At 42.4% G+C, this 144179-nt stretch overlaps 1 protein-coding gene and 1 pseudogene across 2 annotated transcripts; one reads left to right on the top strand and one right to left on the bottom strand.

Moving 5' to 3' along the window:
* Positions 1 to 32501: 32501 nt before the first annotated feature.
* On the bottom strand, positions 32502 to 33219 carry LOC111156721 (annotated as a pseudogene). The gene has a single exon (XR_002641251.1). The product of XR_002641251.1 is annotated as a stathmin-2 pseudogene (transcript).
* A 31238-nt stretch (positions 33220 to 64457) lies between these two features.
* On the top strand, positions 64458 to 125788 carry LOC111156764 (androgen dependent TFPI regulating protein). Its single transcript, XM_022517830.1, has 6 exons — positions 64458 to 64667; positions 74372 to 74506; positions 76094 to 76195; positions 104743 to 104858; positions 117598 to 117749; positions 125754 to 125788. The coding sequence occupies exons 1-6, from the start codon at positions 64515 to 64517 to the stop codon at positions 125786 to 125788; spliced, it is 693 nt and encodes a 230-aa protein (XP_022373538.1). The 5' UTR covers positions 64458 to 64514.
* Positions 125789 to 144179: the final 18391 nt, after the last annotated feature.

Here is a 144179-nt window from a genome sequence, read left to right as displayed (position 1 = left end):
ATAGATATTTATTGTAAAGGAGTATTTAACTATTATGATTGTATAAATGTTACTTATAAAGGGATTTGGGAAAGGGTAACTTGATCCTGTGCCACTAACATGTGATGTTCCAAAGAGAATGTCTGAGTGACATCTATTTGAATCTTTTAGATTTCTTTCCAGTCTTGTTCATCTTTTCTAGGTAAAACTTCATTATTATTCTTTCTTCTGTCTTGTGTTACTACATTTTGAAAATCCCTTTCTTTCTGGAGCAACCCTCAGATCATGTTTTCATATTGGCTGCTGAGTGGTGCACTTCTTGCATCATTGCAAGTCAAGCTATGTTTTTATTTTACCTTGTGCTTTACTGATTATTTGGCTGGGTATAAAATTCAAGAACCAAAATCAATTTCCATCAGAATGAAGATAGCTCACTAGAGTCTACTGTTGCTAATGTGAAGCTTGAAAATAATCTGCTTTTAATCTATTGGCATATGGTCAATTTTCCTCTTTCTTGGGAAGTTTTTAGAATTTTCTACTTATTCTTTGGAATTTTGGCATTTCATCTATTTGGGTACAGGAGTGGTCATTCTTTACTAGTTTTTTCTTTTCTTCCCCCCTCCCCCATCTATCTGCTTTACCCTCAGCAGATGTTTTCAATATGAAGACTTCTAACTTTTTTTCTTTGTTTTAACTCACAACAACACTGTAAAGTATGATTAGTATTTCCAGTTTACAAATAAAGTTTAGAATTGGGGTGCCTGGGTGGTTCAGTTGTTAAGTGTCTGCCTTTGGCTCAGGTCATGGTCCCAGGGTCCTGGAATCGAGCCTGGCATTGGGCTTCCTGCTTGACCGGGGAGTGTGCTTCTCCCTCTCCCTCTGCCCCTGCTTATATTCCCTTCTTTGTTGTCTCTCTCACTGTCAAATAAATAAATACAATCTCAAAAAACAAACAAACCAAGTTTAGAGAGAGAAAACAATCTGCCTCACATCTCTGCCTAGTTTCTCTAGTCTCTTACACCATAGTTACTTGAAATACATCTGATGATCTTAATTAAGATTACTCATGTTACAAAGTATAAAACCCTTTGATTTTAGACTTAGAAAGTTGAATCTTTGCTACCTTGAAATTTTGGAGTTTATGATGGTGATTAACAGATTAGTTCATATTTGCAAGTTCTGTCTACTGTAAAAAAAAAAAAAGAACGAAAGAAATATACATGAATAGTTACATCCCTATGGCCCCCTCCCTAACTATACCTCAAGCAAGTCACTTCTTTTGTGGTGCCCTAAAAGTGAGGAGGAAGTACAAGTAGTGGACATAAGATTTGCTGGAAGAAACAATTGTAGGATTTGGGGTTCAGCCTGTATGTAATCCAAACCCTTTTATTGCTGGAGAGAAAAGGTACGCAAAAATATATGCTATATCTATCAAGAAATCATAGTGATTTGAAAAAAAAAATGAATTAGAATAATAAACTGATAGAGGCAAGAACATGTGCTCTCAACATGTGAGAAATCCTCAAGAATTTATGAGTCACAATGTTTTAAAGCCAGGGAGTTCCCAAAGGTCATGTTGCAAATCAGTGGTAGAATAAATAATAAGTAATATTTTTAAGAAGATAACAAATTTCTTTCCCATCCTGTCAAATCAAGACATATTTTCTTGCCTCTTTTCTCCATAGGCAATCAGGAAAGTTGCCACGACCAACAAGGAAAGTACCAAATTCCCTTAACCATACTGAACTTTTTAAGCCATAAGTAATAGGAGCTAGAGTCTCCCATTCCAACTGGTATTAAGTGGTCTTAATGAGACCACTTTGCTTTTAGACACATAAAGAAGGAAGGTTGTGTAGAGTAGTCCCTCTTTTATCCATGGAGGTGCTGGAAACCGCAGATAGGACAACCCTATGCATGCTACCTTTTTTTCTGTACATATAGACCTGTGATGAAGTTTAATTTATCAATGAGGCACAGTAAGAGATGAGCAACAATAATAATAAAATAGAATAATTATAACAATATACTATAATGAAAGTTATGTGAATGTGGTCTCTTTCTAACAGAGTATTTTATTGTACCATACTCACTCTTCTTGTTGTGATGTGAGCAGATAAGATGTTTTCCTGATGGGAGGAAGTGAGGGGAATGACACGAGGATTGTGATGTAGCTCTTGGCTACTGCGGAATTTCTGCCAGTACTCAGCAGGATCATCAGCTTTTAGACCCAAGCTGACTGTGGGTAACAGAGAACACAGAAAGCAAAACTGTGGATAAGGGGGACCACTGTACTCAGGACAAAAGAATTGTAATTCCACAGGCCACTCGCAGCTGTCCTGGTATATTATGGACACATCTCTATTGGATGGAATAAAATGTAGTGTTGTGATACCCAGCCAAGCGACTCTATACGAGTCTCTCAGCCTTGGCGCTATTGACATTTGGGGCCAGATAAAATTTTGCTGTGAGAGGCTGTCCTGGGCATTGTAGGATGTTCTGTAAAAATCCTGGCTTTGACATACTAGAAGCCAGTAGTGAGAACCACAAGTGTTTTCAGTCATTGCCAAAAACCCCTTAGAGTTGGGAGGGAATTATCCTCCCCCCGATTGAAGACCACTGATCTACACTGATCCGATAGAAAAAGTTTTCAGTTAATAACTCTGGAAAATACATAACAGATACATTCTATTTTTCACACTGGAGTTTTTGGACATTATGTTTTAAAACATAAACATTTCAGGCTCTGGAAAAAAATGGCAAAGAATCTTTATATAAATACAGTGACCCCTTGGGATCATCAGATAGTAGTACTGGAATACACAAAATAAAATTTTGTGTGGGCACAAGAAATAGTTTTCTGAGCAGATTATTAACCTCAGCCTTGAGTTACTAACAGCACAAACGCAACAACTTATCTGTCTGTGCATGACTTTATGCTTCATAATGTCTAAGCATGCTTGAAAAAAATATATTCTTACTTTGGAAATAGAACAACTATTTGTAAAGATGATTCAGTCAGCGGGATGCTCTAGTTGGCACTCCCTAAATTCTATTTTTGCTGAGAGGAGCTGCTGCCTTAAAAAAGAGACACTGAAACTTAGAATATGTTAAACCATTTTGCTGCACATTTTGCTTGGATAAATTTGCTTAATGGTCATAACTTGTGCCCTGACAGATAATCTTGTGCCAAGTGCTTGGAAGGTGAATGAAGGAATTACTCAGTCTAACTAGGAGGCTGAAATAGAACAATTTCCAGAAAAGCATTTGCATTTTTTGACTGTTGCCTAACACTATTTCCTACTTCTGTTTACTGTATTGACAGTGGAATGTTGCTTCAGTTGCCTATAAAAGGACATTTCTGTTACTTTAACATTGACTGAACCTGTCTTTCCTGGGGATGGTGGTGATGGAGGGTAGGTGGGTTGGATGAGGATGGCAGGGATGGGCAGGGGATGGGAAGGGAGCAGTGATGAAGAGTGATAAAATATGAGAAGTTTCTAGAAAGAAAGGGAATCTTTAAATGAAAATGGCTTAGATATATATAAATAAGTAGGCATATGCGCATATAAACAGACCTACCATATATACACATGTAATATATGCTCATATTATATAATTACATATATATTAATATAATTACATATGTATTTGGTATATACACATATATACCAAATATATGTGTGCATATATACACACATATATTTGGTTTCTTTAACAGCATCTAGTCCTGAAAAACCACCATTACAGAGCCCCATGGAGGATGGATAATATTTAGTTTGTGGGGTGATGGGATTATTCTATTTGTGTTATGATAACACTTCCATAATGCCCTCTGCTACCTGTTGTCTCCAAGGGTCTGGAGTTCTGCAGTAGGATAAGGCTCCTGAGCTTCTTGAAGGACCATGTGTCCTAAAGTTTAGTTGGAAGAAAACACATCAACCGAAGAACCATGATTAAAAGTTCCTCCTTTGGCCAGCATATGTGACAACTTAGAGACTCTTACTTAGAGAAAGGATGAACAAGGGATATATATATATATATATATAAACCAGGAGAGCGAAGAAACCCCAAAAGCACCTTTTTAATAGCAGGACGAGAAGATGAGAAGCAAAGGAAGGAAGAAAGCCAACACAAAATGAAAGGAGGGTGTGCCCAACAGAAGAAGTTCAAGGCTTTGATAAAATCCAAAGAACCCATTTTCAGGCATCAGCCCTGCCTAATCTGTTAGAAAAGAGAAAGGGCATTCTTTTCTTTATCCTGGCTCAGAAAACACAAAATTCAAAAGGAAACTGGAAATGAAGAAGCAGCAAAGGTTATGTTGCTTCTTTCATAAGAGACATAGTAGCTACAAATGAGGCCCCGTGAAGGAAAAACGAGAAGTGTTCCTAAAAATAAATAAATAATGTTTCCTTGAGATGCTGTCTTGCACCCAGGAAAACAAATAAAGGAAACGGAGCATTATGTATTGTTCTTTCAAACTCCAGCATTTGGGAACCTTTTCTTTCCCAGCGGGGAGGTGTGGGGGTGGGGTGGGGTGGCTTTGCCTTCAGCTTTCAACCTTGCCTCCCCGCCACCCCCATTCCTCACTGTTTCAGGGAACTAGAACTTGGTTCTCTCCACAAACCCCAACTCAAATGCATCTGTTTTATGTACCTCTAATATGTGGAGTGTGAAATATTGACTATAAATACATGATAGGAAGGATGTAAAAATGTTTTTTAATCCAAAATGTGCTATGCAATGTGGCATTCTTAATATCAGGAATAGTAGTAATACCACCTGAAGATCTGGGAATCAAGTTTAAAGCTGCCTCTATTGCTAGTGGGAAATGTTTCTGCAGGAAAGCCAAAGGTGTAGCACATTATTTTGTGCTCATGTTTTTGGTGATTATTTTCATGCATGGAGTCATTTGCTGTGGTCTAAAACAAACATTCTTCGGTCTACAATTCTGAAACAAGGAATTTGGACTGGGCTTAGCAGAACAGTTCTGTTGGCATTGTCTGAGCTCACTCATTCACCTTTGGTCTAAGTGTTTACCCAAAGATACAAATGTAGTGATCCTAAGGGACACCTGCACCTCAATGTTTATAGCAGCAATGTCCACAATAGCCAAACTATGGAAAGAGCCCAGAGGTCCATCAACAGATGAATAGATAAAGAAGATGTGATATACACACACACACACACACACACACACACTGGAATATAACTCAGTCATCAAAAAATTTACATATTTGCAAATTTGCCATTTACAGCACTGTGGGTGGAGCTAGAAGGTATCATGCCAAGCAAAATAAGCCAATCAAAGAAAGACAATTATCATATGATTTCACTCACCTGTGAAATTTAAGAAACAAAACAGAGGAGCATACAGGAAGGGAGGGAAGAATAAAACAAAATGAAACCAGAGAGGGAGACAAACCGTAAGAGACTCTTAAGCATAGGAAACAAACTGAGGGTCGCTGGAGGGGAGGGGGGTGGGGGGATGGGTCACCGGGTGATGGGCATTAGGAGGGTATGTGATGTGATGAGCACTGGGTGTTATATACAACCAATGAATCACTGAACTCTACCCCTGAAACTAATAATATACTATATGTTAATTAATTGAATTTAAAAAAAATACAATACAATTAAAAAATATATATTCTACTTGCTCTCCTCCACCCCCACCCAACTTGAACATCTGATGTCACCCTGAACTAAATGCAATATTCTAGGTGTGATCTACCAGCATGCTGAAAGGGGCTATCTTTTCCTTCATTCTATACTCTTTACTTCCTTTAAGAAAGTCTTAGGTCATTCTATTAACTCAGTATGGGCAGCCAAAAGTTTCCCAAACCAATGTACAGATGATATTGTGGAAGAACATATAGATCTTTATATTCTTACTAAGTTTAATTTTACAATATCCATCCCATTTTTCCCTATTGCTGAGTCTTCTCAGGATCCTTATGTTTGCTTATAAACTAATCAGACGTTTCGAAGGTCATCCATGAATTCAGCCAGTGTGTTTTCTGGATCTTCATTGAAGTATTAGATAAGCTATTGAATAGGATGGGGCTGATGGGACTGAGGACAAAGTTCTCCAGCAGGTCACTAGGAGCCTACTTTCATTTCAACTAAATGGCATCAAGATAACTGGTCTAATAGGACTGCCATCTTGCTTTTACCATCAGGTACTCCATCCTGAAGTGTCTACCACACTTAGGGATGGAACAGTGGACACTTTGTCAAATTCATTACTAAAATCTAGTTATGTGGTACCATCTCTCATTCTCTCTCACCAGACAAGTTAACCTGCCCAACAAGAAGTGAGAATAGTGCAATTTCTGGTGAAAACCACTTCCTCTTAGTAAATCTTCACAAGATATCCCCAATTATAATTATATCTGAAATTGACAGAGCATGTGCCCTGTGTTTAGCTCAAATATCAAAACCCTCACAAATCCATTCCTCCATTCAACATGTGCTTATTAAACACCTACTATGTGGTGGGCACCAGAACCATTCGCTCATTTTGAATGAGCCTGCCTAGAAATAAAGTCAAAGATTAGTTTTTTATGTCATGCTTTGAATTTTGAAATTCTTCTGCACATAGTGGAGATCTGTTGACTAGTTTCAAGTAGGAAGGTGCTATAATTAAATATGTGGGTTAAAGAGATCTCTCTAGATGGTGATTAGAGTATGGTGTAAGGCCACAAGTGAGGAGACCCCCTAGAGTAACCTAAGAGGAATGTAGTGAGAAGCTGAATTAAGACACTGGCAGTGGGGATAAAAATGAGATACATTTAGCAATGGGAAGATCTTGGCAATTGATTGGAGAGAATGGGAGTGAGAAATGAGATTCTAAGGTAACTGTCCTTAGTTAACTCTCCTCAATTAACTGGACAGATGGACATTTACCGAGAATGGGGATGTTATAAATTTTATATTACTATTTTCAAGGTCACACATATTTTGTTAAATTGGAATTATTCTGGGAATAGCCTAGATAGTCAAAATAATTTCCTGTTTCTCTCTTTCTTTTCTTAATACTGGGTGACTGTTGTGATTGCGTGATCAGGTGGAAATATCCTAGAATATCCTGAAACTGTTGAACTGTTAACCCCCTTTAGTATCTCCTGTGATTGCTCTATCATTTTTTTCAAAGATTTTATTTATTTATTTGAAAAAGAGAGAATGAGAGAGACAGCATGAGAGGTCAGAGGGAGAGGCAGACTCCCTGCTGAGCAAGGAGTCCAGTGCGGTACTTGATCCCAGGACTCCAGGATCATGGCCTGAGTTGAAGGCAGTCGATTAACCAACTGAGCCACCTGGGCATCCTGGTTGCTATATCATAATATGTTTCTTAAACATTTTAAAATTTGTCTTTCACTTGACCATATTTCACCTTCCTCACCCTGTTTACTAAGAATTCACTTTCTTAAAGCTCCTAACATGTCCATTTTGCCAGTAAATTTCCCTAAATCTAAAAGACCTAAAAAAGGTCTGGATTCCTTCCTCCCTCACCTTCCAGGACATGAAATGATTGGCAGTCAGTCTAGAATTTCTCGGATGCTCTGCTTTTCTGCTGATTGAGTTTTAGAGCTAGTGTCTTGATGCTTTAAGTTCATTACCACTTGCTTATGCTTCTTGTTTTTTTTGTTAATTTTATGATTTATTTCAAAAGTACAGTATCCATTTCCTACATCTGGCCAAGAAGTCTGTACAATACAATCCTACTATTTATGCATCTGGGGGAGATATTGGATCAGACTTGTAGAATTTCAAGCCTCAGGGTGCCTGGGTGGCTCAGTGGGTTAAGCCTCTGCCTTTGGCTCAGGTCATGATCCCAGGGTCCTGGGATTGAGCCCCGCATCGGGCTCTCTGCTCAGCAGGGAGCCTGCTTCCCCGCACCCCCCGCCCCCGCCTGCCTCTGCCTACATGGGATCTCTCTCTGTCAAATAAATAAATAAAATCTTTAAAAAAAAGGGGGGGGGGACGCCTGGGTGGCTCAGTGGGTTAAGCCGCTGCCTTCGGCTCAGGTCATGATCCCAGGTTCCTGGGATCGAGTCCCGCATCGGGCTTCTTGCTCGGCAGGGAACCGGCTTCTCTCGCTGCCTTTGCCTGCTTGTGTGTACTTGCTTACTCTCTCTCTCTCTCTCTATCTCTCTGGCAAATAAATAAAATCTTTAAAAAAAAATAAAAAAAAAAAAGAATTTCAAGCCTCAAAGGAATTGGAGAGCCTACCTAATGCTCTATTTACAGATAAGAAAATCTGAGAGAGAGAGGTTATGTGATTTGTATAAGGTTGTACAACTGGTTAGTTAAGGGTAGAGCCAGGGCTAGAACATATGTCTTCTGATACTTAGCCAAAATTTGTATTATGCTTTTCCCTTGGCAGGAAGTCAGACACTAGTACCCATGTAAAGAATTTAGGGTATTCTACTTTCAGCACTGCAGGAGCCCAATGACACACTAAGAATATAAGTGTGATGCTGTGAATATATCCTTATATGGTAATAGGTAGACCCTTGGGTACTGATGTGGCTTTAGCTACATGCTTCAGTCTAAGAAGCCTGCAGCTCAGGCATCCTTGATCCAACGATTTCCTTACTTCTCAGGGGTTGCGCTGATCACTGCAGAGATCTCTGTGAAAACCCACAGCAGAAGCAAAAGCTGTGTCCACTCACTGCACCATTAATCATGTATATTTCCTTTTGCATTGTTTTATCTGGCTCAGTAGTAAACTGAAAAGAAGGTAGCACATAACCACACGTTGTTCTTGTTCATCCCTAAACCTGAACCAGGCCTTTGTGGTCAGGTGTATTTTAAGGAAATTCCAGAAAGTCCCCTTTTACTGCGGCTCCCTGGAAGCAAGGTACCCATGATATCTAGCAAAAATAGATAGATAGATGATAGATAGATATAGAATAGGAGAAGGGTGTGTTATTCAGAGGGGTCACATAAAGCCAGTGCCTGGCAAGGTTCTCTATAGAAGCCATTGAGCCCTGAGTAAAGGGGAGTGACTCATAAGATGAACCATGTGCCATTCTCTGGCAACCGTTCCTGGAAGAAAAAAAACAAAAACCCTTCTGGATGATACCAGCTCACCTGCTTGAAGGAGGTGTTGTCATTGACTTGGAAGTATGAGTCAGCCATGCTAATCAAGACCTTGGTCCCTGAAGGCCAAGAAATAATGTGAAGATCCAGCATTAGAATGTGGTATCAGGAATCATACAGATTGCCCTCTGTTGAGGGTCCTTCCTTCTGGGACATTGAAGTGTTCTTGTGGGACCAGGGAACAGTATAGATGTGATCTTCTATAGGGAGCACTTGCCCGCGATCCCTATAGAACAGACAAGAGCCATTGGATTTCCATTCTCTTACTTTGACTTCCGTAGAGCAACTGAAATGAAACATTTTGGCTGTCTGATATGAAAAATTATCTAGACTTGGGAAGGGGAAAATGTGAGGTAGCCATAATTTCTTTCCCCCTCACCCTAATTAGTAACCTAGGATGTTCTTGCTCTCAGAGATTGCTATTAAAGGCAGTCATCTGAAAGTGAGAGGAGAAGCTGGAAGCTAGAATTCTCTAATCTTATTTCCTGCTCTGCCGTTGGTTGATTGCCTCATCAGAGGTTCTTTGACAAGGACAGTCATAGATCTGGGAACAGATACCAGTCGCCAACCCCATTGATAAAGGGTTGCAATATAATATTATTTCTTCTTAAAGTGAACACATCATTTTTTTCATGCTGAAGAGGAGAGATGTCTATATTACTCATCCTTCTGTCTCATAAATATATTTGTTCTTTCAGAAGTCATAAAATGACAACGTCATACCCATTGCTAATTTATTTCTTCAAGCTTGCCTTCATCTCGAAGAGCTATGGGCCACCTCAGGTTTACCAGTAGGCTGCCCCAGGTTTATACCCACATAGCCTGAATCTGTAAAAGTATTGTATACTTTAGTTCTTTCTTAATAGAACTAGTCCTGCCAATCAAATTCCTTGAGGCTGTGAGGACAATTTACCCCTAGATCACAAAACAGTATAACATGAAAATTGATTTAAATCATCCATAGAAATGCGGGGTAGAATGATAATTTTCCATCACATTGTCAGTTTGGGTTTTAGTTCTTCTCAGTCCTGGGGTCTGTGGCATATTTTAGAGTCTACCAAGATAATAACTCGGGGTTCTTAGGAAATAAATTTGAGCTCAAGTGAACCAGACCTTTCTTTGTTCACCTTGAGGTTGAACTTTTCTCTCAAAATAATATAATTATATTATCTCAGTATCAAATACTGGCTAGTTGAGGCCAACCACCTACTTATAAAGTGGCAGATATCCCTCAAGCCTAGTGACATTGGCTAAGACACCTGTTCTCCTCCAATTCGAATCAGCTGTGTCCAGAGTAAACACAATAACTGATTTTACTTCCCAAGCCAAACTTCCTGTGCAAGTTGGAAGGACAAGATAGAGGATTTAGGGCCATTCCCCCCCCCCCCCCCCCGTTAGGAGGGCGTTGTGTCATTGCGGGCACCTGAAACTTCAAAAACTCCCCCCGTGTGCATCCATTATGCTAGCACCCCATGTGATCACCCCAACCACTCAAGTCCAGCCACTATTTAGAATCACCTAAGCCCAGACTCCAGAAGTCATTGTATTATGGCAGAGTCTGCCGTCTCCACACACTTTGAAAAGAAGGTCATCAAAGGACTTACCTGTTACGGCACCCCTCCGAAGTTCATCAGAGAAAGTTTCAGATGGCCTTGTGATTTCCCAGATGAAAAGGATGACAGAAATGCAAATTATTGGCATTAAATAAGAACAAAGAACATTGGAAGATCAAGTGTAGTTTGGGGGGAAATTAAAACTAAGAACAAAGGAAAGGAAATTAAATCCAGGACCTATTCCTTAAAAGGTTGGATTCTGATTTTTGATCTTGAAAAAGAAGTTTTCGAGGAAAAGCTATTTCCAACTCTGTCCATCTCCTAGGCTTTTCTGTCTTCCATCTATTGCATGATTTGGAGGGAAGAAGGGATTCGCTGGTGGTAAAGTGATCATTAGATTTAATATTTAAAAATAATGACTTGTTTATATAAAATCATGGCAGTCTACCAACCTGTCACAAATATCTAGGTCAATGCAAACAAAAAAGAAAAAGAAATGATTTGCAGAAGTATAACAAAACCACACAACAAATTTATCATGGTTATTCTGTTACTCTTTTACTATTCATCTCCCTGGTAAAGATATAATGTTTCATTTCAGGTAGAAAATATCAAGAAAGAAACATTCATAATTGAATTCTTTCAAGAATTAATATGTGGCTCTCCCTCTTTTCCTCTTCTTTTCAGCCTCTTTGGAGAATTCCAGAAGGGCCGTTGTCAGGCAGACTGACAGTTATCCGTTAAGATAGCAACAGTTTAGACTGCAAGATGTATCTGCGAGATTGTTAGAGTCAATGCCCTCATTAAGAAAAATGGAGACCATTTCCCACACACCTTTGCCTAGAATAGATAAATAATTTCAAAAATTCAACACCGATCTTAACCAATGGGAGAAAACTGTGGTGGTCAGAGCATGGAGTTGGCAGGCTAGACACTTTCCCTGCCTTGTTTTTCTGGACAGTAATAGAGACAAGGTCATCTGCCCTGGATTTCTCATAGTCACAGAGATATTAAAGAAGGCAAAGGTGTGATGATTCTCTGAAAAATTTTAATTAATATCCAGTGTGGAAAGATATACAGCCACGATGCTTTTGTATCTGTATGATTATAATCCACAAGGAAGAAACCCATTCTGGTTGGCAGAATGACAGACAACAAAGGGAACCAGCCTTAGGCAGTGTGGGAACTACTGAGTCATGGGTTAGGTACCACTTCCTGCAGGATTGCAAGATTGTAGTGAGAACCACTTTACTCCCCTCTACCCCTCCAAACACAAATATGGCAGAGCCCTTCTCCTGTCCTCCACCCTGACTTCCTTTGTCCCTGTATGCCCTTAAATCTTTCTTATCTCATGGCTCTTCAAAGCAGTTTGAGATGCTGTGCAAATGATTTCAAATGTCATTAACACCTGGGTCTTTCTGCATTTGAACATGGAACAAGTCTTAAACCACAGGAATGACTTCAGTGGAACAGATCTTGTGTTTCTCTTTATTCATTCATCACTGTGTTCTTCAAGCTTTTGATCACTGATCCAACAAATATTTATGGAGTGTTGACTAAGTGCCAGGCAATGCGAAACTAGAAATGCAGCAGAGAACACGAAGAACATGGTCTGGGCGCTCATTCAGCTGACTTGGGAATAGACATCCAAATAGAGATGAGGGCTTTGATGGGGCAGCCTGGGATGCTGTGGGAAGTTTCTAGATCTTAGGACAGGCTTCTTGGGAGACTCTGGGAGCAGTGCATGGTTTTTGATGCCTACTGCTTAGGAGAGTGATGTCATCATCTACAAATAGGGTCAGTTCTGTCCAGAAGAAACTAACTGGGAAAGGAGAAAAAAATATTGGGTTGGAAGTCAAATGCCCTAAGTTGAACCTCAGATCTGCTTAGCCAGTTACGTTTTTCTGGAGAATTCATTCAACTTTTCTGAGCTTCAACTTTCTCCTTTGCAAACAAAACAAGACAAAACAAAAACAAGGAAGAAAAGATGAGTTTTATGGTCCTTCTAAGTTTTATATTTTTATATTGAATTGTCTTTCAAATATCTAAATTAACCTTTTCAAGCCTAAGGTCCAACATGTAGTTCTTCTTGAATATTTCCAAGCCTAAATTTCATTGCTTACCCATTTTTTTCAGTGAAACTCTTTCTTGGCCTCTGATCACTGCTGCATGTATAACTTTCTTGGAAATCATAGAAGGGCCTTGCTCAAGTGAATGATAACCATGCATTCTCTGTTGTTATCCCACAGTCACTGAAGAATGGGCTGATAATCAACCTGGGATGTTCAGCAAAGCCCAGTCCTCCCCATCAGATGTCTTATCGTATCACGATTGGAATGCCTAGGTCCATTGCACATGCAAAATTAATGAACCTCATCAAGTACGGTAATGGGAAAGATTGAAGGAAATAAAAATTCTAAAATAGATAAGCACACTTTGTCATGCAAGCCTTCCTTGTTATCCAACTTTAAAAAACATGACCCTCATAGAGCCAAATCAAAATGACAACTTCTTTCAAGTATATCCTTACAAAAAAATGAAAGGAACTTTAGAAGTCATTTGATCCCATGCCTATACTTCAGAAATGAGGAAATTGAGGCTCAGATAGGATAAAATATTTCGACCAAGAACCCACAGCTGGCTGGAAGAGGCCCAAGACCAGAATTCAAGTTTTCTGATTCCCAAGTGCTGGGTTTCTGTCTTTTCTTCACCTTACTATATCATCCCCAGGCTTTAAGCTGTTCATACTTGAGTGACCCCAGGCTCTCTTACAGTCTGTTCTGGTTCCTTGTCTCCAGAGGAAAGAGGATTTCCTTATTCATCCTTAAATTTACTACCACATCTTTAGATCACTCATCACTCACTGTGTGGGTGCCTCCCTTACTGGAGGGCCTCTGCTCCTGGCCTCTGGAAATCCCATTTCCTTCAAGGTCTGCCTTTCTAATGGCCTAGAAGTGTCCCTGACTCAACCACATGCATCCAGAATCAACACAAAGCAAGAATGCTGAGGAACCAGTTAGGGGAGCCTGTTTTCTTACCACATATTGTTATTTTTGTGTTTTTATGAACCTCTTGAGATCTGAATGGCATCTCTGGGGAACAAATGCTAGGGCCTTCAGTGAAGTCACAGAGGCCAGAGACACTGCCCTAAGCCGAGTTGATAAAGCCTTTGGTTGAACTGGAGCCTGGGGCAAACGCTTTCCTTGTTGCCCTGCACTTAGGAGGGCATGCAGAAGGACCTGAGGGGAAGGTGACCGGTCCAATAACTCCGAGCTCCAGCACCAGCTTTTGGCTCCAATAGTGAACAGTGCAACCACAGGAGGGAACATGAATGCTATGCCACTCTCCCTTCTCACGTACAAGGCACATAGATTTTAATTACAATGATTTCTGGAAACTCCTCCTCATTTTCTCCAACAGAGAGGAAATGTGGGAACTTTTTGCCTTCTCTTAAGAAGACAAGCAGCAAATACGTGGCATTGCAGTTATAGGGAAAAAGTCAGTAAGCAATGAGAACCAGATGAATAGCTGATCATACTGATTTACGTAGACCAAGGATTGTTATAAAGCCATAATCTTTGCACACATACACATATATACACACTTACTATCAAGAGTTGCTAACCAATCAGTATACATTTATCATCTATCCATGTAAACAGCACTGCACAAGTAGTTTTCTTTGACATCTGAATTCCAAAATTAAAGTGAACCGATAAGTGGAAAAATGTGGCCCTATCTAAGCAAGAAGATTAAGCAAGTCCCAAAGTATCCTATTCATGCTTTGACACTGTTTGCAATGGCCAGGTCACGCACCTGTTGGTTATTTTAAGAAGGGGAATTCTTGCAGCAGCTGGGACTCTGCCATAAATAACTTGCACACCAGTGTTCTCACACTGAGCACTTCTTGTCACATCCTTCCAAGGGACCTTGATTGGGGAGGTGTCTCGGGGGACTATTCTCTCCAGAGTCATAGAGAAATGTCAGCCATCATAATTTGCTTCTCCCCAGCCCCTTCCATTTTCAAGCTGCCAATCAGATTCAAGAGCCTTTCCACTGTTGGAGGGTCAGAACAAGAGTAAATGCACAAGAATAATTACTGTCACCCTCTGAGGCCATTTCCATCAACTCCATTAAATACGCTCACTCACATTGCAAAATCATCCAATAGCTCTTCGTTACCATTAATTTTAACCTCAAAAATCCCAATCGTAGTATTGGAAGGCCTGCCAAAACTCCCGGCCTCCCCACGACTATGCGCCCTACCCTGCAGCTGCCCTGGCTTCTCCTGATTGCAACTGACTCTTTCCTTGATCCCCTGGTTGTTCTCCCAGAATGGTGGCTCTTCCGTTGCTGAGAAGAGCTCACCATTCCCTTTCCCCGTGCCTCCCTGTTGTGCAAAGCAGAAGCAGCTTAACCTCGGATATACATCATATAGCCATGTGAGGTGTGTCTATACACACACGTGCTTTCTACACCATAGCCATTCGTAAGTAGGCTCGCCTGCTCACCCACACCATGCTATAGAAAATTCAAGTCATTTTAAACCATGACATACATGAATCCACCCTCAAGCCTGGAATTAAAACAAGACCAAAGTGAGAGTTTGATTTACTGCCTTCATGGGTCTTTGTTAGCCAAAAAGATTCAGAAGGTAGCTCAAGTATCTTTTATTTTGTTGATTTTTTTGAGAGATAATTAATGGATACCATTATGTTAGTTTCAGTTACACAGGGCAATGATTTTATATGTGTATGTATTGCAAAATGATCACCACAGTGTCTGGTTAGCATCTATTACCATACAGAGTTACACATTTTTTTTTCTCGTGATGAGAATTTTTGAGATCTCTCTTAGCAGCTTCCAAATATACAATATAAGTGTTATGAACTATAGTCACCATGTTGTGTATGACGACATCCCCATGACTTAATTATTTTATAATTGGAAGTTTGTATCTTTTGACCACCTTCAATTATTTTGCTCACTTCCTACCCTCTGAAATCACCAATCACTTCTTTTTATTCTGAGTTCAGTTTGTTTGTTTGTTTTTTTGGCTTTTTGATTCTACTTACAAGTGAGATTGTATGATACTTGTCTTTCTCTGGCTGACTTCTTTCACTTAGCCTAATGCTCTCTATTATGTTTATCTTTTGATCAGAGTTGGAAAATTTTTTGTTGCAAGAGCCCCCCTTTTCTTAAAGTGTTACTGTCCAACATTTTTGGGGCTTTGACTTGCATTGTTTCTTCTAAGAGGGACATTTACAGATAAGAGGACCATACCATACACAGAAATGCCTCGACATATAAGCTCAAGCACTATTTATATCCCATTTCTGTGAATAAGATTTAACTACTATGTATCAAATCTCCACAAAGAATCATATCATCTTGAAAATATCCCTAGAAAGTACTCAGTAAATGCTTGTTGAAGCAGTCATGGGGGATTTCGCTCACAAGAAATCAACATAGCTGACTTTAATGGTAACCCTTAACTTATGATTTGATTTCCCAACCAAAACTATAAATTCAACCTCACTTTTGCTTCCTTCTACAGGTTTTAGGAGCTTAACCACTTTGGAGTTTCAGGATCATCCTTTTCTTAAATTGCTTTTCTTTCATGCTGAATACGCATTTATGGCTTTAAAAGATACTAAACATATTCGAACAATCATTATACTTGACATAGCAAGAAGAGAGTTATGTTCATGGAAGTATTTTTCCTACTAACAAGGTGCAAGGGAGGTTTTCTGGTAATTATCTGGTTAACTAAGGGTCAGGAAGATGGGTTAACAGGCCATCGATTTCACATCACAGAAACATGTGTACTTGTGAACTGGTGTCCTACTTCCTTTTTTCCTAGGAGTCAACAACTAATTTCCAAACTGGTTTTCAGTTGTATTATTTACCAATTGTGTTCCTTGTTTTTAGGCAGGTCTTTTATGATATTTTGTTTTCAATCAGTTTAAATTAAGTGGATCTACTCCTTGAGGGGAAGGTGATCATCTGTGAGTCAATAAGAATGACTGGCCTCAGTTTAGTTTGAGAATTTATAAGGCAATCAACCAAGAATCCCAAGAAAATATGTCCCATGTCCCTTGTTGTTGTTCTTGCAAATGTCTCTTTCAGATGTACATGTGTATGTTAATGGATACACACACACACATATATATATATATACATATGTGTATATATATATATATATATATATATATATGCCACCTGCAGAAGGGGATGGCTCCCAAGGAGTCTTTGGCTTTGAGCAATTAGGGGAGGTGGAATATAAAAACTTTTTTCAATTTGGCTGTCTCCATTTAACCATGCAGACCCACCAAGGACAGAGGAGGTGTTGGGGATAGTGACCACATACTTCTGTCACCTCCTGTCACATGCAAAATGCTGGGTAGGTGGGGACCCCTGAGACATTTCCCCCTTTGTGTCGGCCACACCTGATCTTGAGTAGAGGTCCTTCTTCTTGTGTCTGCTTGGATGACAGAGATCACCGGTGGGATCAGGGCATGGAAAACTCAATGCAATGCAATTAAAACATCAGTTTACTGACTTATCCAGACCACCAGCTCCCACTCCCACACCGCTGATTCTACTTAACTACATACAGACAGTGTCTTTCTTGTCCAGGACTATAACCTTAGCACCCAGGACAATGCCTACTGCAGAACAGACATTCAGGAACCGCATTTCAACTGGGTGAATTGCATGAGCTATTGGGGTAGGAGGAAAGAAACTCCAGTATCTTATTTCTACAACTGCTAAAGTTCACAGCTGTCATGCCCTTAAGCTCCAAGGTCAGCCATGGCAGGGCAGCTGGTGGAGGCTGCCGTGTTCACCCTGGCTTATGCTTAATCTTTGGTTATTCCCTCTAAACCCACTGCTGAAAGGAGCTCCTTCAGTATCTTCAGTAGATACCAATGCAGTAAGAACTTCCCAGAGATTTCTGCTAAAGCTAGTGTTCCTTCGCTAATGCTGGACTGTACCTTGGCTTGGATTGATGTCTGTGCCTACTGTGATAACATGGTTAAATGTGGGCTCACTTTTTTTTTTCATATTAACAATACTTGCGACTCTCTTGGGAGTGTACTATACTTGGGAGTATATTATACTCTTGGGAATATGACTTTGCTAAAGGTGCTTGATTTTCCTCTCTCTTTCCTCCTACATGTGTGGTGAATAGGAGATATTTGCTCATTCACATCACTCAAAGCAGCCTAAATAGTCACTTTTGATAATATGTGAAGTTACACTATTAGTACAAATGGTGAAGAAAAAAGTCAAAATGTATCCTTAATATTATATAAAAGTCTATATGTATAAGAAATACTATGGAGAATCTACCTCAGAAATAATTAAACATAGAAACCAGAGAACTATTCACTGTGTGTCTACATAATACAACAGCAGGTTATCTTTGGCCAGTTGACTAGCCCTTTGGTAACTTAGGTTTGTTGCATAGGTGACTAATCATTCAATCATCCTTCTGGTGAGCAGACACCCTCTGCCCACCTCAGAGCTTTCCTCTGAAGAGATGCCATTGTTCTGGGTCCCAAAAGGACTCTAGGAAGACAAGGACACGTCTGTGCTGTTGATTAGTGGGCCCGTGGTGCCTTGCACAAGCCTGGCCCAAACAGACGGAAGGAATATTTGTTGAAACAACTAATGAATGCTTGAGGTGTTCAATATGCCTGACAAACATTCCCATACCCTAGACAAGACTTACAGATTTCATTCTTCTCAAACAAACAAGCTTGTTGTGGATTCTGTGGGAAGAGAAAAAAAAAAATGTCATCCAAGCAGGGTCCCCCCACCCCGTATATAAGAAAATAAAAATTAAAGTAGTGTAAACAGGCAAATATAGGCACCAAACTCTACTAAACAAATCTCAATTGTTTTTAATGGAGTTCAATCAAATTATTTCTCCCTTGGAAAATTGAATTTTCCTTACTCACCTGGCAGTCACTTTCAACACTCAAGAAGAAATGACTGGATTGACAGAAAGAATCTTAGAGAAACGTATATGGAAATTAAATAATTGAACACCGTCATATTCAAAATGACTTAAAGCAACAGAATGTCTATTCCTTCCCGCACCGTGCTCATTTACTATTCTCATTGACTGAAGGGTGGCATTCAGCTAATATCAAATAGCTGCATGTCCTAGGCTTCCTTTTCCCCCACACTGACCTTGGATTAACCCCTCACCTTTCACTCTACAACTAATTAAACCCAGCGACGGGTCAGTGAGACATTCTTTGCTGAGATGTTTAGTGAGGGTCTTAAATTCCTTCATATTTGTCCCAACCGCTATGCCTACCTCCCCAAAGTACATCTGCTTCAGTGTCACAATATTTTGTCAGAAACTACAGGACTGCCATGGCAATGTCATAAACGCACCCCTCGCCCAGCTCTTCAAGGAGTTTATAAAAATCCAGCTGTAAAAATTGGCCATAGACCATATGAGCTGGTTGTTTTATGTGGGAAAGTTAACCTTTCTCCCCCTTTCTTTCTCCACCACTCCCACTACAAAACCACTCATTTAAAAATATTTGCAAAGTAATTTAACATTTTTTTAGCAGTCAAAGGGGAAATGGGATTTGAGCTCAGGTTGACTTTCCTGACTACTATACCACTTTCTAAGGTCAAAATTGTCCTTTTTTTTTTTTTCCTTCTTTTTTGCCATCTGGGTGAGCTCAGCTAAAATCAGGAGTTCATTTTTCGTCTCCCCTCGTTTCCTTTTGCTTGGAGGGCTTCACTTCCCTGAGGTCCTTCTGAATTGAGGGAGTGCCTTCTATATAGGAAAAATGCACAGGCATCCACAGGTAAGAGGCAAGCATGTTGGGGGACAGGTCTCTCTAAGGGCTATTCTCCATTTTTACTGGAACTCACTTAACTGCATTTGAAAGATATTCCTTATTTTTTCTCTCCAAAGATGAGTTACATAAGGCTTCTCTTTCTCCATCATTCCTAGTGGTTAGAAGGGTTTTCTTTCTCCCTTCTTTTCACTGGTTTTGGGCGCTTCTGCCAAAATCCCATTTATCCTAATCCTAAAGTTGTAGACAAGGTGAGGTTATATCACTCATAGTGGAGGGAGTTGATACGAGGGAGCTTGATGTCCCTAAGGAAAGGGAGAATTTGAAGTTTTTTTTTTAATTATCTTACTTATTTTTATTTTTTTATTTTTTAAGATTAATTTATTTTGAGAGAGAGAGAGAAAGCATGAGCAGGGGGAGGGGCAGAGGAAAACAATCTCTTGCAGACTTCCTGCGAAACCAGGAGCCTGATGCGGGCTTGATCTCAGGACCCTAAGATCATGAGCTAGCCAAAATCAAGAGTTCAAGGCTCTACTGACTGAGCCGCCCAGGCAACCCCCTACTTTTTCTTTTTAAATAAAATTAACCTTGTTAGGCAAAAGGAGAAAAACAAAAACACTCTAGAAACAGTCAACCAATATCCACTGGAACTATTTTGGGTTACAACCTTTGAGAGAATATAAATATTCAACTACACATATGTTAATTATATGACATTTTCTAAGTTGGATGTCCCGGAGCGAAATTCAGTTGGAGCTTTTGACATGATTATCACTGAGGTGAATTCACCTAAGGACAAACATGCACTGTCTGTGGTTCAATAGATGCTGGTGAATGGAGTTTAAATGGTCATAATTCCCTATCTCAGTCAAAAGTGGGGTTTGGCTGCCTCAGGACAAACATGCCTGGGGACTGTTCTTAGGTTGGCCAGCTAAAACCATGCGTGGCCAAGATGGTCAGAGTGATTCTGAGAGGAGCAAATAGGCTGACACTGGGGAGATAAGGACACTGGTAAGCTCAAGGAGCTTGTCTTTGGGACCTTCCCATCTTTCTTTATCCTTGGCCTGTCTCCCTCACTTATTTGCACAATACTTGATACCCAGTACTCAATGCATGTATCATTCTGAATGATTGGATTTTCTCTTTTCGTTTCTAATTATTAACAGTTAGTAATGTATTATCTCAGGGACATATAATCACATCTAAAATCGAGAGCACTGTAATATCTTGAAACTGTCCACCATAACCCAGCACATGAAATACCCCAGCTCAGACTAAAAAAATCCCCCTCTTCCACATTGGCAGTGTGTGGTAACAGCAGCAGAGACCTTAATCATAAAATGACAGAGTTGCAGAATGTTTGCAATGGAGATGGTTATCAGTCAACTTTTAAAAATGATTTTCATGCACCCTGCAGCTTGGAATTCCCCCCCACCCTGCCCTGTCACCTTGATGTCAAGAGGAGCTATACATGTGGGTCCTCTGTAAAGGGTCACACAAGTTCATCTGAGATTACCCTGGAAATTCCCTCCTATGGGTGTTATGGTACCGTGGAATGAGAGGTGATTTTACACATTAAATGTGTTTCTATAAAGTAACCATTCTGAACAGGAAAAAAGAAAAAAAGCACTGTGTTTTTCTCAATGCCTGTTATACTTCAGGCAGGGGCAAATGCATGGGGAGGCCAATGCAATGGTACTGGTCTGCAGATAAAACACTGAGTATTCTGTATATTATTCTGTGAAGAAGCCATGTGGACAGATGAGTTCAAAAGAAAGCAAGTACAGTGTGAGAAGGGAAGGAGTTGAGGTCAAAGTCTTAAAGAACAACATTTAGTCATTAGGGAGTGAAAGATAAGTTTGAAAATGGGACTCTGAGGAGTGGTCGGTCAGAAGAACAGGGGACAAACCAGGAGTAGATAGGAGATGCAGAAAATTGGAGAAGAGAGGGTTTTTAGAAGATAAGTATGGCCAATCTCTTGAATCCTCATCTTAGGTCAAGTAAAATAAGCAAAGGAAAAAAATTGTTTAACATGGGGCACGTGGGTGGCTCAGTGGGTTAAAGTCTCTGCCTTCAGCTCAGGTCATGATCCCAGGGTCCTGGGATCAAGCCCCACATCAGGCTCTTTGCTCAGCAGGGGAGCCTGCTTCCCCCTTCTCTCTGCCTGCCTCTCTGCTTACTTGTGATCTCTGTCTGTCAAATAAATAAATAAAATCTTTAAAAAAAAAAAAACTTTCCAATTTGTTCACCTCTGCAAGAGCCCCACCCCCACACCCCTGCAAGACCTCTCTGAGGTTGCCTCAGAAGTACTACTTGCTGGTTTCAGTGACTCTCCTAGAATCTGAGGAGGGTTCTGAAGGCTGTGCTGCTTGGGCTTTGACCTTGGTTTTCTGGAACTGAGTCTTCAAGCCCCCCAAGACCCCTGTTGCTCCCATAGTGGGCATAGCTCCTGAGTAACTTAAAGGACTGATGAATACAGTACTCTTCCCACTTTCTCCTAATCAGCGAGGGTTCTCGAGCTTCCTAAAGGTACCTTCTCTCCTCTTCCAACCATTAGGACATTTTCCAGGTTCTGTCCTTGGAATGAGCTGCCCAAACTGTCTGGGATTTGCGGAATGTAAGTCCAACACTATTAAGTTTCAGAACTGTCCTTAGAACTTGGGCAGAAACTTGATGGTAACCCTTTGGTGTAGTATGTCTTGAGATATAGACTTAAATAGCAGCTATAAATGTATAAAATGACTCCCACTTCTTCAAGTTTTGGGGGTTTTTTTAATGAAAATAAAATACTTGATTTTCTAGAAAATGGATTCATTGGGAAACTAATAGGTCTTTGTCTAAAAAAAATACTCATATTCATAACATACTATGAACTGAGTTATGTCCCCCCAAATTTGTATGTTGAAGCCCTAATGCCCTATGTTACTGTTTTGGGGTATAAGACCTTCAAAGAGGTAATTAAGATTCAGTGAGGTCTTTGGGATGGGCTCTAATCCAATACAGCTGGTGTCCTAAGGATAAGCAGAGACAATAGGGTTATACACACATACAGAGGAAAGACCATTGAGGACACAGGGAGAGGGAAGCCATCTATGAGCTGAGAGAGAGCGTTCTCATGGGAAACCAACCCTGCCAGCACCATGATCTTGGACTTCCAGCCTTCTGAACTGGAAGAAAATAAATTTCTGTTGTCACTTAGTCTGTGGTATTTTGTAATGGTCACCTCTGAACATTAGTATAAGCAACAAAGAGTCAAAGATAATCTATGATGACGTTATTTTGGGAAGTGACAGTGGTGGAAAACTGAATTAGAGTGTGTTGAGGAATGAGCAGGGAACATTGTTAATTCTTCCACAAAATTTGAATCTGAAAATAAAGAAAAAGAGAGATGTGCTGGGAGAAATGTGGGGTTTAAGGGTTACAAGGATTAAACTTGAAGATTAACAAATAATGAATGAGATCATCTATGCATGGCCACCTTAAAAAGACAAAATAACTCTCAGATTTAACAGCAGAATTAGAATTTGATCATAACATCAATAACAATACAAATGACAACAAATTGATCTTATCATTTATTGACCAACTAATATAACCCAAGTTGTAAGCATCTTGCTTTACATATTTTATTTTATCTTCATAGCACAGTGTCTGGGACTTACTAGGTAGTCAATACTTACTTACTGACTGAATACTGAATATTTACTGAATGAATGACCCTACAAAGTAGATATTATTATTCCCAACTTATTCCCCAGTTATATATGAGGAAATTAAGACTCACTAGTTCAAAAAATTTATCCAAGGTTTAAGTGCAGACACATTTAAAGAAATTATGTGTTAACTAAAGGAAAACATCCTAAGTGAAAATAAAACATGAAAGGATAGGAAGGCAAAACCAAATGCACTTTTGTACTGCTCTCCAGGGGAGGGGAAATATGAGGCACTATTAGCCTTGGAGACTCCAAGCAGTTCTTTGAAAAAGGTATAGGAGATTTTAGGTGTCTGGTGATTAAGGTCATTCCCACATTCACTCCCATCTGGGATGTGGGGACCATACTCTGGGCCTTGGAGGTATCAGTAAGAACTCCCATGAAGATGGGAAGTTATTGGAGAGTTTGAAGCAGAGGGATTTTATCGTCTCAGATATTGGTCTGCAAGGGCTGCCCTAACAAAACATCACTGGTTGGGTGACTTAAAAGTAATATATTTTCTCACAGTTCTGAAACTCAGAAGTGCAAGATCAAGATATTGGTAGGGCTGATTTCTCTCCTTGGCTTGTAGATGGCTGTTTTCTCCTTGTGACCTCACACGGTTTTCTTTCTGTACATGCCTGTGTCCTAACTTCCTCATCTTATAAGGACTCCAATTGTATTGGATTAGGGCTCACTTTTATTGACCTAATTTTAACTTATTTACCTCTTTAAACCTCCTATCTCTAAATATAGCTGCTATCTGAGGTACTGGGGTATAGGGCTTCAAACATAGGAATTTGGGGGTACAAATCAGTTTATAACACCTCACTTAGATTTTTTTAATAGATTTTATTTATTTATCTATTTATTTACATATTGTGCACATGAGTGGGGGCAGAGGCAGAGGGAGAAGGAGAGGCAGAATCTCAAGCAGACTACATTGAGTGTAGAGCCCAACTTGAGACTCAATCCCACAACCCTGAGATCAGGATCTGAGCCCAAAACGAGAGTCAGTCCCTCAACTGACTGAGACACCCATGTGTCTTGCCTTGCTTAGATTTTAAACATGATGACTGGGCTGCTATGATGAGAACTGATTTCGGGGCTCTAGGGGTGCATGAGTGTAAAAAGGGAGAAAAATTAGAAGGCTTTTGCAACAATTCAGGTGGCTTGATCCAAGGTGGTAAGATGGTGGAGGAGGTAATTAGAGTTTGCATTTGGGAAATATTTAAAAAGTTGAGCCCAAAGAAATTGCTTTTGAATTGAATGTAGGCTATAAAAGAGAAATGCAAGGATAACTCCAGGGTTTTTGCCCTGAATAGCTGAAAGAATGGAGTTTTCATTACTAGAGATGAAGAGATTATGGGGCAGGTATCCTGGGGAGGGAGGATTAGGAAATCTCTTTAGGACATGTTAGGTTCAAGATGTCTATCAGACATCTAAACCCAGATGTCTGGTGGATACTTGAACCTGAGTCTGAAATTTGGGGCACAGGTGTGGGCTGCAGGTATAAATTTCGAGTCATTATTAAATAGATGATGTTAAAAAGCAAGAGAATGCATGAAATTGCTGAGGGGTGGGTAGGTGGGTACGGAGAGGGGAAAAAAAGTACAAGGGTTGAGCTCAGCATCATTCCAATGCTAAGAGGGTCAAATGCATAAGGAAGAACCAGCAAAGGGGAATAAGAATGAGTAGCCATGGAGGTAAAAAGAAACTCAGGTAAGTGTGATGCTTGGAAACCAGGTGAATCATGGTTCTGGAGCAAAAGAGGGTTTGTAAAATGCTAGTTTTATAAGATGGGGACCATTAGATTCAGCAACATGGAGGTCACTGGTGACCTTAGATAGAAATTTACTTCATATGAATCAGTTCTTAAGAACCTAATTAACTCTCAGGCACTGAAAAGTTGAGTTTGTGGCTCAAACAGTAGAGGGAACAATGCCAAGAAAAACACGTCCTTCACGGTCTGCCTATGTGTCCAGCTGCTCTCTCTAGGTAATCTGCTGCCTCTTTGCCCCTCAAATCACAATGACTTCTTTGTGTCTCAATGATAAGGCTGAAAATAAAGTCAACATGGTCTTTGAGTCTCTGTAGGCTTCAAGGTTTTTTTTTTCTGTTGCCATTAAATGGTACCACAAGGCTTGGGACATCATAGATAACCAATAATTATCAAATGAATGGATTAAAAATGAATGTTGTTGGGTAATTAGATATCAGCCAAGAAATGGTTTTCTTCCTCTATTCTGTGTTAGTCTAAATCCTCCAAGAAGGAGATCCCAAGATGAGATTAGCCATGAAAGAGATTTATTAGCGGAAACGCCTTTGTGAGAAAGATTGAGAAGGGGGCCATTAGACCTTAAGGAAGACATGTAAGGAAGGCAGGATGGTTGAGTGGAAGTATCTTCCACTGCAGCCCAGTGAAGACAGTATTGACAAAGCTGATGGGGAATCCTTAAGACATGGAAGCCTGTCAGGAGAATCCTTGTCTTCCAGGAAAGAAGATAGTCATCAGCAGGAGATAATGGCCTTGACACCAATGTGGCGGTATTTTTCAGAGTGCAATTGTTAGGGCTTTTCGTCAATAATACCACCTATAGCCAAGATCTGAGAGGAAATTTTAACAGTCACCTGACCTCCCATGTAGCTGTTTACTTAATATTTTCTGTAAATGATTGTGTGTAAATAAGAGTACCAAAGGAAATCGGAAAAACTTCTTCCTCAGTCTCTGCCTGAGTCTCTGCTCTCAGTCCACTGCCTGGATATCCATAATATTACTTAGTTAAATAAGCCAACAAATGGCAATAAAGCGTAATTCAGGCAACATAAACTGGTAGAAGATGAATCTTTTGTCATAACTTATCATTATCTGATAAAGTGACTTTGTAGCTTTTAATAGACAAGAAAAGATAAATGAAAAGGACAAAGAACATTGTCTTTTTTCTTTTTTCCATTTATCCCTTTAGTTACTAGCCTTGTATCAGCCAAGACATCAGCTTGCCTCCTCTTCTTCTGTTCTCTCTCTCCCTCTCTTCCTGTCAAAGTTACTCCTTAGATTGCAGCTCAATGTCTGTCCCAGAAAGCCTAACAAAACCATGTGCTCTCAATCTATTTTTCAAATTAAACATTCCATCCCTGAATGCACACTTGTGTTTTTGCAAAAATGGGATGCAACAATCATGTACTAAGAACATGCCTTTTGCAAGATGGGTATTGAAGGGTCAAGAATGAATGATTTTTTTTTAATAAAGGAAAAGAGTGAAGGAGAACACCTGGATGGCTTTTTTCCACACTGTGAGCTAAGACTTTTGTATTGTAACATGTTCATTTTCAAAAGTAGTCAACAGAGCCCCGAGATGATGAGTGATTTTATCTTTACATTACCTTGTGAATGATCTGAAAGTCAGAATCTGATGTTCTGATCATGCACCACACTCGGCCATTACCTTGAGTTGGCACTGCTTCTGCAAGCTGAGCACATCAGTATCTGAGAATCATGCATTATATGTGCATGAGAGGAGAAATAACTGGACTTTTGAAACTGAATATTGATTCTTCAGTGGCCTGTCTCTAATAGACATACCATTTCATTTGAACAAAGCAATTTTTATTCAGTATTGTAGAAGAAAATTAAATAATAGCTACAGAATAGATTTTCCTGCCTCTTAGTATATCTGTTATTCAAAAGAGAAGCTCTGTTTTTAATTTCCGAGTAACCATGCTAATCCCTGCTTTTGTCATTCTCCCCAATAATATTTATGTATTTGGGATTTAAAGTTGGGGGTAGGTAGGTGGGAGAGAATCACAGATCAGGGGGAAAGGAGTTTCTCTTTTTTTCTAGGGTGAAGGAAGGCAGGAATTCATAACTAATACAATAACTTTTATTATTGTCGTTTTTCTTCTGGGATTGAAGGCAGCTCGACTGGCCCTATGCACTGATACCAGCATCTTCTACTATTTCTGAAGACCAAACAAAAAAAAATTTATAAAACCTCACTCACCTCAATTAAAGCATTCATTTACTGGGAAGCTTAATTACTCCATGTGAAAAAGTTGAGCAATTCAGAGGCATTAAAAGACTATTCTTAGGTCTCCAAAAGACCATTCCTATTTTGGAGTCACAAGGTCATGGACTCACAATCCTAGGATGGTCCCAAATATGTGTCATCTACTATTTTGTTCAAAACATAAATTGGAAAAACACAGCTTGGGGAAAGCAGTTGGACCTTCTCTGTAGCCTCTGCAGCTCGGGGAAAACTTGCTCTGAATTGTGGTAAGGAGATATAATACAATGTTCTTTAAAAGACTTAGTATGAAACTATCACACAGAGATATATCAATTTTATTTCATATAATAAATTACTATTTTTTAAATGTGGCCTTTGGTCAGAAAAACTAGTGAATTCTGGTTCCCATCCTTATTTAGTTTGGCCACACTGACTGGATGCCTATGGATGGAATTAAACTTGGACTTTTTCCCATGTAGATGAAAGTCTGTATAATCTTTGGTCTAGTTTACAAAGACCTTGGAAAGACAGGCAGATTATGCAAGCTTTGTTCCAGAAAGTTCTTTCCCTATTTTTTTTCTTCTTTTCAGTGATTCTTACTCCCTTAAAAGTTTTTGTTTGTTCATCTGTTGTTTTTTTTTTAAATATACCTGTATATCTCGATTAAGAAGCCTTTCTACCAACTTTCCGGCTACAATGATCATTTTTGTCTTATACTTTACCCAAAGATCTTTTATCCCAGACTTAAATAACCTGAGAGGTTTTTTTTTTTAATTTATTCATGTAATAAATTATTTGGGTGTATGCCTTGGGCAAAGTCCACACTAAATGTTCTGGAGAATGTCTGCAGTTGACATAGATCCTGAGTCTCCCCAGGCAAAGGCACACGGCCCCAAATCATGCAGAACTGTCCCACCCTGTGCCTATTTCAGTTTAGTGTACTTTTGTATTTGTTTCATCATTACATTGCTACCAAAGGACAGAAGAAAGAATGGGATGAGGCCTGCCTCTGTCTCTCTCTCTTTTTTTTGATCCTTCTTTTATTTATTTCTCTTTTTTTTAGAAGCAGGAAAATTTTCCCTAGAAATCCTCCAGAGCTTTCCCCTAGTAATCCACTAGCCAAGATTTGGTTCTAAGACCATTGCTAAAACTATTGCTAATAAAAGGATGGGTTATTATCTTTGGCTTAGATGAACCATTTCAGATGGTGTAGATAGCTACTGGAGAGTCAACCAGAAAAGCTACATCGGGCATGTATACAAATCGTAAAGTGCAAGATGAAGAGTGTTGAACCAAAAAAGAAACATAACCAAAGTATCTTGGGTGTTAAACCTGGAGAGACTTATTTCCAGCTGTGGATTAAGAAAGAACCAACTTCTGAATTGTAGGCTGGAATCAGGCACAGGAAGACCAAAAAAAACCACTTTAGTTTGCCAGTTGAGAAATGGCAATGGGAAGGAAGGGGGCATGGACAGAGTTACAAGTTACATTTGGCCTAGATAAAGGTCTCTGGAGGTGTATTGGTTAGCTTTTGCCGTGATAACAAATACCTCCCCAGTCTCAGAGGTTTATTGCCCCAATTATTTGTGGACTGCTCCTAGATCTGCTGACAGTCTGCAGCTCTGTTGGGTCCTATAACAAGAGTCATTTTATTCTAGGGAACCAGGCTTAAGGAGCACTCTTTATCTGGGGTAGACTCCTCTCATGGCAAAGAGCAGAAACCCACACCTACGGTGAAGTTCCTAGGGGCCCAGCGGTCTGGCTTACATTTTTTTTTTTTAGATTTTTTTTATTTACCTATTTGACAGAGAGAGACATAAGTAGGCAGAGAGGCAGGCAGAGAGAGAGAGAGAGAGAGAAAAGGAAGCAGGCTCCCTGCTGAGCAGAGAGCCTGATGAGGGACTCGATCCTAGGACCCTGAGATCATGACCTGAGCCAAATGCAGAGTCTTAACCCACTGAGCCACCCAGGCGCCCTGGCCTACCTTTTGTTTTGAGGTGAAAGTGAACTTGCACCATCTCGCACCCCCTACCACTAAGGAAGTGGCACAAAGGCTGGTGGAAATCTTTAGATTATAGTGGCAGCATGTGTCAGTTAACCATGCTATTCCATTGATCTACCAAGTTATTTTTCAGCCAGACTGCTTTGTGAGGGGTCGAGAAAAAGAGAAGGATGGGCCATGGGTCCAGGCTACATGAGCTGCTCTACAATTTGTGCACTTTCACCTAGCAGATGGGAGGACAATCCCTGGCTTCTCTGCCATGCAGAGGCCTTGGGAGCCATGGTAGTGACACCCAGCTGGCAACGGGAAATGAGACTGGGAGGACAAATTGGGACTCATGGAGAGCCTTAAGTGTTGTACCAAGAAAAAAAGCCAAAAGGGAGTCATTTGAGGTTTTAAGTAGAGCAGTGTCATGGGCAGGGATTTACCGTGAACCTCATTCAGGTTCTCTGTAGGTAGGAAGCTCACACAGGTGGACCCAAAAGAGTCAGAACACTTACCCCTTCACTGTGTTCCTTTGTTCCTGGCACTGAAACATATCCTTTCATTTAATCTTTCCCCTCCAATCTTTTTAATCCGTTATATATAATCCTTTATATATTACCCTTGTAGGGAGCTTTTATCCTCCCTGTTTTTAAGATAAGGAAACTGAGCCTTGAAGAGGTTAAGGAATTTGCTCAACTTCCCCCACTTGCAAAGGTAGGGTAGAAACTAAGTAAGTTTCCCCGATTCCAGCATCCAAATAAATACCCACTGTGTTAGACTGTCTCTCTTTATGAATGAAGATAAAAAGACAGGAACCCCAAAGCCAGAAGAGGCATGTAAATCTGAGGGGACAAAATCTCCTCTTTGCATTTATTCATTCCTCCATTCAACAAATAACTAGTGTCTGGAAGTCAGGCAATACAGATGAGGATTAAAAGACACAATTTTTGACATACCTTAAACTATGGATTTTTATATTTTATTTATTTTATTTTGTTTTATTTCATTTCATTTCATTTTTAAGCAGGCTCCACATCCAGTGTGGAGCCCAACATGGGGCTTGAACTCATGACCCTGAGATGAAGACCTGAGCTGAGATCAAGAGAACATCCCTTAACTGACTTAAGCCACCCAGAGGCCAGAAACTGTGGATCTTTAAAGGTATTTAACTTGGGTCACAATGAATTAAACCCAATTCAAACTGCTGATTTAATTGTCATCTTTTCCATTACAGTTTAAACTCCAAGAGGGGAGACCTATGTGTGTTTTGTGGCCTCAGTGTCTAGCACATAGTAATTGCTCAATAAAGACTTGATGAATAAATGTTGAAGTGACTAAGTGATGGCTGAATGAACAAGAACCACAAAGAATTTACTTGTAGCAGTATCAAGTTGCCAAAGGGAAATGAGATTGGAAAGACAGGCCAGGACTCATGGAAAGCCTGAAAGAATCAGCTGGCAGGCTTTCTCTTGCTGATGGGACTGGTCATTTAAGCCCAGAGCCCTCTCACTCTCTCACACACCCTCCAGGTCAAGAGCTAATAGCCTAAGAGCTCTCTTCTGGCCTCAGTTCTACTTACTCCCCATCCCTTGCTACAAGGTAAAGTGTCTAAAACAGATACCCCATTCATCATGTTATTCTCCCAATGACAAACCTCCAAAGATCCTCCATTTGACTCCGAAGTTTAGCATTGCATCAAATTTCCTGTTAAGAGTCTGTCTTCAGCCCATCTTTCCATTTTGCTTTTCATCTCTCACCATAAGTTCCTTGACCCAACCCCCAGACCTATTCTCCATCCAAGCAAGACTATTTGCAATTCCGCAAATACTCCAGTTTCTCCTCCATCTCTCCACCAGGACTCCAACAAACCCTTCAAGATATGGTGGCTCAAAAGTTGTCTTGACCGTTATACCTCCATCAGAGGTAGTCCCACCTTCTGCCGAGATCAGTGGCACTGCGTTTGTAACAGAATCGTAGCTCTTTCCATGCTGTATTCTGATAATGTGTTTCCATGTCTAGCTCTCCACAGACTGAGAAAGAACTCAGCACTGAGGCTTTATTTATCTTTGCATGGGTGGCTCTTAAAGAGATGGTCAGCAAATCATAGGTGTTCAAAGAGTTGTGACTGGATGAATGAGTCTACAGTGAGCGACTAGAAGGTTTCCACTGGGCCATGAGGCTTTGATCCAGGTTTCTTTGCCTGGGTGCACATTCTGGTTGCAGACTGTTCCTTGCCTGGAAGCTGTCACAACAAGCAAAGGAGGAACTTTCCACCAATGTCAGCATTGAACAGGTCATGTCTTTTCAGTCACAAAACCGTCCTCTGCTGGTAGCAGTATCCTGGGGTGTTGTGTCTGTGACCCAAGAAGCTCCCAGGAGATCTTCTGGAAGAGACTGAGAGGTTTAAAGCTGAGATGCTAGCTTTTGAATCAGCCAGACCCACTTTCAACCTGGTTTTGTTGCTCTGACTAATTTGCTTTGTGGTGCAGGCTAATTTATGAAAAGAGAAACACACAGTTGATGATTTTGTGAAACCATTGCCTTGTGTGCCTTTTCATCAAGGCCTGTTCTTAAAAGGGGGCAGATGTAATGTTGCCTTTTTATTTATTTATTTATTTATTTATTTAAAGCCAGGGATGTCGAGGATATGACCAGACCCGTTCCCTTTCAGCTGAGAAACATTCCCCTTGCTTTTGTGGCCAGTATGAGGATGACAGCAAACTTTCATCTTCCCTGACAAGATAACTCAGACACTTTCCTCAGGGAAAGGCGATTGATCATTTGGTTCTGCTCAAGGATAACATGGAGTGTATAAAAGCACTCACACAGCTCCATTCTTTATAGTCACCTCCTTTGAAAACAGATGAGGACACACAGGATGTTCTTCATTAGACAAGGACCCCACTTGTGATTTTTATTTCTAAAGGCTCTTAAGTACTGGGAGGCATGACAAGAGGCCATTTCTGCTCTATAATGCAGACCAAAAGAGCTCTCCTCAGGCCCCCGAACATGCCTCTTGCCTATCTACCCTGACATTCATTTCTCTACTCTCTGAACTCTTAAAAGCTCTTTCGACCCACAGCTTATTGCAAAATGTTTACTATACTGGGTCCTGTGTTCTCCTCTTATGTTTCATATTGTTTCAGGAAGATTTAAAACTTCTGAAGAGCAGGGGACCCACCAAACACTCCTTTAGTAACCCTTGGAGTGCCTTACACAATGCTGAGTACATGAATCATGCTTAACAATTAAAGTGACTGATATGTTCCCAAGCACATAGTGTAACAAGGACATGTGAGAGAAAATTAATTGTTATGTCATTTTTTTTGAATTTTTTTAAAATTTTTGATTCTGTTTTCTGTTTTTTATAATGAGTTCTTTTTAAACCATGTCATACATTTCCCATACTGATATCACATGATCCATTATAATATAGGCAGGGGGATTTACTAACGGTGGGGCGTGCCATCCCTCCATCGCTTCAGCCAGAAAGTTCAACCTGCAGCTCCTCGTTCCTGCGCACCTTGACAGCATGCCTCTCCTTTTCCTGCAGACGTTCAATAATAGCAGCTAGATTAGCCTCACGGTTTTCTTTAATTTGTTCCATTTTCAGGATCAGCTTTTCCTCCGCCATTTTGCTGAAGTTGTTGTTCTCCTCCAAAGCCTTCTGGAGGACTTCTCACTCATGTTCTCTCTTCTCTGCCAATTGCTTCAGCACCTGGGCCTCCCGAGACTTTCTTCTTTCCTCTGCAGCCTCCAGTTTTTTCTGGATCTCCTCCAGAGACAGGTCTTTCTTCTTTGGAGAAGCTAAAGTCCGTGGGGCTTCTGAGATGGGAGATGGTGGCTTCAGGATCAGCTCAAAAGCCTGGCCAGAGGCACATTTGTTGATTTGCTTCACTTCCATATCGTCATAAGTATAGATGTTGATGTTGCGAGGTTCGGGGTAAAAGCGAGAGCAGATCAGTGACAGCATGGACAGCTCCTTCATTTTTTCCTTGTAGGCCATTGCTGTTTTAGCCATTGTAGGGATGTGCAGATGCTGAGCGGTTGCGAAGGCGAAGGGTCCATCTACAGCTGTTATGTCATTTTTTAAAGGCAACTTGACAAGTAGCCATCACCAATTTATAACTGAACATTATGGTCTTTCTGTGACCTAGATAACAATGCTCCATGACCAATGACGCATACTGTTGTCTGTCAACGTGAAGTTGATTTTTCAGCAATAGAATTGGAACAGCATCACGGTGTTGAGCCTAATCAGGATACACCTACCTGAGGAATTCTGTGTACCATTCTGTGGTCATACCTTAAAAATGATATCTGAGAACCACAGAGACACATGGGAAGGCATTCCAAGAGTAAAGTGATTGTATGCATTATTTTAGGAAAAATAATTGACATACTGGAATTCTTTATTCTTTTTTTCAGACTACAGAGAGAATGATAAGAAACACAATTAAAACTTACAATATCATGAAGATAAAAAGAGACTGGCTGCAGAATTACCTACTAAATCCTGTAATTCTACTACCCAGAGACACCTGGCAAAAACAAGCTTGGAGAATCCCTTATTTAGTGATCATATGACTAAAGATGTAAAGAAACCATAGAAGGATTGAAGAGGTGGAGAGAGTTGTAATATATTATTAAAGAAATCAGGAACACTTGGGGTTCTATAGATTAACCATCACTTCCTGCAAATATCTTACTTGATGTTCTTTTCAGACACATATTACTGAGGGGATGAGCATTTTGGGCTTTTCTCTTGTCATATATGTCAAATTGTTATTTCCAATCTGAAATTAGTTTTTATTTTTCTGGATTCCTACAGCATTTAATCTGTACCAACAATAACAACATTGGTACATCTGTACCAACAAGTATGTAATCTACATACTTTCTGCCTTTTATTACAATTATGTGCATACCATTTATCCTATTAGATTTAGAGATTCTTAACAGAAATAATGATAAGGATGATGATGATGATGATGACAATAATAAGAACTAAAATTTATTATGATCTTACTGTGTGCCATTCTTTAGTAGGCAACATTGATTCACATGTAGTCACATTGCATGTTTATCTTTGTATGTCCATTAGGCCTACTATCACTTGGAATAAAATTATCTATGAAATCAACAAGTGGTAAGCAAGTTCAGTGGATTATTTTCCCTTTGAGTAAACTGGAAACATAGGCACATTTGATTGAGATCTAAACACATGACTGGTTTTTCTCTCTTTTTATGATTTTTCAGAAGCCTCTCCTATCAGGCAGGGAGGATCCATGCCTTCTGAGTGTATGCTTCCCTGCCAGTCCCTAGTGCGTGGTAACTACCTAATAGGTTCTCAGAAAATACTCTTTGACAGCATCAATGATGATAAAGCAATGATGGTATGCATAAGCAATGATGATAGCTTGGGGACATCACTGTAGGTTACATAGAGTTAACATGCTACCTTTTCAAATTTGCAATGGAATTAATATGCAGTGTTCCATAAAGATCATGAGGTCTAGGATATATATATATATTTATATATATATATATATATATATATATATAGAGAGAGAGAGAGAGAGAGAGAGAGAGAATGCTTATATCATTCACATGTTCCAGATAAGCTCTTTAAAGAGTTTGAGATGTCCCTGTGTGTTTCTACCTAATTTGTCTACATCTCTGAAAGTGGGTGGGTTCTAAAATGCCTGGGTTTGAAACCTTTGAATACCATGAAAATAGTAAAAGAGAAACTGCAAGTGTTATTCTCAAGCTCTACAAGGTTTAAAAATAAATTACAAACATCCTCAAGAAACTCCCATTCTTGGGGAAATTATTAACTTGTGAGTAATGTGAAGACATTCTCAATAGATTCCCAGTTACATATCCCATGGTCTTCACTGTTTACTCTTTAATTACAGTGAGACAGTCTCATACTTCTTGTGGACTCTCAAATGCATGGAATGACCCAATGAAGATAATTCCTCTTCCTACTCCATTTCCTGGCATTTTCCAGGGGGTGCAGTCTCCTGAGGGACTTTACTCTGGTTCAGCAGAGGTTGGGAGGAGAAGGCCAGGGGATATGAAAGTAGACAGCCGTGGCAACTTTGAATTCTCTCACTATCCTGAAGAGTTCTTCAGTGGTCTGTCTTTGCAAGAGTCTGTGGAATTTGCCCCAAAGAGAAAGTTCGATCCTATAGAGCTTTCTCTTTTTTCTAATTAGGAGAATCTTAGATCCTGGCACTCAAAGTTGCCTGTTTCTTTTTGGTGGTGGGCAGTAAGTCAAAATGGCTGAATTCCCAAGCTTTCTGAATCTATGTGAAAGTTCTCAGCCTCTACCCAAGCCTTTTTCACTGCCAAGTGGTGTGATAAAACTTGTGAGAACAGGTTTTCCTTGTGAGGTAGCTGATGCATCTGCATCTACTTCTGGCACAAAACCAAAGGGAAAAAGGGCTTGGAGAAACCTTACAGAACATAATAAGGGGCTGCTTAATATGAATTTGCTTTGGGAGTTTAATGATTGTTTCAGTGGATGTGATTTTTGTCCAACCTTTATTCAAGCAGTTTCTCCCTGTCATAGCACTCACACTTAGCTGTAACCCAGCTTAACTAGACAGGACCTAGGTAAGCCACTTTTATTTGGATGAATTATAAGACTTTTCCTGTTCAACATGATCAACATGTGGCTCAAGAGGTCTTTTTCAACAATGAAACTTCACTATAATAGGGTCTTAGGCCTGTAGTAAGTATCAGAGATTTCAAAGGGCTTTGACATGACAACACTTGATCCTAAGAGAGAATTGCTCCATCTGTCTGATAAATTCATTGATTCTAATATCTCAGTAAAGGAAATGTTTTCTATTTTCCATCCTTTCCCTTTAATAAGAAATAGAGTCAAAAGCTAAAGATGTATCCTTGGTTTTTCTTCAGAAACAAAGAGAGCAATACTGTTGTATTCTCCAGGGACTGAGATTTCAGCTAGTCTCTGATGATGTCACCATGATCACTTTTAACTTTTGTTTAGCCCTCCAGTTAGACACAAAGAAGCAGCCATGAGGACTGGGTTCTCAGTTCTACCATGAAAAACCCACCGCTGTGTAGTACATGTTGGCAGAGAGTCTATGCAAACCTCAAGATCACCAACCAATGTAAACTTATAAAATGCTTTACTGGTTATCTCATTGAACTCTTAAAACAATACTTTGGGGGAAGATGCTATTACTTCTTATTTTATAGATGAAAAATCAGAAAATTAGTGAGATTAAGTCACTTGCACAAAGTCAGGTAGAAGGTGGATTGAACCCATGTCTTTTGACTCATTGACAATGGAGTAAATTTACTACAACCTTGCTATTCAAAGCATGTTCCTTGGACCAGCAGCATCAGCATCCCCTGGGAGTTTGTTAGAAATGGAGGATCTCAGGCACTCCTCAGACCTACTGAATCTGCATTTTACCCAGATCTCAAGTAATTTGTATGTGCATAAAATATGAGAAGTATTGCTCTACAACATAACTATTCCCAGCCACAGGGAAGTTCAGTTGAAGCCCCAAATGCAGAGTGACCTAGGGAGATTAATGTGTTCCTGGGAAGAATATTACAGCAAGCTCACTCTAACTTTGTATTATTTATTTGTAGTTAATGATCAAATTTGAATCCCTCCAGCTTTTCCAAGTCTAGTAAAACAGAATCTCAACCTCTGTGAGGCAGATGGATCTTTGTTCAACACTCTCTTGGAGGGGGAAAGGCATTGTCTTCATGTGAATCTTTTTGAAGAACCTTAAATGAAAACACATTCAATTCCCCTGTTAATGTTGGGAGTCCTAGCTAAAAGCCCATGTGGCTTGAATGCTATTGGAGGTATTCATAGATAAGTAATATTGATTTTTGCTTGAATGAAAGATAACTTAGTAGTAGGGGATGGGTAGTGGTAGGGAATGGGAAGGATTGGGAAGAAGAGAGTTGTAAAGACGCATGGGGTAGCAGGGAATCCAGCTGCCTCTGACTTCATTCCTCTGCCCAATAAGCATCCTTTACCAAAGAAGGCTGAATAGGCTACTCAAGGCCTGTCTTTAAGATGTCCCTATCTAAATAAAAATATTTCTGGATTCTTTTCACCTTCCCTTCTTCCCAGTTTCTCGTAACAGTGGTCAGGAAACCAAAAGGTATGATTTCAGATATTGGGAACATCCAGCTATCCCATATCCCAACCACCACTGACCTCCTATGCCAGGAATTTCATTAACCAATGTTTTTGCTCAAGGCATACTCATTCATATTCTAGAAATCTCTGGGTGGTTAAGAGCCGTGGGTCCTACTGCACATACATGAAATTTGGGGAAAAGATTTCAATCCCCAAGGTTAACTTGTTTGTTTGGGACATTGGGACTCACAAATAGACTCTTCATGACAAAATGACTCCTCTTTCTACCTCCCATTTTGAGTGTCCTGGGTGCAAGAGACACCCACCTTATTGGACAGATGTGATTCCTCTCTTTCTGAACAGGCTGCCCATATCTCTGATGCAAGGCACGATCCAGGCTGCTTAGGTAACTTTGTATTATTAGAGGACAAATGTGTGACAGTTTTTAGCATTATCTTTCTCACACTGTGGATGTTCCATTTGATCAATTGTACATGAGTTTGACCCCCATGTATATTGTTTCATCTTTTTCTGTTCTAGAACAAATATAAGAGCTCCAAGCACAGTCTGTCTAGACACTAGTCCAACTTGGCCTCTAAGAATCCAAATCCAGTGTGCCCTACCTCATTGTTCAAGACTCACACCAACCTTCGAATTCTCCATTATAAATCTCTAGGAATTCTAAATATTCCATGTTAACCTAGTATTGAGCTCTCGCTTGTGCCTTTTGATTTCTAGTTCTGTTTCTGACCTTAGTCTCTACACAGTGATGATTATTTTGTTCTAGCAAATCTCTGCCCCAGACAGCATCTTTGTATTGAAAAATTGACCTCCAATTCAACATAAAAGCGTTTGTTGAAGTAAGTAGTTTATTATGTAATCAATGAAGAACATTTAGTTGTTTTATAGCAAGAAACTGATATGATTCAGTCTGTATTTTAGAGACCTCGCTCTTGAAGCTGTGTGAAGAGTAGAGCAGAAATAATTAAACAGGTTTCAACCTCAAAATGAATGACACTTTTCTCCCTACCTAAACTGTGAGATTTACCAGAAATTGCCATGTAAGTAGTACATATAAAGCATTAGATAAATGCGATGTATAAGAACAGTTGTTTTCTTTTTTTAACATCATTTCACACACACACACACACACACACACACACACACAATCTGGACAAAAAAAATGAGCTCTTAAAAGATCTATTTTGGCTATCCATTGTTGAGTGACAAATTACCACAATACTTAGTTGGTTACAAAGATTAGTGTTTTTGTTTTTTTGTTTGTTTGTTTTTGTTTTTATTTCCCACAATTTGGGCAGTTCTCCTTTCCATGATGTTGCAGTGGTGTTGGGACAGCCGGAAGGTTCAAAATGACTTCCACCACATGGCTGGTAGTTGGTCCTTGTGGCTATCTGGGAGTTCAACTAGGAGCTTCAGTTCTTCTTCATATGAGCCAATCCACATATCTACTCGGGCTTCCTACTAGTATGGTGGTAGGAATACAAGAAAGAGCCTTCCAAAAAGTAAAGGAAAATTTAAGACTTTTCCTTTAGGAAGGTACACAGTGTGATTCTGCAGTATTATATTAGTCAAAAGACGTCACAGGCCATCTTAGATGCCGGGAGGGGATGGAGAAGGAAATAAGTTCTGCCTGTTTAGGACAGAATGGCAAGATCATAGTTCAAAAGAGCTATAGAATGAAAGACATTGTTGTAGGCACCTTTGAAAATGGAATGCACTTGTGTGATGAGCACCAGGGGAAGTCCAGAAGTGCTGAACCACTATTATACACCTGAAACGAGTATCACACTGTACATTAACTAAATGGAACTTAAATAAAAAAAATTTTAAAGAAAAGAAAAAGAGAAAATATAGTCTATGGTGAGGTATTTTAAAAGTCTTATTGTGTGGCACTTGAAATATTCAAAATGGTGAGGAAAATATTCTATCCCTCTAAGAAAATAAATAATAAGATGCCTGAGATTTTGATAGCCCTCCTGTTATAGAGGTATATTGCTATCCAATGGGTTCAATATATTCCTAATCAGTACACAGGGTGGAAAAGGGTCATAGTTCATTTTCACTACTTGAATGAAAGTACTAGTTGACACAAACGAATGGAGCAACCCAAATATATTAACCTGTAGCAGTACATTTCGGGTGCTCCCCACTGCTAGCACTAGACTGGGCATGGTGGGCTGCACAGGGAGAAAGAGGCAGTCTTGCCCTCTAGCGCTAGCCCACAAGTCTTGCAAACTTAGATGTATGCTTGCAATGAGAATCCCACTAGCATGGAGCACCCAAAAATCTACCTAGCCATATACTTCTGAAAGCCCTGGAAATTTGGCTAAACCTATCAAGAACTTAATGGAAACAAATTAAGGAATCATTGTTTGAGTTGCTACAATGCTTTAAAAAAGAAATGGTTGGTATAATGTGGTATAGGGTAAGATACAGACCACTCTTCTGGGGGCACTAGTCATAGCAGCATGGTCAAATTAAAACTGGAGGCTTACTGGGGAGTCCAGGAGGTTTGGAAGGAGAAGGCAACAATCTTGAGCATATTATCCAGGCATGAAGCTCCCAATGGCCTGGGCCCTTGTTGTCACAGCTTAGTGTAGGATCAGAAGCTTTGTTACATGACCTTGAACTCAACGGAGAGAACTGTTTCAACTACCATGTTTCGGTGAACTCTGGCAAGACAAGAACTGGGCACTCTAAAATAATCTGGTGGTTTTATCAGAGTAAGAGACAATAATGTGATTTGTCTGTTGGCATGAGCCAAAACTTTCTTGTTTTATATCATGAATAAAAAGTTGGGTCTCAACCTGCCTGGAAGGAGCAAACACATAGTAGGTACTCAGCCATTCTTGAGTGGATAATTGCACGATTGGAATAGACAAATTAACCAGATTTCCAAGTCTCCCCATCTGCCCTCAGTTCCCACCTTGCATACACATGCCTACTGTTTGAATTGCCTTCAAGGACCCAAGAAACTATAAGCTGCTTCAGATTCAGGGACATTTAGGCGAAAGTTTAGTACACATTTCCTAAATCGAAACTGCACAGGCATTCATTCATCTACTACTTGCGAACAGTTGCTTTCCATAGCTAGACACTCAGCAGTTTTAAGTAAGAAACAGGTCTCAAGTGGAAAATATTTGTACAGGGAACAAAAGCAAATGGTGTTGTGTTTGCCAACGACATCTTGGAGAACCAGTGGATAGTAAAAGAGGGAAAACAAAGAAGCCCGATATTATAATATGCCTTTCTTTCAAGCACACACATACACAAGACCAAAATAATGCAAGCCCCTTTAAGGGGGAACATATCTGGCAGAAATAATTACTCTATACTTATTGCTGTTGGAGTTGTGGCCCAACAGGGGAATAAAAAGTACAAGGCAATGAAGTAGAGCTGCAAGGGGGACCAACGGGCGTTGAGCAATTTACAAAGTCTCAGTTTGTTCTACCTGGAGAAAGGAGTGTATATTTTAAAATATCACATTTAGTTAACACTTGGAGAGAGGAACCTAAAGGCTCACACAGTGATTCTAGGCAGCTTTTGTATGAAACAGATGAAGAGGAAAAAACCTGATTAGGCACTGGCCTTAAGCACAGTTTCCTTGGATTTCCTTTTTCCTCTTTACCATATAATAACATGGCTGAAAATTAGTTCTGACAGCTAATCAGGGTGAGTGGCTCTTTCTTTTCCTGGAGTGGTTAACAAGTACTGTGCATTTTGCCAACACACCATACTATTGAATGGGTGTGGAAAGGAGAGAACTGATTAGTTATTTCATTGCGGCCAACTCTGTGCCTCCCTTCAGTTGAATCAGAGGGATCCTGTGGTTCCTTGGGTCTGGTATGTGTCTGAGGGCAGTCTGGGAATGTCAGAATTCAGTTCTGCTAATATGGTGGCTCTTCTCCCTCCCTACTGGTCCTCGTGTACCCCCCCATCTGTTTCCAATGTCTCCCACTCATAATTACTGCTGTTTCTGACGGCATATTGGAAATCTGTACATAAAGATGGAGTGTTGGCCTATATTTAAGCTATGGAATGATAAAGCAGGAATTAACTAAAGACAGAAGAACAAAATCCAATCCTGGCTGACTCATGATAGGACAAGAATTCGTGTGTAAAGGTCAGATGTGAAGTCAGGTCCTCCCCCAGGTGAGCAGGCAGGTGCTTCCATCACTAAGGGGTGTCTTTTACTTGGTTGAAGGGAGTTTGCCTCACCAAGAGTTTTGTTTTTTCAGCTTGGAATGCAAAAGGACAACCATTGCTAAAAGGACTACAAAGGACTGGAATGGAGATAAAGAGCTTTAAGACACTCAGATGAAAGCTGTGCAAAGGAGTACAGTGATTGCTACACAAATTAAAAATAATAGCAACAACAAAAGTGGTCAAAGGGTGATATCTGGGCCAAACACAGCCCACGGATTCCATGACACCTGCCCTGGAGCTGATCTCCTTTGAAATCCGGAGGAATATCTCCAAAACTACAGTTTCTGACATGTCCCCTTCCTAGGGAAGGAGCCAAAGGAACAGGTTCTGGGTTTAATGGGCAACATGACAAGCCAAGACCTGAACTGTGGCATCTCTGACTAAGCTGAGGGTAGCCATGTCCACATCAGTGAGCTGGGATGCTTGGTCATGCTCACTATGCTCTTGGCTGGGCTTCTGGAAGTTCTCCCTTTTAGGTCATCCTTTGAGGGAGGAGTGGACACTCATATTTTCCAGGCCAGTTTTCGTTGGCCTTCTGGAAGGAAGTACCCCTGAAACAAGAGCGAGCCTTTCTCAGCACAAATGTCCTGGCATTTTGGGGCTCTGTTTTGCTGTGTCCCTGCAAGAAGGTCAAAGAAAAAAGTAAAAACAAGTCTTCAAAATTGCTTAAAAATTGCACCGGCTGTATTTTGGTTGGATGGACACATGCCCTCTCTTTTTTTTTTTTTTAATGTGCTAAAATACACATGACAGAAAACTTATATTTTATTTATTTTAAAAATGTACAATTCAGTGGCATCAAGTATGGTCAAAATGTTGTACAATCACTAGCACTCTCTAGTTCCAGAACTTTTTCATCACCCTAAAAGGAACTGGTACCCTTTAGCAGTCAACCCCCAACCCCCCATTCTTACCTTCTCTATTCTAGGCAGCCCCTAATCTGCTTTTGGTCTCTATGGACTTGCCTCTTTGGGATATAGCATGGAAAGGGAATCATACAATACGTGGCCTTTTGTGTCTGGCTTCTCTCATTTAGTATAATGTTCTCAGGGTTCATCCATGTCAGGATTTCATTCCTTTTATGGGTGAATGGTATTCCATTGTATGGAGAGACCCCATTTGGTTTAGCAGTCTGTCAGTTGGTAGACATTTAGGTTATGCCCATCTTTCACGTATTGTGAATAGTGTTGCTATAAACAGTTTTTGTTTGAACCTGTGTTTTCTGTTCCTTTGGGTACATGTCTAAACAATGGAATTGCTAGGTCATATGACAGTTGTATGTTTTCCTTAATAAAGGACTGCTAACCTGCTTTCCATAGAGGCTGCACCATTTTTTACTCCTATCAGCAATGTATGAAGGTTCCAGGTTCTCCACATTTTCACCAGCACTTATTACTTTTCTGTATTTTTATTGCCATCCTGGTGGCTAGAAGTGATATCTTTTTGTGGTATTGATTTGCCTTTTCCTAATGACTAAGGATCTTTCCATGTGCACATTGACCATTTGTCTATCTGCTTTGGGGAAATCATTATTCAAGGCCTTTGCTTATTTTTAAATTGGCTTGCTTTTGGTTTTATGTTGAGTTGTAAGAGTTCTTGAAATATTCTGAATAATCGACTCTTACCAATACGTGATTTGCAAGTATTTTGTCCCATTCTGTGGGTTGTTTCTTTGCTCTCCTGACTATGCTGTTTTTAAAGAGAAGATACCACACAAAGCATGTGGATTCTTTGGAGGAAAAAGTACCAAAAAGGACAGCAACAGCCTTAATAGTTCTGACCTAAGGGAAGTCTGCTTGCCATTATTTTTTCTTTCTCTCTCGGCCTCTAGTAGGTAGCCTTAGTCCCAAAGTCTCCCTGAAATAATTCAGCCCCAGTAAGTCATGTAAAGATTCCATGTACCAGATGTGGTGCTGGGCACCTTCACAGCATCTACCTCCATCATGGTAACCAGTCCACAACAGGAGAGCTGTTAATCCCATTTTCCAGATGAGAAAATCAAGATACAGATAGGTTCATGAATGACTGATGGTCTTCATGCTCACAAGCAGCAGAGACAGGATCCAAACCCAGGTCTGCCAGATCTCTTCCTACTTACCCACATGTTTGTTCAATTTTGTTCTGGAACACTCTGGGGCCTCCATGTGGGTGCCCATCTGGGGCCCACCTGGCTAGAGGAAGGAGAATCAGTAGCAGATTGGGGTCCCTGAGGTCAGCATCCACTCCTAACCGAACAACTCTCCCCTGATCTTTTTTATAATTTGGGACTCAGGTGGAGGACTTAAAACAACAACAAAAAAGAGGCTTCCAGTGCTTTAAAAAAGCATTTGAAAACGAGTGTTAAATCATGCTGCTTCACGGAAGAAAATCCCAATGTTTTTATAACTTCTTGTAATATAGGAGTTTGAAGAAAAGTCAGTTCTAAATGGGGAGCTGTCGTGCAGTGGGTATAAGGTTTCAGTTTGCTAAGTGAGTAAATTCCAGAGATCTGCTCTATCACGCAGTGCCTGCGATTAACAATACTGCATAGCACACTTAAAATTTGTTAAGAAGGTAGATCCTGTGATAAGCATTTTTACCACAAAAAACCACAACCAACCACCAAAAAAGCCTAAGGCACACAGGAAAACTTGGGGGGCGGGGGGGTGCCGGATAAGTCTATTACTTTGATTGCAGTAATGGTGTCACAAATGCTTGTGTGTGTTCAATCTCATCCCATTGTACCCATTAAATATATGCAGTCTGTTGTATATTGATTTTATGTTAATTAAGCTATTTTATTTATTTATTTGAGAGACAGAGAGCAAGCAGGAGCAGGGGGAAAGGGGGAGGGGAATAGAGGGAGGGGCAACTTCCTGCTGAGCTGAGAGCCCAACATGGGGCTCCATCCCAGGACCCTGAGATCATCCCCTGAGCTGAAGGCAGACGCTTAACTAACTGAGCCACCCAGGCGTCCGTCAATTAAGCTACTGGTTTAAAGGAAACCAGTTCTTAGCTTCACTGACAAAAACCTATTGTGTTGTATTTGCACGCCTCACACAACACACTCACAGTCTCTCCCTCAGTCACGTTATTCCTGCACATTTCACTCCAGGTGGGCAATGCCAGTTTGGGAGGGAGTTGCCTCTGAACTCCTACTCACCAAAAAAAAAAAAAAAAAGGAAAAAAAGAAGAAGAAGAAGTAAAAAGAAAAAAGTAGCTTTTGCCAGGGACCACACCCACACTACTTCCTGGCAACCAAGACTGTCACCATTCATCAGTCAGGTATGCGGCCGGCTCACCTTTGATAGCATTTTCGCAGCTGAACAGCCTCAGAGACTCTCCAAACCAGAGACAACTATCTTGTTCTTTTAGTTTTCAGTCGCAAAATGAGTTAAGGGAGTTAAGGGAGTCCTTAGCATTTCATCAAGCCTAGTCTCGATGGTGGTATTCAGGAAGAGAGCCCTGGTGCCCAAAACACACGCATCTGAGGCCAAATCTGAAGACAAATAGCGTGCAGGAGACTGCCCTCCCAGTCTGACAACTGGCCTGGAGGGAGAGGTAGCTGTGTGACCAGGTGAGGGTGTCCTGAGCGGCCCGTTCCCACTTAACACGTCTGATCCTCTAGAGGGCGCTGCTCCGGGCCTGGAAATCTCCCTGAAGAGAAGGTAGGTTTGGCTTCCAGCTTGGCATTTCCCGTCTCAGGAGTCTCCAGCAGCCCTGGGTGTGTTTCCCCACATTAGAGCTGGCATCAGAGGGTCATGGCTCCGTGAACACGCAGACCTGCAGAGAGGGTGAGGGGACCTTGTCCTAGCAATGTGGGGACGTGGATTTGTGGAGCTTCTGGGAACTCTATGCACCCTGGGTTTCTGAACATTCTCTCTGCGTGCCAATAAATTGTTGCCACGTATCTGCTCAATCATGGTTCTGGTGGGAAATCACATGAAGAGGTTTAAAGTTATTTACTTCTTTGGTCAGAGGTGAGGAAAGGGTAAAGGGAAAATTTCCTGCACACCAGAGAAATTGAGATCCAAAGGTGGAATGCCATTTTATCCTTCACTTAGGGATTCTTCCCCAACTTACACATTATTCAGACATCTTGTTTCCTTTGGTTCTCAAAAGTTACTCATGTGAGTATTTATTAGCTAACTCCTATAGGGTGAACGGTGTTTCCTGGCCCCCTTAGGCATCGGCCATGAGCATTTGGGTCCAAAGGACCTGCCAACAGAAACTGTGGAACAGGCAGGTGTCAGCAGGATGTACCTTCCAAAATGGCAAAAGGCCTTCCTCATCTCCATACCCTCCCCTGATGACTTGCCCAGGTACCACTCCTCTTCTCTGATCTAGCCAACACTTTTGTAAACTTTAAACCACTGAAATCACTCACAGGTTACACCCATCAATATGGCGCCTTTGCTGCCAGAAGGCCCCTGGTGAACGACACATAGGGTCACAGACTCAGCAGCAGGGTGACCCCTTTTTGGGCTCTGCAGACCACAAGATCTAAGGAGATACAGATTAGAGCAAGCCCAGGTTTGTCCTGCCACCTGCTGCTTTGGTGTGCCCAACCAAGCTGGGCTGTGCCTGACTCACCTGTCCAGGTAAGCATCAAGGTCTCCAGGCTCCAGCCACAGGAGTAAAGAGTGAGACATCCCTGAAACACCGTGAAGTCGAGAAAGTGCCCCCTTTCCTCCATCTTGTCTCCTTTCAAAGCCTAGGAGTTCACCTCTCATTTACTGTCTTCTTTACAATCAGGAAAAGTTCTTCCTATGTCCCGAGAAAGAATATAATAAAGAACAGTCTGTTATAGCCTACTCTGCCTTCCTAGTGTCTAAGAGATTTATACAGTGTGGTGTCTAGTTTTTTTGTGGAAAAAATTTCCAGGTGGGAGTGATAGAAGGAAGAGATGTGCCATTTGGTCAAGCATAACAGTTATCTTTAGTGTCTCTATTTACCAGAGGTGAGATTAGTTGCTATGCCTTTGGGAGACAGAAAGCTGTTCTGAAGGCATACAGGAGAGGGGAGCTGAGATTTGGTGGGGAGGCATGGCATCCCTGGAAAGAAGGCATTGCCACGAGGTGCTGACATAAGTCCTCTAGATCACAGTGTGACCTGGCTGTTTAGATCTTCCTATTGACTCAAAAAAGCAAATCTCAGGGATCCTGGGTTAGAAAACCCATGGATTTGATGCAGAATGATCTCTAGAATATCCTCTTGGGGCTGACAAGATTTCATTGAGTGAGAAATATGCTTGAGAATATGTCTCCTATGAAATGAAAACAAAAAAACAAAAAACAAAACAAAACAAAAAACCTGAGACTCCTGGGAGGCTCAGTTGGTTAAGTGTCTGCCTTTGGCTCAGGTCATGATCTCAGGGTCATGGGATCAAGTCCCGCAATGGAGGTCTCTGCTCAGTGGGGAGCCCACTTCTCCCTGTCCCTCTGCCCCTCCCCCCACATGTGCTTGCTCACGTTCTCTCTCTGTCAAATAAATAAATAAGATCTTAAAAAGAAAAAAGAAATAAAAAAAAAGAAACCCTCCTTGATCTGAAACAATGTGGATTGTAGGCAGCATTTCAAAGTAATCACAGGACACAATTGAACAAATTAGGTTACATATACAAAATACAGTCAGTACAAACATGCTTTTAAAAAACTGTAGCTTGCCAAATTAATTTCTATAAGCAATGAAGAAAGTAATTAGATTTTCTGACTAATTATGTTTATTGATTGTTCAAGGTCATGCTTCAAAACAAAGAAAATGGTGAAGCTTTTAAAATTGCAATAGGACTTTATGAAGAACCTGTATTTGAAATAATGTTTTACTTCTATTTTGACAAAACCTGTCATTCTTCTAATCAATGAATAGATCTAGGCTCCTACTTTCAGCTTTCAAAACAGAGCCCGGTGGTCATGCTGGGATACAGATAGTTCTGGATGTGTTTCAGATTTGAGGAACAGGCTCACCAATTTAGGGTCTATTTGCTGGAGCTTAAGAAGTTTCTAGGAAGTAGTGACTCAGTTCATTAAGCATCAGACTCTCAGGATTGTGAAATCAATCCTGTTGAGCCCTGCATTGGCTCTGCACTGAGTAGGGAGCCTGCTTAAGGTTCTCTATCTCCCTCTCCTTCTATACATCCTCCCTGGTTACACTCACACACTCTCTCTCTTTCAAAAAAAAAAAAAAAAAAAGAATAAAATAAATAAAGAGATTTCTAGGAATTAAATTATCCATCTTCTTTCACCCTCCCAATTATATAACTCACCGGTGGCAAATAGCAAATTGTTTAATTGGAGGTCGTATGATGCGTGTGTGTGTGTGTGTGTGTGTGTGTGTGTGTGTGTGTGTGTTTTAATGCCTCAGTAACAGTTTTACCTTGGGACCAAGATTCACACCTGAACTAAGTCTCATTGTTAACCAGGAACCAAGACATCCAATTAGGGAAAATGACACAGCTGTTAATGAGGCAGGAATTCAAAAATAACTCTTTGGAGCTATAAGACTGAAAAGCTGTAATTTCCAAAGGATTGCTTAGTTTATTGAAAAAAGACATATTCAAGACAAGACAGAGAAAAGGAAAACCCATTCTAAGAGTTTCGTCTCATTATATAAAAATCTGGGGTTACGTTTATACACGTCTACACCCCCGCCCACAACCCCACACCCTCCTCTGACAGAGGTCATTCTTCTGAATAGCTGTGACCCTGTAATAAACCTGAGATGGTTTTACCCAATACTGCAGTTGTCCTGGTGGCACCCTATTCCTACTCCACCTCATTAGACAACATAGACATATAAATCCCTGTCACTGTAGAAGGTTCTATGGAATAGTGCTGAGCTAGAGGATATTTCCTGCAATTACCTAGAACTAACATCTTTTAAAACAGCACCCGACCCATCACCAGTCGGTCGAGCAAACATGTGATGGGCCCGCCATCTCAGTGAACGCACACAAGTATGCTGGTTCAGCAAAGTCACAGCGAACACTTTTGTTTCCAGAGTTCACATTTCCTGATGCATCAGACTTCTGGAGCCGTGCCCTCACTCTTCCTAGGTCCCACAAATTTATAAACAGTGTTGGCATTCAGTGGAAAATGGGGACATGGCATAAGAAACATTGAACGTGACAGCTAGAAAAAATGATTTGATCCCTTTTAAATTGTGTCCAATCATGTCCAAAGGGCATGAGGTCACCTTAATTTTGTTCCCATGTGTAGATTTTTCCTTGATGCACAGCGCAGCAGAGAGGACAGCCGGATTTAACTGAGTTAGAGCTGAGGGAGGACATGCTGCAGGAAAATTACCTTCGGAATGTGTGGCTTTATGTCAGTCACATCCCTACCCCAAGCAACAGATGGATGGAATAATGGGGCCTCGCCTCTTGTAAAGGTGGCCAGGAGTCGTGGAGAAGACAGCCCTTTGGCAGCAACCCTCTTCCTCTAGGGCAAAGGCAAGTTAGAAACAGAAACAGAAGCAAACTACCTGTCTGTTTGGTGATTTATTACTGAAAGATCTAATTGTGAACACAGGGATTTATTTGTTTTATGAAATGTTAGTGAACACTTACTGTGGTCTCTACTCTTTTTTTTTTTTAAGATTTTATTTATTTATTTGACAGAGAGAGAGAGAGATCACAAGTAGGCAGAGAGGCAGGCACAGAGAGAGGGGGAGCAGGCTCCCTGCTGAGCAGAGAGCCCAGATGTGGGGTTCAATCCCAGGACCCTGAGGTCATGACCTGAGCTGAAGGCAGAAGCTCAACCCACTGAGCCACCCAGGCACCCCACTAAGGTCTCTACTCTTGAGTCATTTACAGTCTAGTGGAGAAGTTTGATATGTTCACTGATTCTTAAAGTATAACGTAACAAATGATTATTTGTGAAGTCAGTGATGATGATGATGATGATGGTGAACATTTATTGGGAACTGTTCAAGGGGCAAGTGCTTTTTCTAAGTGCTTTACATGGAGAAGTACAAAATAATATTTTGGGAATATAGCTGCTGGGAAGATCCTCATGTGAAACTATACCACACTATTTTTCAAAATTTCTGGGAAACTTGGCATATAAACAAAGCAAAACTTCCATAAGTTATTTGGGAAGCTAGAATTGTAGAACAATTTAGATAATGGCTTTTATTTTTTTCAAATAACCTTATTATTTTGGAATTATTTTACATTTATGGAATAGTTGCAAAGAAAGTATATGGAACCTCCAGATGATAGTGTGTTTCTGATTCAGACAGCAATGACTTTAAGTCCCAGGTCTGCTATTTGTTATTGTGTCCTTAAACAAATTATTTAACCATCTATTTACTTAGATGTGACTTCTTGAATTATAAAATGGTACAATAATACTTGTTTTAGAAGTCTGTAGGAAAGAAAAAAAAATGATAGATATGTGAAGTGCTTTGTACACGGTTGGGCTGTTGATCTGCTTAATAAACATTGGCACTTACTATTATTTATATGGATGATATATTTGTTTTAAGAAATTAATGAAAATCATACATTGCAATAACTTTAAATGGCCAACGTCTAACAATTACAGTTTTAGCTCTTCAAGGGATAGATTCCATTTCCTTCCTTATCTTTCTCCTTTTCTTAGGCAGTTGAAGGAACTCTTAGCTCTAACTTCCACCCAGGCTGAGTCCACATCACGTCAAATGGACCCACCATCTTCTTGTCCCCCACTGTCAGCAAGCTCTTTCCACCTAAAGAAATGGAGGGAAGATAGAATGGATATGCCCATTGCCTTAGCAGTTCAGACTGCTTAAAAGGTGGCCAAGGGTCAACAGACATCTATTTTTCACAGTTCTGGAGCTGGAAGTCCAAGCTCAAGTTGTCAGCAGATGCAGTGTCTGGTGAGAGCTCACTTCCTGGTCTGCAAAAGACGATCCTCTCATTGTCTCTTCACATGGCAGAGAGCAGAGAAAGGAAACAAACTCTCTCCATTCTCTTCTTATAAGAGCTCCAGTCCCATCATGAGGGCTCTACCCTCATGACCTAATTACCTTTCAAACGCTCCCATCAGCAGATACCATCACCTTGGGGATTGGGGTTTCAATAGGTGAATTTTGACACTGAGTCCATAACACCCATCCAGGATGAGAGGCTGGAAGAGGCTGGAACATTCTTTTGTGATCTGTTCAATGGGAGCTCACTGAGGGGCCTCACAGAACACTGTCTCAGGAACTTTGGGCATAGATACAGGACTCCTTTTTCTGTGGGGCTGGCCCATGATCCATGACTCAGTTTCCCAGTGTCACCCTGCTGAGCTGGGAATGAGGTGGAAGGGCAGAGAAACTAGAAGGCCAAGCAGTGTCTTCTGTGAACTCTGAGATGCTGAGGGCCATTTCTCTACCTCACAAACACAGAGAAGTCTCAGGACTCCTCCTGGACTTCTGTGTGGTCCATTAGGGTCATGCATGTTTACCTTCATCATTAACCAACAGTTACTCCTACTATCTCATTTCTTTAGAAGAAAATACTTCTATCTAGGTATTATTTGGGCTATGCATTCAAAATCGGTTTTCTCAAGCTTCAAAATTTCATGAAGGGCAGTCATACTTGAATTGTCTCCGTATTTCTTTCTGCTACCAGAAGACATGTCTTGTGCAGGAGTCATGCTAGTCTTCTCTGTTATCATTCCAATTTTAGTATATGTGCTGTCGAAGGGAGCACTAGAAGACATTTCTGATGATCACTTAGCACCCCCCTTGATTAAAACAAAGACACCAGCTCAACACTGAGGATTTGCTTTTTCTCCTACCCTTCCTTGCTTATGTGAACCTGCCCCCTCACACCCCCTGCACAGGCTCTCTCTCTCTATCTGTTTCTTTCTTAAAGACATATGTAGTGATAATTCACCAACATCGGACTTTAGGTCAATTTCAGTTGCTCTTTTCAATTCCTAACAAACTTAGCAGAGGCATTGGGAAATTATGGGTCATTACAGTCTGAATGGAAATCCCCAGGTCAAGGGTAGTAACATTTCTTCAGTTTAAAAGCTAATGTTGCCCTTAAGGCAATTCTAAAATATGTCTGAAAGTTGTTCCCATCAATGTTTTTTTGGAAAGAATTTAGGCTTCTTCCAATGGAGAGCCTGTTGATAGATTAGGTACCTCTACTGTGCCATTCACCAAAGATACTGCAAACATACTTCCTAGTGGTGAGGTACTTATGGTCCAGATGGCCATTTTGATCAGGTAGTGGCTGTGAGGACAGACATTTTCCAAGCACTTTCTATGATAAGACCTAATGCTTATGGAGTACTTACTACTCTATAGGCTCTATCCTTAGCACTTCACAGGTACTATTTCATTCGTCCTGTATGGCAACACCACAAATTGTGCACTATTATTATCTCCACCTTACAGTTGAAGACACTGACACACAGAAAGTTTCATTGACTTGCTCACAGGCACACAGGTGGGAAGAAGTGAAACCAGGATTTGAAGTAGGGCACACTGACCTTGGAACTCACACTCTTGACTACTGTGTGAAAATATTATGCCTCATTTTGGAGGCAATACTTCTTTAGAAGCCAACATTGACCTGTAGGCTGACAGCCTCACCAGAATAACAGAAAGCAATTTGAGAGCCATTGAAATCATCCAGCAGCTTACAGACATTTCCTCTGTCACCCTCTTTCTTGTAACATCCTCACAATGATGTCAACAGAACATCAACAGTGCCAGGACTGAGGGCTGGATTTTTCTACTTGGCCCTTGATCCCAGGGCTTCTAGACCCAGTATATTCTCTCTGCACTTTGAGCCAGTCTTTACCTTCAAGCTTACAACCAGACTGATAGAACCAGAGTTGCTCATACTAATGCCACTAAAGAGCCAAAAAAACTATGTAAAAACTCTTTTTAAGTTACTATTATGGTGGGGGAGGATGTCATCAGGCCTTCAGTGAAGTAATCATTGTTCCCAAAAACAGGGGGAAAAAGTCAGCTTCCCAGCACTTCAAGTAAATTCACTGGCAAGGAGGCCTCGTGCTTTGAGGACGGCCTTGGAGACAATTGGTTATGCTTAATTTATTCCCGATTAGGCCTTTTCCAAATCCTTTAACAAGATTGCCTCTGACTCTTGGAAGGTTGGACAGAGAAGGGGAGTAGGCAGAATATCATGGACAAAGTTCTTACCTCTTTGAAGACCAGTATACAAAGGGTTGGTGCCAGAGTAGAGGGCCAGAAAGAGACATTTCCTCCAATCAGCTGAGAATGAGCTGTACTTCTGTCTCCAGGAGCTCATAGTCTCTAAAACATTCTTATTCTGAGCAGGCCATATTTCAAAGAAATCTACCCTTAAAGGTAAGAGAGAGAGGCTAATTTTATTCTGTATTGACGTGTGATTTATTTTGGATACCAAGACATACTGGATTCACTTTTAGTAGCCCCAAATGCCACGAACATTCTGGGGAATGGTAGAAATTGCTTAGTGATCATAGAAGCACCTCCATCAACCAGATAATGTGAAATAATTCAGGCTGAATAAATAATATATAGTAATTCAGATTTGCTTGGTACAAGGAGGCCAACAGATTTGACCTTAAACTTCAGTTATTTGGTAAACAAGTATCCTGTGAGGTTTCATTTAATTTTCATACAGTTTGAGGATGGCATTTCTATTCAGAGGACAGCTGAGTAAATGATTAGCCAAAACAACTCTTTTTGGCCAAAGGAGTCAACTCTGCAATAAACAATCTGGCAGCTTTTTCTTTTCTTTTCTTTTCTTTTCTTTTCTTTTCTTTTCTTTTCTTTCTTTCTTTCTTTCTTTCTTTCTTTCTTTCTTTCTTCTTTTCCTTTTTTAAGTTAAGGGGATTTTTTAAAGCATAGCAACCTTTTCCTCACTTTTATGAAACACTGCCCTATGTTTGCCAGCAGAAAATCAAAAACTTTCAAAAGGTCATGTGATGTCATCTTAGCAATGTAGAAATAAGAAGAAAACCAACTAACAAGCAAAAAGGATGTATCTGATAACGATCTTTGGCAGCATGTCTTAAAGCAGAAAATACAAATATGCATTCATATATATGTAATGCTAAGAGGATTTCACCTTGAAACTTCATAGCTGTAATTTCATAATAAAGACCATTTGTTTGTTTGGGGCGAGATTAGACTTTGAACTGGGTTATACAAGAAACCAAATCTTGTTTCATTATAGGAGGCATTGTCATTATCCACCCTGAGTGCAAGTTTGAGCAGAGGGAGTAAGAAGCAAATTAAGCTTCCTCCTTGTCCCAGGCCAGAAGAGTTAGGCCACACAAACACAGACTGGGATCCTAAAGTTCTCCCATGAGGGTTTGGGGGGATAATATATCCTCCCTTCCCCATGGGATCATGGCCTGTCCCACACTGGGGACATTGAATTCTGGCTTGGGGTGATATTCTTCCCAAGGGACTTTTGAAAATGTCTGGAGATATTTTTGGTTATCCTACTAGGAGCTCCAGTGGCACCAAATGAACAAAGCACATCAGAGAGGCTTTATAATGTCTCAAGAAATTAAGTAATCATTGGAACCATAGCCTACAAAAGTTAAACCGGGATCTGAGTGCCAAACCTAAACAGGTGACTGATTGCTAAAATAAAAGGCTTAAATAAGACTTACAGACTCTTAAGATAGTAATCAAAATGTCTAAGATACAAGGAAAATCACCGGCCATGCCAAGAGCCAGGAAAAGCACAACTTGAATGAAAGAAGGTATTCAAGTGACACCAACACAGAAATGAAACAGATATTGGAATTGTCTGACAAAGATCCTAAGGAGTTATTGTAAAATTGCTTTCATGAACAACTACAAATTCTCCTGAAACAAATGAAAAATAGAAAATATCAACAAATAAATAGAAATTATTATAAAGAGCCAAGTTGCAATTGTACAGCTGAAAGATACAATAACAGAAATTAAAAAACAAAACAACACAACTCACTGGTTGGGTTCGATAATAGACTGGAGATAACAAAGGATAGAACCAATGAACTTCAGGACCAATTAATAGAATTTATTCGATATGAAGAACAGAAAATAGACAGGAAAAAATATAAACAGAGCCTCAGGGAACTGTAGGACAATAACAAAATCCCAAAATTCATATCATTTCATTGGTAGTTGAAATAAAAGAGTATTCAAAAAAAAAATAGCAACTGAAAATTTCTCAAGTTTGTAAAGACATTTACAAAACTTGAACAATCTCCAAAGATGATAAGCCCAAAAACATCCATACCACAACACATCATAATTACACTTCTAAAGGTTAGAGATAAGGTCATCAAAGCAACTAGAGAGAAATAACACATCAACCATAAGAGAACACAAACCCAAATAAAAACAGATTTCTCATCCGAAACCATGAAGGTCAGAGGGAAGTTGCACATTTTTCAATTGCTGAAAGACAAAACTGCCAATGGTAACTTCTGTATCTTACAAAAGTCTTCAAGAACGAGAGGGGAATTTGCAGATGAAGGAAAACTTAAGGAGTCTTGTTGCTCACATGCTTGTCTTTAGAAAAATGTCTGAAGGAAATACAGTTGACCGTTGAAAAACACCAGTTTGAAGTTCCTAGATCAACTTAAATGTGGATTTTTTTTCTTTTTAAGAGTTGACAGCAAAAGCCAGGAAGTGTTTATTTACAGCTGTGTACCTGAGTCTCCACAAGATTGGATCAAAAGGTGACTAGGCAAAGGCCCCACCTGCTGCCCCCTGGGTACTCAGGGAGGCCTACTAAGGCTGTCAGCAGCCCCTGGGGGTCTTGGGACCAGGCAGATCTACAGGTTTCCCTCTGTGCCAACAGGGTGGTTGGATCCAGTGCTTGGGACTGGCAGAAGGCTATGCTGACAAAGGAACAGCCCAGAAGGCAAGGACCACATTATGTAAGTAGTCTGAGCCCTTGATCCTTCATGTGCTAGTCTCTGGAAGCTCTTCAGGGGCTGCTGGGAGCTTCAGGTCCCTGTTGGGCTGCCATGGATCCCTCCCCAGTTGGTGTCCTGGCTCTGAGGCCTCCTGGAAGCTCAGGCACTCACTAGTAGCCATGGCTGCCAATGGCTGTAGGCTAGTGGTATACTTCTCAGTAGATGGGGCGACTGTACCGTACCTCCAGACTTTTATTGCCACCAGTGGACCCCAAAACAGCTGATGCTGCCGAGCTGAAGCCAGCAAGCAGAGGAACATAGCCATTGTGGGCCAGGCCCACCACCACTGGTGCCCCTTGGCTAGCCCAGCCTACCTATACACAGAATTTTTTCAATAAATATATGGCTAGTACTATAAATGCATTTTCCCTTCCTTATGACTTACTTTCTTTTTTTTTTTAAGATTTTGTTTATTTATTTGACAGACAGACATCACAATTAGGCAGAGAGGCAGGCAGAGAGAGAGGGGGAAGCAGGCTCCCTGCTGAGCAGAGAGCCCGATGTGGGGCTCTATCCCAGGGCCCTGAGATCATGACCTGAGCTGAAGGCAGAAGCTTTAACCCACTAGTCACCCAGGTGCCTCCCCTTATGACTTTCTTAAAAACACTTCTTCTAGCTTGCTTTGTAGTAAGAGCACCATATATAATACATATACATAATACTTGTTAGTTGACAGTTATGTTGTTGATAAATCTTCCAGTCAATAGTAGGTTATTAGTAGTTAAGGTTTTGGAGCATCAAATACTACATGCAGACTATGTGGGGATTGGTACTCCTAACCACATTGTTCAAGGGTCAGCTGTAATTCAAACTAAAAGAAGATGATAAAAGAAGGAAATTTGAAGCATTGGAAAGGACGAAAGACCTGTGAAAAGGGCAAAAATATGGTACATACAGTAGACTAACTCTTCTCACAAGTTTTGTAAATAATATTTAATGAGTAGAACAAAAATTACACCACCATTTGATGCTCAAGATTATAATATTCAGAAGTGGTAAAAGTAAAGGAACTAAAGTAGAAGCAAGGAGTCCACACTTCGTTTGATATGATAAAATGCTAATACCAATAGGCTCTAGTAAGTCACGTATGTATATTGCCATGCCCAGAGCAATGAATAAGAAAATTTTACAAACAGATACACTCAAACTACTATAATTCAATCAAGATAGAATACTTAAAAATATTCAGTTAATACATTGAAAGACAAGAAAGGAAGAGCAGAGGTATAGGAAATAGAGGAGAAAAAGAATAACAAATAATTATATGATAGAGAGCTACCTTAAATGTAAATGATCTAAATATACCAATTAAAGGGCAGAGATTGAAAAAAAACAAACAAACAGGGACTGGCACAGTGAATTTAAAAAGAACAAACCAACCACCACAACCCATCTATATGCTATTTGCAAGAAATTCACTTTAATTTCAACAAAATATGTAGATCAGCAGTAAAAAGATTTAAAAAATATGTGCTATGTAGGCATCAATTTAAAAAAGAGGGAATAGTAATATTAATATCAGGTGAAGGTAAATTTTATCTGAGCAAAGAAACTTACTAGAAGCAAAGACAGACATTACATAATGATAAAAGGATTAATCACCAGGAAGATGTAGCAATCCTAAAAATGTATGTACCAAACAAGAGTCTCAAATGCATACAACAAAACCTGATTGAGCTGAAAAAAGAAATACACAAATCCATAATTATTGTTGAGGATGTCAACATCCCCTTTCAGCAAATAGTATAATTATTAGATAGAAAATCAGCAAATCAAAGTGCAGTTTATATATCTGACTATACATGACTCGTACATATTTCTATCCAGACTGCCAAAACAAGATAACCAGAGTTTAACTGCTGATCTTCTTATGGTGAATTTCCCAGAGGAGCAGAAATTCACATGAGAATTTCAAAAGATTGAAACTAGAATGTGCCAACTGGTCAGCACTGAATATGTTTCTCAATTAATTCAGGATGTAAAAATCTGTTGGAAATATCTGCATTCTCCTATGAAAAACTTAAGCATGTCTGATTAATGTGATATTTGCAAAAAAAAAAAAAAGCAAGTGATGAAATTTGACATGGAGGCTGAAAAGGGCATTTATAGGAAGAAGTTTGTCTTTAATAACTTCACCAGACCGCACATAATCAAGTGACATACAAACTAATTCAAGCAAGAAAAATTCACCTGAAAATTCTAGAACTTGGGGACAAAACGAAACAATTCAAGAAAAAGTAAGAGCTCACTGTCCTAATCAAGAGCCTTGTATTCTCGTCACTTGTGTTCTTGTATTCTTGTCACTGCTCCCCCATCACTGCTTTGTGATTTGGAGTAAGTCCCTTAACCTCTCTGAGCTCTATTTTGCCTCTGAAAAATGAAGGTTGAATTAACTGACCTCAAATAGTTCTTTCCTTCTCTGAAATTTTATGATGTGTCGATTTCATGCTGGTAAACAGGAAGAGTTCTTTGGCTTGTTGACTGAAAATAGATCTTCAAAAAACTACCAATGGAGAATTTTGCTCCTCTGAGTGAATCTGAGAAGAGCAGCACAGAACACTGCATACCACCGTGAAAACCAACCCTGAGAGCAAAGAGAAAGGCAGGTTTGAATGAGGTTTCCCAGCACAATAGGCAAAGCTGGTGGGCCAGGAAAATTCTCGTTGACAAAGAAGATAGATTCCTCTGTCTGCCTTTCAGAGTTGGCTTGATTTGGTGGCTGGAAACCCACAAATGCTGTCACTAAAGAGACTTCAGAAGGGACCTTCAATGAATGTTCTAGTTTTTAAAAAAACAGGGTAGTCACAGTGACCTCTGAGAAAAGCAAATGTTCTGAGGTGTGGCATAAATAACCCAATGGCTGCAACACTTCATTCACTCATAGCTTCACATACAGCAAATGGACAAAGGCTCCTAGGGATGCAAAATCTACTGAAAATAAGAGCCTATTTTCCCTGCATCTTGGCTCCAACTAGACATCACACACACATTTAATTATTTCCAGAATCACTTACCTTTTACTGGGGTTGTTGAGGTGAGACTGAGTCAGAGGCAGCAGGGATTTTAAGGAAATATAAACGGCTCTGGGTGACTAGGATGGTAATAATCTGGAAACCCAAGGGTTAGAGACCATCCTCCACAGGTCGATATGAAGAATACCACAATACCAGAACTGAGCCTTGCAAACAGATCTTTACCAGCATCTGGAATTTACCTACATGTATGAATAGTTCTGAGGTCCCAGAGGTATTATTAGACTCCCCTGGAGGAGCTCACAGTTTGGTTGGCTACACCAGTTAGGGTTCCAGCAGGAAAAGATTGCCCACTCAGAGGGGAATTTAATGATGGGACTATTTACTGAAGCATGGGCAAAGTTAAGGGAGCCTATAAGGTGTGTGGAGGTATTCTGGCTCTAAAGACTTTATTTATTTATTTTTGAGAGAGAGAGAGAGAGAGAGGGAGAACGAGCAGGGGTGGGGCAGAGGGAGAAGCGGACTCCCCACTGAGCAGGGAGCCCAATACAGGACTCCATCCCATATAACTTCAAGAAGATTTTAGAAGGCTTTATCTACCTCAGCCCTAACCTCAAGAATTCTGAGCGCTGACATCCTGATTTCCTTCACACCACTGTGCTACCTGTACTGAACAGCACAGAGCATCTTCCAACACCTTGTGCTCTAGTTGGCTCCATTGTATGTATGGGAGTTGGTGTATATCTATGGGTTTTGGGCTTCTCTCCAGTGCCTTCAGAGGCTAGCCTTGGTCAATTATTCCCTTAGCTCAGTAGATGTCCTGGCTTCAGGAAGCAAGACAATCACCTGCTCTGGGTACCCCGAGTTCCATTTCATACTTGAGGTAACTAATGCCCCAATGAAGCATTGGCTGACCAGCCCAAGGTCACCAGTAAACTCAAGCCCAGATTGAGCCCCTGCTTTTTGTACCTCCTCATTTTGCGACTGGCCTGGGGATGGGTTACAGTCTCTACTAGACAAAACCGTTGTCCAGGCTGGTGGCCATGGCTACTTTGCTTAGAGAGATCACATTAATCCTTATCTTCTCCTACGTAGCATCTGGAGTTTCCAGTGATTCACTGAACACATTTATCTTGAAGTCAATCTTCTGTATATTTAGAATGACAGAAAATGTGCAAGATAATTGAAGTTCCATTAGTAGGTTATGCATACCTCTATTATAATACTTATCATATCATGCTATAATTTTTTTGTTTAGATTTCTGTCTCTGCCACTTGACTGTGAGTTCCTCCAGGGCCTGGGCTATATCTTACTCATCTTAGTGTTCCAGCTCCTCCCAAGAAATCAGCAGCTGAACACTTTAAACATAGTTAAGTTTTTCATGGGTGAGCTGGCTTTATAATAAGGCTCAGTAGGCAAGTATGCGTGATATACACATATTTGTCTATTCGACAGACATTGATTAAGTTTTTACTATGTATCCAGCACTATGCTAAGCTCTAAGAACCCAAAAACACCATATCTGTACCCAGAGAGATAACAGTTCATAAAAGAGATTCATTTCTAATTGCTATGGACTAAATGTTTTATTTCTCCAAAATGTGTATGGTGAAATACTAACCCTTAAAGTGATGGGATTAGGGGGTGGGATCCTAAGTCAGTGATTGGACCAGAAGGGTGGCGTCCTCATGAATGGAATTATTGGCCTTACATGGGAGTCCCCAGAGGGATCCATCATCCCTTTCCACAGGTGAAGGCATAGCAAGAAGATGACATCAATGAACCTGGAAGCTCTCATCAGACAGAGTCTGCTGGCACCCTGATCTTGGACTTCCGAGACTCCAGAACTGTGAGAAATAAGTTTTTGTCATTTATAAGCTACCTTGTCTACAGTATTTTTGTCATAGCACCCTGAATGGACTAAAACAGTAATAATCATCATGCAATTTTCAGAGATGTATGGGGTATTAAGGAACTAAAGGGGGATATTTAATATGGCTTAGTTGAGAAGATGTTCAGGGAAGAGTTCCTAGAGAACTGCTGAGCTGCATTTTGGAGGATGGTTATGAAATATCCAGCCAAAGACACATTGAGAGAAGGTGGTAGGAGCAAAGCACTTGCACGTCACCTAGCCAAGTGTGGTTGGAGGAAATCAAATATGAAACCAGATGAGGCTGGAGAAAGTACCAAAGCCAGATGGGTATTTGTTTATAAAAAGTTACGAAACTTGGATGCTATCCTGTAGGTGATATTGATGGAGTAAAGGGATTAAGCCAGGGAAGAATATGTTAAAATTGGCTTTTTGGATAGACTCACCTCCTGACCTAGGGGAGAATGGAGTTGGGGATAAGACTAGAATCCGGGGGCGCCTGGGTGGCTCAGTGGGTTAAGCCGCTGCCTTCGGCTCAGGTCATGATCTCAGGGTCCTGGGATCGAGTCCCGCATCGGGCTCTCTGCTCAGCAGGGAGCCTGCTTCCCTCTCTCTCTCTCTCTCTCTCTGCCTGCCTCTCCATCTACTTGTGATCTCTCTCTCTGTCAAATAAATAAATAAAATCTTTAAAAAAAAAAAAAAGACTAGAATCCGGAAAACTGGTTAGAAGATAGTAGCATCTGGGAAGAGATTGGGAAGATCTTGAACTAGGGCAGTAGACAGAATGGAAAAAAGAGGACTGACTTGAGTTTGATTTGGGAGATGAAGTTGGCAGGACTTGGGCAGTGAGGGAGGCAGAGGAGGGAAAGAAGACTCCCAGGTTGGACAATGGGGCCATCTCCCCCAAGAGAGAGGATGGAAACAAAAGTTCAGGTTTGAGGCAAAGTAGTGCATGCATTTTAGACATCTTGAGTTTTGAGGTGCATCTGAGTCATTCAGGAAATATGCAACAAGTACTCGAGACATGTTTGAAGCTTTGTGGGGACGGGGGGAGGGCTGGGAAAACAGATATAAAATTTGTGGTTATAGACTGGAAAGTCGTGGCAGAAACCATGATAGTGGGCAGCATCACTTGGGTGAGTATGTAGGGAGATGGACGGAGGGTTGGAGCAGCTCCCTGGGAAATATGAACACATAAGGAATGGGCAGAGTAAGAGGAGCTCAAAAAAAGATTGGGAAGGACAGCTGGATTTTCTTGGGAGTGTTGAGAGGACACAGCTCTGCTCACAGGTGGCTTCCTAAGGCCAGCTTCCCTGACCTCAGACCACTGCAAGTCTCATGCTGTTATTTTCCACAGAAGCTACCATAATTATAAATTAACACCTGATTTTATTATTATTTAATGTCCATATTCCTTACTAGAATAGAAACTCCATCAGGGCAGGCATCGGAGCTCTCTCATTCCCCAGGGAATCCACAGAGCCTACTAAGTACCTGGCAATTAGCAGTTGTTCGATAAGTATTTGTGAAATTAAAGATTGATGTTCTAAATTCCCAGAAGATAGTTTCAAAGAACGTTACTTTTAATAGTCAAATTATCTGTTGCATTCAAAATGTGAAATGTGCTTATTTTATATTTTTAGTATTTCCCGTGGAAAAAAAGTGTGTATTTCTGTCAGTTTTTTATTAAATTAGGGAACAATTCTCTTCTCCTCCTGGAAATGACATGAGGCCTCCAAATACTTGTAGAGTGGAGAAAGGCAGGCAAATAGCAGATTCAGTCTGTATCAGTTAATAATATCATGTAGCTAAGTGGTGACACTGTCTTTATTCCCCAAAGCTCCACCTGGTCTCAGAGCACGAAACAGATGGTTAAAGTGCTTCATGGAAATTTATCTGGTTATTCAACCACAGATACAATTTATGATGTGAACATGGTCACAAGGTAGAATTTCCTTTAGACATTTTTGTGAAAATTTTTATAAGAAAATATATTGAAGTAAAAAATTACATATTTTCTCTATATAAATCCTGATAGATGATAGATAAAGTTATCATTCATTAAAAAGCTAACAGTTGGATTCCAATATCAAACATTGAACAACATATACATAAATTTAAATAACTGTATATATCTATCTATATATTTATATTTATATTTGAAGCGGGGAGGGGCAGAGGAAGATGGTGAGAAAGAATCTTAAGCAGGCTTCACACCTAGCACAGAGCCTGATGTGGGGCTCAATCTCATGTCCCTGAGATCATGACCTGACTCAAAATCAAGATTCAGACACTTCACCTATGTCACCCAGGTGCCCCAACTATATTGATATTTATGAAAGTCTTCATCTATGGCCATTGAGGTTAATGCAGGGAAAAAAAATCCAGGTGTTAATGGACCAGCTTCCAGGTTGGATATACATGTTCCAGAGACTTGAGTCTTTGTTTCCCTCTCTTTTCTCACTTTTGCCTCAAATCCTTACCCTATCTGCAGACTTAGGCTTGAGATTTTTTCTATAAAAGGAGAAAACCCCTAAATCTATAATGATGTGTACCATGAAAACACCCCAGGAGGCATAGCATAATAACTTATATGTGCACCAAGTTTCAAAACAGATCTGATCCTTTCCTGAGGGACTTTTCCCTTGGGAGAAAGAGAGGCATAAAAGAGGTTCAGCCACAGGTGGAGACACTTTGCAGAGGCTGCCTGAGGGTATGCAGTGCAAACATTCCTTCTTTGTGGTCAGGCACACTGGGCAGAGGACAGACTGCTGCTCTGCCTCTTGCTACTTTTTGCACATCCTCTTAGCAGCCCCATCTGAAAATGAGGTTCATAGTAGTGAGGTTCAGAACAGTGCTTCTCTCAAACTGGTGTTGAGAGTGTTAAATGAGCTAGTATGGGTAAAGCACTTTGGAGCAAGGCCTGTTACACAATAAACATGGTCAAAGCATGAGCTGCTCTATTTGCAGTTTTAACCGAGGCCATGGAACTGTGCACAGAGTTTTATGTCACCATTTGCCAGGTCATCCTTTCCCTTGGGAACACTTTCAATGAAGACCCTCTAATGCTGGTTCAGGTTTGCTCTCCCCACCCCACCTCCCCGCCACCATATACCGTTATTCTTGATGACTCTTAGGAGCTGGGTTTGGTTTGGTTTTGCCCTCCATGTGTAGCCTGCAGTTCTTTCTCCCAGGACATTTTAGCCCTGATTAAACCATTGAACAGCACCAGTTTTAGACTTACATAACAGCATTGGGAGCCTTCCCTGTAGGGATTTGCTCAGAACCCTCAGAGTCAGTTGCCCAGGGAAACAAGCTGGTGATGTCACAAGGTAATCACACTTCTAGTGCTCTCTCAGGTGCCTTCTGCTGAGCCTGAGCAGGGCCCAGTTCTGAAAACTCTGCCCAGCCTAAGCACATTCTCATCCTCTCTAAGGCAATAATGCAGAGATCCCCTACTCTTTCCCATCAATGTCTAAACTCAGGTATGTTGGGGTCATGGCTACACACCTCTTCCTTTGCTTCTTTGGCCACAGACCCCTTGCTGTGCTTCTTTCTTCTCAGGGCACAGAAACACCCTTGTAAATGATCTGGGGTTAGCCCTGGGTAACCTTTGGTTCTCTAGGGCATAGATACAAAACTCAAAAAAAAAAAAAAAAAAAGCCTTGGGGCCTGTCCTTGGAGGAGCCGTTTGTTATAGATTTTATAGGGCCCTAGAGACCTCAGGAGCAAGATTAGAATGTCCTTTCCCTTTCTCCTGACCTCCCTTTGTGCCGTAAACATGCCCATAATCTCTCCCATCTCATCTGTCAACCTGATCCTCATCTCTCAAGAAGTATTATTCCAACTTCCTTGTTCTGCCCAGATAAAAAGAAAAGAACAGAGGATATGGCCTTGACAGTATTGATTAGGGTTTTTTGGTGTTTCACAATAAGGTCCCTTACCCAGCCAAACAGTGCAAAGTGCAGGTCTTGCCTTTCCCCCTGCTCCTCTTCTAAGCCTAAGCATTGAAACTTCTGTAAATCTGGGGATACTTATCATTATCTAAATGAAAGCATCTGAAAACCAGCAATAATCCCATCTCCCAAGTTTACCAGGGAAGGAGCCTATGAGAGAAGCCAAATTCAGCCTTGCTGGAACTCCCAGGCCCAGAGGGGTGTGGTTTACAGCCCTCGGGCATGCCTTATGACTTCGGCTGTGACCCACAGACGGACACCAGAGGAAAGCTACCTGAGTCATCACGGCTCCCTGGTCAGAGCTAGCCATGACGAGGATTTGTACCTGCGTATACCACTTCCTTGTTTTGAGCTGGTATATTTTTCTCAATTATTACATCTCACAACAAGGAGGAGACCAGCGGAAATCCAAAGTCTTTCTCAATGGCGGACAGTGGAAGTACTTGACATTCCTAAATCTGGTAAGTCCATATGACCATACCAGGAAGCAAGCTGTTTGTCCTATAGAGTACCAGTGTTTTTACATGTATCACCTTTGACTTTTATTAAATACAAAATTCTATTCTTTGTCTTCCTTCTTCATTGTGAGTTTTGACTTTCTTTTTGACTTGACAATCTGCTCTTGAGAAACCCAGCTCAGAAGTTCTCGGTAGCTATATTTTGTGCTAATTGTTAAACACTCTTTTGAAAAGAATCATATCTTGGAGTTCTTCTTGGATGAGCTCAAATGGAAAGACTAAATTAATAGTTTCACCGTGGGACTGACTACCAACACAAGCAGGATTTTGAACTTTGCTTGGGGAAATCTGTGAGGGAAGACAGAGTGGCGTATGTTGCGTGGGAAGCACAATTTCCAATGGGGGAATGATGCCATTTTCCAGCACATACTAACAGATTTATCTAAGAAAAGCAAACACATTTTGCCATGTTCAGATCCCACTTCAATTTTTTATAGGCTCAGGCTCCATTGTAAAGGATGGATCACTCAGCCAAATGGCAAATACACATTTTTAACAATTCACCAACCAATCCTATGACTTGATTCCTTCTTGTCTCTCTAGCCCAGCTGACCACATTCTGATGAATGAAGTGTGAATGAATGGGAGAAAGACAGGTTTTTTAAAAATGTTTTGGGAGTATGTAAAAATATTAGTTAAAAGCTAAAAATAGTCCATCCTATGGGGATGCTAATTACTGTTTCAGATTTTTTTAACTAAAATGTAGGGTGCTGGGGGCACCTGGGTGGCTCAGTGGGTTAAAGCCTCTGCCTTCGGCTCGGGTCATGATCTCAGGGTCCTGGGATCGAGCCCCATATCGGGCTCCTTGCTCAGTGGGGAGCCTGCTTCTCCCTCCCCCCTGCTACTCCCTCAGCTTGGGCTTTCTCTCACTCTCTGTCAAACAAATAAAACCTTAAAAAATTATTTAAAAAAAAAAAGTAAAATAAAATGTAGGGTGCTGTAAAAACCTGTGATTTCAGAAACCGGGCAAAATATTCCAGTCCTTGGGACTCACAATCCTAAGCAGAGGTTATGCATGGTCAGAAAAAGTGACACTCCAAAGGGCTAAAGAGAGGAAATGCAGAAGGTTCAAATCCAAGGGGCCTGGACATTCTCCTCCTCTCTGGCTACTTGCTGGCTTTTGATTTTGACTTGAAAGTTTCCAGCCCTGGCCTCTCTTGTGTACTTGAAATTATCAAGGTGACTCTTTTCAATCATAGAATTTTGTGAAACAAACACACAAATAGAAAACCACAAAGAAATGCTTTTGTGGAGCAGGATAATATAGTGAAAACCTCAGCTTTGAGTTATCTATTGGCTTTATATTAAAAATAGTCGACAAAAGACAGGGGTGTGTGCAGCCAGGACTGATGGTGGAATCTAATCCAAATTCTGGTCTGGATGTCCCACCTCACAGTAAGCATGGCTGAGAACATACTTCTCACCTACTCCCACGAACCATCTCCCTGACTTCTTCAGTCTTAGTTCCATGCCCCAGAGCCCTCATATTTCCAAGAATGGAAAAAGCCACTTATCTTGTGGAAGACACTATTCTTTTCTAGTATTAATCAATCCCCTTTTCACTTCCCTGATGAAATCAGCCAGCAGATCCTATGTTTTTCCTTCTTCCCCAATCTTACTATCCCTGTAATTACAGGCTCTTATTAATTTGTACCTAGGTGACAAGATTATCTCTTCATTGTCCTCTTATTAGCAAGCAATCCATGCATCTACCTCTCAGATTTCCGATTCATCTTCCCAAAGCACTGGTTTGGGTTTGGTTTTGTTATAACCGTCATGAGCCTGCTTGCACAAGGTGGTTCTGCTCCTCAAGAAATCACAGTGGCTCCCTCCTACTTTATGGAACCAATTGTGAACTCCTGACTGAAGAGCTCACCAGCCTACTCAGCCTTCAGGTCCCCTTCTCCCCAGAAGAGCTGGTCTCTTCTCCAGGAAGGCCTGTGTCTTCTCCAGCGTTGGTCCCTAGGCTTCTTGCCATCACCGTTCTCACACCATCTTTGGATGAAAGGCCTATCCACCTCTCTCCACCACTTTGCTGCTTTCATAGACCATCCCAAATCCCATGTTTTCTTTAGAATCTCTGCTGACCAACTCCAACCCACATTTGTTTTTCCTTTCCCTGAGTTTTTACGGCATCGTTTAGTCTCTGGTTATATATGTAATAGTATTATCTTCTTATTTCCACCCACATGTGAGTCTTAACATTCCAATCAAAGTGTAAATGGCTCAAAACAGGAGTTCTGTCTCCTAACATTCTATGAGTCTACGCTGTATTTGCTACAGTGGCTGGCACGGAGTGCCCCCAGAAAAAAAATTAAGCAACTTGGTATGTTGAGTGCACTTGAACTTCAGTGTTTTCTGCCTTCCTGAGCAGTATTATCTCTTCTGACATCTTTTGGCTCTTGAAATGAGCGCAGAGGGGCTTGCTTACCTGTGGCTGTTTCCTTTCCAGGCTCTGTTTGAAAGTATGACTTAATGTGAAGGTTTCTTAATAAAACATTAAGTTTTATGACTTAAGATGGGTTCACTGTGTTTCAGAGGATCAGTTTAAAGATAGATTCCTAACATGTTGCTCAAGGTGAGATCCTGAGCCTTAACATTTCTTGCTCTTGAGGCCTCAGGGACTGATTTCATAATTGTGTTTCCTACTGATTAACTAGTGTGTCAACTAATGATTAATTAATGACTAGCTAGTGGTTGTGTTTATAGAGGCACAGAAGTCTCATAACTTGCTGTAATACTCCTTAAGTTATTTTATGTAAACTTGTTGGCTTCCTTGCCTTCCTTCTCTTCCTTGCCTTCCAGGAAATTTACCACCTCCCTTTAAACAGCTTTAATTTTTACCTGGCAAAATATCTGTTTTGCCCCATTTCAAAAGCACTATCCACCTCAACGCAGGTCAACTTTCTGACCATCCTCATTTTCTTCTTGAAGCATCCAACAGCATTCAAAGGGAAGATGCACAGGATTGGTGGCAGGGGGCGCTGTGGGAGGGGTGCCACTGAGAGCTGGTCCCAGTGACCAATTCCTGCCTAGTTCCCAAGGAGAGTAACGAAAAGAGCGAGGAGATGTGAGCTTTTGCCTAATGAGGGAGTGCACCCACCCTAGGGAAGGGGCGGCCAATTCTCTGTTGGGAAAGAGAGGCTGTGTAGCCCCATGATTATAAGCATGAGCTCTACTGTCATGAGTATCTGGGATGGCAGCTCAGCTCTACCACCTCCAGGGTCTGTGATCCTGGGCTATGTATTTCTTTGTGTTTTGAGTTTCCAGATCTGCCAAGTAAAAGTAAAAGGAGTGCCTCATCACAGAATGACCATGAGGGATATGTGACTCAAAACACAGAAAGCTCTCAGAATGCTGTACACACTGGGTGATGAAGAGTGGAGATAGGAGGGTGGTGATGAGCTTCTCGTAGAGGTCATGCAGAGGCCAAGGTGATTTATTGGGATGTGGGTCACCTGACCAAGGTTGGTGGGTCATGGGTCCAGGCAAGGGTCATCCACCTGCCTCACTGCTCTGGCATCTCCCACTGCAGGGTGCAGACTCCAGCTTCCTAGCCAGAGGATGGCCACTGTAGAGCCCCCTTTAGCTGTGCAGGTACAACCTTCAGGCACCAGGGCTGTCCTGGGGGTGGAGTTGGCCAGCTCCAGCAGAGAGCAGTGAGATGTGCTGGATGGGGACGCCCCTGAAGCTGGGTGTGGAGACATGGCTATACTGTGGATATCTTCAGGGTGCTCGTGTCAGCTCAGGTTTCCAGTGCCTGGGACTTCCACAAATGTTATGTCCCCTCCTCCCTATCCACTCCATTTCTATCCAGGGACTGCCCCGACCTCAAGGAACCTAAGCTGGGAGACAGGGGATTGGAGGGGATTTTAGCTATAATTTAACTTATTGGCTTTATACAGTGTGCTGGGTTTTCCTCTTTTTAAAAATAAAATTCCTCATGAAACTTTGTGCCACATAACTGGGATCTCCAGGGGAGATTCTGGATGGTCCCCTCCCCCCTTAACCAACACGACCTTTCCCTCCATTTATCATGAAGTTGCCCAAGCCTCCCACAGCTCTGACCTCATTCTCCTCAATCTGTCACCCTGACAACAGTAACTTCATCACATAGGTCCTCAGAGATGGCAAAGCAGGGCCGGGGGAAGAGAAATCTTTGAGGACCTTCCATTGGTCCAAACTCCAGAGCAGTTCACAAACAATGAGAAGATGGGATCCATTTATGTTACAGGACCCAGTGGGGGCCAACCTTTAATTTCCATTATCAGGCTAATACATTCATCTGTGGAACAGAGAATTTGTTCCCTGTTTTGACTTAACAGAGTGAAAAATTGATTATATGTTCACAAAAATGTTTAAGGCCACTGTTTTCACCTCTCAGATAGCTGAAAGGGTAAGAACTGATGGCAGGAAATCGTCACCACCAGTACCTAAAATAAAATAGTTGTAACATCCCTGAGCAACCATGACATTCTGGTAGGTTCTTTATACACTGTATAGAGGTCAGTGATTGAAGACCCGGCTTCTGGAGCCAGGTTGGCTGGGGGTGAGTGCTGGCTCCGCTGTTCACTTGTTGTGTGATTTTGAGTGAGTTATCTAATATCCCTGAGCCTCACTATCCTCATATGGTGTGTATCCCCTGGTGTGGCACCCAGATTCTCCCACGTCTCCAGCATCAAGGTACTTGTTCCCTAGTTCCTGGCAGGAGTGTTGGCTGCTGATGACTCACAGCTGAAGTCTTATCCCAGAAATGCCCTTAGGAGAAGGGAGCTGCCTAGACAAGTTTCAGGGTCCTCCCTGAGGTTGCTGCATCCAATGACTCGTTGATTTGGGGTAGCGAGCCCGGTCTCTAGGACAACTCTGAAGAGCCAGCTCAGCTCCAGAGCTCCTTCGGGACCAGCTGATTCCATGCAAGTGTATTGCCTTTCATCTTTTCCTGCAGCTCTGTCCTCCTCCCCCACCCCCACCCCTCCCTCTCACAGTTGTTCTGAGAGCACTCCTCAATGAACGTTCTGCAGGCAGATCTAAGAATCTGGTTCTATTTCCCAAGGAACCTGACTACATGATGTAAGATAGTAAACATACAGAAAGGGTTCCTCCTCCTCTTTCTCCTCTCTTTTTCCTAATAAAGACATATGAGCACAAAGCCCGCCCTAGCCTGTACTATGTCTAACACAGTCTCTGAGTTTCTGGCACCTAACAGGCACTCTGTGAATGTTGGTTGCCCGAATAAATAACCAGGTCATGGGTCTACCTGGTCAGAGCCACTTTCTAGGGAACCCCACCCCACCTGTAAGGGAACCTACACCCAGCCTATCCATCCTGCTGTTACTCTGATGCCAGTGGTCCACAGCTATTCAACCCTGGCTGAGCATCCTTAGAACTCATCTTCCAACCTGTCCTTCAGTGCTCTCTGGGTTTCTTCTCTTCTTATTTTTTTCCCCTCCTTTTCATGCCAGCTTATATTCTTCGTATCATTTCTTCTGTTTTTTTTTTTTTTTTTTTTTTTTTTAAATCTCAGGTTTTTTACTTAAGCTAAGTGCACATGAATGGTGCTTAAAACAGTCGATTATATAAAGTACACATCTATTTTAGCAAAGGCTTTCTCTACCTGCACCCAAACTACCCTCGTCGCCTCAGTTATAGAAATCGTCACCACCACTAGTCCCTGTTTGCTCTTTTATTCTGGAATAGTCTCCTACAAGTCTCCTGCAAGTCTTGCATCATTTTGAAGGCGAGACCTAAGAAAGTCCCAGTGTGTTCAAGTCAGGCACAGAGCTGGGCTGGGTGTTGGGTGACTTGACTCATCCAATAAGATTTGTAATGTCTTGTTCAGGAAACTTGTGGAATTTCCCTCTCTGGAATTATTTTTTTAAATAGAAGAAATTCTCATTTCCTGAGATAGTTGAAGAAGGTTCTGGCTTAAAGGCAAAGAAATTAACTTGATGACTTAGAAAGGCGAAGTTTCCATCATTTCAAGATTTTTGTGAATCTTGTGAAGGCATGTGAATGTAAAAACAAAATTTCCTTTAGCTATGGTTTCTTAAATTGCACTACTTAAATTGCACTACTTAAATTGCGCCTTCCCAGGTGGTAAATTTGTTAGCGAGCAGCAAAAACGGAAGCCAGCTAACAAACTTAGACCAGCAACGTTTCAGAAAAAAGGCACAAGGAACAAAGAGACTTAGAAAAGAGTTGGTAGAAGAGATAAATCACAGAGCTGTAGCTCTGAAATAACCCCTGATCAAGATTCCATCAGCTCTGCTTTCCTGGGCAGCCCAGATAGGTGAGAAATGTAAATGACGGTCATTTTGTTGTGAGATTCTTCAAAGGAGGCCGGTTGTTGCCATCTTGTTTTATCTCTACTGTGTTGGTCTGCTTGGACTGCCGTAGCAAAATACCACAGCCTGGATGGCTTAAACAACAGAAATTTATTTTCTCACAGTTCCAGAGGCTAACAATCAAGGTGTCAGCAGGGTGGGTTTCTCTTGAGGTCCCCTCCTCGGCCTGTAGATGCCACCTTCTTCTCCCTGTGTCTCCACATGGTCCTGCCTCATGGTGCATGGGGTCTGCGTCCTAGTTTCCTCTTTTCAGAAAGACACCAGCCATATTGGATTAGAACTTGCCCTGACTGACCTCGTTTTCACGTTTTTACTTCTCTAAAGAACCTATCTCCATATAAAGCCACAGAGGGTCATAATTTCAACATAAGAATGGGGGGGTGCATAATTCAGTCCCCTAAGTCTCTCCACTGAACGAGTTCATGGTACCTCCCTCTCCTTGCCCTCCAGCTCTGCTGCATGGCTCCTCTCTCGCCTAGTTCTGGCTTATTTATTTCTCTGGGCAACACCCTAGCGCCTCCCTCCTGAGTTCCTTTGTGAGGCCTCCACAAATATTCCCTGTTGGTACAGATGATGGCATGTCAATGCAGATTGAGATCAGTAGGGACAAGGCTGCCCCACACTGCAGTTGGCATATACATGTGAGCGGGGGTGGGGGGTAAGGGGTGGAGTGGGGTCGGTGGAGAGGTGATTGGCAAGTTTGTGGTGTGGAGAAAAGTTTTATTGATGAAGGAGAAGCCAGGGAGGCTCTGAGTTATGTGTTCTTTTCTCCCAATCCCATTTCCACATTTTTGACTGGGAAGAGCCAGAGAAAGTTAGGACGAGCTTGACTCATGGTGACCCTAGGAAGGTCTTGCTAAGGAAAGTGGTCACATGGACTCCACATGCTGGGTGGAGGCATCCTCTCCCCAAAGACAGAAAACCTGGCAGATGCTTAGTGCTCAGTACGTGATTAATTGCTCTGTTGATAGAAGAGCGCAGGCCTCCTTGTCGGAGCCCAGGCCCCATGCCTGCCCTTCCCAACTAAAGCAGCTGCCTGCTGTGGTCTGAACAGCTGGAAGTGAAACCAGGGGTGAGGTGAGAGCTGCTCTCAGGGGTGGAAAGAGTGGAGGAGGATGCAACTTCCTCTAACATCCATGTGTAAAAGACGGCTACCAATGCTACAGCCCAGGGGCAGAATGTCAAAAGTAGATGGCGGGTATTGGGGTGACCTCCTCTTCAGGACATTCAAAACCATTGCCCACCCCTCTTTGGAACCACCCTTCTGGCTTAAAAACTTCCTCCTCCTTTCAGGGATCATGGGATTCTTGTACCTTCTCAGTTTTCTACTATCTGGTCGTTCTTTGCTACTTTGCCTCCCCCTTGTCCCTCATGCCCTGTGGATAGGGCATTGCCCCTGCATTCACTTTCCACTTCTTTCTCTCTCCAGGCTCATCCCACCAGCAGTGCTCACTCCTGGATCTTCACTGTCCCACCTCTCTTGGATCTAAATGTCCAAATGAAAGTTCCTTTAGGCAAGTGGTTCTCAACCTTAGCTGTCCTGATGCAAATCACTTGAGAGAATTTTTAAAAAATCCTGAAGTCCAACCCACACCTCTTCGGAAATTAGACTCTCCGGAGAGATAGGTTGAAAACCAGGCTTCAGTATTTTTCAGAGTCAATTTTAATTCTCCCACCTGGAGATAGCTGTCTTTATTCTGACCTCCTTTGGTGCTTTACTTTTAATGAAACCCGACTTCTTCTTTTTTTTTTTTTTTTTTTAAGTGTGACTCAAGAACCAGACTCTGGGTTTTAAATCCACATTTACCAACCTTAAGACTTTAAGTAAGTTTGTTCATGCCTCTATGCCTCAGTTTCCTATTCTGTAAAATAAGTTGGGATAGAGCATAATAATAGCACTTACCTCATAAGGTGGTTATGAGACATTAAAACCTAGATCAGTGCCTGACACATAACAAGAAATCCGTGAAAGTCTGTTATTAGAGCTTTGAGTAGTCACTAGAAATTTTCAGTGATAAATTTATGTCTAATCCAGTGAGTGTTACCCAAACTTGAGCATCTGTAAGGATCACCTGGAGAGTTTGTTAACAAGTTCCTGGACCCCACTCCCAGAGATTCTAATTCCTAGTCCAGGGTGGGGCTGAGATCCTGCATTTCTCACAAGCTTTTGGGTGACACTGGTGCTGCCAGTCTGAGGACCCAGCTGGGTATATGGCTGGCCTAATTCACCTCTGGATCCTCCCTCACCCACCCATTCAGGCTAAAGGGTGGAAGGAGGCCAGCTCTGCTAGAACTTCTTTTTTCTAGAGTTCAGACCTCAGAGGTCATTCCCCAACAGCCAATCTGATCCATCATGAGAGCAATGTCCCAGGTTCCAGATCTTGCCTGACTCATACTCTGAGGGCAGTTTTTCTGACAGCCCCTTTTGTACCAACCCAAAGATTTCAAAGAATAAGATGGGATCTAATGCAAGCACAATCAAAACCAACCATAACTCTGTACTTTGACCCATAAGGCCTTCAGTCAGAAGCCACAGGTTTGTTCAAAACAGTAAGAATGGGCAAAGTTTGCCCTTACCTAGTCTTACTTCCCTGAAAAGAGCCCTATATCTCTTTGACCTCACCTCAGGGACCTCACCGTACTTAGTGATGCACCAGAGCCCCTGGCCTGCTCTATCTCCCTGGATTTAATTCACTCCTTTAGCCAGATTTTCTTTGTAAGGCCTTCAGGCACCCCATTCAGTCAGGGAAGATGTCAACTTCTCCCTCAGATAAGCAAGACGCCATTTTGTGCATCTTCCTCAGGAGAGCACAGAGCCCCTTTGTGGCGCTCTTAACCCTGACTCTAGCTTCTTTAATGGGATTACAGCACTGGGCATTTAACATCTTTTCTTTTTTTTTTTCTTCATGGGAAGAGGCCAGAATACGTCCACCATTGTGTCTGGCTCTTTGCCCTTGTGCTATTTATTTGGTTTTTCCCACCTCTGTGCGGCTGAGGTAACTCTCATTACATTCTCCTTTTAAGCTGACTCTTTATTTTGTTTCCATTTTAGCTCGAGTCCATTACACTAAATACTGTACACATTATTATCCTCTAAACGACTTTACTCAATCAGTTTTAGCAAGCAAGGTCAGGGTCCACTGAGTTGGAAGACCAGCCCTTGAATTGGCTCTCAACCAACACAGCCAACTGCCCCCTCCTTCTCAAACCAACATTGCTCCCAGAGGGATGGAGCTTTACATCAGTGAAGAATGTATTAATGAAAGCAAATGAAAATGCCCTCATTTGTTGTAATGAATTCAGCTCTTGCAGGCCATTTTCTACGGGGTCGTCTGTGTGGAAGATGTACTAAAAAGAATTAAGGGGGAAAAAGACATTAAGTTCATGACCGCCTTCAGAGACCTGCTTTTTACCACGCTGGCTTTCCCAATCTCCACAGTAAGTCACAAAGATGTATTAGTAGTATGGTACACATGTCCCCTTGGATGAACATCACTCCTCCTGGTCAGCAAGGCTGTTCAGGTGCCCATTATTGTGAATCAGAACAAGAACTTTTGCATGAATGTCTTGTCTGAGGACTGTACTGTGTTGCCCGGTGTCATCAGGAAATAAGGCTCATTACTGACCAGAATTATCACTGCCTTCTTATCTTTGGAAACATTTGTTCAAAGTCCTTGTGGATGTCCAATGGGGAAGTTTGAAGGATCTTTCTTAATCAAACTACAACTAAGATAGCCTTGGCTCCACCAGAGTCCTGGGAATGCAGGGTGCTGGGGAGACAGATGACTCATTTTCCCTTTTATACATCTTGTTTCACTTGCTACAATGAGCATATGTTACTTCTGCAAGTGGAAACCATTAAAAAAAAGGGGGGTGTGTGCAGGGGTATGAGAACTTCAGTGTTGGCTCGTGGAAAAGACAATTGGGGAGAGAGTGAGACAGTCTGTCCAAAATATCTAGTGTGGGGTGCACAGTGAGTGCCTCATTCATTTTGTTGAATGAATGGACACTGGAAAGAAGCCTGACATATGCCAACGACAGCGAGCGTATTTGCTGACACTGCCCACGTTTCGATGACATTGCTTCTGTTTTCATTCATTGGTTAGAATGGAAGCAAACTGAGATCAAGCCTGCAGGTTGCCCAGCAGGGCTTATGCTTAAGAATAACTGCCTCCTTCCACCTGTCCTGGTCTTGCCTCCTATATTATTGAGATTTCAGACTTAAATGCAAAATGAAACTGCCCAAACACTGACAAGTTCTCAGATAACAGAGCAAGTCCTGGCATTCCAGTTTTACTTTGCAGGAAACCTCCTCCTCCACCCCCATAAATCTAAAGGCCAGGTTTTTAGTAGCAATGGAATTTATTCATTTTTTTTAAGACTTAGAAATGGAGGCTTTGGAATTTAAGAAGATAGGAAGATGGGAAAATTAATGGTTATTTCCACCCCCATCTCTACATTGGCTTTGTAACCCAGAGGACAGACACTTGGCCAAGAGGCACTAGAGGATGGGGATCATTTCAAAGCTCGGAGAAAGGGGGAGATACAACTTTCTAATATTAACTAGCTTGTGAATTATCCTGGGCGCTGGTCACTTCTGTCCTCTCCCATTCTCCCTGCATCCCCTTGCCATGCCTACTCAAAGGGGTGGGGGGAAGGGGCAAGGAAAGGGTAAGACTTAAACCACCCAGGTGGCTGATCTTAGTACTCCCAGTGAAAGCTTAGACAAGAGATGTCATTGGTTAAAATAAAATGACTTAATGGTCTGTGAATCCTGTTCGTCCATATCCTCCCTGACTGCCATGGAGACAATTAATTGATCCCCAGTTCTCTGGAATCCCCAGAGAGTGGACATAGGTCTTCAACACTCAGGAAGTCTGTCTTCATTTTACATTTCTATAATGTATCTATAGGATATCTCTAAAACTGGTGTCTATTTTTATTTTACCATGTTTCCTTGGTTCACTTAGAAAGCTCTGATGGAAAACAAACTTAATGATGCTATTTTTGTATTGTGTTTTCCAGTTTGTTTTTTTGTCGTTCTGGATCCTCTTTCTCTACGATCGAGAGCTTGTTTACCCTAAGGCCTTAGATGGTATCTTTCCAGTGTGGTTGAATCATGCAATGGTGAGTAAAGGGCAAATTCAGTGACTACACAAAGGCATTAGCCTCCGTACTGAGAACTCCAAAGGACCTTATTTATGTTTCCAAACTTCTCAGTCCCCATCATCCTGTACACTCCTTTTCCATCCCATCACTGTTTATTTAAAGAGCACTGTGAGGGGGTGCCTGGGTGGCTCAGTCCGTGAGCATCTGACTCTTGATTTCTGCTCAGGTCATGATCTAAGGATTGTGAAAGGGAGCGCTGTGTTGGCCTTCATGCTCAGCAAGGAGTCTGCTTGAGATTCCCCCTCTTTCTTTCCCTCTGTCCCTCCCCCTACTCTTGCATGCTGGCTCATGCTTTTTCTAGATAAATAAAACCTTAAAAATATAAGTAAAGAGCACAGTGAGGATACAAAATAAACAAAACAGCTACTGTAATTGGAGTCACTGTGAGGAGAGGGGATGCCCAGGCAACATTCTTTGCAAGTTGCCTCTGAAGTCATTAAGAAGACACCCAGCCATAAGGACAGGCAATGTCTTGGCAGCTGCGGTCCTGAAAGAGAGGTGACTTCAGTGAATAGCATGTAATGAAATTCTGATCTAGGAAAGAAGTCAAGCCACCTTCAAGAAAAACCCACTCCAACACCCACAGGACATATCCCAGCTCATTGGCAGCTCTCCAGCTAACACTTGATTAGGACAATTGGTCACAAATGCACTTATTCTTTACCTGTTTTTATGGAGTTATCCCCATTTGGTTTTTTATTCATGCATTTATTTTTGAGGGGCTAAATAGTAAATAGAACCTGTTCTGAGAGATTCAGGTCACTGGTATCTGAATGCCAGGAACAGTGAGCTGGACAAGAAGTGCTGGTACATGGTAAGCCCCATCTTGGATGAAAGAGGAGGTCTGAGTCATTAACACTGCATGTATGCAGGAAACATTCAGAGTCCTAGCTCAGCTTCTCAATATTTACAAATGCATATTCACATTAATCAGGAATTCAGAAGGAGGTCTCAGATTCTGCAAAGCAAATGACATTTTAAAAAACCCAAAAAGCCAAAAAAACAGGACACCACAAGGGAGAATATGAAAGCTCTTCAGGTTCACAGATTTTCTTCTGCTCCTAACATTTCCATTGTCTTAAAACTTGCGTAATTGCCAATTTGGAACAGCAACTCCATTAACTCTGCCCCTTCATGTGCCCTCCCCCCAGAAAAGTGTACTTTCACTTTAAATATATAATCAGTGAGATAGTGATTATTAATTGACAATGATATACAAGTTCCACTCTAACTCAGAGTTCAGGACCAAAAAAATTTATTTTTATTTTTATTTTTTTTATCTTTAAAGATTTTATTTATTTATTTGACGGGCAGAGATCACAAGTAGGCAGGGAGAGAGAGGAGGAAGCAGGCTCCCTGCCAAGCAGAGAGCCAGATGTGGGGCTCGATCCCAGGACCCTGGGATCATGACCAGAGCCGAAGGCAGAGACTTTAACCCACTGAGCCACCCAGGCGCCCCCAGGACCAAAAATTCATATTAAATAAGTCCCACCTCTCAGGGACTCCTCCCACCACCACCTCATCTTCCCAAATCCCCATTGACATTAATCTGAGACACACATGTGGGGAATATTCCTGCTTTTTAATGGCGCTCTATACTGTGCTATGCTAAGCCTGTTCTTCAAACATGAACTCATTTAATTCACACAACTTTCCTTAGATGATAACCATATCCTGATTTTTTATAAATTAGAAAAAAAATAAAAGGCTCTGAGAGGTTAAGCAATTTTCCTGGGACTACCAAGCTCATAAATGGGACAGCTGGAATTAAATCCAAGACTAACTCACTCTTCATTGTTTTTTGTTAAATGCAAAATTTGTGGTTTGATCTGGTTTCATAATTCACCAGGCAATCAAAAAGGATGTCACTCTGCTTGATTAACATAGCAAAGTGGGAATTCTCACTTAAAAAAAAAGAAATCCAGAATCCCCATCTGTATGGTAATAAGCCAAAACTTGACTTAAAATGAAGTGATTTGGGACAAATAACTGATGTTACTAGATGTTACTAAATGAAAAGGCAGAGTGTAGGAAGTGTCTTTTTTTTTTTTTTTCTGCAGCCAAACACATATATTGAACATACTTTATGGCTTTTTCATGGCTTTGTAAGCTCATGTAGGAGTTTTCCTACAACCATTACAAACTTCCTACCTCTTTGCGGTTCCATGTTCCACATAGACATGAAGTTGGATTTCTTCCAAACACTTGCAATGGCAATACCCAGAATTTGCGACCTTGCTAAACAGCTATATGGAATGTCGGTAATTTTGTAAGCAGATAATTGGGTAATGTATATCATATCTGTGAACTAATTAGCAAGGCAGATATTATACAACAGGGGTCTTAAGATTATTTGTGCCTTCACAGCCTGGGGGTTTCTGTTGACCCTGCTCCTTGTCCTGTGGTCAATCAAGTAAACCCCTTAGGGAGAAAGGGCCAGAGTCTACGGAGGAGTGACACTGGTGACAGAGAAGAGAGGAGGAAGCAATCTGCCCTCGGTCAGACACAGACTCTTCTGTTTTCTGTTCATTTAACTGGAGAAATTCCCAACAGAATCATTATGGAAAAATGTTGGCATCAGCAAAACCAGCATTGGGTATCCCTAATGTGGTCACCTCCAAACTTCTATGCTTCCTTTTATTCTGCTCCAAACCCAAGATCTTCAGGACTGCATTTCATCCCTCTTTCCCAGATCATGTCCCTTTCTCTGGACATTTTCTGTCCTTACTGTTGAATCCCCCTGGTCCCCCTGGTCTGTTGCCTCAAGGAATGCTTTCTGCTAATTTCTCATACCAGTATGAATGAATATGGAAATAGCTATTACTGGGTCTGTTTGTCAACTCTTTCTCCATGCTAACAGTGTCGTTCCATGACAATCCAAAGGAGTGAATACCTGGAAACCACCACTGTGGCAGCCAGAGTGATGGTAGGCAATCAGGCTGGACACTGCACTAGTTGCCTCCATATGCGGCTGGCCCTGCTCTAACTGGAATCACCCTTTTTTCTCTTCCACAATATCAGGATTATTGCTGTACATAGCCAGTGTCATGCTTTCCTGAAAGATTCTTTCATTCCATAACAGTACTTAGTTTGCTATTCTAGTCTTAGCTTTGGAATATTTTTTCCATTACCATTTGTGATACTGCCCTGGGTTTAATGAGCAGCATTTGTCAAATTAAGAAATAACACTTTTCCCTTTGGCACAGTGTGGTTTTGAGATCTTTGTGATTCATCAAGTCTTTGGAATCCTCCCAGCCTGATCCTTCTAGCTCATTGGAGACTCATTATTGAAGTAGGGCCATTCAAAGTTGACTGTCATCTCTAATGGACATTTTTCTACCCTTGCTTTTTATTCAAACCAAATAGTAACATCAGTGAGATATTTGCATTCACGATTGACAGGCTGCCATTGGCTGGTGCCCTAAGAATATCCATTAGAACCAGGCTTCCTTGTTTAAAGTAGATCCACCTGCCTCTTTCATTGCTAAGCCTTCTCCAGGTTTCACGAAAGAAGAAAAAGAACAGCAAAGTGTTCCTCCAGGTCTTGCCAGGAAAACATTAACTACCCAGTTCTTATCTAAATGACTACTAAAGATAGAACGAGAGCAGGCAGACTTAAATAGCAGGAAGAGGACTCTGTAACTGAGGAAAACATCAGATCTTAACCTGAAGGGAGCTAGGGAACTTATTTTTCTAGAAACCAACCTAAATTGTTCAGGTTGCTACCAGGGAGAGTTGAAATAGATCAGAGAACCCCCTCAGAGCCCCTCAACATTTGAAAATAGTATACAGTTATTGAGAACGTGCGTGCAAACACTTTATAAAGTATCATGGGTGGCATAGGTATCTTATCATGTAAAACTCTCAATGCATGGTCACAGAATTTTAGAACGATAAAACTTTCATTGATATTAGGGGAGGTTTCGAAATAACCTGCTCTTAAGAGACAGACCTTACTCTGGCTCCTTACATTGGAGCAAGTGCCAATGTCAGTCTTAGTTATTTCATGCGTTGTTATTTATTCATTTGAAAAAATAAATAAGTACTGACTGTGTGTGTATCACCATGGTCAATATTTGACAAAGCTTTTGATTTCTAGCACACTTAAATCTGGTTGAGCCTGGTATATACACACAAAAGTGAAATAATAAAATAACAGTTAATACTAATAGAAGACCTTATTGCCATATGAGGTGTTACTCTGCACTTTGTGATTATTGACCAATGAATGACATGAACGGGAGGAGGGCTTCTGTGTCCCCTGTGTCCTGGCCTTGCTGTGATCATACATGTGTCATGAATGAACAACCCAGAAGGCCTTTGGGCCCTCTCTGAGGGTATGCTGGGGAGTTGAAATGTTGAGACAGGGCAACTCTACACCTTCATGGTATGCAAGATGTTGTCTCTCCCTAAATTCTGACCTAATCTCAGATTTTTCTCTCCTACCCCTAAGCCTGATGTACCATAGTTGGTCTGCTAAGTAGAGGAAGTGAACTCTGATGAATAAAGAAGGTCATCTGTCAACATGTCAGTACCAAAGAGCCACCTTTTGTCATCACAAATTACCACCCCGTCCCCCAAGCCCTCCTGATTCTTCACCCCACCATCCTTCTAAGCAGAGGAGATCCACAATCTAGATACTATGGGTAGCTCAGTGTTTTTCAACCTTTGGGAATAGATTGTTTTGTGAATCAGGAAATCTATGACTCTGTAGATTGCTTTTACAGGACCAGGTTAAGATCTCCTGACGTAACTGAGCATATACTTGAAAAGAGGACTCCCAGAGATTTTGATGCTCAGTTCAATTCTAAAAGACAAAATCAAGAATTATTCATTTTTAAAAAGCCATTATGATATATAGAGAGCTGTTTTCATCTCTATGGGGAGATAAGAGAAATTTCTATGGAGTGATTAGAGAAATGATCCACTCTCCTTGGGGGCAACCTTAGCAATTTAGGTTGGTTTCTGAACTTCAGGAAGCTTAAATTATAGATATTTTATATCTAATCTTTTACATATAAATTACTTACTAAAAGTAGAAACTGTTATGCAGCATCTTTGACAGAACATTTGTGGCAGTAAAAACAAAGGTACAAAAACAAGCCCCCCCCCCAATTATCATTCCCAGAAAGTCCACATCTGAAAAAAAAAGAGGGACTTGGTCAAGGTTCCCACAGGAGACTCCACCTCCCATCCACCGCTGCCTCCTCAGGACACAAGATACCAGCCAAAGTATGTTCTGCTGATCGAGCACCCAGCCCATGTCACTCATAGGTTGGTAAGTGAGATCCATCAGAGGATACTTGAAGCAGAGCTCAAAGTTAATAGAAACCATGCAGCTCTTGTATAGTGAGAATTGGAAATACATTATCTTCAAAAAATAACTTTGTAACCATATCTTGATTGACGCCATTTTTATCAAATGTAATCTCACTATAGGGAGCCTGCATTATATGTTTTTATATAATATATAACCAGCTAATACATATAATAATAAGAAAGACATTTAACTTTAACATGAGGCAGTGATAACAAGCATTTATAGAGTGCCTTCTGTATACCAGGCCCTCTTCTAAGCACTAAGGATGCAAAAACAAACCAACCACAGAAATCTGTCCTTGTAGAGAACATATACATCCTAGCGGGGAAGACAAGCAAATGAATAAAGAATAAATGATGTCAAGTACTTTAGTGAAAGTACTAAAACTAAAAATAAAGCAGGATGAGGGGACAGAGCACCATGTGTGTGTGTGTGTGTGTAGAACTAGTGGGTCTATAGGATAGAGGGTAATCAGAGTGGTCAGGGGATGTCTCTACATTAAGCTGATGTTTTCAGAGAAACTTGGATAAAGTGAGGAAGGAAGCTACTGAAATTTTGTTCTGCTTGGACATGTTTGAGATGCCTATTAGACAACAAAGCTGAGGTACAGAATAAGCAAGTTGTGTATAGAGCATAAGGGAGATTTCCAGACTGGTGCCATAAACTTGGTTGTTTTCATCATAATGATTCTTTTCCAAGTTAAATAAGATCACTTAAAGAGTAAGTATGGTTGGAGAAGATACCTCAGGTTGAAGCCTTAGAAACTTCCATTTTCCATGCCTGGAAGGGAAAGCAAGAACATTTGACAAAGGAGATTGAGAAGGAGGTACCCATGAGTTAGGAGGAAACCCAGTGGCCTTTGGCCTCCCAGAAGTCAAGTACGCAAAATTTTCAAGAAAGGAAGTATTGCATGTCAAAAGCTTCAGAGAGGTCAAGTATGATGACATTATAAGATGTCTTGAGTTAGAATTTTCCACTGGTTTCAGCAATATCGAACTCTCTGGTGACTTGCACAAGAGCAATTTGATGAGGTGGTGGTAAGGGGAGGTAGAGCGTCTGTCATGCTGTATGCATTAGTTTCCTGTTGCTGCTTAACAAAGTAACACACACCTAATGTCTTAAAACAACACAGATTTATTACGGTGTAGTTCTGGAGGTCAGAAGGTCAGAATGGGTCTTCTGGGATAAGGTCAAGATATCAGTAGAACTGCATTCCTTCTGGAAATTCCAGTGTCCTTACATTTTCCACTACAGTCTGTCTACCTTCCTTGATTCACTCCTCTACCTTGTTCTTCAAATCTATTTTATCATTACATTCTGAAATCTTCTCTGGCAATTTTCTACTCTAGACAAGGTCCACGTCAGGAAGAAAATATGACCACCAACAACGAGCAGGAAATAGTATTGAGAAAGAACTTGTCCTGTGACTCTAGGGAGGGTAGAGACACACCAGAGAAGTCCATGAATGGCTGGTTTCGTGGTATAATACAGAAAAGATCTCTTCCAGAGCCTTGTTCCCAAGGTCCTGAGCAAGAATGAAAAGACAGTGATTGGCTACACAAGGATATTTCCTTGGATATTTTCTTCAGGTTTAATCACTATGATTGTCCTCTTGTTTGAAACCATTTGTAGCTACGCCTTTATTCATTCTAGTCACTTCCTAATCTTGGAGGGGTTAGCTGTTCCAAGGCCATCACCTGGGAAACACTGAGAAGTTGAATGAATGCTTCAGGCTCATCGGTGAAATCCGAAGCTAAACCAGGATTAGGGAGGAGAGTTAACTGAGGAAGGACAATGAAGCCATCTTGCCCCTCAGGAAGTCTTAGGGTAAACAGGAGATTGTGATAATGAACTGCCAAAGGATTACCAGTCCGCTCACAGGTTTATGTAACTAGAACCAGTGATCACCGGACATGCTTGCTTCATCTCTTTTTTTTTTTTTTTAAAGATTTTATTTATTTATTTGACAGACAGAGATCACAAATAGGCAGAGAGGCAGGCAGAGAGAGGGGAGGAGGAGAAGCAGGCTCCCTGCCAAGCAGAGAGCCCGATGCGGGGCTCGATCCCAGGACCCTGGGATCATGACCCGAGCCGAAGGCAGAGGCTTTAACCCACTGAGCCACCCAGGCACCCCTTGCTTCATCTCTTGAGAGCAGGAACCACAAAGGCCAAAATTTATCTTTTTTTATTTTTTAAAATCCTGTTTCAGAGAACCTCTAATGTGTGCTGAAGAGTGGCTTGCTTTCACAATTCCATTATCCTGTGGTTTTCTAACAACAGGCTGCTTTCTAAATAAAAAAATACCCCTTAGAAAATACATCCCAATTTCAAAATTAAGGACAAAGGTTTTTTTATTTTTTTAATTTATTTGACAGAGAGAGAGAGAGAGAACAAGAGAGGGAACACAAGCAGGGGTAGTGGGAGAGGGAGAAGCAGGCTTCCCACTGAGCAGGGAGCCAAATGTGGGGCTGGATCCCAGGACCCTGGGATCATGATCTGAACCAAAGCAGACGCTTAACAACTGAGCTACCCAGGCACTGCCCCCACAAAGGTTTTTTGGTTTTTGTTTTTTTTTTAAATGATCACAACAGTATACATATTTTCTAAGATGTTATTAGGCATTTGAATAATTAAAATCCTTCCATGTCCTTGAGGGTATGTTGGTGGGTCTCCCCTCCTCTGTGACGTAATTCATCTTTACTTCTCTGGCAACCAAGGAGAAGAATGACTTTATGTCGGAGAATAAGCAGATGGAGAAACTCACAACAGAAGATCCTAAACTTCCGAATAACCAAGAGAAAGAAAGAAAAAAGCTAAGTGGGTGGGTCAGAGCTAACGTCCCATGATCTCAGAACAGAAGTGAACATACCCAAGAGCAGCCCAGCAAGGAGAGCCTTCTCTGTCAGATTCCGAGGAACATCCCTGCTTGATGAGAAAGTCAGCACAGAAGAGCCATGCCATGCTTCCGGCTGTTTCAGAAGCCTACTGCCAGCCGCCCCAAGACAGCTGTGGAGCCCGTCCTTGCGTGGGGCAGGGAGCTGCCCAAGGGCTTTTTCCTAGTTCCCACCCCCTTTCCTGGTCTCAACATTTTCCCTGTTGAAGAGCTGTCCCTCGTGCCAAACTGGAAATTCAAGTTTGTCTAAGTCCACCTCTCTCTCACCTCCACGCCCTTGCCTTACCGGGCAAGGGAATATTCCTGCAGGGCATAGTCTCGTCTCCTGGACAGCGGTGATTCCACTCACCCGCAAGCCATGGATTCCTAGCTCTCAAAAACCTCGAGTTTTGCATGGCCTGCCCTGCCCTTGACCCCACCCCCCACAATCCCATGGGGACATCCGTGTCTACAGGGGATTCCTTTGGCAATTGATTCCTAAATTTTGCCAACTCCACCCGCCTACTGGTAGCCTTATGTATTTACCAGCTCTATTCTTTCTCACCTTCATGTGCTCATGAGATCCACCCATCTTCTCTAACCTTTCTCCCAAGAGCAAAGTTAAGGAGGAGTGAGCCCACGGGGTCAAGAACAAGCTCCGCACACTGAGCTGCATGGCATTAGGTGGCTGGTCGCCTTGGGAGTGGGAGTGAGAGCTTTGCTTAAAGTGGGGATCCTGCTTTTATGCTCAGTGTTTCTACAGGAGCATGGAGTGTATCCTTGAAGCCTTTTTTCTTTGTTTTTTAGAAGAAATCCTTGTTGCCCTACTCCCTGTGCTTTTGAGGGAGAGATAAATGAGGGAGTCTTGGGTGTCATGTTCATGTGTGTTGTGTGCTGTGTGTATGGGGGCTGGCGATGTAGGATCCAGACAGAACCCCCACCTTCACGGAGTGTATAGTCTAGTGAAGGGATGGATATTAATCTCCCACGTTAATGTATGAGGACAAACTTTTAAGTATTCTAGGAGAAAGACCAGCAGGAGTGCCTAATATGGATTTGTGGGTCAGGAAGATAAGATTAGGTCTCTGAAGATAAGTAGCTGCTCACGGGTAGGAAACAGGGCAAAAAGAAGTTCAGGCAGAAGTCAGCACCCGTGTGAAGCCCCTGGGGGTGGGAAGGAACTCAGTGTGCTGGAGGAAGGGAGAGCAGGGGAGGTGTGCCAACTAGGAGGGAGAGCAGCTGGCGGGGTTGTGGGAGCAGCCCGGGAAGGCCAGGCTGAGGATTGTGCATCCTGGTTTTCCCGCCATGGGAAGACTTTGCAGAGTTCTTCCTGTGGTGTGACATGACCTGCTCTGTATCAGGAGAGGCCCACTCTGGCTGCCATCTATAGTACATTGTGCAAGTGGGGAGACCAACGAGGACACCATTGCAGGCATCCTGGTGGGAGTCCTGGTACTTGGGCCAGGGATGTAGGTGTGGAGATGGACAGAAATGGAGAGACTACAAGAGTATTTTGAAGGCAGAATTTATAAACATGCTGTTGGATTAAAGGCAAAGGAAAAAAATCCAAGATCATGCCCCTGATATTTAGCATGAGAAACTGGACGAATTTGCATAGATGGAGAAGACTTGTAGAGAAGGGGAGAGGCAGAAGGAGCCCAGGGGCAGGGAGAGAGAATCTCAAGCAGACTCCCCATTGAGCACAGAGCCTGACCAGGCACTCGATCCCACAACCCTGAGATCATGACCTGAGCTGAAATCAAGACTCAGATGTTTCACCAACTGAGTCACCCACGTGTTCTTGGCTAGAGCTTATATTTAGGGAGACAACTTGGTGTGGTTGTGATACATGTTATGTGCCCACGGCTGTGTGAGACACATGGTTAAGACTTTAGCAAATGTGGGCTTTCTTTTCCTTTTCTGTAGCTGTGGCCTTTTTGTATTCTGTTTAGCACCCAGAAGACTAATGGCCCTTCTAAACTTGAATGGTGGGTCTACCTATAATTGGATGCATGTACCCACAGACATGTAGGCTTAGGGTCTGTCATCAAGCAACATTGGTGGTTGCATTTTCAGTCCTGACTTGGAAACTCTAAAATTACCAGATGTGCCACATGGATCATTTATTACTCAATTTCCCTACACTGTGGTGTCCCAACGCTGATCCTCCCAGTGGGAGACTCTCCAAGTCCCCGAAAGTTCTCTGGTCCTGCAACTATGAGCCATCGCCTATCTTCATGGGCCCTTCTTCTGTGAGTACATCAGGATTAAAAAGAAAGCATTTGGGGCCCCTGGGCGGCTCAGTGGGTTAAGCCTCTACCTTCGGCTTAGGTCATGATCCCAGGATCCTGGGATAGAGCCCCGCATTGGGCTCCCTGTTCCGCAGGGAGTCTGCTTCCTTCTCTCTCTCTGCCTGCCTCTCTGCCTAGTTGTGATCTCTGTCTGTCAAATAAATAAATAAAATCTTAAAAAAAAAAGAAAGAAAGCATTCTTGAGGGACAGCATTTAAAAAAATATCGCTTTTGGTCATTATTGTGATTGCTGTAATTTCTTTCTAAATAAAAAACAAGGGGCAGATGAGAAACGTGATGCCAAGCCTGTGTAGTTGGATGGGTTGGCATTGATGGCAGTCTGAGGTTGAGTTCACAGTTACACGGATATTCTTCATTTTCCTTTGGCTTTCTGGATCCGGCCCTGGATGGTACACTGATGTGGTGCCATTGGGCCAATAAAGTTAAGACCCAATTCACGGTCACAAATGTGGGTGTCTGGAGGGGCTGAGCAGGTAAGAAAACTGAGGGAAGCCAGCAGACAGAAGAAACCTCACCGAGATTCTAGACTTCACTACATTTCTCTGTAATTTTCTTGTCTTTGAAAACAGAGTAGTTCTTTAAGCACAGCAACAGTGAGAAGGGAGAAAAATCCCCCTCAGTGCTGTGGAAACAGTAGGGAGTCATCTCATATGGTCTAAAGGGGTACCTGTCATTGGGGGGGGGGAGAACAAACGCAAGTTGGAAATCTGCATTTTACAAAACATGAAACCTCCATATTTAAAAATAATGGCTCACAGTTTTTAGGACACTGCTAAGGGGGACAGTATATGTGGCTACTGGGTACAGTTTTGTGGGCTGGGTGCCTTTTACAGCCTCTGACTTGTAGGGTCAGCTCTGTGATTAGTTGAATGTACTTTCCTTTTAATCAGATTGTGTTTTTTACCACGAATGCCTTTCTCACTGATCATGATGGAGAAGATCAAAAACATAGCAGCTTCTCATTCTGCTGATTTTGACCCACGTAAGACGGACTTGATTAAGTCTGGAAGTGAGGGCTGGGCTGTGAGACGCATACTTGTGTGGGAAGCTGGAGTTGGCATAATCTGGGTGGAACTTGGACTTCTTAAAGCTTTCATTCATGCTTCTGTGAAATTTTTTTGCATATTCCCATCATCAAAGTATATCTTTTTCCCAATTATCTAAGAGTTTCTGAACCCTATGGACACTCTAGTTTTGTACAATTGGGAAGAGGCAGTGTTTTCTTTCAACAGATGCTTTTTGCACATTTGGACCTGCCTATCTTGTTGGGAACTTACTTGCCATCCTTGAACAGCTAAAATAATTGAAAATGTCCTAGATGTCATTAAAGAGACCCCCACACACACTTAACACAAAAATCTACAGTCATGTCGGCTCGTACCCTCCCTGTCTCAGCACTCAGAGAATCAGCTACCTAATTATGAATGTTTAAAAACACAATGAAAAAAAAAATAAAAATAACAACAAAATGAAATCCTGATGTTAGTAAGTGGCAAGAGGGCATGGCCATTGCTTGAAAATGATGCTTTTTGCTATTGCCTGAGACATCTGACTCGAACAGACAATAATATGGTGATCGTTCCCTTTTTCACCATTTCATGACTGACAATAAATATTCTCTTATTCATTTTTATTCAATATGCATTTATAGCAATGATTGGCAGAGATACTAAAATACTTAACCTACCTATCAAATAGTGTTTAATAAAAGTCTTTTGTCTCCCATCAGCCCAGGGAGGTTAGTATAAAGCTTATATGTGGGAACATTTTAATTAATATGCATACTTTAACTGACATATTTTAAAATACTTTGCTAACCTAATAATGTCAGAGGTAGTAGCATTAAAATATCATGATGATCACAGAAATTGTAAGCCTGACACAAAAAGTGCTTAAGAAATATTTGTCGAACGCTATTTGACAACTGGAATATGAGTTGCATATCCAGGGAGAATATTTGTGGGGTTTATTTTTGAGGTGGTGACTTCAGGAGCATGGCACAGATAATCTGAGACATCTCCAAGTGTAGGTCATCAGGAAATGACCATCTGGAGAAGCATTTGCTGTCTTCACACGTGTTAAGTTGCTTCTTAGGCTGAAAAGTTGAAAGGGATAAATTATTAGGGAAAAGGGCACTGGAGGTTGATCCTCAAAGGTCAGATTAGGGTGAATGGAAACAAAATTTCTTTGCTCTGTATCTAAGTTGCAAAAAAGGATTGATCTCTGATGTTTCCTACAAGTTAATTTTTGATTTCATGAAAAGAATTGCCTTTAAGTCCCAGAAAATCCCAGTTTTGGCTCCATTTCTGCCATTGTCTTACGGCATGATTTGGGGAAAGTTGATAAACCCCTCTGGGTAATAGGTTCCTTAAAATAAGTGTGTTTAGGGGGTGAGCTTCTTACTCTTGGTTTCAGCTCAGGTCATGATCTGAGAGTTGTGAGATTGAGCCCTGTGTCCAGCTCTGCGCTCAGAGGGGAGTCTGCTTGACATTCTTTCTCCCTCACCTTCTGCCCCTCCCCCTGGGTTCTCTCTCTCTCCCTCTCTCAAATAAATACATAAATCTTTCTTTAAAAAAGGTATTCTGTTCTTTTTTAAAAAAGATTTTATTCATTTGACAGAGAGAGAGAACACAAGCAGGGGGAACAGCAGAGAGAGAGGGAGAAACAGGTCCCCACTGAGCCGGGAGCCTGATGCAGGACTCCATCCCAGGACCCTGGGATCATGAGCTGAGCAGAAGGCAGATGCTTAACTGACTGAGCCACCCAGGTGCCCCATGACTGTTCTGTTCTAACTCTATCCCATCCCTTTCTCTGATTTTCCTTAAAAAAAAAAAAAAAAAAAAAAAGTTTCCTGTTCTTCTCAATGGTATTACTAGGAACAAAGAAAATAATATATGTAGAACATGGAGATTTCAGTGATCCATAAGGACCTGTGCCCAGTTGTTGTCTACTTGGAACCCCCTTTACTCCTTCTCCATCCTCCACGGAGTAGCAAGGGATAAAGCCCAGAACCACACACAGCTCATAGAATCCCTTTCTCCGTATGGTTCCCAGTGAGAGTCATCAATAAAAAGCACTCTTGTGAGTGGTGCAAGAGAAGAAACGATTATTCTCTAGTGGTGGCTGAAAAGAGCTATGTGGGAAAACAGACACAAGGTTAGCCGTGGCTACCTGGACAAGCACCTAGGAATCACACACTTTACACTACAAGCAGAGGCCATCAATGGTGGGAACTCTCAGAGATTTATGATCTCACAGAAGATCTCAGAGAAGTTTCCCTGACTCTTACTACCCTACCCTTTCCAACAGCTGCCTATGCCTTCTAAGACCTTCCTTCTTGGTGTCCCTCAGAGGGCTTCTGTGTTCCTGCTGAGATCCTGACTGATACACGTTCATAAAATCCCTGCTTCCTTCCGAATCATGTCCACACCCTTCATGGGGGCGAGTTATTCATCCGAAGGAAACGAGGTCTTGAGTGACTTCTGTTTCTGGCTGTAATATGCAACAGGAGTCCATACCCCGCCCCCACCAAAAAAAAGAAAACATTACAAGACACCTATAATGTTGACTAAAACATTTTTGAAAAGATGTTTAAATGTCTGACTTACTGACAAGAAAGTAATGGAAAGTCCCCAAAGCTAAAATAAAACCAAAGAGGAGATAACAAAGAGAGGGAGGTGCCATATTTAAAGGCGGGAGGCCATGTTTAAAGATAGAGTCACTGATTATTTCCTAGAATATTTGAAAAATTAATCCTCAGATTCAAGAAGTAGCAAAAATTGCCATGCAGGACGAAGGGCAGACATCTAGCCACTTGTGCGACCCTGCGGACACCTTACACGTGAAGAAGATGCTAGAAGCAGCCAGATTAACGAGCTGGGTTTCCCAAATAGCAACTACTGTTAGACTGAGAGCTGGTTTTTCATTAGCGACAAAGAAGCTGGGAGACAGTGAAGTAACAGCTTCAAGCCTTGACAAAAAAAACCCAAAAAAACAAAAAACCCTGCCAGCCTATTTACTCCCTGAAAGTATCTTCTGAAACAGAAGCAAGATAAAGACATTGTCAGATGCGTGGAAACAGACTTTTATCACCGACAGGCCCTCAGTAATGGGAAAGGCTAAAGGGGAAGCTTCAGGAGGAAGGAAAATGATCTCAGAGGGAAGGACGGAGATACCAAAAGCAAATGGCAAGCAATTTGCTCAACTTATGGTGATTTAAAAAAAGAATGAGTTAAAATGCTGGATGAAAATAGAATGTAAATTGGGAGGAGGACGATTGGAATGAAGGCATTCTAAGGCTGTCTTGGACTGTGGATGGGGGGAAGTAGGGGGGAGGGGCTAGAGATAATGACTTCTATCATACCATACCAAGTTAAATGAGCACGTTATAATATCTAAAATAGCCACATGGAAATGGAGTGTATGACTTCTGCATCTGTAGGAGAGAAAAGCTGAAGAGGACAAATAAAACTATACCGATGAGAATTTGAATTAATGGTCAGGGGCTTTTCTGAAGCACAAAGAAAAGCCTGAGAACAGGACTCCACATGGGATGGGTTCAAACCCATGAATGTAGGCATGCTTTATGGCAGACAGGCCTTTGTGTATGAATAAGATACCTCTTCCCCTACAAGCATTTCTACTGCTCCCCAAGGCACAAATCTCTAAATTATGCAACTAACCCCTAATCAAACTATTCTGGTTGATAATGTAGTCAGACATGGGGAAAGGAGTGGCAACTTGGGAGGGTCAGGGTACATTTGAGGGGAAAATGCAAAGTGTTGAAAGTGGTCCTTTCAAAGGTATAGGCATACGCAAAGAAAAACGATTCAGCAATCCGGTTTTGTTCATCCCTTTATCAGGGACAAGAGCCCTGTTCCCCCAAGGCGTGTTGCACGGGCTGCTCTTTAATAATACTAAATTGTGATTATAGATGAATTTGGTGGAGTGTTCTCCTTTCTAATCCTGGCAGGTGTCCCTGGAGGGGCGGCCCTTAGGCATTTCTGGCAATTAAGGAAAGGCTCTTGATCATAAAGTGATCTCTCGAGGTGACCGGATTGCCTGCCTTCTACGCTGGGCAATGTGACAATTAAGCTCAAGTGTGTGTTTCTTTATATTCTGGCACACGCTGCTTCGTTTGTATATAACTAATGCTCGGAGTCCGGTTTCTATGTTCTCAGGATTGCTTGATTTGCTTTCCAATTAACATCAACATGGGAGTTCTGGAGAGACCTACAGAACCACCTGGGCTACCTCACCAGGGGAAGGGTGAAATGCAAGTCCTGTTTGCAAACTAGGATATGCCCCACTGAGAGATTTAACCAGAAACCAAACTCCCGGTGCTCCTCCAAGCCTCCAGTAGCTGCGAATGCCCCAAGACAAAGACTTTGCCAACGTAGATGCTGCTACTTCCCCACCACACCCTGCCATTTCCTAATCCCTTCTATTCTTGTCACAGTGGTCCATCTTGTCCCCTTAGCTTAGGGCCTTGCTGAAGCAAGAGGGCAGCCTGCTGCTTGGCTCCTCCTCTGAGACTTATTCTCTGGCTTCATGTCTTCCAAACCAACCACTCTAGGAGAAGATGAAAGGAAGGACATCCCTTCTCTCTACCACCCAAGGCAAAGACAAATCTCAAGTTATAACTTCAGTTTCCAGAGCCCTGCCCTGATTCTTACCAGGATTTGGGGGGTGATGGTGGGGTTGGCTAATTAGGAGTTTCCTTCTGGGCAGACCAGCCACGAGAAAGCAGGGAAGCCTCTCTGAATGGAACAGACCCATACTAAGGATCATCTATGCTTACTCCTTGTATTCTGTATGCTTCCTTGTATTCTGGTCACCAGCTATCTCCATGTGGCCAGCCAAACCCTGGACTCCTGCTTTTGTCCCCCACTTACACATTTCTCAGCAGCATTTGGCATAGTTGACTTCTTCCTTTTTGAAACTCTGCTTCTTCGGCTCAAGTGATACCACACTGACTAGCTTTCTTCCTGCTTTGGTCTCTGCTGTGTCCTTTAGCCGCCCTCTAAATAATGGTGTTCTTCCAGGCTTGCCCTGGGCCACCCTCTCTATCAGGACTCTCTCCCTAGGAACACATCCATCCCCATCCAGGTGTCCAGTCTGCAGCCCAGCCCTCCTCTGAGTTCCTGACTTGCGTCTCTAACTGACTACCTTATGCGGCTGTTACAGATGAATCTACAGACGTGTCCCAGACACTTCTGAGTCAACAGGTCTTGAACTGGACGTATTATTCTCACTACCAAATCTGGCCAGGGCTCCTCTCTCTTAGAAAATGGAGCCGCCATCTTCCCCATTGCTCAAGACAGAAACCAGCCTTGACCTTGCTACCTCCCTCCATCGCACCATCCTCATATCCAATCCATTAGCTAATCATGTCCATTCTATCTCCAGAATGTTTAGCAAATCTGCTCACTTGCTAGCTCCATTGTCAACATCCTGGCATCCAGAGGCTCTTCTCATCTAAAGCACTCACCACCTCCAAACTGGTCTTCCTGCTTCCATGCTCAGCCTTCTCCATATAGCAGCAAAATAGACTGAAACTGAGTGTTCCCTCCTAATATTCTTCAGTGATTTTCTGTTACACTTGGAATATACCCAAACTCCTTCCTGTGGCCTACCAAGTCTGATGAACACGGCCTCTTCTCTGAGCCTGCCACTCTTCTGGAGCTCTTTCCGACACCATGACCTTTGTCCATGCTCTGTTCCCTTTACCAGAAATGTTCTCCTTCCGTTCTTTCCTGGCTCACTCTTATCATTTAGATAAGACCTCTTCAGGATGGCCTTCCCTGTCTACCCTACTTAAAGTATGCCCCCTACCTTTCTTCTGGTGCAGATTCCTGTTTGTTTCCTTCATAACATATAACATGTTTGGTATCCATGTATTTTTTTACTTGTTTATGGAAAATCTTGCTGACTAGACTATAAGATCCCCAAGAGGAGGGACCACAAATGTTTACCTTTTATTGAGGGTTTTTTTTTTTTTTTTTTTGAAGACAAGAGGAAAGGCATAGGGAGAGGGAGAGAATCTCATGACCCTGAGATCATGACCTGAGTTGAAATCCAAAGTCGGATGCTTAACCAACTGAACCACCCAGGCACCCACGTTTACCACTTAATCCTAGCACCTCTCATAGCACCTAGCATGAGGTAGGCCCTTCATAAAGATTGTTGCATGGAAGAATGAATGAACTCTCCACCTCTTACTCTGGTAGCTTTCCTGTGCCCTTGACTTGCCCCAGAGTTTCTCTCAGGGGCCGAGCAGGGTGTGCTGGCGTGGATGGGGTGTTGGAGGCAGAGAGGAAGCTTTGGGAGGTCTTCCTTTAGAGTCTGTGGCTGACACTAAGTGCTTTGAGACTGTAAGGTGTTCTTTTGTCCGGAAAGTTCTAAATGAGAAAAATTCTAGAGGGATTATGGATGCCTTGAAGTATCTATGCAGATTTTGGTTGTTCTGACACATGGTACACTATTGACTGACTTATGTTCAAAGAGATGCACAGAGTCATGGCAATTATGTATCTTTTATTAAAGGAAAGATACTGTTTTTTTCTGATCGGGACTGAGGCTCAGAGGTGGATGGTTTTAGGCAGAAACGTGTTCAGGCTTTTCAGGCGGACACCTTCCCTCCTCTGTTACCAGCATCGACAGACGCTCATTAGGTAACTGAGTACTCATGTAGCCAAAGGGAACTCAAGAAGCCATTGCATCAGGGAAGAAGATTGGGAGAGGCTGAAACTAAGAAGAATGAAGACATGACCACGTTGGAGGTAACCAGATGGAAGAAAGGTGGTCGAAGGAAAAATAGGGAGAATCCATTGAAAGAACAGCCTCTTTCCATCTCTGTGAAAGTGTGTGAAAGGCTGATTTCCCAGCATCTTTAGTGCTGGGCTTGCCTGGTTGATGATAGATCCAACCATGGGTTTCTACTGACGAACAAAGAGGCTACTAATGGGGTACATTACTATATGTATGTGAAAAGTGAACCCGCAAATGTAGAATTCAATAGAAATAGGACAGGTTCTTTGGTGACCGCCATGGAACCTAGCGTTTGAACACCTCAAGAGTAATCAAGAGTCTTCTTATGTTTTAATTTAATTTAAATTTAAAAATTTTAATTTTTAATTTTTTAATTTTAATTAATTTTTAATTTTAATTAATTTTTAAAAAAAGAAACAAGAAAAGCTTCATAAAGCAAGGGAGAGTTTTGCATTTCACTTCCCTCCATAGGAACAGATTTTACCAGTGAAAATTCAGATTGAAAGGCTAAACAAAACAAAACAAAAACCTTTGTGGTTTTTTGTTTTGTTTTTTTTTTTTTCTGAGTGTGGAAACCAAAAAGTGCTGGATTTATTGCACAGGGTTATTCCGGAGACTTTTCCTGCTATGAACTAGTTAGGAATAAAAGCTTGTGTGTTTTGGTCATCTCTCTCAAAACACAATCTAGGAACTCATAAAAGCCACATTTTACTATGCAGTGGTGAGAAGGAATTTTCTGACCTTTTGAGAAATTTTGTTTTGTTTTTCCTAAGAAAACTGCGATAAGGAAGTGGAGCAAATTTCTTGGCAGTGGGAGGATTGTCTCAATGCCCCAGGCTTGCATTCCCAGGGGTGTAGGGGCTCTGAGCAGGCCTTCTGTCATTAAATTGTCCTGCGTGCGGTTCCCAAACTTTGCACTCTGAAACTCGTTATACTTTCTACCCTTGGGGTTTCTGGAACAGATGGAAGTGGCAGCCGCAGAGACATCCCCATGCTAGCCCTTCCCTGTACCTAGGGGCTCCAAGGTCCAAGTCCAAGATTACCATGAATAAAAGCTTTAAACCCAAAGGTACAAGTAACTGGACAAGGAACATGGGAGTCAACCTAGAAGGAAGAACAAGCGAGTGGGAACACAAGAAACCAGCTCCTGGGTGCTTGCGGCAGCCTTCTTGTCTCTGAAACTGCAGTGGGGGGTAGAGAGATGGGGGAGGCGGATTCATGCCTTAATACCTTCTCAACATGTGACACATTCAACCATATTTATCAAAAATTTCTCTTTCCTTTTTTTTTTTTTTTAGCTTAACTCCAGACTTTCTTTTCTTTTTTAAGATCGTATTTGTTTATTTGAGAGAGAGAGAGCATAAGCGGTGGGAGGAGCAGCAAAGGGAGAGGGAGAAGCAGACTCCCCACTGAGTGGGGAGCCCGACGTGGGACTTGATCCCAGGACCCTGAGATCATGACCTGAGCTGAAGGCAGACGCTTAACCGACGGAGCCACCCAGGTGCCCCTCCTCCAGACTTAACTAACTGCTCTTTGTCAACTACCTCTGCAAGATGCTCTTCCTTTGCTAAGTACTCAAATCAGGCATTCTCGGCTAGGATTAATTTTGCTCACCAGGGGACACATGGCAATATCTGGAGACAGTTTTGATTGTCACAACGGCAGGGAGTGGGGGGGAGAGGGGGTAGGTGCTCCTGGCATTCAGGGAGTAGAAGCCAGGAATGCTGCTAAGCACCCTACTATGCCCCTCCCAGCCACCACCTCCTCTATGGGTGAGAACCCCCGCCCTGCAGTGACCTCATGCATCCCACCTCGTGCACCTACAGACTACCCCTAAACCGAATGACTACTTGTGTTTGGGAAAGTCACCAGGCAGTACCTGCTGTGCTTGCAGAACAGCTGGTGAGTCCCTTTAGGAATATCTTGATGGGTCAGCGAGGGAAAGCCAGAGTCAGGAAGGAGAAACTGTGGAAACCCGTCCATCATGGGATCAGTCATGTGGGGAGTTTGGAACTCTGCCCTGGCCCTTGGGGTCGCAGGGTGCTTTCCTGCATTACTGTTATCTCCCAGGGAGACCAGCTGCCTGCACGTTGAGTCCTTTATTGCCATTATGATGTGGTATCTGAGGGGAGGCGATGGTGCCCAGAGACACCGTGGCTCTTAAAGCAAGAGCAGATTCTCGTGCTTCTGAGACTTTCTCTTTCTTGAAAAGAACAGTCTCCTCTCTCCAACTTGGAGCAGCTTTCTAGAGAGCTGCCCATCTGTCTCTGTCTTAAAAACAAGTCTCCATGTGTACTATCTGGAGCCAGGCACAGAAGCAGGGAGGAAGGGCAGATTACACACTGACACAGAGGAGGAGACACAAAGATGATAGTGAACAAAACCTGGGGCGGTTTCCACCTGGCCCAGTCTCTGAACAGAGAGGGTCACGGCCGGCAGATCCCAAAATGAACAAAGCACAGCCTCTCTTGGCTATGTACGTTTAGACTTCCTGTGGGGCTGCCGGCTCCTGGAGGGTGACACCTCTATAATTGAGTCTATAATCAAGTTGCCATGACATTGACACCCTGAGCTTATTCCCAGTGGTCACACTTGCTCACAGGTTTCCCTGTGACCCGCAATGCCCACTTTTCAGCATTTGGGGCACCACTGATGGCCGGGGCAAAGGATAAAGGTGATCGGCCTGAAAAGGGATTGGTGTAACCTTGTGATAGTGGACACAGTCTGGCACGAGGCTGCCCGTGTCAGTTGAATGTGGCCTCAGCAGCTGTCTTCTCATATCAGAATGCCAGACTGTCCCCCCAAGCTAGACAGAAGACTGTCCCTTCTTCTTCTGTCCCACTCTGTTATTTCATTGATTCGTTCATTAATACCAGAAATTGTAGGTAACCAGAGTAGATTGAGTACTGTGTTGGGCAACTGGAGATGAAATGTGGAGAGCCCTAAGCTTCCAGGTGGTTCCATCCCATGTGGGCAGTATCAGGTGAATGCAATCATATGATGCTGTGATGCACGTGAGCATGGGGAGGGCCAGCTGTGCCAGGGAAGGGCACCTACTGGATGGTTCGGGAAGGCTTTGAGTGCTCCCTGGAGGTAGGAATATCTACACTGAGCCCTGTAAGGTGCAGAGAAGGTGGAGGAGGCTGATGGAGGGGAGGGATGGTGAGGGAGGGACCTGTGGGTGGAGGAGGAGAAATTAGGGGGTGGAGGTGGGTGAGGGCTATAGGTCATAGAAATAAAATGGGCAAGGTGACCCGATCATCAGGGGCTCTGCAGGCTGCATTTGGGACGTAATTCAACTGTGCGATACATAAGTTCAAATACAGAAAATTGGGCAAAAACACATTTACTGAGAAGAGGAGGAGTTCTGAAAAAGTCAGAGACGAGAGCTTTGCCCTCAGAGTTTATAATTGGACGAAACTAGGAGAGAAAAATTGGCTGCATAAAGATTAAATTGATGGTGTCACAAATAAAACTGAATGTAACTAAGCACTGGGGAGTCAAGTGCAACCCCAGAGAGCTGTAGGAGGGACAGGAGCATAAGCACATTGTGCAAAGGCAGCATGTGACGTGGGTGTGGTGTGGACGCGACATGGGCCCCAGAGGTTGCAGGAAGGGCTGGGCACTCAGCTCCCAGAAGCGGATGGTTTCTTTGGTGAGGCTTCTTATTTGTAGGAAGGGGCTGTCAATGTTACCCCTGACTGAATTCCTCTGAGCCCTTAGATCTCTGTGTCATCAACAGTGTATAAGACCTTCACTCCAGGCTAAATGGAGAATAAAATACTGGCTGTTGTCTGACTCATAATGGGAACAAAAACAAGAAAAAACACCCATCGGGGGAAAATGGTATTTCTGGAGTCCATCTACTATTCTGATCACCGGAAGCCTACATAATTATGCAATATTATCTCCTTACTGGCAGAACCCCCTTCTAGAGATTGCTTTTTATTATTCTGCCTTCAGATTTTATCAGTTTATGGAACCTAGATCTCTGAATTGTTCTGCTTCAGAGACACCGCCTACTAGTGGAAAATACTAGTGGAAAAACTTGATTTCCCCTGAATACAGACAAACAAACAAAAAAAGGGACTATTTATTCCATCTCTCTCTTTCTACTTTGGCTGTCTGGAAACATAGTGCTAAGTTTGAATCTCAGTAACAGCAGCCCAGAGAACCTCTGGTTGGCATATTTGCATCTCAGTGTTTTCCTGGGTCCTAATTTTCTTTTATATCTTCTCATGTTAATGTGTGCGCTTTTGGTTGTGAGGCGTCTCAAGGGTGTGTGTGGAGAGTTGGGAGGGAAGAATTAAAGAGCTCAGTAAATGGGGAAGAGGAATTCTAGGGAAGGGAAGAGAATGAAAGACCAGGATGAGGAGGAGACTGGTTTGAGTCAAAGGAGGGAGAGCCTGTGGAGACACTGTGGAAGATGAGAGGGAGAGTTGAGATTAGGGAAAGAGGGTATTCAGTGGACCAAAGCAGCAGGGAGCCATTGGAAGATTTTGAGCAGGAGTAGCAACGTGAAACTTGTTCTCGGAAGGTTGGTCTAATTGCAGCATTGAGTATGTACCAAGATAGGAAAAAGCTAGGGAGGGGATGCCAGGCGGAATAAAAGCCTGGGCAGCTGTGGGGAGAATTAGAAGGAAAAAGTGAATCAAGTTTGGATATAAGACAGGGAGGAATGAGTCCTTGATTATAGCAGGTGTCTAGGTTGTTACTACAGCCAGAGAGAATTAAATAAGGGGAAAGGATTTGGGTGCTTTGGAGAGGTATGGAGCGAGAGAGGAGAACAAGAAGGGGCAAATATATTCCTGGATTGCAGGTCCCAAGATCGCAGGTCTTTTTTCTGTCTTACCCTTAACTGGCTTGAATGAACCTAAACGGCCACTTCTTCATCACCCTGGATGCTGTCAAAGCCAGCTAGCTTCCTATTAGGAGAATGCTGCTTTTGAGATGTTGGCCAAACTACGTATTAATCCAAGGACAACAGTGTAGTAAGTAAGAAATCACTTACAAATGCTCTTTCGAAGATCCAGAAAGTTATCATTTAACCACCTGTTCAATTCATGTACGAGTTCATAAGTAACACCCTGCTTTTCTTCCTCAGCCCAATGGAGCATTTACTCTTTCCAGGTCAATAAAGACTCTCCATGTTTCTCCCAATCTTTTATTATGAAAATTTTCAAATAAGTGCAGTCGAAAGAATTTTATGGTGATCACCTGTGTTACCTGCAACTTAGATCCTACTCCTCATAGTTAACTGAATTCGCTTTATCTCGGATCTGTGCATCTACCCATCCATCAACTCATCTTATTTTTGACATATTTCAGAGTAAATTGCAAAAAGTCCTACTCTTCCGTGGTAAATAAGACTTTCAGTTTTTAACTTACGTTTTCTGAATTTTTACCAAGCTGGGCTGTTGTCAGCCCACCTAGGTAGACTGTAAAGATCAAAGGGAAGATTGTGGCTCTTTCTGTGGGTGGGTTATCTTCCCAATCCCCCTCCCCAGGCATTTATAAACATTGGCTCTTTAATTATAGTGGTGCCTAGCTTATGCTCTCGAGTTTCAAGAAAGTAGAAAAGGGAATTTTTACCAATCCAATCACAGTATCTTTTAAACTCTGGTACTTGAGGCCAAAAAGAATAGTATAGGTAATATAGGTGGAAAAAATTTATAGAAAAATAAAAAAGTTGTCCCCAGATGTATAAACAATATAGCCTACGTCTACATTTCTGGATTCCCATGTATCGGATGGACTTAAAGCAAAATTGTAACTGTAACAACACAGAGATCTTAGAGAGTACAGATGGCTTCTGCTTTTGGATATAAAATATTCCTAGGAAGACCTTCACTGTTGTCCCAACCTGTGGGTTTTAGAGGCAGAAACTACAGTGGTGAAGAATGAGGTACAAGTTTTTAGCTGGCAAATGAATGGTGGTTACTGAAATCAGAGACGGTCTTGTTGGGATTTACAAAATAATTATTACTGCGTGTTTTTACCACATGTAGTTTTTGAGCTTAAGGAACGTGATCGAGCAGTGTATTAACAAGCCTGAGTATAATAGCATTCTATTAAGGTTTGTTTTGCCACCCTTTCCGTGTCTGTTGTATTTACATTTATGTTTTAATTGATGTCTTGGCCATGTGTTTGCCGCTGAAGAGATTGTGTAAAGACTTTCGTTTTTGTCATACATAAAAAGTGTTATATTCCATGTATGGTGAGTAAAAAAATATCCTTCATGTCCTCAGAAATTAGATCTTGCCAGTGTAATAAAATTTTATTTTAAAATATCTATCCATTAGCACCATAAGTAAACCAAAAATATTGTCTTAGAGACTTGGGGAAAAGGACCTCGGGTTGGAAAGCATCAGTGTGAGGAACTGATTCTCAGATGTAAGCATTGCCTGAACGAGGGAGGGAGGCGAAATTTGAGACCAAACACAATGCGGGCAATATTATGTAAGCTCATTATGAGAAACAGCATCTCAAGGAGAAAGTTGCTCCATGACCAGTCCGAGAAGGTCGAGGCCGGCTCGTTTCTCTTGGTCAACTCAAATCAACACAAGGGCTAGTCTGAAAAGGAAATGAAATCGAGGAAAGAGGCAGAGATCATATTTTTAAATCTTATTATCTGATTTTTTAAAACAATGTAGAGGTTCCCTGAATTTCCTTCACTGGAGGAAATTAAGTGCTCTTGGCTCCCCAAGGATCTTAGAGATAAGAGTGTGACCATCCTAGTCTTATGGATTTAGTCTTTGGAACCTACATGACAGTGATGAAACACTGTTGGCTCCATGGATTATCTCAGGGATTAAGGCTTGCCTCTCTCCCAAGATTCAAGCAAAAGCATTCTGTGGTACATTTAGCCTCAAACCAGGGAAGCTGTTGTAACAGCTATGGGCTCACTGGCATGAGGCGAGGAAGAATAAGTGTTCACTATGTTATGCGTCACACTCACGTGACCCCCTAAGAATGCCCTGCGGGCTGGTAAGTTTCAGTACTTACGTACAAGGCTATTTTGCAACCAGGGAATTTAAAGCGCATTTCTACACTAACCTAAATCACTTCTTCATGCTCAGCGTTCCATCTCCAAGATAGTCACATGGAAGTAGGCATTGCACCAAGGACAGGAGGAGAAGGCAGGATTTAGTAGAAAAGGATGGGAAAAGAGCAACACTGTCCTTTTAACCAATGCATCTGGAATGAGATATTTAAAGGAGAATTTCCCCAAATGATGGCTAATTGACAAGGAAAGATAATTTGATTCCATCGTCTCTGTTCACACATACTATTGTTTCAGCCCGTGATGTTTTGTTTACTCTGGAAGGAAATATTTTACCCCCTCTGAGATAATTAATTTTTGTCAGCTTCACTGTTTATAAAGGAAACTGAGAAACTGTTAATTGAAATACAGAATGAGTCACTGTTTTCAGTAATTTTTGGCAGCATTCTAATTTGTGTCAATCCCAGCCTAATTATTAGATTTTTTGGAAGCGGAAAGCATATTTGATTTTTCTCTTACTGACTTTTTTCTTCTTTTTTTTTTTTTAAATATGTGCTGCCTGACAAAGGTTATACAATTGATATGAGCACGAGGTAAAATACCAGTACTTTCGAAATACCAGGAGGTTTAAGGTGTTACGCTTGGCTCCTTACACTAGCCCGATGTTCAGAAAGTTCACAGACTGTGGTCCTCCTCCTCCTCCCAGCCCCGACGAAAAACTGTGATTCTTTTAAAGACCTTTTAGCTGGTATTAAGCCACAGTATATGGCCCGTCACTAATGACATCACTGGAGTAAACTTCCCAGAAGTCATCAGTGAGAATTCATTTGGAAATCCAATTGAATGTCACTTGCAAAGGGCAGGCTTCTAGAGGAGGTGACCAGTCATGCATTCCTGAGTTATTTGTTGTAAAAGCATTAATCACTCTGAACTCATTTGCTCCTAATGTGAACGCTCTACATTATTCCACAGGAATTCTGTTCCCCGTGATCATTAATGTAGAGAGCTGAAGCTGCTGACTATGGGCAGGCTTAATAAAATCTGTCAGATCAATGGCCAGGATAATGGGACTGTTAATGCCTTCTAATAGAAGTTGGATCTTCCTGATTGTGGCAGAGTGAAGGCAGGAGGAGAGGCAGGGGGCCGTGCTGGGGAGACGGCCCCATCACTCGCCTCCTGAGGTAGCCTCTGGGTGAAAAGAGCATGGATGTCAGTCGCCCGGCGTTGCCAGGGCTCTGAGGCAGCGCAGCTGGGAGTGGCTGGGAGCGTGGGCAGCAGCTGTGGGCTGGGGAGGGAGCCACGGGGCGGCCAAGGGGAGGCTCTGCGGCCATGCTCCAGCTGTTTGCCTGCCTGCATCCAAGCGCCTGGCACTGTGGGCTTCCTAGAACCTCGCTTCACCCTGCTCCCCATGGGCCACTGATGAGCTGAAGGACGACAATCACAGTGATAATTGTGGCAATCACAGATAATGCTCACGGGCGCCTCTCAGGGCCCAAGGACGAAGCCCTTTCTATGCTCTAATCTCAATCCTCAGAGCCGTCCTCTCTGTGACATGTGGACTATTCCCTATTTGATAACAGGAAATTGAAGTTCAAACAGATTCAGTAACTAGTCCAACGTCAGATCAGAAAGTGCGTTCTCTTAATAACTATGCTCCTTTATTAGAGGGAGAGACGCAGAAGCTGTAGCCTCAAATCAGACCAAAGAGAGGTGCAGGATGTGACAGTTGGCCCAAATGTCTTGTCACTTGTATATGCAACCTGTCAGTATGTTCGGGACCAATCCTGGACAAAGCCTATAGAAACCATGGTGTGGGGGCGCCTGGGTGGCTCAGTGGGTTAAGCCGCTGCCTTCGGCTCAGGTCGTGATCTCAGAGTCCTGGGATCGAGCCCCGCATCAGGCTCTCTGCTCTCTAGGGGAGCCTGCTTCCTCCTCTCTCTCTGCCTGCTTCCTCCTCTCTCTCTGCCTGCTTGTGATCTCTCTGTCAAATAAATAAATAAAATCTTTAAAAAAAAAAAAAAAAAGAAACCATGGTGTGTCTGCAATGTTGTTGTTCTAAGCTTTGCTGCTAAAATGTGGGTACTGGGGCCCATAGGAAGCCTCATTGCTTTTTGCCACCCACCTGCAGCCCTGTTGGGGCCCCAGGAGGCCCTCTCTGCCATGCAATGCCCTATTATTAAGACTGATTCCTTCTCATTCCACCGCTGCCCGATAAAAACTTGCCACATTTCTTGTCATCCAAGCGTCTTGATCTCCTGACTATCCCGTCACTAGTTCAGGTTCAAATGAGAAACTGTGGCCCCCTGGGGATGCCTCTGAGCACAACACTGACATGACTGATAGCAAAGGCCACCCCAGGGTCCCAGCCACAGAACTGAGTACGTGAGCATGGTGACACGGGCTCTGTGACATTTCTAAGCCCCAGCGATTACCCTAACGGAGGTGCTGACCCCGCTGTCTTGGGGCTCAGGAGTGGGAATGGGATGTAGTTCACAGGTAAAGGCTAGAGAAGCAAGAGGGCTGCCAAATGCTGAGGAAATGAGGGGCTTGGATGAAAGAGGAATCATAGCTGCAAAAGCAAAATCTGAAAAATACACTGTTCGGTGTTCCCAGTAAGCAGCGTTCTCCGCTCACCCCACCCCCAGATCTTCCAGCTACACCTCCTAAGTGCTAGATGACATGGCACAGGATAGAAAGGCAGTCGGACTGAGTGAGAGAAATTAGCAGGAGGAAAATGCAGGGACAGCGCCGTGGAAGATTGCGTTGGCCGCGGAGAACACGAATGATTCGAATGTAGGGAGAGAAGACATTCCACAGAGCGCGGAAGGGACGAACAAAAGTGGGAGGACGGGAGCAAGCACACTGAGTACAAAGCGGGGTGAAGGAAAGGTGAAGGAAACAGCCGTGTTCTAGGGGAGGAGTGGGTGTGGAAGTGTGGGTTAGGGTGCGCACCTGGGGCGGGGGGAGGAGGACAGTAAGCAGGAGGGAGAGGGTAGCACATTACTGAGACCCTTGGTGGCCAGACAAAGGAGTCTGGGCCATCACAGAAGGCAATAGGGAGTCACAGCAGGCCCCAAAGCATCTACAGAGCACGATCTAAGCCAAGTTAGGGGACATCTCATCTGGCAGTTGCCTAAAAAGGTAGACTGGAGAGGAAAGAGAGAATTAGGGGCATGGCAGGCAGCGGGGGCAACCTGACATTATGGTTTTTCATTTTCTGTCCTTCAGCACACATCCATCCTGCCCTTTGCACTGGTGGAAGTCTTCCTCGGGCCGCACTGCTATCCACGGAAGAAGAAAGGTCTCACCTTGTTGGCTCTCGCTAGTCTTGTGTACATCAGCAGGTAAGAATCGCAGAGAGAAAATCTACTTAGGCTTTTTCCTTCAGGATGGTGAGGTACTCCAGAAGGAGTATACTGTTTTGTAGGAATGCCTTTATCTTGGGTTAACAGGGATTTAACCATCACTAAATTTTTAGGTAGGAGAGATTCTTATTGTTTGATGTTTTTGTTGTTGTTGTTGTTGTTGTTGTTGAAGAATTTATTTGACAGGGAGAGAGACAGAGAAGGAACACAAGCAGGGGGGAGTGGGAGAGGGAGAAGCAGACTTCCCGCTGAACAGAGAGCCCAACAAGGGGCTTGATCCCAGGACCCTGGGATCATGACCTGAGCCAAAGGCAGATGCTTAATGACTGAGTATTGTTTGATATTGATGCCATGGAAGCATCATGTGCCCAAGAGAACACAGGTGTGCATGCACAGGCAAGTCACGCATTCCTTGCTCCCTCTCAGGAAGAAGTCATCATTGCAAAGCTACACTTATTAGTTTCCCCAAGAAAGTATTGACCATTGGTTCCATTTACAATTAAAATGTTTGGATGTTTATAGAAGCAATGTCCAAATAGCCAAGCTATGGAAAGAGCCCAGAGGTCCTTTTACAGATGAATGGATAAAGATGTGGTACAAGATATATAGTGGAATATGATGCAGCCATCTAAAAGGATGAAATCTTGCCAATTGCAACAACATGGTTGGAACTAGAGAGTATTATGCTAAGCAAAATAAGTCAATCAGAGGAAGACAATTATCATATGATCTCACTCATATGTGGACTATAAGGAACAAAACAACGAGCAGATCATAGGGGAAGGGAGGGAAAAATAAAACAAGACAAAACCAGAAAGGGAGACAAACCATAAGAGACTCTTAACTCCAGAAAACAAATGGAGGGTTGCTGGAGGGGAGGTTGGTGGAAGGATGGGGTAATTGGGTGAAGGACATGAAGGAGGGCACGTGATGTGATGAACACTGAGTGTTGTATGCAACTTAGAAATCACTGAACTGTACCCCTGATACTAATAATACACTCTATGTTAATTCATTGAACTTAAGTTAAAAAAATAAAATGGGAAAAATTTAAAAAAAGAAAAAAAACAGTAAAATGTTTGGATGGCTGAATGATCTGAAGCATCCAAATATATTCCAAAATATATTATCCAAATATATTCCATCTAAAAAGGAACATGCTCCGTTTGGCCCATTCCCGTTGCCTGTTTTTTATGGGCTCATTTGCATCAACATCTGGCCCTAGAGCTCTAATAGGGCATTTGGGCAACTGCCCGGAGACTTGCACAACAGCCTTGTTGGAGGCATGAGAGGTAATTCAAGGAGCTGGCCTAATTTTTGTTATTCAACCACCTGGTGACAGCAAGACTCAGAAGGGCTGCTCAGTGGTCTGTAATCAAGGGAAAACCCTTGGCATTCCACGCAGTGATTGGAAACCCCCTTTTCCATTCTGTCACCTCCTCATCTACTACCATGCTCTTGCTCTATAGATAGGGGCCTGCCAAGCATAATACATCTTGGCAGAAGCTAATCAGGGTGCTCCTTCTCTAGCCTAGACTGCATCAGCTGTTCCCATCGGAGAATCTGGGTCATCCCCCAATTCCTCCCTATTCAGGGAAAGTTGAACTCAGTAGAGGGCTCTGCTAGAGATGGAAGCCAGAAAGAGAACATAATCCAAGGGACTTGGGCTCTCCCAGTGCCTGTTTAATTGGCTTTTGCCATCCTTTATTTCAGAACTCCTAAGCTTTGTGCCCGGAACTCCGTTGATGGTTCTTCCCTTGCCTTTTCTCCTTCTGCTATGTAGTCACCTCCCACCCTTCTGCACCTCTCCTTCCCTGAATGTCCCAAATCTTTCTTGCTTCTCCTCTCTAGAAGAAAGAAAGTACTTGCTCCATAAATCTACCCCAAGACTCCAGTGATCTAACATGTTCTCCAGTCTGGGCCTCTGCATTTTTACCAAGGATACTTTCAGAGAGTAGGTGATAGTTGGGAACCTACTGGTGGTTGATATCTGGAGCACAGTGTTGAGAAAGATTCTGATACGAGAAAAGAGTTTTGTCTTCCTTTAGCAATATCTGCTGATAGTGTAAAAATGGAAAGTAGCAGATATGTGCCATGTATTTGCCATATCTGGCTTAACCCAAAAGAATAAATCCCTAAAGATAGACTATCTGGAAACTGAGGTTGGGTAAGAGTGTGTATACATCAAGATATTTTTTCCTGTTGTCATGTGTGGAGCAGAAGCAGAGTGGTGTCTGGCTGATTATGTATATGAATTTCCATATTTTGGTTTTTTTGTGTGTGGACTTCCATCTTATTTGGTCTTCCTTGCTGAGTGTAACTTTTGGAGTTAGTATGTAAGCAGCATTTTGTAGTCTGTTAACCTTTTTTTTTTTAGTTTGTTTATTTGTTTTTGCAAGAGAGAAAGGGAGAAAGACAGAGAGAGAGAGGGAGAAAGATCACGAGTGGGGAGAGGGGCAGAGGGAGAAGCAGGCTCCCCACTGAACAGGGAGCCTGGTGCAGGGGCTTGATCCCAGGACCCTGATATCATGACCTGAGCTGAAGGCAGACGTTTAACTGCCTTAGCCACCCAGGTGGCCAGTCTGTTAACTTTTTCTACTGAAGGACTTGGAATTTGGTCATCAATTGTCACATCTGATTCTTGCACTTTTATCTTCAGAGACCAATGGAGTAAAAGACCACCAAAAGCCACTGGAATTTGGAGGAGAAATTGTGGTGGCCATAAAAATGAGAAGCAGTGATCAATAGGGCTTGGTCATGCAATCTGACAATGCAGGGAATTAGGGGGTTGGAGAAAGGAGGTACAATGAGATGGGTTCCTGTATGAATGTATCCTATGACCTTTCAATCATTCATCAGCTCCAGGCAGTGTGCTAAGTGACTGAGGATATAGTGATGTGCAAGGCACCATGCCCCCTTTAGGGACTGTCTGAGAGAGAAGAAAGTGCCCAAACAAAGGGACGATAGGTGGAGGGGGAAGTGCATTGTGCTGTGGGTACCCAGGAGGGATGTTGAAAGCTAGCTTCTAAAGGAATTGATGTGTAAGCTGAGACTCAAAGAATGAGTAGGAGGAAGTCAAACGAGATGTGGAAAAGACCTTCAGGCAAAGGGAACAGCATCTGCTAAGGCGTTGCTGAGGTTAGGGTTGACCTGGAGGACAGGGAAAAGCTGGATCATCAATTCACATCAGTGAGTCCGGACTCTGAACATGCTTGTCTGTGGGAAAGTTTTAAGTGGAGGAGAGAAATGATGTGGCTTATGTAAGAAACACGATTGGACTCTGGATGAAGTGTGACATTTGAAGAAGAACAAGACCAGGACATGGGTTAGTGACATTTGTGCTAACTCGGGAGAACTGACATTAGCCAACAGATGACAGTGTCAGTCAATCTGCAAATGGAAAGAGAGAGGCTGAGTGGTGGAGGTGAGGTGGAGGTCATCCAGCATGACATGCCCAAGGTCATAGGACTGGGGAAAATCAGCCGTGGGACTTACACTCAGGGCTCCTATTTCCAAATGCAGTTTACTTCCCATGGTATCCACAGGGCTGAGTGTTGGTTCAGCTCCCCATTTGTGCAAAACACACTGTACAAAATGCAGGGGAAGGGGAGGTAGGCAAACAAGCTTAACCTCATTTGTATGGTCAATAACTTTCCACGATGTCATGGTTTCCAGCTCTGTGTTGGATTGGACGTTCAAGTGTTAAAGCTAAAAGGGAGCAAGGGAAGGGAGGGGCAGAGACCCGTCACCAGCAGGAACATGCTGGGTGGGCCCCGGTGGGGAGCTGAAGTGGTTTGGGATTTGGATCTCCTTATCCTCGATGAGGTCCTAAATCAGCATCTGGCTCGTTGGGCTCCATTTTTGCTAGAACGAAGCGACTATGCCCATCTGCTGTCCCACGGGCTGAAACTTCCTTCTCTCTGCCCATCCATCCCAACTGTGGGCTCTCCCACTCTGTGGCATGCTGTATCTACCCTTACGCAAGGCTCTGGGGCCCATGGGCCCTCCCAGCCACAGATGGCCAGCAACAAGATTCCACAAACTGTGTCTATCTGGGGAGATGTTTCAGGGAAGTGGCCGTGGGCCAGCTGTTAGGCATGCCAGTTTGGATGGTCAAATAGGGAAACAGCCTAGCAGGAATGAGGTAAAGAATATGGGCCGAGGCCAGACTGAGTGTGAGAAGCAAACATGAGTCAGAAAAATGGCAGTAACTCAGAGCTGGAGAAGCACTGCCCAGACAAAACCACGTTACGACAACCTAAAAATAGCCACTCAGACCGTGGAGACTGCCTTGCATGTGGCACTTGATTTTTGTGATTTTTTCAGATTGCAGAATTGGAGGGCTGACCTGTAAGTGGGAAAATAAAGCTTTGCAGAGTAGTAATAACTGCAAATCTTTTATTTCCTTTGGAAAGCATGACTCACCTATAAATACGGTAGCTTGCTCCCTGCTCCCATATCTCTCACCCCTAAACACCTCACCTTGATTGCTCTGAGGTCTTGGTGAGGAGCAGGAAAACAGAAACCTTCCTACAGCTTGCTCCAATTCACTCTTTTATGGAACAAATATCTCCCCTAACACAGGGTTGGTCTTGCTGGGAAAAGCCAAGGGCTGTCAGGCCAAACGCCCGCCTACAGGGGATTTGTGCTTATTAAGGGGGGAATGAGCATTTTAAGAACACAAGATGGGGAGGGATGACATCTAGCAAATACAAGGAACCCCAGGAATGCAGGGGATGAAGCAGTTATGTCCGGCTGGGAGGTGTGGGAAGGGCTTCAGGAAAGGTGGGTGTTGGCTCCAGGCCTGAAAGGACTGGTGGATGTGACAAAAGTGAAAGTGAATAACAGACCATGGTCCCAAGGCCAGGAGAGGACAGATCACTGTAAAGTAATGGTCAGCACCTTGCTGTCGCCCGACCTAGTGGTAACAGAGGCTAATAGGAAGTGGTCCTCAAACTGCCCACCCCCAGATGCTGACAGCCAGCATGTTAGAGGTTAGACACAGTGTAGACAACATGCGGTTTCATTGTTGCTACTTGTTTCTACAGCTGGGAGGGGAAGTGAGAGCTGCTAGTAACATGGCCAGAGAATTATGTTGGCAAAAGGCTGACTTGACAATGGTGCATTTTAAAATGGATTGGAGCAGCAAGACGTGGGAAGCAAAATAGAGTAAAATAACACACAAATAAAAGTTAGCTGGAATATTCTTACCATGAGGTTGAATCCCCATGACCTATTCTTTGTCCCTGGTTATGTCATAGCTCTGGGGTCAGCCCAGGTCTGGGGCCTCAGAGCACCCTTTTCCCGGCTGCAGGTGGCCCAGGCTTCAGGACCCCCTTCTCTAAGAGTCCTAATAAGCGCACGAGTGCTCACACCTGCCCATATTGTCCACCTGCGCAGATTGAAAGGTGACCATCCCTAGTTTCCTGCTCCCACACCTGGCTCTGCTTTCAGTACAGCTTGCCGCCCCCATTGGTGACCCACCCTGCTGTTGTTCACTGTGTCAGTATCGTGATGCTACTGGCTACTGCAACAGCCCCAGCTGGCCTGCAGGGTCCCACCACTTGGCACTTGGTAGACCAGAAGTCTGCAGGTGCCACAGGTGTCTCTGCTAGTGGGTAAGGCATTGCATGCTGAGGACAGGTGTCAAGCAAATCTGCAGCTATCACCCAGCAGTGGGGGTGGGGGTATTTGTAGAGTTCCTCCTCAGTGGTCCTTCCTACGAAGCACGGGAGATCATTCCTTTCTCCTCCATTGTGCTCACTCGGCTAAGCTCCCACATAGAAGCCACCCAGGGCCCTCCGGTGTAGCAATCCTCTAAATCTGTGCATCCATTTACATACACACTTACACATGTACTATATACATAGAGATATGTTACCTTCCGGAATACATTAAAAACTGCCAGAGGGATGCATGGAGCTGAGTTCCCAGATCAGTTCCTATTTCCACTCATGCCTTGTGATGAATTCCTGCCCAGAGCCCCTGTTACTCTTTCTTGGGTATAAATACAACCTTCGTCTGGGGCCATCTACATGCACCGCAGCTGCACAACCTTGCATTTTGAGATCAGAATCCCAGCCCCCGTTTTCCACACAAGTACTCCTTAGCCCCCGGGTAAATTAATATACGAAATAAATATAAAGATGCCACATAGATCCCCTTCTTATCAGCATTTGGAGCTTGGGTCCCCCAGGATGCATAATGGAGATGGGTGATAGCCAAGGAGCCGGGACAGAACATGGCCCTCCTCTTGCCTCCTGCGCAAACCTCAGCTCCTGTTCAACCAGAATGCCTGCTGCAGAAATTAGAAACAGTACCAACCCAAAGAATGATACCTCGGCACCAGCAGGATGGAGGGCAGCCCACATTGTGGAAGGGACGGAACAGGTTTTGTGGATTAATCAGCATGCTGTGGGCAAATGAGAAAGAAAAATCAAGGACAAGTCTATGAATTTTGGGCCATTGGACTGGAGAAGCAGAAAAATAATTTGGGGGTGTAAGTAAGAGACTCCACTTAAAATCCTAAATCGGAATCTTATTCTGGTTTAATTGGTTTAGGATAGGTCCTGAGCATTCAGGTTTTTAAAGCCCCCATGGCAATTCTAATCTTCAGCCAAGGTTGAGAATCATTGGGTGAGAGGAACTTCTGTTTGGACATTTAGACCTGGCCCTCCCAAGAGAGGGGGTTACAGTGGAGATCCAGGGAGCAAACCCGCCTGGTGGGATGAGGTTGCTGAAGAGAGAGAGAGAGAGAGAGAGAGGGAAGTGGGGAGAGAGTGGAAAGGGAGACAGGGATTGGAGGGGAGAGAGAGAGGATAGAGTTAGGGGGAGACAGAGAGAGTACAGTAGAAAGTGAATATGGGGGCATCTAAGGGGCATGAGGGGCAAGGGGACAGCAAAATAGCAAAAATGATCAGATGGTAGAAAACCAAGAGGGTCCAGGAGTCATCTTTGTAGCTTAAAGCTGGTGGGTGTCTTCAAGGTGCCATTGCTCATGTGTGAGCAGGAGCTGTTTGTAGGAAAGCCTGGCAGGACAGTGAGCAGAGGGGTGACAGGGGGATACACTGCAAAGGCAGCAATGAGCTCAGTCCCTACATTAAGGAATCACCAGGTCCCAGCTGTTGTCAGGGACATTTCCATTGTAGGAGGTCTGCTAACTTGTTGAGTTTATTGACAAAACATGAACCCAGGTTTTCCTTGCCTTCTGGCCTCAGGTGCAACTGTGATCATCTCACATGCTTCTGTTGGAAGTTGGCATGAAAATACGGGGCCAGGGGGTCCTTTAATTCTATTATTCTGCTGGGCTAGGGAGATGCAGCATGAGTATTAGCACTTTAAGAATTATATACAGAAAGCCCACCAAACCCCTTGTTATCTACTAGTCCCTAACCCACAGACCTCCACTGTTGCTGTACTGATAAAACACAGAAATTATTACTTTTATGACAATCATTGGATGCTACGAGATTAGGAGGATAAAACTATAGAACATTAATTTTTGGCTGCCAATCTGTGCCTGCCCAGCCTGACTCACATAGATCCACGTGGCAGACAGCTCTAGAAGGATATAAAAAATTGTTCTCTGAAATGAGGGACAGAATGATTGGCCTCTTCAAAGTGTTAATGAAGTGAGCAATAGATTAACTAGAATTTGGAAGGCTGTGGGTCCATCTCCCGGGTTTCAGAGGCTGCGGTATCCTTGGTGGATCAGGCAGCCAAGAGCTGTCCACAGCAGCCACATTGAACAGCAGTTAAAGGAACCATACGTGCTAGCAGAACCTCCCCGAAAAGCCATTCCTGTAAAGATCTACAAACTTGCCATCTTCTTGGCCCTTGGGAAACAGATGTGCTTGACAGATAAGCTTCCTGTCCCATTCCAGGCTATGGAGAAAGACAGTCCAATAAGCAACAAGGTAAGTTCATAGTAAAGGAAGTGTGTAGCATAAGAACCTCACTGAATGCGTGATACAGGAACTTTGGGAAATCTCTTCTAGAGAAATTGACTTTTAAGCTGAGACTTGAAGCGTAAGTATGGTTCTGCCAGGCACAGGCCAAGGAGAAGTGTGTCTTGGGAAGTAAAAATGTCTGAGGTGTTCCAAGCAGAGACAATAGCATGAGGGAAGGCCCAGAGCAGCAGAGCTCTGCTCATTTAAGAAACAGAAAAGGATCCAGTATGGGTGGGCTGTAGATCTGGAGGCAGACAGGGGGGCAGGGCAAGGCCAGGTAGGCTGGGTAAAGGAGCTTGAGTATTTTCCGAAGGCGTTGGTGGGGATCCCTTGGAGGCAGGAGAGTGCCATGAGCAGATTTCTCTTTTGGAAAGATTACTGGATTACTAGTAGCTTGTGGTATGGAAAGTGGATTGAAGGATGCAAGAAAGCCCAGCAAGTAGACAATTACATCTTTCATCCCTTCGAGATGAAGGAAGCTGGAGTGGAGTGCAGCAGACAAACATTTAGATATGGTTTCATAGGATCCTGCATGGGGCTGGGGAAGAGTTGACAATTGACTAAGAAGATAGTGGTGACTTTCATTTTGGCCCCCATCTTTCTTTCCTTCCTTCTTTCCTTCCTTCCTCTCTTCCTTCTGCCCTCCCTCCCTCCCTCCTTCCTGCTTCTTCTCCTCCTCCTCCGTCTCTCTCTCTCTCTCCCACCACCTTTCAACATATATTCCGGCAAGCCATAAAAAAGTAATTCCAGGGGCATTCTGCCTTCAGCTCAGGTCATGATCCCAGACTCCTGGGATCAAGTCCTATGTCAGGTTCCCTGCTCAGTGGAGAGTCTGCTTCTCTCTCTCCCTCTACCCCTCCCCCCCCCCAACTCATGTGCATGTTCTCGCTCTCTCCCTCTCTCTCTCTCAAATAAATAAATAAATAAATCTTAAAAATAAAGAAATAAAAAAAAAAGAAGTGGTCCCACTTCAGTACGAGCATCTCCTCCCCAAGCCTCTCGCTGGCTTCCCTTCGTCAAATATTTGCCCTCTTGCCTGATACCGTGTTTGTTTTCATTACTTTTCCGCTGACAGTTCACACACCTGTAACTTTCTTTGCACTTTTCTCTGTGAAACTACAGACTTCATGAACTTACCTCAGGAACTTTCCTTTGTGGAACCTTATGCTGAAGGAAACAAAAATGAAGTAAATAAAGAGAAACTTTCCAGGCCTCTAGGGGAATGTCCTTATTTGCTAACTATCTTGTATAAAATGGGCATAGAAATTAGGAGCCCTAATTTCTAGTATACAAGGTAAACAAAGTGAATTAATTAAAACAATCCATTTGGAGTGCATTCAGGTCTCCTTGTTGACCCCAAATTCCTAACCACAGCTCTTTGGGGATTTACTTTCTGTCCCTTAAACCTTTCCTGGCTTATCATAAGAAGCAGATGTGCAGAAGACAATGGAATGCACATCTCATAGAACTCCAGTGTTGGTCAAAATGATAAGGTAGGGGAGCAGAATTTCCACCCAAAATGTGCCTCTTTGACATGAAGAGTATTTTAGGCTCATTATTATTTTTTTATTGTGTTATGTTAGTCACCATACAGTACATCATTAATTTTTGATAATGTGTTCCATGATTCACTGTTTGCATATAACACCCAGTGCTCCGTGCAATCCCCGCCCTCCTTAAAACCCAAAACTGGCTCACCCATCCCCCTACCACCTCCCTTCTAAAACCCTCCATCTGTTTCCCAAAGTCCTTAGTCTCTCATGGTTCGTTAACTCCCATTTCTTCCCTTTATTTTTCCCTTCCCCATGCTATTCCTTATGTTCCACAAATAATTGAAACCATATGATAAGTGACTTTCTCTGTTTGACTTACTTCACTTAGCATAATCTCCTCCAGTCTCATTCATGTTGATGCAAAGTTGGGTGTTCATCCTTTCTGATGGCTGAGTAATAGTCCAGAAACAGAAGGCTCAGGAAAAGCCTTGGACCTTCCCTTATTTCCAAAAAGAATTTTGATAGGAGGTCTGCTCCAGGAACGGAGCTATTATCACCATAGATAAACACAGTGTAATATGAACCAGGTGAGGTAGACCTAGCAAAGTCTATTGAAAGATTTTATTTCATTAATAATTAATTAATTTAGAGTGGGGGGGTTGGGGAGGGGCGAAGGGAAAGGGAGAGAGAGGAAGAATCTCAGGCAAGCTCCATGCTTAGCATGGAGCCCAATGCAGGACTCGATCTCACCACCCTGTGATCATGACCTGAGCCGAAATCAAGAGTCGGATGCTTAACCAACAGAACCACCCAGGTGCCCTGAGTATCTGTACATATGAAACAGTAAATCCCCATTCCCTTCCTCCCTCAAGCCCTGATAAACACCATTCTACTTTCTGTATCTATGAATTTGATGACTCTAGGTAGAATCAGACAATATATTTTTGTGTGTGTGTGACTGGCTAATTTCATTTAACATAATATCCCCAAGGTTCATTCATGTTGTAGCATGTGTCAAAATTTCTTTCTTTTTTAAGGCTTAATAATTTTCCATTGCTTATCTATAGCACATTTTATGTTTCTGTTCATGCATGAATGGACACTTGGGTGCTTCTGTGTTTTCTCTATTGAGAATAGTGCTGCTATGAACACAGGTATACAGATAATACCTTTGAGTTCTTGCTGTCAGTTCTTTTGGGTATAGATAAGGAAGTTGAATTGCTAGATCATATGGTAATTTTATATTTAATTTTTTTTTAAAGATTTTTTATTTATTTATTTGACAGAGAGCGATCACAAGTAGACAGAGAGGCAGGCAGAGAGAGAGAGAGAGAGAGAGAGAGAGAGAGAGAGGGAAGCAGGCTCCCTGCTGAGCAGAGAGCCCGATGCGGGACTCGATCCCAGGACCCTGAGATCATGACCCGAGCCGAAGGCAGCGGCTCAACCCACTGAGCCACCCAGGCGCCCTATATTTAATTTTTTGAGTAACTGCCACATTGTTTTCCATGGCAGTTAAACTGTTTTTTTGTACCTCACAACTGTGCATAAGGGTTCCGATTTCTCCACAACCTCTCCAACACTTGATATTTTATTGATGGTGGCCATCCTAATGGTTGTGAAGTGGTATCTAGTTATAGTTTTGATTTGCATTTCCCTAAAAATAAGTGATGTTGAGTATCTTTTTATGTGTTTGTTGACCATTTGTATCTCTTCTTTGGAAAGATGTCTATTGGGTCTCTTGTCCATTTTTCATTGGATTGTTTGGGTTTATTTCTTGCTATTGTTGAGTTGGAGGAGTTCTTTGTATATTATGTACACTAATCCTCTATCAAGTATATGATTTGAGAATATTTTTCCCTTTCCATAGGTTTCCTTTTCAATTTATTAATTGTGTCCTTTGAGAGACAGAGATGGCCCCTTAAATTTCATGCTTCTCTAGCCTCACCTCAGGTCTGACCCTCATATTAGTCCTTGTCTCTTCCACAAGGCTTTGACAAATCTGAAGTATCTAAAACAACCAAGAGTGCACTTGGATTTCTGAAGTTAAGCTCAGAATTTTATTCTTCCCTCTGAAATCTTTTGATAACCTGAGGTATCCAAATTTGAATGCTGTTTCTGAAGCATGACCTCGCCTATCCTAATTATTACAAGAGATAAGGAGCCTCAAAGAAAGGTTGCTAGGACCCCTCCATGCCATCCCTAAGAAGAGAGAAGCTTTAGAACTCTGATTAAAGGCTCACAATGGGCCAGGTGCTATTTTATTTTACATGTGTTAACTCTCTTAATCCTGACAACACCTTTACAATATGGATCCTGTTTGCACTCCTCACTTTTCACGCGAAGGCAGGGGACAGCAGGGCTGAATAAATTGCTGAAGGTAAGACAGCTAATAGGTTGCAGAACTCAGATTTGGATCACAGAAGGCTGGTTCCAGATTCTGTCCTCTTAACCAATTATAAACTGTAGTTGATACATCATGTTTCTCATATTTAATTTTAAAAGTTATTTCAGATTTTGGCATCTTTCAGTGCAGTTGGTTTCCAGCATACTGCATTTTTTGGGCTTTGCTTAGACATCGTGGCTCCTCTCCTAGCATTTCTTTTCCTTCTCTTGGCTACCAGAAATGACTTCTATTCTATACTCACATGAGCAAGATCTGAGCCTCCTGTAAACCCATCCCTTCCTACTGAACGCTCTGTCCATGGCTATATTCAGTAGCTGAAATCAGGGCCAACAGTTAAACCCCTCTTACCTCTAAAAGGCATATTGTAGTAGAACAATAGTGGTCGATCTTGGTCCCTCCGACCCCAACAGGTTTGGAGGGCTAATGAAAAGCTACACCTGACTCTTAGGTACAGAAAAGCAAACCCGCTTGTCTGGCTGAGAGTCAGGGAATGATGCCGTCTCAGCAAGTTCAATGTCTCAGCAGGTCATACCTCTCAGGGAAAGGAATAATTCGTGTCCTCACATACTCTCTTTGGCTGATGATGTGTCTGATGTTCTCCCATGTTCTTTCGCCAACACGGAATTCTAACGGATTAGGTAAAATAGCCAAGTCCAGCTTATGAAATAGGATGTCCCTTTGAATCAAGTCTGTTTATCCAGAAAAGAATCACTTCTATAGGTTTGTGGAACACCTCAGCTGTTGACAAATGATTCCCATGGCTTCTCTTCATCTCCCTTGGCTCCAGAACCCCACTGATCTTGAGGATAAAATGGCTCCACCACCAACCTGCCCCTGCCATCCTAATTATTGTGACTTGTCATTTTCTGCAGGGTCCTATGGATCTACTCTGAGACGGGTACGTGGGTGTATCCTGTGTTAGCCAAACTCAGCCCGGTGGGTCTAACAGCATTCTTCTCTCTCAGCTACATCTTTAGTGCTGGCATCTATCTACTTGGAGAGAAGCTCAACCACTGGAAATGGGGTCAGTTTATTTCTCTTTTACCTATAGAGGCATGCCTTCGTTACACGCTCTCCACCCCTCCTGGAAACAGAAGGAGAAACTAGTCCAAAAGCAGAAGGCAGTAATGCTTAATGCCTTTGTCCAAAGGATTCAGACAGGTCATACCAAAGTAGGCAGAGGGAAAGCCTGGGGGAACTTCGGATTTTCTCAAAGGACCCCATCAAATTATCTCCCCTCCTCCCCCAAACAATACCTCATTTAACTTCAAGGCTAAAAATAATCTTGTTTAGAGAGCTCAGGACCCAGAGAGCAAGGTGTCACCTCCCCGAGCATGAAAAAAAAAAAAAAAAAGAACTTAGGTTCTTCCTCCTGTAAGTGAGGGACTGGGGGATACCAATTGTTACATGTCAAAGTTTCCTTTTTTGAAGGATAAGGGTCCAGAGATCCTCTTTGTTCTTCTAACCTCAGCAGTGCCTTCCCAGATGATTTCCCATCTTTCTGCATTTAGATTGCCTCTCAACCCTTAGTAAAACATTTACCAGATAAAATCACATCCTATACTTGAGATGGGAATTCTCATTTAAACAGGGTCTTGGGCAAAGTGAATATGTCAGTAAGCTAAGCTTTCTAATTATAGGCAGCTGGAACCATGTTGCTTCTTAAAAACAACAACAAACAAACTAAACCAAAAAACCTTAACTCAGCTGATTTTAAAATGGAATATTTTATCCTCCTCCTTGCTTCTTCCACCAGCCCACCCCCAGAATATTATTTTGTTGGAAAAGTAACTGTCAAAGAGTCAGGTTGCAAAATAATCATGATTTTCCCATCCCCAAAGGGAAGTACAGGAAGCATACCCTGATTTTGTATATAAGGAAACAAGAGTCACATACAGTCCCCCCACATCACACGCCCACATGCCATTCTGTTCTATCAAAATAGAAATGGCACAAGTGGCATCTTCCACCCAATCTATAAACTGGTGTGGAAACATAAGCCCGTGTAAGCAAAAACAACAACACCAACAACAAACCCAACAACAAAAAAACCCACAACGGTTTCATAAGAGTGTATATTTCTTTCTTTCTTTTTTTTTAAAGATTTTATTTATTTAATTGACAGAAAGAGAGAGAGAGATCACAAGTGGAGATCACAAGTAGGCAGAGAGGCAGGCAGGGGGAGGGGGCAGACTCCCTGCTGAGCAGAGAGCCCGATGCGATGCGGGGCTCGATCCCAGGACCCTAAGATCATGACCTGAGCCAAAGGCAGAGGCTTTAACCCACTGAGCCACTCAGGCACCCCCAGAGTGTATATTTCTGAGAAGAAAATGAGACCTCAGAGAAATAAGCATGCCATTTGGCTTTTTCACATGTTTTCTACTCTTGGAGAATGTAACTGGTTGGGGAAATCTCAAAGACACTATCCTTGAAAGCAAACACTTAAAACACGGAATACTAAAATTTACTCCCAAAATCAGGATTCCAACTCACAGGAATCCAGAGAGGAGGAAAAAAAAAAAAAATGTGTTGACATTTCAGATGTGTTGACATCTAATTCTAACTAGTTTGGCTCCTTGAAGTTCTTGGTAAGGATTTTTGATGCCTCCCCCAAATCTATATGAAAATTAAGAAAAAAAAAAAAAGAAGAAGAAAGGAAGGAAGAAACTAATCCATTTGAAATTTGCAGAGAAAAACTTGATTACTCAGAGCTTATGGAACAATAACCTTTTTAAACAATTGTCTGAATTATGATTAACTTCTAAGTTGTTACTCCACAGTGACTTTAAGACATCTGCTAAATTAAAAAATTTTTCACCAAATTTAATATTATTTTCAACACAAAGCTCTTTTAAATAAGCTTCATTGGTTAAGAACTTCATCCAATTTTTTGCTACAGTTAGGTCCCAATGAGCAAATAGGCTAGCATCTCCATGTGGACCCACACACGTGCACATGTGGACATTGGGGTGAGTGACAGTCACACACATAGGTGGCCATATGTCCCTGTCCTCTGTCTAGATTTTTAACCCCTAAAGAATAGACTGGCCAAGGGGCACTTGGGTGGCTCAGTGGGTTAAAGCCTCTGCCTTCAGCTCAGGTCATGATCCCAGGGTCCTGGGATCAAGCCCCACATCGGGCTCTCTGCTTGGCAGGGAGCCTGCCTCCTCCCCACCCCCCACCTGCCTCTCTGCCTACTTGTGATCTCTATCTGTCAAATAAATAAATAAAATCTTAAAAAAAAAAAAGAATAGACTGGGCCAAAAGTCCTATATAGCATCAGAATAGGATCATAAATGGGTTAAGTTCTAAATGGATCGTAATTACAAATGGTCTAGTAAGAATTAAAAGAGAAATTAGATCACTTAACATCCCAGTTGCAGTGAACACTTTAAATTGCCTAAAACTAAACAGAGCTATCAATGTGAGCACATTTTTCTGTGTCTTATTCTGCTTAAAACACTTTAAGCCTTCCCCAGTTTACAGATGAAAGTCCAAACTCTTGGAATGACACACAGGGGGCTCTGTGAACCAGTCCCGTGGCTTTTGCTCTCCGTTGTCTAAATGCATGCATCAGCAGAACCACCAAATTACTTGTTTTCTTTACACATTGATGTTGTCCCTCCCCTCTGTGGGTTTTAGTGTCTCACAACACCCAGTCTTTGCCTGTCTCACACCCACTTAATCATATCAACTCACCTCTTCCAGGAAGCCGCCTATGGTCTGCACAGAGATGGGTTTTTACACAAAACCCTGAGTTCTTAAGGGTTATGAGTGTGTCTTATCCATCTTTGACTCTCCAAGGACTCTCCTTTGGAGTATCCAATGGATCAATCAATGCAGACAGAGGACGTCTAAGGACTTTTCCCTCTAGGCATTAAATGGGACTTGGTGCACAGGGCTTCTGGGGACAGCAGTCAAGGAGAGACGATAATGATTGGAGATGCAAGTATTGGGCAGAGAGTTTAAGCAGCACAGATGATGGTGTTGTGGTATACTGGTTGGAGAGCTGTTGAAAAATAGATGCACGTTAGGGCAGACAGTGCAAAGTAGGGGTAAGGACACTGGAATTGAAATTTAAAAAACCAGGGTATGTCTCTCACCTGGCCACAAACCAACCATGTAAGCTGTGCCAAAACACTTCAACTTCTCAGTGATGGGATAACTCTAAGTCAGGTGACCACCCCTGCTAGTTTGCCTAGGACAGCCCCGGTGAATGCCTGCCACGGGAGTGTGCATGTGATTTAGCATTGTTGAGGTGTGGACGATCACTAATGTGCTTCTTCTATCTCTGAGCCTCTCCAAATCTGTTCTGGATCTGTGGAGACATGTAAGCAGCTGCATCTTCTGTCCAAATCCAGGGCTAACCCTACTTTGTCACCTCTTTACACACATGAGCTTTCTTGGATGACAGCACAATTCTAAGGAGAGCTTTGGTGATGCCATGGGAGGCAGTGGTTGGGAGAAAAGTTCTGTGCCAGACTGCCTGGGTTCCTACCTTGGTCCTGCTATTGGTAGACCCATGACCCTAAGCAAGGCACTTAATATCTTTGTCTTCCAGCTTTCCTTGTGCGTCATGGAGACAGCACTAGCACCCTCCTCCTGACATCGTGGAGGACCATAAAGGACTTGAGAAGTGTCAAGTGACCAAAACAGGGCCTGGCACGTGGTATTCATTGCTGTTAAGCTCATTCTCCCTCCTTAAAAATCAGTAACCTTTCCTATGTGGGTATCCCATCCTGTCCTTCAATTGTATGCATCTGAATTGTATGCATCTGTATGCAGCTGAAGGCGATGAAAAGCAACAATTGCATAGCTGAAATATCAGTCAAGACCCATCTAATATGGAAGCATCTCTCTGGTAATAGTCCTTAACCTTTATTCCACATTATGAAGGCACCGGGGGAGTCTTAAAAATGCTAATTCTCGGGTCCACCCCAGACCAATTAAATCCCTATCTATGGAGATGGGAACTTGACATTGATATTTTTTTTAAAGCTGTCCAGTTATTTTAATCTGTAGTTAGGGTCAAGAGCCATGATCTCAGAGTAGGGCTTCCCAAACTTATGTGCTTCCAAATCTTGTTAAAATGAGGCTCTTGTTAAAATATAAATTCTCATTCAGGAGATCTAAGGTACAGTGTGGGATTCCCTCCTTCTAATGTGTATACCCGAAGATTCCAATGCTACTGCTCTGTGGCAGTGACGGCCACACTCGCTGAATGTCTACCTACTTTCTTCCTCCTCATGCGTCATGTCAGAGAAGAGAGAGAAGGGCAGTAGTAAGAGGTGATACCAGTAGTCAAATGTGAACTTGGATAGCGGGTGTTATCCTTCAGGAGTACACGGGTGCATGGATCTGGCTCTGGGTACCAGGGAGACAAAGCTGTCAGGCCCTCAGGAAGGTCCTGCTGGTCCTCAAGAAGAAGCTGGGGCTCAAAGAGCTCTAGAGAGTTTCCAGAGAGCCATCATTCCTGACTTGTCACCATGTCCCCCCTTCCTTCTGCTAGCTTTTATGTGTCATAGGACAGAGGGCTGGACAAGCACAGGGTCACATACAGAGACCAGAGACCCACCAGGAAAGATTCAGTTTCTATTTTGGGGGCATAGTTAGATGGAATGTAGATTTCAAACAATAGTAGAATCAGGCAAGGGGAAGCAGGCTCCGCAGATCATTATAAGCTTGGGCCACCATATCTGAGCACCTAGGGAAGCCCCAGACAGATTCTTTTCACCCTAATTGGAAAAAAAGGGTTGCCAAGGGATTCCAGGATAGGCCTCCTTGTCTGTCTGCCACTGGAGTGCCGAATTTTCTTTCTTCCTTTCTTTCTTCCTTCCCTCCCTCACTCACTCACTCTCTTTCTTTCTTTCTTTCTTTCTTTCTTTCTTCTTTCTCTCTTTCTCTTTCTCTCTTTTTCTTGATAAGACACAAGACTGCTGACATCAAGACAGGAGTTCCTCAGAAAGAAAAACACAACCTAAAGGATCTATCAGGCACAAAAAGGAACTAAGTGCTCCCAGCTGGACTTGGCAGGGCCTCTTCTAGGTAGGTGTGGCTGGAGAGGCAATCAGCTTATCTCTGGCCCTTGACCCCTCTGCTAACATTCCTGAGGGCTGTGTGCCAGGAGTCAGACTATCCTTTGTCAGGACCTGAGACCATAAATCCTTTCCCCCCTAAGGAGAGTTCAAAAGCTGAAAATTCAACTCTAACCAAGTGACTTTGTGTCTATGGTTTGGAGAAAAGGACATTAAAACCTTCCTTTAATACTATTTTCTGTAGACCAGGTTTTTTTAAGAGATATTTTATTGCTGAAAGCTACTTAGAGGCCATCTTTGGTTTTAGCCATGAAGAAATTTAAGGTTTTTTCTGCCTTGCACATTGCCTCTGATCATTTCATAACAAAAGACTCTTATCAGGAGATAACTCCATGTGTATTTTGAAAGCATGGTACCACAGGAGCAGCATTTGGTTAATAACAGAAATATATCTCCTTTTTGCCTTTCTTGTCCTAATTTCATCTCCCTCAGCTCGGAATCCATGTTGGATTATTGCTTCTCCTTCTTTCACTGCCTCTTTTCCCACAAGGATTTCTCCAGCCAGAACCTCAGCTCCATCTCCTTCATGCTACGTCTGCACTGAAACTTTTACTCATTCACGTTCAAACCTCATTCTTATAACACCTCCTATCTTCCCAACCATCTGCCTTCTCACCCTTTTCCAAGCCAACCCACGGAAACTAGGCAAATGTTCTTCAAATTTTCAGTTCAAAGTCTAGCAGCACTAGCTTTTGTGATTGTAGACACATAGGTGTAAATCTTAGTGAATATAATGTTTTTACTTGCTCTGTCTTCTGACTATTGGAATAATAAGGAATATAATTATATATGGTATCCATAGTGATGTTGATTAATTTTTTTTTTTTTTTTGCTGTGACAGCAGAAAACTTTTGGATCTTGCACAAGACAAACATTAAATGTTTGGCCTAGGATATCTCTATTCCTTGGTACTATCTAACAGAGGATAAAGAAAGGACTAAAATGAATCAGGGTTGGGCTTAGCTTCCTAACTGCCAACTAGGAGGCATTCCACTGGAAAAATTACCCTTCCATGAAGGAAAGAAGGATAACAAACAACATTATTTCCCAATCAGAATATGAAATCCATGTTGTGGACTTTGTTTGAGTAAGATAATACAACGTATTACTAAGTCAACAGCTCCCTAATCTCCAGCCATGTATTGGAATCAGAGTCAGAGATAAATTCTGAAGACTCAGAGAAGCCTAGAGACTGCTCAGCTCCAAGAGAATTCAAGAATAAGGACTCACCTTCCACCTGCTATGAACAAAAGAAAAATATGATTTCTGTGATGTTCACACACGTAAATCACTACAGAAGAGATGACTGTTGGAAGTCAGTCCCAAGACACATTTTGGGATGATGCCTTCTCTAGTGTATTTGTGGGCCTATGTCAATGTCTTAGTGCTCTGTCTAGGTTCTTAGTGTTAGATGTGGGAGACTCTGATCCCAGGAAGGAGCCACCTGCTTTCCTCCCCAAAAGAACTTCTGGCCATCACTTCTCCTGGCTTGTTCTCTCTAAGCCTTCAGTATCTGTTTTATTTCATCCATGGAGAAGGACTCTCCAATCCTGGGCACCTGGGGTTGGAGGAGTGTGGTTATGATTACAGTTAAACTCGAATGGCTGGGGTTGGTAAGAGGGTTTTAGAAGCCTTCAGAGGGACTGCAAGGGCAACTAAGTTGAGAAGTTTATGTTGCCCAAGCTCTTGAAAATGAAGGAATTAATGTGTCATTCAGCTGACAAAGGATTTATTACAGGCAAAGAGTGTATGCTTCAGAAAAGAGAAGGTTCTGGGTTTGTACTTGGAGACTTAACATACAGAAGACCTGATGGGGCAGGAGAGAGTCTACATCAAAAAATGAGTGAGAGCATAAATGAAAAAGACATAAAGCTGCGTAGCTTAGGAAAGCTTCCCTAGAGTGACTGAGGATATCTGGATTGATGCGCAGAAGAAGAAGAAGAAGAGAGAGCACTGTACTTAGAAATGTTGAGAGGCATTAATATAGGATGACCCCAAGGGCTTTGTGATTAGGAGTCGGCTGTCCTAGAAAATCAGTGTGATGAAGGAGACTTCAAGTCATCAGTCACTATCACCTCTGAGAGGGCAATTCTAGCAAAATAAAATTAGTAGAAGACATTTAAGGGCACAACTGATGGACTGGGGCAGGACTTGAAGGGTAAAGCATGGAAGTAGAAGCATGAGGTTTCTATGGCACTGAGTCAGGACTAACAGGGCTGTGGAATGCGCAAGGAGAGGCTGATTTGAGAAAAGTTTTCAAAGTAGGATTGATAACATTTACAACAGGTGGGAAGGATAATGTGCTAATGGAGTGTTAGAAACTTCAGAGCATATGCAAAGATTTATGATCAATAAATAGAGAGGTACCAACTTGTTGTTGAATGGAAGTCATTCTAGAAATGCAGGGCTATAATTTTAGCAGAAGAAAGCCTTTCCAGTGAGCTCACTAATATCCAATCAATATGCCAGTACTCCTCCATTCAGGCTGTTCAGTTGATTTCGGGAGAGGTCATGGAATGAACCCTAATTAGGTGAATCTCCACTTTTCTATTCCTTCTCTAATTTGAGGTCTCTTCATTTCCATTTGCACAATCTTAGAGTTTGTCGATGGATTGTGTGCAGCCTGTAAACACTTGGCCAAGAGCAACTTCAATCAGTGGCTCACATTTGACCTACAGAACCCTGTGAAGGCAAATGACACTATTGGTCAACAGGTTACCTATGAGTCAAGCACCAGTGGGGACAAGAGAGCTGCTTCTTGTTCTTTCTGTAGAAGTGGAAGGTTTTCAGAACTCCACAAAGTACATCTTCTTACCTAAGTGGCTAAGTGTCCTTGACTTTCCACTGTCCCAGGTCAGGGTGAATGTCTACCCACACAAGAATACCCATTAGGGAAACCCTGAAGTCTGATGTCTCTGTTCTTCATCGTACAGGTGACACGATGAAGCCAAGGAAGAAGAGGAAGTGATCCCAGGCGGTTTTCCAAGAACAAAGGAGGAAGAAAACATGAGAGTTTCATTTCTATTCTTTCTTTTCTTTGCTTTTTTTTCTTTTCCTTTCTTTTCTTTTCTTTCCTTTTCTTTTCGGGTTGAGGGAGGTGGTGGAGCAACATAGGAAGGTAGAAAGGACAGTGAATGATATTTAAATTTAATAAGAGTGTTTATGAAGGTAGCTTAATGTGGGGACTCTGTTGTTTTTTTTGTTGTTGTTGTTTTTTGCAAGTTTACTGGACATGCCAAAAACAGCAACTGCTGTCTTAGAATCTGTTACCTTTATCTGGCCTCTGTGGTGAAAATCTGCCAAAGTCCAAGGAAATTCGTGTAAACTCAACATTAGAGAATGTTTAGAGAGAGAAAGGGATTTGGCATCACCAAAACTCTTCCCCTTCAGAGGAGGGTGTTGAGGACCTAGCTGGGAAGTAATCTGCACGAGGGCCAAGGAGCTAGTATCACAACTAAGGTGATGGCATTTGTCCCCCCGATCTTCTAACTCCCAGTCCTGTGCCATTTTTAATGACTCCAACTTTTCTAAAAACAAGTGTTTTCATCAACTAGCTATTTTCATGGGCTGCTGATCTATTTTGTTTACCTCGGTCGAGACAGGAGATGGATGCTACCGAAGTCATCTGTCCACCTGATCAGAGAGCAAATTAATTGGGGCAATGAGAAAGTAAGTTATAAAAATTATGGAGAAATCTGCCCCTCTTGTGAGCAAATATGGGGTTTTGCGACATCATCATCGAAATCTCTTCCATTCGAATATTGCTTCCTTCGTCAAATGCACATCATTCTTGGGGAGTAAGTAATGGGAAGTGACATGGCTATGAGGATCCCTGAGAATGCTTTGGTACAAAGCACTTTGCTGAGTTAGCTTATGCTTTAACAAAGCTGATGGCTAGGGGATTAACAAACACATTCACGAACTCTGCTCTGATCTTCCCAGGAAATTTTTCTGGGTGTTTATTCACAGGCACATTTTGTAAAGATCATGAATGATAAGGGTCTACTGATGGGTAAGCATGGAGTCCAGTGGTGCGTCACCAGGTCCGTGTGGGCTGGGTGTGGACAGCAGAGTAAATTGTATTTGGGTTTCCCAACCTAACACCATACAGGAGAAATTTGGCAAAAATGGTAAAATTTGGCAAAATCTATTCCTAGAACCACATCAAAACTTGATGGCTCTATGGCCAATGTGCCATATCTATTCCAAGACCAGAAAACCTCAGAAATACCAAAAACGGTCTTGAGTTAGAGAAGAGGGCAGACTGCCACAACTGGGCAGGCAGCCCCAGGATGCCTAGGACAGGCACCAACAAACCTGCTATCTTCCTAATCCTTTATCTACTAATATATAAACATGAGCCGCAAGTCTTTTTGGATTGAACTGGGAACACTATTCTTGTGGCTGTTTGAGTGCTCAGAGCACCTGGTCTCAGCAGGAGCCCAGAAGCAGTTGTCACAGTGGAAATTCCCCAAACACGAAGCCCGCAGGGGATCACCCAAATTTTCCACACCCCAAAGGTGACTGGGGCTGCATACTTCTTAGAGTGATAACAAGCTCCTGGTGGGGATGAACCTGCAAAATTCTATTTGTGACTTCACTGTCCCCGGAACCAAATTAAACCTTGATTTTTGTATGATTGACCATCTCACAGGATCCATTCCAATGCCAGAAATACCTGAGAACCACCTCCCACTGAGCAAATACACCAGTAGGTAAGTGGTTCTCCTGTCCTGCTAGAACTTAGGAAAGGAGAAGCAACAAAACACGTGCAGCAAACATGAAACACAATAAACAGTCATTAAGAGGTCTAGGATTTGCTGCCTACAGAAGGTCCATAGGGGTTAGAAGACAATGCCAACCACACAGGGAGAGAATCAGCAATAATTTTTGTGTAGGGCCATGCCCTCACCCCCATGGTTCATTTCATCCTCACCAGAATCATTTAAGCAGAAGATGTATCATGTCCTCATTTTCCAAATGAAGAAACCAAGTTTCTGATATTGGTGGGCTGGTAAATGTTTAAAAACCAACTCTCTGGGAAAAAGAAAATCGGAGCATTTGCCCATTCTGCGGTGTGAACACTCCACCACAACCTTTTTCAAGCTAGCCATGGGCCACTGAATGCAGAGCTGGGAGGAGAGATGCATAAGCACTTGGTCCTCTCAAGGAGCACAGGAGCTGGCTCTGGTATGTCACTGGCTTCCGAGGAGGGCAACGGCCAGTCCAAGGTCACACACGTGGTCGATTCCTGAGCCCACCTTCCTATCACTTGATTATAGAGCAGAGCCATAACTGGCCATCTGAAAGCTTTCACTTAACAAAGCAAAAATGCATGTCCCTCTGCAAGGCTGGACAAAAGGTGGTGGTCAGGGGACCCCAACTTGGTGGAGACTCTCAACCACAGAGGCAGAGAGAGGAACACTTCCAGTGCCTCGTGGACTGGTCTCCGTGGGTTCTAGAGCTGCTCTATCACATGGAACACCAATTTTTGGTGTGGGATGAAGACTTAAACTCTGTTTGCCTAAACAATCCATTAGCCCCATCCTCTCCTCAAATGGGTCATACATTTCTCAAGCTATTTTCAGCTCCTCTGCACCTACTCTCTCGCAATACTTGTCATAACAGGAAGTTAGTTGCATATACTGTAATCCCCAAACACATGGCGCGTGCACGTGGGCAGCGGGAGGGAGCCGAGAGAGGAGTGGGGAGGCCGGGCTTCCCAGAAGGCCGCCTGGCTGAGCCCTGAACCCATCCCAAGTCTGGGCTTCTCCCTTACAGACCCAAGTGTCAGAAACCAGAATCCATCCCCAGACGCTGTTTCCCCCTCTCATGCAGTTGGTGGCTCTTTTTCTTTTCTTTTTTTTTTTTTTTAATAAAGCACTTGAGTAGGCAGCAAAGCCAGTCAGAACTGTTTATTTATAGCTGTGGATTTTCAATGCTGTATAAATTAGAAATCATTGCTGAATGAGGCCTGCGCCCACTCACACACGCAGGGCTGCTATCCACGGTCCTTTCACACAGTTTGACTGTACACAGTCTAAAATGGGAGAAAATGACATGCTCCGAGTCAAATGACGAAGTCACAGCTAAACTGCAAAGCAGAAAACCAGCAATTATTTTTCCTCCGCACAATATGGGGAGTACGACAGGTGCAATTATCCAATATTATTTAACAGCACCGGTTTGTGGTGTAGGGAGAAAATAAAGGTTTCCGTGTCTCAGAGAGAAAAAAAAGAGAAAGAGAGAAAGAACCTGCCTCCCAGCTCCTGTTTCTGCGGATTAAGCTGTATTATGTAAATTGAAACTGGCCGGAATTCCAAAAAGGGAAGGGAGAAGCACCTGGCTTCCTCACCCTCCTTCCCCAGAAGTTCTCATGCAGCCTGTGTCTGTCAGGGGCTTCTGAGAAAAAGCCCCTAATCTTGGGGACCCTGACCATCTTCCTCTGGGTCAGTGGCTCCTGATAGGACTGGGGGCCGGGCCAGGTTTGCAGAGTTCTGATCACTTAGAGGAGGGAAACCTCCTCCCATGCTGGCCCTCCCGGCCTCCCTCTGCTGAACAGGGATGTGGTCTAAGAGCAGGTGAGCCACAAGGAATAATTTTCATCCCCTTGAGTACTCCCTGTTTTGGCCTTCGGGATGATTTTATTCCTATTTCCAGGCCTTTCCTTAAACTGGTCTCCTTCCCTGAAAAGACCTCTGTTCGTCCAGCGACTGCCACGTAAACAAGTTGTTCTTCATGGCTTCAGACTTGTCGCCACTTCCCAGTGTCCTACAAGGCTCGCTCTAGCTCTCCGAGCCACAAGGCTCATTCCCTTCTCTGTACCCCGACCCCGGAGCAGGCCACACCCATCCCACCCAGCACTGCATCTCTGTCCCTCCTCCAGCCTCTTCGCTTCTGTTTCCATAGCAGTTGGGACACTGGAAAGAACGTGAGTTTGATAACCACAGCTGATCTGAATTCAAATCCTGCCTCCACCACTCACTACATATATACATGCTGGGGAAAGAGTTTACTATTCAGAGGCTTGATTCTTTAAAGTCGCATGATAATACCTACCACGAGTAAGTAAGATTATTTCAAGGGGTGGTGGCATCCAAGATTCGCCCTCCCACCCTGCTGGACTGCAAGTTCGTTGAGGCCAGGGACCACACATCGAGTTGTCTGTAACCCCAGCAAGGCCTAGCTCTGCTCCGTGGGAGTACTAGCACTATATACAGAGAATTGACTCAGGGTTAACTTACAGCATCTTCATTCTATAGGCTTCATCACCAATAATCCTTCCCGTCCCAGAAGCTGAGGTTGTCAACATGAGAGCTACCGTTTCACGGAAGATACTCTCTCCATGTTAAATCCCAGAATCCTGTTACCAGTGGTGATCAGCTTATAGTTCCACGGGACTCAGCAGTGGAAAACCCACTGACAGGATGGAACATAGAGCAAGTAAATTTTGAAAAAGAGGAAAAGCAGAGGAGGAATGGCCTGGAGAATAAACACTGCATGCGAGTGGAGCTCTAGACGGGATGACTGGACAGCCCAGACTACCCCAGAGTGCCTACAGGGTACTGACCAAATCAGGGAGACTGATCCCCAAAAGAGAACTGGGAGCAGGGGAGCATGAAGACAAGTTCTGTTGACATCAGAATTTATTTTCTTTCAGGTGCCTGCTTGGCCCTTTCTTACAGATGATAGCTCTTATCATTAGGATTTGGTCTAGTCTGACTCTTCTTTGTCTTAATTAAGACTTCTTTAACCATTTCCATGGTATGGCGGGGACCACAGAAAGGGTCTCTGCTCTTACTACCACTCCACATATCCTACTAATGTACAAAAAAAATCCCTCACCATGGATAAAGTATTCCACTGAACATGGAGAGACCCATCTAACTCATAAATGAGAGAGGTAACTGTTGACTTACACTCATTCATATTCAATGATCAATGAAGGATATTTGATGACTTCAAAGCAAGTGTTAATATGGGAAAAAGTATGCTTATCAGAGTGAAAATGAGGATATTGGAAGGAAAGAAAGAGGTTCAGAAAGGGTCAGCTGCAGACTCCAAGAACCAACCTTGCCTAGTTCACAAGTTTTTACCATATGAGTGGCCAAGAGATGACTGGGTACGGGTCCTGGCTCTCCATCCCACTCTGAGGGAGCTGATGTATGGTCAGTGTACACCCAAAGAGAGCTGGACAGTGATCTTGGCCACTGGTGGGTCAACAAAATTCTGCATGCCTTTGGAGGAGTGGAAAGAGGAGGCACACTGGAGACATGCCATTCTCCATATTTCCAGTCTTGGTTATCTGGCAGGCACTACAGGAATTTCAATTTACTCTAGAACTGGAGAGAGGACTTAGTGTTGTATTGTCACCATTCTTAAAAGGAGAGGAGGCAGGCAAAGAAAAAATTTGGATTACATTGGCTCTTGAAAGGCTTCACCTGGATGGACTTCCCCAAGATCCCTTTCTTGTTTTTGGTGGTTTTTTTTGTTTTTGTTTTTTGTTTTTTGGTTTTTTTTTAGTATTTTATTTATTTGACAGAGAGAGAGTGCAACCAGGGGGAACCGCAGAGGGAGAGGGAGAAGCAGATCCCCTGTTGAGTAGGGAGCCTGACATCAGGACCTGAGCCAAAATCAGTCACTCAATGGAATGAGACATCCCGTTATCCTGCCAAGATTCCTTCTTACCCACACATCTCGTCAACCAGTCCCAGAGCTCCTGAAGTGTTGAGGAAGGATGGACACTTACTCAAGGTACACTGGGCTACTTTGAGAGCAAGCAACAGGACCTGTTACCGTTGTATCCCCCACACAGGGCACAATGTGTCATATACAGTAGACTTTAAATGCATATTTGACACTCAGATTTGGGTAACATGTTCAGTGCCTCCTGGTGGCATGGGAATTTAAACCTAGATCTACCCAACACAAATGCCCCACTGGTTTCCACTCCACCAAAGTTTTACTGACTAATACCTCAGAAATACATTTTACATCATGACTATAGAAACAGACACACACTTTTTTTTTTTTAAGATTTTATTTATTTGACAGAGATCACAAGTAGGCAGAGAGGCAGGCAGAGAGAGGGGGAAGCAGGCTCCCTGCTAAGCAGAGAGCCCGATGCGGGGCTCAATCCCAGGACCCTGAGATCATGACCTGAGCTGAAGGCCAAGGCTTAACCCACTGAGCCACCCAGGTGCCCCCAGACACACACTTTCATATATGTGATAGACCCCTTTATTTTCTATCCTATTGTTTTCCATTCTATTACCTGAAATATGTTGTGACCATTACTTTGATTTCTTAATCCAACCATAAGACTGCAACCTAATGGTTGAACAACAAACAGAGCGTTCCACCTTATTGTAGGACTCATTCATTCATTCATGGAGCTCTGGCCATTTGCATTAAGGTTAGGAGTTTGCAGCCTTTCCTCCTGCAGCATCTGTGGGAGTGTAGAGGCAAGCCCTGCTTCTGCTGCTCACTGTGTGAGCACTGCCCTTCTAGATTCAGCCCCTCTAAGAGGCAGGCAGGAAGACGAGAGAAAACATTTCCACTACAAGAGCTTACAAACCCTTCTGCGGAAGGCTTAATTCTTCCCTGAGCTGCCACATTTGGTGACACTGTAGAGATTTGTTTTCACTCAACACCTAATTTTATTAAGATTCAAAAAATGAAGTTAGATGAAGTTGAGTTAAGGAAACAAATACCGTATGACTTTTACTTTGGCAGGAACCTGATACTCAATTCTGAAAACTCTCAGTCTGAGGTGTTGGGTTTTATTTCCCGGGAAAATTTTCCTGAGTATATTCTAAAATGCACTCATGTTGTCATTTTACATACATGCGTTATCTCAAGTTCGCCAATTTTGAAAGTCCCGTGGTAAAGTAAAATTCTTCTTATTATAAAATAAATTGCATTGGTACTGTCCATATTTTCCTCTGATAAGCAGCCATTTCAACCTTCCGGTGCTCTTGCATATCACCAAGCAAAGGGGAAGATGTCAAGAGATAGGTCTGCAGCCAATTCCGTCATTCCTCCCTGCTCCATGGCGGGGATTTCCGGGTAAATCTCACATCATGGGAAAGAAAAGACTAGTTGCAAAATGTCCTCCCAACTCACAGATGACCTCTCGGGGGCCCACCTGGGAGCCATATTAGACCCTGGGATTACTGAAAACCGGGATTACTTCCATGACTGCCTTTACAACCATAAAGGGAGATTGCTGTGCCTTCTAAGGGGTTGAGTGAAAATGCCACATGCCCATAAATCTTGGTCCTGTGGTTGCTTACTGGGCAAGAGATGGAAAGCGCAACTCCAGGATGGGGGTGCAGAGTCTGGAGGATGAGAACCAGCAAGGGTCTGAGCTATTTGCGAGTGAATGTGTTTATGTATGCATTACAAGGGATTGTGCTGTGTGCCTGAGATGTAAGGGAAGCCAGCTCTCTTTCCTCTTGGTAGGTGGAGATGCCCAGGGCGAGCAGCTCTTGCATTTGACTTATTGCACAGCTGCCTCTTACCTCCCCCCCTTCTCCACTCAACATTTGTCCCTTCACTTCATCTCTCATACAGTCACCCGTGAAAGACCCTCCGGGTGCCAGTCAGCATCAGGCCGGACTGTTTATCCAGCATCTGGATAATCCCAGTTAACATTTAGCCTAGATTAACCATCACTAAATTTAATTGTATTTACAGTATAAATTCATTTGTAGTGGTAACAGTCTAGAAGTGGTAGAGCTATTATTATCTGTATTTGTTTCCCAGAGCTGCTGCAACAAAGGACCACAGACTAGGTGGCTTAAAAGCAATAGTTTATCCTCTTACGGTTCTGGAGGCCAGCAGCCTGAAACTAAGGTGTCAGCTACACTGTGGTCCCTCGGAAGGTTCTAGAGAAAATCTTTGGTATCTGGCTGCACCAATCTCGGCTCCAATCTCGGCTCCCATCTCTGTATGACATTTTACCCTGGTGTCTCTGTGCCTCTTACCATAGTGGGAATCTGAAATCTGTGTCCAAATATGTCTCTCTTTTCTCTTTTAAAGACACTGTAAGAGACTCAATCTCGCAAAACAAACTGAGGGTTGCTGGGGGAAAGGGGGGTGTGCGGAGAAGGCGGTTGGGTTATGGACACTGGGGATGGTATGTGATATGGTGAGTGATATAAAGTGTGTAAGCCTGATGATTTACAGACATGTATCCCTGGGACAAATAATACATTATATGTTAATAAAAATAATTAATTAAAAAAAAAAAAGACACCAGCCATTGCTTTTAGGGCTTCCCTGAGTCCAGAATGATTTCATTCAAACTACCCACCACAGAGATGTCCCCCATCGGCTAGTGCACCTTCCTTGGCTACAGGGGTGGTGTCTAGAGGAGAAAGACACGGGGTCCCAGAGTTAGATCCACCTGTGCCATGGAGATGCCAGGCTCTTCTCCCACAGTGGTAGAAGCAGAAGAAGGGATGGTTTTCTAGATCAGGCTCTTCAGTTGGGAAAATTAAAAAAGGAAGTTTTGTTCCTAGAACACTTTGTTGGCCAGGAAACCTGTCCCCTCTCCTAGGGAAGGAACTCAGGGCCACACAAGCCCATCTGTCTCCAGGTTTCTGGGATTTCTTTGTGCCCCCTTTGCTTTGTACTCCCCCCTCCCCACTTTGATTTATGAGACTAGGGGAGATGATCACTTCTCATCTAACTTATTTGGAAGATGATCAATTAACTAATCACCTCTGCAAAGATCCTATTTCTACATAAGGTCACATTCTGAAGTTCCAGGTGGACATAAATATTGGGGGGGGGAGGCTATTCAACCTGGAACATTACCCCTATTTTATAGGTGAGGGGATTGAGGGTCAGAGGTCTTCGGATATCAAACTCCAGCTTTTAATTCTTCTTACTCGTCTGTCTTAATTTAAGAAATCACCATAAGTTATACTACTTGTGACTGTATCACCTACTACATACACCTGGCTGTTTGCTGTTCCTTATCTCTAGTCCTTGAAAGGTAGATATTATTATCTTAATGTTAAAGATAAAGCAATTAAGGTTCAGTGAGGTTGATGGGTTTTCCCAAGGAAGAATTGCACAAGAAGAATGGAGCCAAAGCCCAGTCTGGTCAGCTCGGATACCTGCCCCCTTTCCTTTATGACCTGTGATCTCCACCAAATCCTGCTTCTCCTTCCCTCATGATGTCTAGAAGGTCAACCCTTCTTTCTGTTTCAAGGTCAAAGTGTTAGACATTTTCACTTTAAACCTTCTGAGGCAATATGGGAATGGTACAGGCTCTAAGAAAATCTCCTTTCCCATGTCTAGCAGTTTGAATGACCCCCAAAATAGGTTAAGTGGACATTGAGCAGACCCTCAAGGGGTGGGATGAGGGAGGGAAATACAAAAGGCTGCTGGAGGGGTCTAGCAGAACTCTTCAGCCTTGCCTGCTTTTCGGAGCCCTTGGGTGCTATAAAAACCTGATGCCCAGCTCCCTTTTCCAGAACTTCAGAATCCATCTGGGTTATAGATTAGGCATTGGGAGGTTCAAAAGCACCTCTAGGTCATTCCAGGGCACAGTCAAAGTTGGAAGCACTGATGTACAGGAATTCTACTTGAATTTTCCTTGGATATGGCAGCAACTGAGGTCTGACTGGATATAATTAATTTTTGGGTCATTTTGAACATCACTTGGAAAAGCCTCCAAGCTGCCTCCTGGAGTCCACCCATCCCAGTGCTCGGCAAAGCCGGTAGCATGACTGACTGCCTGGTCCCTTTGAAAACAATGTTGAGACAGGATGTGGGGCCAGGCCCTGGGGATGGTTCAGAGGTCTCTGCCCAGCTTTGTGGTTGGGTGTTCTCATGTTTATCTCAGACCTCAGTGTACTTCTTTCACAGTCAAAGAGTTCTGGTCACTGGGACATGGTGGAGACTCCCTGTGGCAATTCTGCCAGTGGTTACCCTTTGGACTAGAACTGTAGTGTGAGCCCTTCCCTGGGTCTCTAGCCTGCTGGCCCACCCTGCAGACTTTGGACTTGCTGGCCTCCATGATAGCATGAGCCCATTATTTAAAATCCTCCCCCTCTCACGTACACACACATATGCACACAGACACTTAGAGGCTATAGTTCCCGCGTCTCTGGAGGCCCCTGACTCATGCGTTCTACCTTTCCTCTTCCCTGGCCTGGCTTCCTTTCTCTGGGTCTGCCTTCCAGCCTTGCCTCACGCCTACTCCCACTCACTCACCCTCTCTAAATCACTTGCCTGCAGTCCCTCTGACTCATAGGCCTATAATAAGTCCTCAGCTTCCGTTTGCCAAACTCCCTCTCTTCCCTTCATTCAAGAATCTCCTGAAATCCCACAACACCCAATCAAGGAAACAACAGTCTGTCCTCCCTCGGATGAGCCCATTCAGTGGAAAAAATTTCAGAAAGAAAACCCTAGTGTTGGAATGTTGCTTTAAAAATGACCTTGCTCTAAGACCGTTCCACACGTGACTGTAAGGGAACTTGGGGTTTCCTAATGCTCTACCTTAGAATGGGCCAGGGGTGCATTCCCTGTGCAGATCTATAGTCTGGCTACCTCTTCCCATGTGCTAATGATCCTCACGAGGCCATGGTCTTGGGTGTTGGCTTCCTGACTGAGCTGCTGAAGACCACTGTCCTCCAGGGTGCAGATCTCACAGCCAGTCTCACATTACCGTCCTGCTCATATAACATTGCTTTCCAGGTGAACTGGGTGACAAGGTGTGAGGGAGTGCAAACACAGAAGCATATGTCCTCCGATCTTGGGGCACTGTGCCTTCCTCCTGAGAGCGAGGTTCATTATTATGCAAGTTCAACGTGTATGGTTAATATGTAAAGCCCACAGCAAGGGGCACAAGCGCTGATCTGGTGGCCCATTAACCCCACCTGTGTTGACTGGCAGGCTGTCCCAGAGTCAGAGGTCATTAGTAGCTGAAAAGGTAAGAGCAGCCATGGCCATACCAGGGCAGTTACTGCAAAAGACTTACAGGGGTCTTATTGCTGTCCGCTGTATCCGCTGTGGTTGACAGACTGTTGGGGCGACACTGGAGGGGGCATTGCATTGTGGCTGTAACCATCATTAAACCCCATCCCCAGTAGATACTGCAGAGGCTATAGAACGCACTGCCTTAAAGCCCCACCCGAGATCCCGAATGGCTTGGGGAGCCAGAGATACAGCAAGCCCAAAGCCTGAGCTCCTAATGTAGGGCATAATGCAATGTTAGAAAGAGCATGACTCTATAGGGAGGCAAAATCCAGTTAGTCCCACAGAATTTACCATTCTGGGTGACTCACTCAACCTTCAGAGCTGTGTTTCCTCATCTATGAATTTGAGAGTACAATACGTACCTTGTGTTAGAGTCACTGTAATGGATGATGGAATGTTGTAATGGTCCAGAATATAGCCCAGTGTCTGGAAATCTATGAACATACATGTCCTTCTCTGTTCTCTTAACTCAAAGGCTCTATTAATCCAACGAAGGATATTTATAGGTTTTATGTGTGATCTTGGCAGATGGAGTGTTAATCACAGTGGACAAAGCAGCTGATGAGGGCACCCGGGGTCAGAAGATGTTAATGGGAGAGACACTAACTTACTGTCCAAGTGACTTCACAAAATCAACAAGAAGTCCCAATAATTCCCTGACTTGAAGTATACATAAGAGTCTATTACATACAACCCAGCAGAATAAAAATGGGAAAATTGATGAAAAATTGCAAATGCGTACGCTCTAGTAATCCTAGTTTTTAGAACCCTCTAAGTCTTCATAAAGCACTAAAATTCCAACAAACATCACTGCTTTAGATAGGTTTACATTAGGGGACACAGCCCGTTATGACTTCCTTCTTCTTGCCATTCAATAAGTGGGAAAACCTTCCAAGCAGTCCTCGTGTTACAGGGTAGTAGAGATAAGTTCAGTTTTCAATGAACACAAGACAAAGATGCCATCCTCGACATTTAGAAATGTAGTCTTTAGAGCACATTTGCTGAGTTTCAATTCCCTCATCTTATAATAAGATGACTTGTCAGAATGTCCTCACAATGGTACTATAAATTTAATGGTGTGGGTGAGGATGTCTATTCTCTGCCTGTCTTCATCCAGCATTTGTCTTTATCTCGTGAGTGATTCTAGGCCTACAATGAAATGGAATAATGAGAGCCCTCTGCTGGCTGGACTGGCTCTTCCCCCATTTTTAGAGATCTTACAACAAATTATCTTGGGTTTGGAAAGTTCTATGGCTTGTTCTGATTTAACAGCTTTTGTTGCATGAACTTCTTTTCTCCGCCTGTGCCCCTTCACTCTCAGATAAGGAGATGATTAAGGTATTTTATTTTCCATTTCTTTGATACTCACACTCTACACATGCTGGGCAATTATTTAATCTGCCTTCTGAAAAGATGAAACACATTTTTACAAATTTCATTTTCAGACATTTATCTAACAAATATCTACAGGATATCTAAAAAAAGTCAAATACGATACGAGGTAGAATAAGAGATACAAGAACATTTAAAGTCTCATTCCTAATTGCAAGAAGCTCATGGGAAAATACAGAAAAGAATAGCCTTGAAAAACTACCAAAATGTGGTAGTTTTTTAAAAAAAATTTGACAATTTTACTAACTACGGAAATTTCTTTTTTTAAATAAAAACAAACATATAGTCCATCATTAGTTTCAGATGTAGAGTTCAATAATTTATCAGTTGCATATAACACCCAGTGCTCATCATATCACGTGTCCTCCCTAATGCCCATCACCCAAATACCCCATCCCCCAACCCACCTCCCCTCCAGCAACCCACAGTTTGTTTCCTATAGTTAAGTTTCTCATGGTTGTCTCCCTCTCTGATTACTTCCCACTCAGTTTTCCCTCCTTTCCCCTATGGTCCTCTACGCTGTTTCTTATATTCCACATATGATAATGGTCCTTCTCTGATTGGCTTATTTCACTCAGCATAATACCCTCCGCTTCCACCCATGTCTATGTAAATGGTAAGGATTCATCATCTCTGATGGCTGAGTAATATTCCTATATATATGTATATAGGAATATTACTTCTTATCTTCTTTATCCATTCATCTGTCGGTGGACATCTGGGCTTTCTCCATAGTTTGGCTATTGTGGACATTGCTACTGTAAACATCGGGATACATCTGCCCCTTCATATCACTATATTTGTATCTTAGGGGTAAATATGTAGTAGTACAATTGCTGGATCATAGCTCCATTTTAAACTTCTTGAAGAACAGAAATTTCCTCTAAGAGATATGCTCTTAAGTTCTCTCTCTTCTATCCACTTGGATGTCTGCACCAGGAATCTGAGCACCATTCTGAACTCTTCCTTCTCCCGCTCACCAATACAGTTATCCACCATACCCTACGAATACCCTTCTCTCTGTTTCTATTGACACCAGCTTAGTTTAAGGCACCATCATTTTGCTTTATTACAATACGCTTTTTAAAAGTGTATTTTTTTATTAATAATTTTTTAAATTTTTTTATAAACATATAATGTATTATTAGCCCCAGGGGTTACAGGTCTGTGAATCACCAGGTTTACACACTTCACCGCACTCACCATAGCACATACCCTCTCCAATGTCCATAACCCCACCACCCTCTCCCTCCCCCCCTCCCCACAGCAACCCTCATTTTTTTTTGTGTGAGATTAAGAGTCTCTTATGGTTTGTCTCCCTCCCGATCCCATCTTGTTTAAAAGTGTATTTTAAAAATTATTTCAAGTACTAAATGCACGCACTATAAAATTCAAAACACAAGAATGAATGCATAAGAAATAAGTCTCTCTCACACCCTTATTCCCTAGCTACCCAGTTCCCCTCTACAAAAGCAACTATGATTCCAATCTCTTGCATATGCTTCCAGAGATATCGTATTCATGTGCAAGCATATACATACATTTTTTTTTCACAAGTCTCAACGTGCTGTTCTGCACCTTGCTTTCACATCTTTCAGTATATGATGGAGAAAATTCAAAATCGGCCTAGAGGTCTGCCTCATTCCTTTTTAAGAAATGCACAGAATTCCATTATATGTATATTACCATAAATTATGTAATCAGTTCCCTTTAGATGGAAATTCAGATGGTTATAATCTTTTGCTATTATAAGTCAATGCTGCAATAAAGATCTTCATACAGACATCATTTTACACATTGCCAGATATACTTGGGATAAATTCCTAGAAGTGGAATTGTCACATCAAAGGAAATACGTACTTCTACTCTTGATGGTTATTGCTGATTTACTCTTCATAGAGATTTCACCAATGTTTACCTTTGCCAAAAAAATATGAGAGCCTATCTCCCCAAATCTTCAACAATGCAGTGGGTTATACAATCTTATGTGTAGACATGGCATCTTGGTATAGTTTTAATTGCCATTATTCCTATTTTGAATGAGGTTGAACAGCTTTTTTATGTTTCAGATGTATCTTAATATGTGTTACTTATGAGTATTTTATATGCACAGACTTTTACATCTTTTGTTCATTTTTCTGTGTGGGTTTTTAAATTTTGTATTGAACTCTTAGCAGTTTGTAGTGGGCAGCCTCCAAGACGTGCCAGATGACCTTTACCTCTTGGTATCCACCTTCATTCATAGTCACTTCCTACACTGTACCAGATTGGTCTCAGTGACCAACAATAGATGGAAGAAGAAATGGTATGTCATTTTCAAGATTAGCTTGTAAAACACATTTGGCTTCTCTTTTGGTGACTCTTGAGTCACCTCTTCTGGGGAAAAACCAGCTGAAATGTCAGCCAGATTCTGATGGAGAAGTCCAGGTGGTGAGGAACAGATGCCTTCAGCAATTGGCCAGTGAAGAACTGAGGTTTCCTGCCAAGAGTCACATGAACAACCTTTGAAGGGGGTCCTCTAGCCCCAGCTGAACCTTCAGATGAGACCACAGTCCCAAATGACCATAGTCTTCACTGCAATCTTATAATGGACTCTGAGCCACAATCACCCAGCTAAGCTGCTTCCATATTCCTGAACCTCAGAAACTGAGAGGTAAGAAATGTCTCTTGTTCTAAGCTGACAAGCTTGGGGGTAATTTATTATGCATCAATCAACCATAATATAGAGCTGTACATATATTAACATTATAAGTCCTTTCTCTTGAGTTTGAGCTTCTTTATATGAGTTTCAAATACTTTTCCCTATTTGTTGAATGTCTATTTCCTTCTTTCTTATTTCTTTCTTTTCTATGTCCTTTATTTCTTGCCATGCAGAATTTTAAATTTTTACACAGTGAAACTTACCAATTTAGAGGATTATTTTTATACCTAGAAATTATGGAGAAGAGCCTCTTAAACAGTATTTCAAATTTCATTTCTATCCGTTTCCAATAATAAAGGGACAGGCCACTTGAACCAACCCTTCTGCTAAAATCAACTAAAAATAATGGAAAAAAGAATTTTCTAATCTCTTTAAAAATACCAAAGAAAAAACAAGATAATAAAAAATGATCAGAACAAGGTCTAAGAGACTCCAAGAACCCATAAAGGCAAGAAAAGCAACAAAATCCTTTTACCTTAAAGACATATGCTGGGGATTTATGTAACTCTTTTGAAGACCTTACAAACTAAGAAGGACAGAAGTCAAAACTTAGTGTCCACCAGGTCGAAAGACTACTATTAGATGCCTCTCTTGTGTTAACCTAGACTCCCAAAGGAAGAACCCTCAGAATAAAAATAAATACAAAGTAAAACTATCTGCTCCTCCCCTCCTTCTAAAAACCTCCTAAGATAGAAGTGTCTTAATGTTGAATAGAGAAAAGGAAGAGGGAGAAAACACACACACACACACACACACACACACACACACACACACCCCTAAGAAATTATAACCTAACTTAAAAACCCAGGAGTAATTCAGAAAACGTTAAGCCATGACTTAATTTGAATTGGTTACAAAGAGGTAGTGTCCGCAGTTGCCTTGCAAAAGCAAATGCAAAACTGGAGAAGAACTCCTTCACCTAAGCCACAGTAACCACCAAAAATCATGTTTCATAGATAGTGAGCAGTGCAAAGTCATGGTAACCAAGCCACAAGAAAATAGGTTATAAACATCGGGGGGTGGGGTGGAAAACAGCAGAAATAAAAATTATCTAAGTAGATTCTTAGATACTGAAATACTTCAGTATCTTGAATAATCAGAGGCAACATATATTAGCTATGTTTAAAAAAATGAGAATTAAAAATATCTGCAGTAAACAGGAACTTGAGGGGGGAAAAAGTGACCTAACAGATTTGAAAAACAACCAAATGGAACATTTAGAAATGAAAAACACAAAAATGCAAATTTAAAAACTCAATGGATGAGTTTGACAGCGGAATCAACAAAGCTACAGAGAACAAGAAGACAGATCGAAAGAAATGATCCCAACTGTAGACACAAATGGGAAACATAAGTAGGTAGTTAAGAGAAATGGAAGGTTGAAGGAGGTTTACCACGTTCAAGACCCAGAGAAAATTACATAAAGAACCAACTACCAGAATGAATGAGTGAATTTATCAATTTTAGACCACATAAGGCCAATATGCAAAAAGTCATTGTCTTGCTATATGTTAATAGCATATATTTTAAAAGTAAGATTTTTTAAAATACCATTTATAACAGTGTAAAAACATAAAAGACCGAAGAGGTTTTTGTGTTTTAAGGTAGAATGTATACACAGTGAAAGGCACACATCTTACATGTCCAGTTTGTTGAGTTCTGACAAATTCATCCACCTGTATATCCTATTCCATACCTCCCTCCATCAGGATAGAAAACATTTCCATCATTCCAAAAAGCTCCCCCATCCCTATTCCCAGTCAATACCTGCCCCACCTCCAACTCCAAGCAATTACTTTCCTAATTCCTTCCACCCATGGATTAGTGTTATCTATATAGAATTTCACATAAATTACATAGGATGAACTCTTCTGTGTCTGGCTTCTTTTTTTTAAAGATTTTATTTATTTATTTGATAGACAGAGATTACAAGTAGGCAGAGAGGCAGGCAGAGAGAGAGGAGGAAGCAGGTTCCCTGCTGAGCAGAGAGCCCGATGCGGGGCTCGATCCCAGGACCCTGAGATCATGACCTGAGCTGAAGGCAGACGCTTAACCCACTGAGCCACCCAGGTGCCCACACACCACCCTTCTTTTCATTCCTGGCCAACTGGTCACTCCATGGTTGGTTGGAGAGTTCCCTTTCTCAGCCATACTGAAGCTTTGCCCATCATCACTGATCAGAATGTCCATTAGTAGAGTATCTAGTGCCAATCACATCAGGTCCCAGCAACTCATCCAAGTATTTGCAAATAGCAGTGTGCCCTGTTCTATCATAGAAGCTTTCAGGATTTTAGCTTAAATGCTGTAACTCTGGCTCTTCTGTACTATGAACAAAGTGAGCTGTGTACACCTAAACTGGCCATCAATCGTTGTAGACATAAAGTGCCTCACTTCCAACCATATTCATTTTTATATAAACCAGGAAATATAATTTATACTTTGTTAAGCTATTTTTATTCGATTTGGAGTCTTGAAACACTGAAATTATATTATCTTCAGTGGAAAGCACCCTTTTCACAGGAAATTTGAAAGTTACAAGGTCTCGCTCAATCGCAGGCCACGTTGATAGCTCTTCTGATCTCACAGCAACCAAAAGGGGTTGATGGCCAGGTTGGCTCAGCTGCAGCAGTCAGCACACAACCCTATTCCCAGCCAAGCATACACCTGCTGAAGAAAGCGACACCACAGACACCATGGCACTCAAACACTACCACAAGCCTGGCCACGCTCTGCCTTCTCCTGTGCTGACAGACGGACCATTGATGCCGAGTCAAAGTGAAGAACCTCAGGTTAACAGGATCTTCCAGGACAGCTGTGACCCTGCCCAGAGCCTTGTCTGGGGCAGACCCCTGGCTGGTCCCCTCTACATTCCCCCCACCCCGGTCTGGCCTGATGCCCATGAGGTGGGCCAGCCATTTCCGCTCCTTGCTCTACTCCTCCTGCCGCAGCTGTTTCTACCACCCTTGTGCTCTGCCCTTCCCGTTGTCACTGTGTCACTGACTTTCTGGCACTCCCCATTTCTGTTCCGAGTGTTACAGGTAAACCTTTATCCAAGGTTGTTAAATTGATTCACTTTTATAGCTTTCTCTATTGAGGTCATGTTGACTGCTTGTTCTCTATTTAGGAACTTAAATGATGTCCTCAAGTCGGTACACTGAGAAGCTATTCAGTGTAATATCACACCACCTCCAACTGCTCTTCTCCTCACCACCTACTCTGTGCTCCACAGACAACACTCTCGCCCTGACCATTTCCAGCCCCAAGTAGGCTT

Source organism: Enhydra lutris, unplaced genomic scaffold, assembly GCF_002288905.1.
Source record: "Enhydra lutris kenyoni isolate GAN:26980312 unplaced genomic scaffold, ASM228890v2 scaffoldscaffold48, whole genome shotgun sequence".
Lineage (NCBI taxonomy): Eukaryota > Metazoa > Chordata > Mammalia > Carnivora > Mustelidae > Enhydra > Enhydra lutris.
Note: the sequence above shows the minus strand (reverse complement) of the source record. Positions and strands in the feature narration are given on the sequence as shown.

Bases quoted from the DNA above. Each gene is read 5' to 3' on its own strand.
- LOC111156764 (XM_022517830.1), top strand. From the start codon at position 64,515: ATGACGAGGATTTGTACCTGCGTATACCACTTCCTTGTTTTGAGCTGG. The intron at 104,859-117,597 runs GTAAGAATCGCA...CATTTTCTGCAG, and splicing joins AGTCTTGTGTACATCAGCAG to GGTCCTATGGATCTACTCTG. The intron at 117,750-125,753 runs GTCAGTTTATTT...TTCATCGTACAG, and splicing joins GCTCAACCACTGGAAATGGG to GTGACACGATGAAGCCAAGG.